This window comes from Sminthopsis crassicaudata, chromosome 2 (genome assembly GCF_048593235.1).
Source record: "Sminthopsis crassicaudata isolate SCR6 chromosome 2, ASM4859323v1, whole genome shotgun sequence".
In the NCBI taxonomy this organism is placed as follows: Eukaryota; Metazoa; Chordata; class Mammalia; order Dasyuromorphia; family Dasyuridae; genus Sminthopsis; species Sminthopsis crassicaudata.
Window position 1 is genome coordinate 91,802,963 of NC_133618.1, and position 144,179 is coordinate 91,947,141.

The 144,179-nt window shown below is 36.3% G+C and overlaps 1 protein-coding gene across 4 annotated transcripts; it reads right to left on the reverse strand.

Moving 5' to 3' along the window:
• Positions 1 to 3,938: 3,938 nt before the first annotated feature.
• LHCGR (luteinizing hormone/choriogonadotropin receptor) lies at positions 3,939 to 81,301 on the reverse strand. Of its 4 annotated transcripts, XM_074286796.1 has the most exons (11): positions 80,882 to 81,274; positions 53,280 to 53,351; positions 50,844 to 50,918; positions 46,359 to 46,433; positions 42,856 to 42,930; positions 42,690 to 42,767; positions 24,772 to 24,840; positions 18,449 to 18,523; positions 14,874 to 15,059; positions 8,814 to 8,894; positions 3,939 to 6,570 (listed from the first exon to the last, which is right to left on the reverse strand). In XM_074286796.1, the coding sequence occupies exons 1-11, from the start codon at positions 81,043 to 81,045 to the stop codon at positions 5,460 to 5,462; spliced, it is 2,061 nt and encodes a 686-aa protein (XP_074142897.1). In that variant the 5' UTR covers positions 81,046 to 81,274; the 3' UTR covers positions 3,939 to 5,459. The 4 variants fall into 4 exon arrangements, with proteins under 4 accessions (XP_074142897.1, XP_074142898.1, XP_074142899.1 ...); XM_074286797.1 differs by lacking the exon at positions 24,772 to 24,840 and having other exon boundaries at positions 80,882 to 81,295; XM_074286798.1 differs by lacking the exon at positions 42,856 to 42,930 and having other exon boundaries at positions 80,882 to 81,278.
• Positions 81,302 to 144,179: the final 62,878 nt, after the last annotated feature.

Consider the following 144,179-nt stretch of genomic DNA (forward strand, 5'->3'; position numbering starts at 1 on the left):
GGCAAGAAATATTCAGCCCATAGGAGGTGGACCTGTCTGACTGAAGTGGAGGTTTTATTTAGGGGATCAGAGAAAGCTAACGTTGAGGGAGTATGTTGGGGCTTGATTGTGAAGGGCTTTGAATGCTAACATAAAGAGTTGTGAGCAGGTAAGTGGCACAGGAAATAGAGTGCCATGTCTGGAGTCAGTAACATTTGAGTTCAAATCTTGTCTTAGGCACTTAGAAGCTTTGGGACTCTGGACAAGTCCCTTAACCCTGTTTACTTTAGTTTCCTCATTGGTAATATGAACCAAAAAAGCCCCAATGGGGTCACAGAGTTGGACACGACTGAAATGACTGAGCAACCACAACATGACTTTATGAAAGCTGACCTTCCTACCTCTGATTCCAATCCTATCCTTTCTTCACCGGAGCTAGTCATACCCCTTTCTTCTCTATCTTAAGTTTCTATTTTCCTGACTTTTCTATTAACACATGCTAGGAAGGTCTTCCCTTCCTAAGAAACAAACATGAATCTTCAAATGACCTTCCTTTTGAATTCCTCTCCTATTCTGACCCTTTCACTGCCAATAATTTATAAGCATACACTGAAATCACAACCCCTCCTTCCTCTCCCACTCCTCATGTCCTTGCAACACAGCTTGTGTCCTAGACATTTTACTGCCTGCATTGTGAGGTCACCAGTGACTTTCTGATCACTTCATCGTCAAGGCTAGTAAGACAATGAGTTCTTTTCAGTGCTCATCTTCTGTAACAGACAGCCAGGATGGTGAAGACACAGACTTCTGTGCCAAGTGAGAACTGAGTGAAGGAAATGAAGATGTTCAGAGTGGAAAAGAGAAGTCTTGGGGGAAGGGTCATACTGATTCCAAACATTTGAAGGCTCTCATAGAAGGCTCTTCTACTATTTCCCTCCAGAGAATGAACTATTAAACTATAAGTAAGGGGGGTAGAAGCTGCAAAGAGACAAATTTAGGCTTGATATCTGAAAACACACATATCGACACACAGAAGTTTCCTAATAATTATAACAATCCAAAAGTGAAATGGATTGTTTCTGGAAGGAATGTGTTCTTATGGGAGGTATCCAAGCAGAACTTGGATGAACATTTATTTGTTGTGGTAGAAATTCTCTAGCTAAAGAATTGGAATAGATGGCCATGGTGCTCCTTCTAAAACTGAACTCTGCATTTCCTTGACTTTTCTTCGTCATAAGACACTGATGATCACCTCCTCCATAATAAATATTACAGCCTCCTGTAGTTTTTGAGAATGACGGCACTCACTATCTCTGCTCTTTCAATGACTCTTATTCATCTTCCCTATCCCTTGATGCAGACTTTTGTTGTGACTTTCTCCTCTTTACAATTTCTTCCCTGATGCTGTCATCCACCTAATAGTTTTAATCTTTACTCCTATACAGGTTTGACTCCCAAATTTGTATCTCTAGCCCTCAGTATCTTATCCATGCCCTGCCTTTTCCTGCTTTGTCAAAAAGTGGTCTAAGTAATTTTCAGAGAAAATTTCTCTTCCAATCCCTGGATCACAGAATCATCAATCTGGAGCTAGGGTGGGACCCAAAGGCCATCTAGTTTTTTCATTTTACAAGGAAGTAAACTGAGACCTAGAAAGATGAACCATCTTGACCCAGGTCACATGCGATATATGTCCTAGTCAGGATTTGAGATGCTATTCTCTGAGATGGCGGAGCTGGTACTCTTCCCACAAGACCACCCGAACCCATCCCCTGTACAGCCTTGCTGGGTTACATTTTGTATTGCATATGTCTAATTTTGCTAGTCCTTGCTCAGAAGCGTTCACAGATCCTCACTGCCCACCAAATGAAGTCCTGGCTCCTTAGCTTTGTATACTGAACACTCCATATACTGAGTTTAATCCCCGATCAATCTTTAGAGCATATTTTCACTCAGAATAGATAGGAGCTAAATTGGAACACTTTTCCCTAAACAGACCCAAAATTTTCCCACATCCATTCCTTTCCAGATGGCATTCCTCATTCCCTGGACTTTAGTCCCTTGCCCAGTGAGAGAGTTTTGTCTTTCCTGCCTTAGCCTTTTTCAACTTCCTTCTATTAGAATAGAAGATTCTTAAAGGCAGGGACTGCCTGCTTTTCTATCTGATTGCATTGGTATTCCTGCACTTAAGCACAGTGCATGGCCATGGGAAGCACTTGATAAAAATACTTACTGCCTTGACTTGAAGCTAAGCTTCTGTTTATCTGGTACCTTTGTGGTTCAGTGGATAGAGTCCTGGATCATGAGGTAGGAAGACACTTATAAGCTGTATACCTCTGAGCAAGTCAATGTCCTCACTCAGTTTCCTCTGCTATAAAATGGGGATAAAAAGAGTTGGGAGCATTAGATAAAATAACATATGTAAAGTACTTTGCAAACATTAAACTTCTGTATTAATGCTAGATATTATTATCATTAATTTTGTTATTATCTCATTACCTATTCCCAAAATACTTTCCAAAATATTCTTGGGGTTGAAGTCTTAGCCTTCTAGACTCACTTAACTGTAATTTTCTCCATATAGTCTTCCTTGCACTCTTAAGCCAGAAGTGGTCCTTTCCTCCCTTGAACTTGTATTTTTTCTTAATTTTTATTTTCATAAAGATATCTTTTTTATTTAGAATTTTTTCCACAGTATATATGCATGAGTAATTTTTTAACATTATCCCTTATAATAATTTTTCCAAATTTTCCCCTCCCTCCCTCTACTCCCTCCCCTTGATGACAGGCAATCCCATACATTTTACATGTGTTACAATAAAACCTAGATACAATATATGTGTGTAAATACCACTTTCTTGTTGCACATTAATTATTAGCTTCCGAAGGTATAAGTAACCTGGGTAGATAGACAGTAGTGCTAACAATTTACATTCACTTCCCAGTGTTCCTTCTCTGGGTGTAGTTATTTCTGTCCATCAATGATCAACTGGAAGTGAGTTGGATCTTCTCATAAAGATATCTTTAAGATATGAAAGTGTATTTGTGTATGTATTATCCTTCTACTGGTATCCCATGAGTCCTTTGCGTTCAGAAGACATATTTTATGCACTTCTACATTTTTTGGTTTCTAGCTTAGAACCTTACATATTAGTAGATGCTCAGTGTTTACTGAGTTTAATTGAAAGTGGAATTTTACTGAGATCCTAATAGTCATGTATGGGATAGGTTGTGGATAGACACTAAAGACAACAAAGCTATTGATAACAAAAGTCCTTGTGTGAGATGATGGAGTGAATGAGGTAGGAATTAGTAGGAAAAGAAAGGAACGAATGCATTCCAAATAGTGCAAAAGAAGAATAAAAAGACTTGATGATTTGAAGGGGGAGCTAGAGAAAGGGGAAGAGTTAGAGAAAGAGAGACAGAGAAGAGAGAAACTTGGGTAGTAATGCGTTCTAGATGACTTTACAGATCTGTGTTGGAGGATATGATATATTTCTTAGACTTAATATAATATAGCACAATATAGATAATTAAGATTAATATGTCAAATGTCACCAAAGTAATTTGAAGTATAGGTATATAGATTTTTGCCTAAATCTATCTATCTATCTATCTATCTATCTATCTATCTATCTATCTATCTATCTATCTATCTATCTATCATCTATCTATTCAATTTAGGGTGAGTTGAGACTATTTTAAGTGAAATACCTAGAGAAGAATAGGTGTTTTTATATTTTCTTCTTTATTGCTTATTTTGTTGTTTTGGGTCTTGAATTTATAAACGAATCAAAAAGTTTATAGTGAGACCTTTGAAATTAGCATTTTATTTTCATATTTCAGGGAGAAACTCATGAATGCTAGTTCATGAGGGAGGCAGATAAAATGAGGAATGTATTTGGTTAAAGGCAGTAGACTATTAAAGAAGCAGAATACATGAACAAAAGGAAAAATAATCAGAAGATTAAAAAAATCTTTATTGATGTTTCTTTTCTTCTTATTTTTAATATTGCTATCTCAAGTCGTTCCTTAGGAGCTTCATACAATAGAAGCTTTTCTTATAAGAAATGACTGTACCTTAAGTAAAGCAAATCCTTTACACGTCCCTCATGTCTTAGCTGTGGGGCAGCTGTTGTATTTCACTCTCAGGCCTCTAAAAGCAGGATTGATCATGGGATCATTTGGAGCTCTGAAGTTGCTCAGTGTTACTTTGCTTTACATTATTGTGGTTATCATGCAAATTGTTCTAGTCCTGCTAACTTCATTCTCTCTCAGTTTCTATAAGCCTTTCTGAGTTTCTCAGAATTTATCACATTTATAATTTTTAAAAAAATACTTTTTATTATAAATAAAAAAGAAAATTATTGATGTCTTTTGTGTTTGTATCATTGAATTTCTCACTGTGTCCCACTACCTAAAAGGACACTCCCTATAACAATGTTAAAAAAGAAGAAAAAGTCCCAACAAAAATAATCAATACATCAAATAGGTCTGACATTCTTTGAAGGGCGGCACACCTGTGGTTCCCAGCTCTGCAAAGATTTGAGGGGGGATGATTTTTTTATGTCAAGAAGAGATTTTAATAAGTATACAATATATATAAATTTTTTTATGGTGCTGTTAAATAAAGGAGTAAGGGGTAGAATAGATATGTTGAAACAGTTGTTTCAGTGTAGTATAGTGATAACTATACAATGTATTTCATAAAAAGTCAAGTTCACAAAAACCTCTTGCTTTAAATGAAAACCATATATTATAGGAAGTGAAGAGACTACCAAATAAAGTCCCTGCCTATCAGGTATTTAATATATTTGTATTCTTTAGCCACCAAAAATATAAAAATTACAGTAAATCAAAGTTTTCTAATATTTAAAGTAAAAAGATAGTGCTTTTAAAGAAGATGTATTTTTCCTAATATATTTCATTTACTAAACAATAAATATAACATTTCAATATCCTCAGGGTGCTTAAAAACTGCAGAGAACAAATAAGAGATGTTAGATGCCTATATTGTTATGAATGTTTTAGAAATATAATAACATATGAAACAAGAATGGATATGATATTCTAGAAATTTAGTTCAGGTTTATGAGGCTAAGAACGAGTTAGCAATAGGGATTAGCTCTGTGATTTCAATGGTAGATCTCTCAGGTGAGGAAATTCCAACTTCTTTACATCATAAGTCTTAAAGACCTGCCTATTGATTAAAAGGCTAACACTTAGAGTCAGGGCTTGAAGCCAAGTCTTTCTGGCTTTTGAACCAACTCCTTATTCACCATTCCAAACGGCTACCCTTAAGAGCAAGTGATTGTGCAAAACAAATACTTTATGTAAACATCACTGATCATTCACAAGTAAAATTGTAGAAGCATATTTTAATTTCAATTGTATTAATAATAATACTGCTGTACTCCTACGATGCCACATATGCACTATGACTAGCATCCTTTGCTACAAGTCTCTTCCAGGACTGTGGTGTACTAGCATTTGAAAGTGGACAATTTCAGTGTGTTTTGAGGGGCTTTATTTGCTCCATGGGAGCCGTTTTTGCAGTTGGAGGTATAAGCTGAAAAATTCTCCATCCTATAAAGTTCTGCTCGGTTTTTACAGTAACCAAACTTGCTCAGTAAAAGAAAAAAATCCCTTCGGAAGGCCTTTGTGAAAATCGCATACAGAAATGGATTTGCACAGGAGTTAAGTGGATAAAATAACACCAGTAAAATTTTGGAGTTGGTCACTGTGATGAGGGGTACTTTAAATGCAGCTGAGATGGCAAAAAATGAGATAGGTGCCATGCAGGTGAAATCAGTGAATATTAGTATTGCCATTTTCTTGGCAATCTTTGTATCCTTGTTGGCTGCTACAAGCTCTGGATTCTGGACTGCAAAGTAGATTTTAATATAACAAGCACAGATGATGATGAAGGCCGCCACGTTGATGACCAAGATGATGAGTATGTATGCTTGGGAGAGAGTGGTCTCAATGTCCATGGGGAGACAAATGCTGACCTTCATGTAGTTGCTGATTCCCACAAGGGGCAACACTGCAAATATAGTGGAAAACAGCCAGCCTCCAAGCATGATCAGCACGGCGTGTCTGAGCTGCAGCTTTCGATCTAGCTGCATGGCATAGGTGATGGTGTGCCACCGTTCTAGAGTGATTACTGTGAGTGTGTAGACAGAAAGTTCACTTGAGAACACAGTGAAAAAGCCAGCCGCACTGCAGCCGCTTCCCGTCTGCCAATCTATGGCGTGGTTATGATACTGACCTTTGGTTTTAGAATCGACCGAGGCAATGAGCAGGAGGTAGAGCCCCATGCAAAAGTCTGCAAAGGAGAGATTGCACATGAGAAAGCGGGGCACGGTCATTTTGTAATGACTGGTCAGCAGAACAAGGAGGACAGTGAAATTTCCCACAATTGCTAGGAGATTTATGAGCCAAATCAGGACTCTAAGGAAGTCATAGCCCATAATATCTTCACAAGGATTAAAGGCATCTGGTTCAGGAGCACATCGAAGAATTTTGGGTGAGCAGAAGCCATAGTCATAGTCCCAGATACTTAGTTCACTCTCCGCAAAGATGGCAGAATAGCTGTAAGAAGAATATCTTAATTGGTTGTAAACTTAAAAAAATTTTTTTTCTTGGGTTCTGAATATAAAAAAATGCAAGAATTATCTTTAGTACTGTTTTTAAGCCAAAGAAACAAAAAGAAGCAAACCACAACAAACCCTGGTCTCGAATTTATTTGTTAAATTATCTCAGAACTCTGAATTGATGTAGGAGTTCTTTAAGAAAGAAATAAAACACCATTTAGACTTTTTTTTTTATAGATTGTGCGCATTGATGCAAAGACTTAATGAAGCTGTTTACAGAGGATGATTTTCTTTAGAAAACAAATTTAGAGACACAATATATGCTTGCTAAACTCAAAAGAATCCTTTCTTGGCATTTTCTTAGCTATTTATCTCATTTATTTGCCAACCAAACTACTATCAAGCTGTTATTCTATAGTAGAGTGTAAGCATCATTGCAAGGCTCACATGGAAAATCTGCAACAGCCCCTGGGAAAGTTGGTTTCCTTCAAGATCTCAGTCTTAAACCAATAGTGTAGTATGTATGTAGAGGTAGAGTAAGCGATGCATTGGGAGATATAGGAGGCCTGGGATTTGAGAGGAGTGAGGTCATGGATGATGGAGAGTATGTTTCAAGCAAAAGGAGACTAGGAAAATAGTTCTGTTCTTAAGGGTCCTGTGTTTGATTAAACAGAAATTTCTCATTGGACCAAGTTGAAAAAGATGCTCTTTAATTCAGAAGGAGTTGCTATAACACTCAATATTTGGGAAAGTTGTAATACTGTCATACACACAAGCCCAATAAATATTTCTTTTGGTGGGGAGGAATAAATTATTATTAGGGACTATAGAAACTGATAATTATTCTGTCAAGATCCTTGCAAGTATTTTAAATTAGGGTTCATCACTTACACTTTTATTCTTTCCACTACCCAAACCAATAATATGCCTTATGAAATAAGAAAATAATAGGAAGAAAGAATCTTAAGACTTGGACCTGCAAAAAAAAATTGATGTGAATAATCTAAGAGTGCAGTTTGGAAAACAGATGTTAACACATGAGACCATGAGAAAAAAGAGATTCTTACCAGAGAGGTAGTACTCTCAAGTACAGTTAGGGAGATGAAAATAACTTGATATTGGAATCTTTGCCTCTTTATTAACTGTGTGATATAGCAGTGCCCATCTCATGCATTTCAATTTTAATAAATGTTCTGCCTTTAAAGATGTTAGATGGAGATAAAAAGAGATAAAAAAGGCAGAGAAAAGAGTGAAGTGAAAGAAAAGAAAATGCTATGGAAGAACAAACAATAATTATCTTGGGGGCACTTGATCTTACATGTAATGGTAATTCTGAATGAAATGTAAGGATGGAGCAATGATAATTATTTTTCTGAGTCTGTAACGTCTATATTTGAAGGTAAGTCCATTAGTTGAGATATACCAGCAGACAGACATATAACAAACAGTATAAGTGAGATTGGAGGATATGGGTCAATAAAGGATATCTATTAAATCATAGGTATCTTGCCAAGCATCTTGAAGATATGTCTTCCATGTATAAATACTCCTCAGTTTCTCTTCTCCCTAAATTTCTTTAGATGTAGTTCTCAAACACCTATTTTGATCCATATTCTCACTTCTAACAGTGATTCAGAGATGAGGCCTTTGGTGAAAAGGGAAAATTGAAACATGAAACAATCCAGGGAAAACATTTTTCTATTTTTTCTGCTGCTTATCTCTGTTTCAAAATATTAAGACCCCAGGATTAGGCCCTGCAATTGGTGATTTAGCTAGCCTGGATCCCTATTCAGAAAGATGCATCCAATGTGCTTATATTGATGACTTTGGAAACAGTCTTGAATTCATCAAAACCAATTTATAAGTTATCTACTATATATACCAAATGAAGAAAGGTCTCTCCTGAGTCATATCACTGTAAATTAAGGTGTCATCTGGCTACTAGTAATGGGTTTCAAATGGAACTGAATAAATCCATTAAGTTTTGAAATATGTTATATATAACTAAGCAGTGATAAGTTAGACAGAATGTGCCATTTTTTGAGTGCCTTGCCTAGACGCAAGAGAAATGTCACTTAATAGAACAGGTGACACTTGAAAAGAGAAATTTTTGTTTTACAACTATTAAACCATCCTTTGCAACATTTCGCCTCCAAGATCTGATATTTTAAAAAAAACAATCTTAGAATCAAAAATAATGAGTACATTCAGATTTGTATTTCTTTGCATGCAAATACTTACAATGTTTCATTATTTGGTTTCCTTGCTGTGCTTTCACATTGTTTAGAAAAGTTTTCAAAAATGAAAAGTGAAATATTCTGGCTAAAATAGAAGAAAAAAGGAGTTAAGCTTTTGGTCTTTAAATGAAATCTGATCATGTCTATTTATACTTTGTTCCTTCAAATTCTTTACCTATTACACCAACATTTATGTTCTGCACCATTGTCCTAAGTGAAGTGCTACCTGGTGGGAGACTAAAGGCTTCCGAATTGTCATTATAGTATTCTCAGCTTAGATAAAACACTCTTGAATGCTAAGTATTTTGTGTAGGCTCTAGAGAGAAAAAATTTTCTATTTCTTGCAATAAAGCGAAGCTCTCTCAATGCTCATTAAAAGCTTCCTTTTGTAGTACATTAAGACTTGCTGTTCACCACTGTCCTCTCTATTTTGGCCTTGGTAAGTAGGTAACCAATAAAAGGTCATGGCTTTGAATCATATCTTGAGATCTGTTTGCAAAAACTGAACAAAAGTTGAGGATTTTGGGCTATGTACATTCTAATTTGGATATCATGCTTTTATATTTGTGGAATTAAATGTTTTCTTTTCACCCTTCCATTTCCCAGGTTCCTAAATGGATTAGCCAATGGGCATCTGGAAAAATATCAAGGACATAAAAGAATATCAACCTTTATACAACTAAGAACAAGCTAGGGCTTAGTACAAAGGGAAAATGGATTAAGAAAAAGAGAACAGAGGATAGTAAGATATGAAAATATCAATACCTCCTGAGAGAAGTTTGAGTCACCTTTACATCTTTTCTGGCCATATTGACAAGAAAAGTTCTTTATATCAACCCCCTTGTGCAAAAGTGGGAAGGTGGGTTAAGTGCAGAGTTAGGAATCATTATTCTTTATAAAATTATATGGATGCATGCCTTTTCATGTCTACTTATAAGATTATACTTCATAGATGCAGACTCACAAAATGTTAGCACTGAAAAGGACTTAAACATCATCTAATCCAACTGTTTCATAGGTGGGGACACTGAAATCCAAAGAACAAAGGAATGAAATAAATGAAAACCTTCAAATATTTAGTATTTGTACCAAATATTGTGCTAAGCATTGGGAATATAAATACAAAAGCAGAAACAATTTCTCCAGGATCTTATATTTATACAGGAGGGAGGGAGGAATGGCATATTGGGGACTATATTATGTCAATGGTGAATAAGGCCATAGAATAAGACTGATACATTCTATCCAGGAACAATAAGAGAATTGATCTGGTCATGGTTCATAGTTCCAGAGCTGGAGTGGGGCCAGTGGTGGAGCAGTAATAGGATTGTCAAAGAGGCTGTGGTGGAGGTAGCCAGAAAGGAGTCACGTATAATGTGATTGGGGATTTTTTGAAATAGAATTCTGGAAGAGCAGTCACCAAGTAGGAGATTGGAGTTACTCCAAAGCCTAGTGGGTAATGAGAAGCTTAGTGAGGTTATGAAGGAAGTACTCTAAACCTGTCCCAAAAAGGATTCATCTTCTTCCCAAACTGCCCCAGAGGACAAGCATCCTCCCAGGTGCCTAGGCTCTCTGTGGTATCCCTGACTTCTCTCTCACCCCCTACATCCAATCTGTTGTCAAAGGAGTATCAATTCCTCCTTCAATGAACCACCACCTGTCCTCTGACACTATTATCACCACAGTGTGGGCAGACAACTCTAATAGGATTGATCTTGCTCCTCTGGTCTCTCCTTGATTCAATCCATCTTTCCCTTAGCTGTCAAAGTGATCTTCCTAGGTAATCTTCACTTAGGATTCACTTCATTTCCTGAAGTGATCTTCAAGTCTGACCATATCAACCCTTATTCCAGTGGATCCCTATGATCTCCAGAATCAAATAAAATTATTGCCTGACGTTTGAAACCCTTCATAACCAGGTCCCTTCCCATATTTTCTTAATTCTATTGTCCTCTGCTATCTTTTTCACTTTTAACCCCTGTGCTTGGGAATACTTTATTTCATTTTCCTCGAGGACCTTGGGTGAAGGGAAATCTATTACCCACCAACACATCCCATTTAACTTGTGGATAAGTATGTTTCTTAGTTCATTTTTCCTCATATTAAACATAAATCTCCTGATTTTCTTTCCTTCAGTTCTCAGCTAAATTCCCCTTGTGCAAGAAACTGTACTTTCCCTGCACTTGTTCCTTCCCTCTGACAATAGTACTGTCATACTGCCAATTTCCCCTGTATTTACCTATTCTCTAGGTAGTTGGATGTTATTATTTTCATTATAAAGTCAAGCTCCTTGAGGAGAGGAGCTGTGTTTGCTTTTGTCCGCCTGGTATAATCATTTAATAAATGCTTTTTGTCTGACTGATTGGAGAGGAGAAAGAACATGATGACCATAGTTACAAAGCCAGTGTATATCAGACTCAGGACTTGAACACAGATTTCCTGATTCTACTTCTGACCTTTGCTCTATTACAGCTACTTCCCCAAATTTTGGATTAATTTTTTTGGGCCCTCCAGTCCCGGTACCATATTATGTTGTGTGTTCTCTGGAGACAAATCTGCTGTTGGCTTTCTGATGCTCTCTCTTCATGACAACCTTAATAAAAGATACCAAGGAGCCTTTCAGGCCATCTGCTCAATACAGCTGGGTGTTATTGAGAACACTGCAGCTGGAGGTCAGGGCTGTGGCACCAAGCTGCACAAATATTCCCATGGCATCCGGCGGCAGCCCTTCAACATCCAGTGTCAAAGGTTGATCTGTCTACTTCAGCTTGGAATCCTCACCTAAAGAACCTTTCAGTTGGAAGCTATTTCCTTCTTGATCTGATACTGAGAAAAACAATAGCATTGGGGTAGTGCTTTAAATTTTGTAGAGAAGCTGAACATATATTATCTTATTTGATCTTCACAACAACCCTGGGGATTTCCATCTCCCCTTTTACTACTGAGGAAACTGGGACATAAGGAGGGTGACTTATACAGGGTCACAATGTCTGAGGCAGGAGGTGAAATCAGGGCTTCCTGACTCCCAGGCTGATGCTCTGTTGTACCACCCAGCTGCCTCTAAGGGGATGCTTGTTGACTTGTATCACATGAACCATTTCTCCCAGAGGTAGCTCTTTTTTTCTTCTATAAACTGAATCAGAAACACCAGAACTGAATTTTAGGTCTTGCTGCTCCCAGAAGGTTCCTTACATCCCTTCCCCTACAGTGTAGGCTTGGAAGTATAAGATTATGGAAATCACCAAAAAACATTTTAAAAGTATTTACTATGGTGGTTTTTTATATGTCTTCTTTTCTCCTAGTTCCTTAAAGAACTTAATTTATGTTGCCACAAATGTGGCTCATATACCTTTAGCTTTTCCTCGACGACCTTGGGTAAAGGGAAATCCATTACCCACCAACACAGCCCATTTGGCTTTTGGATAAGTATGTTTGTTAGGACAATTTTCCTCATATAAAACATAAATTGACCCTTTTGTATCTCCCCACCCACTGCTACAAGCTGGCAAGAAATCTTTTTAAAGCACTTAGTATGGTACCTGGCTCATTAAATAAATCCTTGTTCCTTTGTTCCCTACTTCCCCTGTGCTTTTGTTTCCCAGAATAAATCTAATCCTTTTTTCACATGACATCACTTCATATATTGGAATATGTAGTCTTCTCCAATTTCAATATTCTCATTTCCTTCAAATAATCCTCATGACCCCAAGACTCTTTGCTGCTCTGATTGCCTTCCTGTACTCTTATTAAAAGGAGCAGCAATGGGGGCACGGTAGATAGAGAAATACAGTAAGAAAGACTTATCTTTCTGAATTCAAATCCAACCTCAGACACTAATTAGCCATGGGATCCTGGGCAAGTTGCTTATCCCTGTTTGCTTCAGTTTCCTCATCTGTAAAATGAGCTGGAGAAGGAAATGGCAAACCACTCTAGTATCTTTGCCAAGATAACCCCAAATGAGGGTATGAAGAGTCAGACATACCTGAACTGCCTGAACACAAGTACTCTTATTAATATCCTTTCTAAAAAGTGACACTCAAAATGGAATATAATCTGACCTAATCTGACCAGGACACAGTATAGTAGCACTGTCACTAATCTAGTCATGTGAACTGTGGCTCCTAATTTTAAAAATTGTTAATTTTGGTTGTCGAGCTTGCAATCTACGTTTTAATCCTTTCCACCTTCCTTGCACCTAGATTGTTTTTTAGATGAACCACTGTTTAAATACTTTTCATCTAATAATTGTCGGCCAGTCAATAAACATTGATTAAATACCTATTACAAGCCAGGAATTGCACTAACACTGGGGAAAGATAGTTTCTGCTTTCAAGTTCATAGTCACTGGGCAGACAACATGCAAACAGTTGTACACAAATGATTGGCAGTACCGATTTAAGTTACTTTATTGAACTACATATGAGACTTTCCATTAATACCTAGTAAATAATTTGCTTTGGCCCGTTCTATCCAGTCCAAATATTTAAAAATCTTTCCCCTACCAACTAATGTGTTGATGATCTCTCCCAGGTTTGGGTCAATAGATTATTGATACAGATATAAAATAGACTAAGTCTGGAATCTAGAGATACTCCATTGGAGACTTCTTTCCAAGTTAATATGAAGCTATATCTAGCCAAACATTTTTATGTGCTTTTTAATTTTAATCAAACTACTTTACTAGTTGTTTTCCAAATAAACTATCTCCCACCTTCGTGCTTTCCAACATTTGGGAAATCCATGCCCTCATCTTGGCCTCTGAGAAGTCTTAGCTTTCTTCAAGACTCATCTCAGGTGTTGCCTCCTCAAGGAAGCCTTTCTTATACCCACAATTTTAGTACTTTTGAGGAACGTGCTGTATCCTTCCATAAATTAGGTCAAGAGCAATTTTATTTTTGGCTTTGTATTTTCAGTGCCTAATACCCTATCATACTAAATTCACTTTAAGTCTATGTCATGAGAGAGCTTTTGATTCCCTCTCAATTTGGCCTGAGCAATTTCCAAAATCAAGAATCAGGAGCTATATCTAGGTAATTAACACCCCCAAGAGAGTGGAGAATTTCTTTCTCATTGTGTCACACATCAGGTAGTAATGACAGGACAGTACAATTCATTCCAGGGTCTGAGAACATGCTTGGTATGCTATGGAAGGAGATACACAGAGACAGAGACAAAGAGATAGACGAGACAGAGAACACAGAGAAACACACAGAGAAAAAGAGGGGGCAGATATAACAGAGAGGGGGAGAGACAGGTACAGAGACAGAAGAAAAGGGAAGAGGAAGAGAAGAGAAAACAGGAGAGGAAGAGGAAGAGAAGAGAAAATGGGAGAGGAGAAGGGAGAGGATGGCAATGATAAAGTTCTGTCATCCACACACACACAGTCTTCTCCAATTTTCTTTTGCTGCTTTGTCCTAGGTTTGGCCTCTGAGAATGGGGAAAGTTTCCTTCCCCGAGGGAAATTGGAGAAGCCAGGGAGTGAAGGGGTCCAAAATTGGAACAAACTCAGTGGCTCTTATCAATTTTGCTACTTATTAAGAGAATTAATCATGGGTGAGCTTCTCTTGGCTCCTGTCCTGAGGTTTAAAGGAAAAAAAAAACTCACTCCAGTATGCCTGGAAGAGGAATAACTGAAGAAATCCCTTTGCAATATTTTGCATCTGTTTTACTTAGAAGATTAAGACACTGTGTTAATTTAAACTTCTTTCTCCCTGCTCCCCCTATCCCCTCACATCCCCCAAGGAAATGGTGAACTCTGAGGAGGAATGGGGCTGATTAGACTTTGACGAGCCAAGTTATGTCCTCAATTTTGCAATGACTAAATTAGGCTATAATTCAATTAGCCTAGAATGGTGACAGTGCAGATGTAGGGTGAATTAACTATTTGGCAATAGTGTTCCCCTAGGGAAAAAATCTTTCCCTTCCCTTAGTCTTTTCCCTTTTGACAGAGATCCCACTCACATGCAGCTGGCTAACACACATTGTAGGGGGTTGACATTGGCTCGTCTGAAAATGTGAATTTCTGGAACAACTGTGGCTGGTTTTCTTTAAAAAAATAACTTACTCCTTTGTTGGCAGGTTTATAAATGCACAGCAGTGACTGGGGTAAGTTAAGGTGGCTTCCAGAAGATTGACAAATTTTTCCCGGGGTGGTAATTTCTTTAGGGAATAGGATGATGTGGCAATTAACACCTGAATGGACTCCAGCCCATAGCTAGGCAGTGCCTCCAGCTTGGTAGATGAAATATCCCTGTAGAGAAAGAAGATAAAGTGTTTGTTTTATCTCATTAAATTTTCTTTTACCTCACACCTTTTAGGACAATGACATCATTCTGATTTTCTTTTTAAGTTTGGAGGTTTGCCTTTTTGTTAATCTCTATATCGCCTCTGTCAATCTCTCTGGATATAAACTTAAAGCAGTGATATCTTATTTTTAATTGTTGTTAAGGAGCCATTATTCTGTCCTATAAGTTTTTGTCTCAGTCCCTGTCACCTGCAGGTGCTTCTGTCTATACATAACATTCAGCATTTAGGAGAAATGAAATTACTTGTATTCTGAGATGGCAGGTTTGTGCAATGACATCATCTTTTGTGTGCTACCCCAGGAGAAAGCATTCAGGGCTTCTGAAGCCTTGTTCCTTGATTGATAAAGCACAGTGGGATAGGTTTTCATGAAGAACAGGTTTGTTATTCTATTAAGAACTATTATATAGCATTAGCCATCTTCTACCTAGGAAGCAAGATGCAGTCTCCAAAGCAACCGCTCCCCTAAGCAGAGCTATGTGAAAAGTTTTCAAATAGGAAAAAATTCAGGCTGTCTAATCAGATTCCTAATTCTCAAAATTTGCCAGACTGATGAAAAATATCAAGATAAATTTCAGGTATTCAAGTCCAAAATCCTATCCACCCTTCAAAACGCAACTGAAATCCTATCTCCTAGATAGATTGTCGTCAGTTTTCACCAACCTTACCAGAAGTATGGTTCCCTGATCTGAAATCAAAGAACTTAGTGTTTGTACCATTTCATTGCACTTAATCACATACTCCCATGTGTCTATAGTTTCTTGTTTATACATATTTAGTGGATAGAATACTGGGCCTAGACTCAATAAGACCTGAATTGAAATCAGGAGCTGAGTAGTAGTGTGACTGAGCCAATTACTTAATCTGTCTCAGTTTCCTCAACTGTAAAATGGAGATCATAATGGTACCTATCTTCAAAGGTTGTTGTGAGGACTAAGTAAAATTTGTAAATTCTTAAGACATAAATGCTTGTTTTTTGTTTCCTTTTTTCCTTGTCCAGCTGTTCAACAAATTGCTTATGGGCAGTGTACCTTCTTGAAATAATATGTGTAAACTGCAATAAGCCTTAAGATGTTATATAAATGTTGGTTAGTTATTATTTACCTTATATTTTTCCATGATAGCTTGTACAGTGTAATGAGCACAGCTAAGAGGATTTCTGAGACAATTTGGCCAATTTCTTAATTTTACAGAGGAGGAAACTGAGACCTAAAGAGGTTAAGTGTATTACCCTTGTAGGTAGTACAGGAAAAAAGGTGGAATTTGAACCCAGTTTCTCTGACTCCAAAGCCAGTGCTTTTTCTCCGAACCTTGAATGAATGGGGGTCAATGCCTCTTAAACATAAGGAGATTGTCTTTTGAACTGAAAAAAGTTCAAGTGTGAGAGAAGGTGCTAGATTGTTGGAAGTAGAAATCTTTTTTTTTTTTAATTTTATTCATTTTTCCAAATTATCCCCTCCCTCCCTCTACTCCCTCCCCTTGATGACAGGCAATCCCATACATTTTACATGTGTTACAGTATAACCTAGATACAATATATGTGTGTAAATCCCATTTTCTTGTTGCACATTAAGTATTAGATTCCGAAGGTATAAGTAACCTGGGTAGACAGACAGTAGTGCTAACAATTTACATTCACTTCCCAGTGTTCCTTCTCTGGGTGTAGTTATTTCTGTCCATCATTGATCAACTGGAAGTGAGTTGGATCTTCTTTATGTTGAAGATTTCCAGGAAGTAGAAATCTTAAAAATAATTATTTCATAAAAATAACAAATCTTAAATGACTCACTTTTCACAAGCTTCATGAGTTGCTAATGAGATTTTATATTCAGTGTTCTAGTCTTACCATGGTCAACTATTGGGTCTTAATTAGGTAGGACCTTGGCTGATGTCTTTGTTAACTCTTCAAGGACCTGTTTGTTTTAAAGAAGATAATATGTTTGCCACTTGCACTTTTTTCACAAATTCTCATCAGGCACAACGAAGAATAAACATATATGAGAGACTACCAGGAGAGGTCAGTGTGCATTTTTATTACTTTGCAGCAACCTGTTTATGTTTAGAACTGAAATTATTCTTCTTGTGTGAAAGTAGATACAGGAATCAAGAATCAATTGAATACAGGGGACCTGATGTCACTGAGAAGTCAGAGTTGAGTTGCTGACCCCCTTGGTATCCCCATCTCTTAGCAGGCACTCTAAACTTCTGGGAAGAAGGCTACAATGGAGGACAAGATAAGGAGAAAATTGGCAGAAGAGATGTAGATCCAATTGCAGCTTTCTTCACAGGAAGAGGAGAAGGCAGATCATGTGATATGATTTCAAGATATTTCCTCCACAGATATGTCACTCATCTCTAAAAATTCAACATTATAGGATCATTCCTTATGTTTTGCTAAAATATGGAAACCTCTGGGAATGGGAGCATATTAACTTTTCAGGAAAGATCAGCTTATTAGCTATTGTGAGCTGTACTTTATTGAACGTAGATCTTTTTAGAGTTTTTTTATTATAGATATTTATACATCTATTCAAAGGAGGCAGTTTGGAGAGGGAGATCTAAAGACTGGGCACTATCTTGGGAGTATGGACCTGAGTCTCTGAGTATGTAGAATTCATTATTCAGGAAGTTTATTTCATGCCAGGCTGAGAGTTGAGGTTATAAAGAGAGCTAAAAGGTTGCTCCTTGCTTTCTAGGAGCTTATATTCTAATGGGAGAGACAACATATAGACAGCTATGTACATACAAGATATATACAGACTTGGTTGAAAATTAATCTTAGACAGAAGGCACTAGTGGGATTTGGGAGAGTTAATGGAGGAGCAGGACAGAACTTAGAGGGGAGAAAAATATAAAGGCAAGGACCCAAAGACCAAAATTTCCAACCTCAAAATTTTGCTGAAAAATTTACCACTTTTTACCTTTTGCCTTTCTTACTATTCTCCTCCTAGGCCATCAACATTATGGTTGGAGATCCTCAACTTGAGGAATAATAATGAAGCTATTATTTGTGTGTGTGTGTGGGGGGCACATGATAACAGAACGTCCCAACTATTAAGAGTGACCTGATCCTAAGTTTTGGAGATAATTTCGAACAGGGAGGTCTTCTTGACTTTTTTTCAAATATTCTCTGCCTACTCTGATTATGTGTACTAGATGATAGCCTAGAGGTATTTTCAGATTTCCACACCATAGCTACATCTTCAAGTACAAATTGAGGACAGTTTCATCAACAACTTCAGAGCAAAATGGTGGGGTGGGTGGGGGTAAACATTTAGCATTTTTCTTAGCATGGGAACAAGTGAATCCTGGGAGGGGGTTCTCCATCATACTCACAAAACATTGGGTCCTGTGGCCCCTCTCAAGGCATCATTATGCATTTTCCTCAGATTCTTATTCTCCTTTAAATCCCTGTGGAAGAGAATGGTATTTTCTTAGGAATTAAACTTTTTTGGATTCCTGAGGAATGCTAAATGTATATTGTGCCACTATTGGAATGTGGATGTATGCACTCATACCCTCTGCAAATGTACCAATATACATTTTGCATAAAGAGAAGAGGGGAAAAAGAAAGAATAAAAAATTAGGTAAAGCTATCATTTACCAGATGGAAGAAAGATACTGACTGCCGTCCAATAACTCTCTTCCTCTGCTGCTCCACTTTCCCAGCAAGGGATAGTTTGATTTAAGGTCCAATATAAGCTAGCATATGCTTGGGAAATTTGTTCTCTAGGACCCCCTGGAAGGCAGATGATTCCAGGCTAACCAAGGCTGGGGGGGGGAAGAGTAGAGCCTATATTGCGATATTAAAAATTATTTTGACTGAGACAAGACCATTCCCTTTCTTTCCCATGTCTTCCTCCATACTTCTACTTGATTTGTCTTGAACTGCTAGCTCTGGAGAACAGAATGATGGCACGAGATGTCAAGAATTAGACAAAAAGAAGCATGATACAATGGAAAGTACACAAGATCTGGACCCAGAACTTTTTGCGTTTCATCTTTCTCACTGACCACCTGAATAAACTTGGTTAGGTCCTTTAACTCCTCTGAGACTTATCACTTTATCTCTAAAATGGGAAAATTTTACCTATATTATTGACTTCTCTAGCTCACCGTGAGCATCAAATAATATATAAAATTATTATATACATGTAAATTATTAGTTTAACAATACTATTTAGTACTGATCCTTGGAAAGTGTTTTTAGATATTTCTATACTCTTAATCTTCCTCCAATTTTTCCTATTTCCAGATTCCCTTGGCAAACATCTTGTACCTTTCAATGTCAGGTTCTAAGTTCTGCCTTTTTCTAGCCCGTCATTTTGTTTACACTTTATTGAAATTGTATTATTTTCCTTTCTCATGACAAGAGGAAATTTGCATTATAAATCTGCTCTCTCTTTGGGAACCTAAAAGCTTAGCCTTCTATTAAAGAGATATCCAACATCTTGAAGGAAATATTTCTGAGGCAAGGGAGTTTCTCTGAATCCTTGACATTGCTTCATGCATATAGTTACCTTTTCATCATTGGCTAAGAGAAGTCTTCAAGTTACTAACAATGAGAGAAAGATCAAGAAAGGAACAATAGAAACCAGATTAAAAAAAAAACCTGATACTCCTTTTTTTAGCGTTTTGTTCCAGTAAACTGGAGGTTGCCCACCAAGGACCTAGTCTTTCAAATATATATATAATCTGCTCTTTAGGTGCCAACTGACATGGATGCCTGGTGTATTTGTTTATGGAAATGCATGATGGCACATAATGTAGGGTATATTTCTCCAATGTAGAGAGTGTACATAGGCATTCTGTGACTGTGTTTTATATGCTTACTGAGAGGTGAAAAAGAACCTTTTTGGACTGCTAAATTGGCAGAGCTCCATGGCCTTTGGCTACTATATGGCCTTGAGCACATGGTAGTTTTATATCTTCTCTCTTTTTTGCATTTCATCTTTTTTCTTTGATTTTAAATGAAGGAATGTAAGAGACAAATAAAGCAGAATATTACCTTATGAGCTATGAAAGTCAGAAGACTCAATAGAAGTCAAAGAAGTAGGTTTACTTTCAGGTCTTCCTGGTGAGGAGCCAGCTCTGAGGCTAATCTGTTTGATTCATCCCAGCAAAGGCAACCTCACTTCCTAGGCACCCTGCAAGCAAGGGAGTAGTAACTCACCCATTGCCTATAATACACTGAGAAGGGAGCTAGATGGGGGAAATATTTGTAGCAATCACAATAAGTTTGAGCACATACTGTCCAGGGTCCAAGGTGTAGAGGGACAGCATGGTTTAGGGAGATATATATATATTTCTTCTTCCCATATCTTCTTAGTAAATATCCCTTTGTAAAAGTTAATTGGCATTAATTACTTATTTATGATATTGAGGGGATATTAATTATTTAAGTGATATTGGGGTTATAATAACTGGCATTGGCAAATAATATTGGGATAAAATTGGGATAAAAATTTTCCAGAGGGAATCATGTAGTGCAGGAATTAGAAGAACCCTACTTCTCCCTCAGAGGTACATTTAGGATCTTGAGGAGAGATGGGACAATGACTTAGCTCTGGTGATTTGACCTATGGGCTAAGGTGGAATTGGGAGATTGAGCCTAGAGCCTATAAAGGATTACCCAGCGGTTTAATCTCCTTTTCCCTCTAATTCATTGATGTTTCAGAAGGTCATACCAGAAGACATATTATAATATTGCAAGTCATCACTCTTTAGTTGCTACTCCTATGCTTTGCCATCAGCACGAGACCACACAGTATCTCTTGGAGAATCAAATATGAAATGAGAAAACATGAAGTGAGATTTTGAGGAGGAAAAAAGGAAAACCCAAAGTCTCAGACTTCATCTTGGGTCACTTATTGGATTAAAATAGCTCCTTAAAAGTACAGATTAACTGGGCAGTTTTATTAAACTTTAAAAAAAATTTTGAGCAAATTCATTTAAGCAACAGTTATGTTTTCCAGATTACAGATAAAAGTTGTTTAAAAACATAAATCAAGGGAAATCAGTGTGGACAAAGGAAGATGGCTAGATGAACAAGAATTCTATCTTTTGTATCAGGGTTAACCTTTACAGTGAAAATCAGTGTATTGAAAGCCACAGATTCCTGTGGTTACTAGGCCAGCTGACAAGTCCTGCTAGCTGAGGACTACTCAGGCTCAAGATCTGTGGCAAGTTGGTCTGGGATAGTCATGATTAAACAAGGCAGCCAGGAAGTGGGGAAGAGATATGATCTGTATTCTGAGGGTCCAAGAAAGTGTCCAGTCAATTAAGAATACAGCATCAGGAGTCGAGAGAGAAGTAATAAAAGCTAATAGAGGGCTATGGTAGTAGCTACTTGGATGGCTGCCTGATGATTTTTGTTGCTTTCTAAACTAGAGCTCCTTAATCTTAACTGTTTAGTGCTAACTTATCTAACTTGACCTTGTGATTTTAAAAGGCTTTCTTACTGTCAGTGAAATTCTAGAAAGCATTTCTTTTATTAAGCAAATGGGAATCTGACTACCCTAATGGTTCAAGCATGGGCTTTCCCATTTTTTAGACAGCACAATGGATGAAGTGCCAGGCCTGGTGAAGGGAAGATCTGAATTCAAATTTGGCTTCAGATACTTAACAGCTATGCAATTACTTAATCTTGTTTGTCTAAATGCCTTCATCTGTAAAACAGTATCTCCCTTGGAGATTTGTTGTGAGGATCAAATGAGATAATAATTGTAAAGTGTAATTATTAAAAATGTATAGCACAATGCCAGGCACTTAGTAAGTGTTATATAAATGTTATCTAGCTATACTGTTAATGTCATACTTCCTGAGTAAAAAAGGGAACAAATTAATCAGGAAGATAATTGACATCCTTCTAGTGAGTCTATATGTGGTTCAGCCTGTCATTACTACATGGTAAATAGAGTTCTATTATAGATGATGTTTCATTTAGCAAGGTAGGATCAAGGGCAGAGGGAAGAACAGATCCTGAGACCAAGCTGGAATGACCTTTAAATAATTACCCTTATGATGAACCTCGTATTTGTCCTCTAAGAACCAATGTGATGAAACCCTCACAGGTTGAGTTATTGATCATATGATAACTTTTTGGTCAAATAAAGTCATGAAACCTCTATTAGTGTGCAGTAGAGGGTTGAGGAGCTATATTGTTGGAGAGAGTACCCACATCAGAGCAACTAGGGGGCTTTAGAAGTCTTAAAGTAAGTGATGATCAGCTATTTAATTGGGCATTAGTCTCAAAGTGGGATGCTTTATATCTTCTTCCCTGTCTTTCTGATGGTCTCCAAATCATGCCTGTCATCTAAAAATCATCAATACCATGGCAGCCCATTCCCCCTGGGGACTGTTTTCGGGATGCTTCTTCTAAGAGTGTTACTGTGGAAACCTTCAGTCCTTTCATATGTTTCTCAGAATGCACACATTTTGCACATTCCTATCCCTTGAGTATATTTCAACTTTCAAAGAGATCAGGTTGTCAGAATCAATTGCTATTTGAAATCTAAATCAAATGGAGTTTCCTTTCCCAAGCTGCCACAGTTCGTCCTCGGGTTTCAGTTTGTTTTAATTATGTTCAGTTATGATCGTAAATCTTTCAAATTATGCTATGTGAGTAAATAATCCCCATGACAACCAGTTCAAATTAATTGTTCACAATTTCACAAGAGAGAGCTTTGCATGGTTTATTAAAGCCCAGTTCTCTTCCATCTACCATAATCTTTTTTATCTACACATTCTGTAATCCAGTAAAAAAAAACAAATAAATTGACCATACTTCCCTGCTTTCTACTTTGGGGAACAATTCTGAATGGTGGGGGGGGAGTCTTTTTGGTAGACAACATATAGTCATGTGACTACCTTTTAAAATTTAATGGGACAGGCTGAAAGAAAAAAATCGGATTATCCCATAAGCCAGAAGAATGCTAGGAATAGGAGCAGCTAGGTGGCACAGTAGATTGAGCACCAGCCCTGAAGTCAGGAGGACCTGAGTTCAAATTTGATTTCAGACACTTTACACCTCCTGCCTATGTGACCCTGGTCAAGTCACTTAACCCCAATTGCCTCAGGGGAAAAAAGAATACTAGGAATAGTAGATTTTGGTGATATTAATTTTCTAGATAATTGGGAACAAATAGGAAAAACAACAGTGATAATAATAATAGGTAGCACAGTGACTAGCAAATGGTAAGCACTTAATAAATTCTTCTTGATTGACTAATAATAACACATTTCTATAACACTTTGATACTTACAAAGTTTTCCCTTTTTAACCCTTTTCAATGAAGATTTAAAAATTCTTTTCTGACTTAAATGTAGTCTAGTGAACATAGGTGAGCATATACTTGCTGACCTCAGCTCTTACTAAGATTTAATATCATTAGTTTCAAATGTCACTGATTATTAGATAACTGGATACTGGATTGAATAAGTACTGAATGTGGGGCATTAACTAAAATATCTGTCTTTCCCTTCCTTCCTTCTTGCCTTCCTGCCTTCTTCCTGCCTTCCTTCCTACCTGCCTGCAAAATCCTTACTATTAATGCTCCTTTTTCTTTTCACAATATTATACAGGTGGAAATTGAATTTCAATGGAAATTATTATTGAAACAAATATTACACAGAACATGAGTATCTAAGCATATTCATGACAGAAACTGATCTAAAGAACCCAAGTGGACCATGAAATAGACATGCCAATTGGACCACTGCATGTGTATCTCTACATATTTAAACCACACTTATCTGTAGATATATCTACATATAGAATAAGGCAAAAGCTATCATTATGTATGGAGACATATATAAAAGGTTTTTGGCTCAGGTTTGAGATCAAATTAAATTGCTTCTTTTAAGGAATTTTAACTTGTCATCAGGTCAAGATCTGTGTGATTTGTTTAGTAACAGGTAGTTTCCTTAATTTGTTTCATTAAAAAAATTAGATTATTATATGGGTACACTTGCTGCAAGATAATTTTGTTTTAAATGCCTTCCTGTAGACATTCAGTATGGCACTGCTATTTTAAAACAGGTTTTGTTTAACCTATTTCTCATCACTGGGTCATCAGCTGTAGAAGAGATCTATCACTGCTTTGACATAAGATCAAGGGACCAAAGAAAAGTGAAAGAGAAAGAGAAACCAGGGTTGGGACATGATTCTCTTATTGAACTAAGGATGAGTGAACTCTGTTTAAGCAAGGGTTGATCTGGGAACAAAGTGCTATGGTGGTAACTTGAATATTGGGACTCTTGACCAGTAGGAAAATTAGGTTTTGATTCGCTACAGTGGTATCTAGAAAGAAAACCCCTAAGTATTTCCCCCCTAAAATTGTGTCTTCTCTGAGATATCATCTCTGAAACGAGGGTTATAGATGGAAGTTGTGAGATGAAGAAGGTATGAAGTGGTGTTATTGAATATTTAGCAAACTGTCAACCTCTATGTAGGGAGGCAGCCTGCTCTATCTTTGAAAGTAGGGTGCTTTGGGGTTTTCAGCCAGTCAGTTGCTTGGTAACATATTGAAGTGCTGATGACTAACCACTTGAAAGTTTATTTTTACCTAGAGTTAGTTGCTGAAGATTGAATTTGATCTGGTGGCCAGATTAATGTTTCATTTTTATTCATGAGCTGCGGGAATAAGGAGAATACTTACAGTGAAATCAGTGTCGTCCCATTGAATGCGTGGCTTTGTATTTCTTCAAATCCATTTCCATATAGTTTGCTGCAGAAAAAGGGGTGATGAGATGGGGAGCGGGGACAGAATAGAACTCACAAGAAATGAGATTAAAAGGTAGAAAATGATTCTTTCTTTGGACATTTTTGAATTACTATAATTCAGACATTTCTAGCAGTATGTCTCACTAACAAGAAGTTGACTTTTTAAAGATTGTCAGCTGCTAGAGGCCAGGGAAAAGTGTTAGTTTAGTTTCTGTGTGTAGTTTTGTGGTAATGTGGATATGGGTGAGTCACTTTGAGACAATCCAATGGAATAGAATCAAATAAGTTCTTAGAGCTTAAGAAAAAAGATTTTAGAGGTCAATATAGTTTCCCAAGTGATTGTAGATTCAGTCAGAGGACCTAGTTCAAATCTTAGTTTTGTTGTTTTGGGGAAAGTTTCATTGTCCTTACCTGAAAAACAGGATCTCTAAAGCTGAAATACATAGATTTCCTAAAAGGTCCATGAATAGATTTCAAAGGTCCATGAACTTAGATGGGGAAAAATTACATCCTTATTTTAACTACCTGAGATTTGCATTTCCTTCAAGTATTTTAAGATATTGTTCTTAAATAGTAGTATATTTTTCCAAATACATGCAAAGATAGTTTTCAACATTCATCTATGCAAAATCTTATACTTCAAATTTTTCCCCCTCTTTAATTCTTCTAAACATATTTCCACATTTGGAAAGACATTCTTAGAAAAAGTCCACAGGCTTCACCAGCTTGCCAAAGAGGTCCATGATACAAAAACGTTTTAAGAACTTTAGTTATAAAATTTGAGGGTTGGACTAAATGATTTCAAAGGTTTCTTCTAACCCTAAATTCAAGAACTACTTCAATTCCTTTATTTTTCAGATGAGGAAACTGAGACCAGAGAAAGGAAGTGACATAGCTAGATTTTTGGGGAAAATATTTCCAAAACAGATAAATTATTGAGGGGTTATTTGCATTACAAAATAATTCATGATTATAAGATGAAATTATGAAACAGGTTGCTAAGTATTATAGCTGAACTAAAACCACACCATATATATATATATGGTGTAGTTTATATATATATATATATATATATTATATATATATAATATATATATATATATATATATATATCTTTATATATACTTTGTAGATATTCTTTGAAATATCCAACTGGTTTTTCTCTTCATTTCCTCTTCATCTCAAGTTCAAATAAACACCCATAATCCCTAGGGAACCTCCCCTGCTTAGATCAATTCTCTATGAATTGTGTCTTCTATGAATTTCTGTAGAATTTCTGTTCTGTGCTAACTTACTTACATAGCACAGCACTTACATAATATTCTGATTTGGGTTCCCTGTTGACTTTTTTGAGCTAGTTTTCTCTCTCTCCAATTAGATCGTAAGATTCATGAGAGGAGGGGTCCATGGCTTGTGCTCTATTTGAAACTCATCAGGGCCAAGTTCATGGTTGGTGGTCAACAGATAGCAAACACTGATTGAGATTGTCATTGTCAGATAATTCATTACTGAGTGTTTAATCTACCATAGTGATGAATTTTGGTGAATATTGGTTGATCCTATAGGAAGTTATAAATAAATTGTTTCTGGGAACTTTCTTCTTCTTTCTTTCTTTCTTCTTTCTTTCTTTCTTTCTTTCTTTCTTTCTTTCTTTCTTTCTTTCTTTCTTTCTTTCTTCTTTTTCTCTTTCTTCTCTTCCCTTCCTTCCTTCCTTCTCCTTCCTTCCTTCCTTCCTTCCTTCCTTCCTTCCTTCCTTCCTTCCTTCCTTCCTTCCTTTCTTCTTTCTTTCCTTTTTCTTTCTTTCTTTCTTCTTTCTTTCTTTCTTTCTTTCTTTCTTTCTTCTTTCTTTCTTTCTTTCTTTCTTCTTTCTTTCTTTCTTTCTTTCTTTCTTTCTTTCTTTCTTTCTTTCTTTCTTTCTTTCTCTCTTTCTTTCTTTCTTTCTCTCTCTCTCTCTCTCTTTCTTTCTCTCTCTCTCTTTCTTTCTCTCTCTTTCTCTCCCTCCCTCCCTCCCTCCCTCCTTCCTTCCTTCCTTCCTTCCTTCCTTCCTTCCTTCCTTCCTTCCTTCCTTCCTTCCTTCCTTCCTTCCTTCCTTCCTTCCCTCCTTCCTTCCTTCCCTCCTTCCTTCCTTCCTCCTTCCTTCCTTCCCTCCTTCCTTCCCTCCTTCCTTCCCTCCTTCCTTCCTTCCTTCCTTCCTTCTTTCCTTCCTTCCTTCCTTCCTTCCTTCCTTCCTTCCTTCCTTCCTTCCTTCCTTCCTTCCTTCCTTCCTTCCTTCCTTCCTTCCTTCCTTCCTTCCTTCCTTCCTTCCTTCCTTCCTTCCTTCCTTCCTTCCTTCCTTCCTCACTTCACTCAGCATCAGTTCTCTCCATCACAAGACTATTGAACTGGTCTGAACTACCTCTTTGTTGAAAAGAGCCATGACCATCAGAGTTCACCATCACTTAATCTTGTTGCTATGTTCAATGTTCTCCTGGTTCTACTCACTTCACTCAGCATCAGTTCATGTAAATCACCCTAGGTGCCCTAGCACCTAGCACAGTGGTTGGTATATAATTGGTGCTTATTACTGTAAATGCTTATTGATTAGGCAGCTTGATTAGGTGGACCTCTTGTGGAGGATTTATGGGAGGACATGAATGAGGGGCACAGAATATGATCACAGAGCTCCATCCAAGTATGGACAGATGATAACATTTGTTTAAGACCCTAATTACTTGGTAAAGAGGTTGAAGGAAAACATGAATCTAAAGCATTAGGAATTAGTTGGAAATGAAGGTGTGGTTTCTCCAGAATTACATATTTGTTTGTATATGTCTTCCTGATTGAATTATGAATTCCTTGAGGGCAGGGACTTTTTTTTTTTTTGCTATTTTTTGTGTCTTTAGCATTTAGAACAGAGCCTGGCACATATGGGCACTTAATATATGCTAATTGCATGGTGACTTATTGGTATGAGCTTTTTTATATGCCACCATGCTCACAGCATCATAAGATCATAGATATGGGAGGACCATAAAGGTCATTTATTTCACTCTCCACCTCTACTCATTTACAGATGAAGAAAGTGAGGACCTGAGTGGTTCATACAGAGTTTGAATCTGTTCCCATGTGAATTTCTAACTAAGCCTTTCCCTTTCTCTAAAGGCAGAATGGATTTTTTGAAACCTAAATGCAAGGCTCAACATTTGTTTTTGTTTAAATTGAATCTTTTTAATTTTAGATAGTCATTTTTAGCTTATAATGATCTGTCATCTACCATAACTATTTCTTCCAACTTTGTATCATCCTAAAGACTACATGCATACCTAAAAGAAATGAAGCAAGAAATTAAATAATGAAACAAACTCTGAAGGAAACAATTGGAAGAACAAATAGTTTAGGAAAGAAAATAGTAAAACTTTAGCCAAGTAAGTAATGGACTTCCTAAAAGCTAGAAGAGATCAAACAGAATTCAGGAACTCCAAGAGACACCAATCAATAGTAGAACAAAAGAGGGAAAAAAAGGAAGTTGTCTGATAACAAAATTGAAGATACCTAGATTGCAAGCCTGGAAGACTCAGAGGATGGCAGAACTTTCAACAGTAATATGGAAGTTAGAAAAGGAGTTACATTTTGAGTTTAGGATGTCTTCAGGACATCTTAGATATGTCCGATAGGTATTTGGAGATATATATGAGTGGAGGTCCACAGAGAAATAGGACTGGCTAATTACATTTGAGAATAATGTGAATAGAGATGATAATTGAATCCATAGAAGCTGATGAGATCAATAAGTGAAGCAGTATGGAAAGCAAAGAGAAGATGGCACGGAACAGAGCCTTGGTTCACCCACTGTTAATGAGTGTGACCTAGATGAAGGCTGAGCAAAGGAGACTGAGATGAAACAGTCAGATGAATAGGTGGAGAACCATGACAAAGTTATAAAAATCTAGAGACATGAAAGGATCAAGGCAAATCTGATTGTTGATAGGATCATAGGCTCAAGAGAGATCAAGATAGATGGGAATTGAGAAAAGGCTGTTAGATTTGGGAATTAAGAGATTGCTAGTAACTTTGGAAAGGGTTATTTCAGTCGAATGATGAAGTCAAAAGACAGATTGCAGAGAGTTAAAAGAGAGCAAGGAAAGAGAGAGCATTTATCATAGACAACCTTCTCAAGCTGCATAGCCACAAAAGAGAGGAGTGGGAGAATAGCTGGAAGGGAAGGATGGATCAAGTGACATTTTTTTTTAAAGAAAGGGGAGACATTACATCACAGTGCCATTCAATTTCATCAATGTACCACAATTTGTTTAGCCCTTTCTCAATCAATAGCCAACCTACTTTTTACTATAAATATTTTGATATATATGGAGTCTTTTTGTCAGTGATCTCCTTAGAATCAATCCTTAATAGTTCAATATTTGTGTCAAAGGGTAGTTACTTTATTTGCATATTTCCAAACTGCTTTCTAGAATAGCTATATACAACTGCACCAAGAATGCATTAGAGCAATCTTTCCAAAACCTCTTCAATATTGATTATTCACATTATTGTTCTATAAGAAACGATCATGAGGATGATTTTGGATAGGTCTGGAGAGACTCACATGAAATGATGCAAAGTGAAATGAGCAGAACCAGATCATTGTACATGGCAACATCAATATTATAGGATAATCAATTCTGATGAAGGTGACTCTTTCCAATACTGAGATGGTTCAGGCCACTTCCAATGATCTTGTGATGAAGAGAGTTCTCTACAGCCAGAGAGAGGACTGTGGGAACTGAATGTGGATCACAACATAACATTCTCAATCTGTTTGATGTTCACTTGCATTTCTTAAACTTGTTTTCTTTCCTTTTTGATCTGATTTTTCTTGTGCAACAAGAAAATTGTATAAGAATGTTTACAGATATTGGATTTAACATATATTTTAACATGTATAACATATATTAGATTGCTTGCTATCTAGGGAAAGGGGTGCAGGAAAGGAGGGGAAAATCTGAAACACAAGGCTATGCAAAGGTCAATGTTGAAAAAAATTATCCATGCATATGTTTTGAAAATAAAAAGCTTTAAAAATTTGACTATTCACATTATTATTGCTATTGTTTTTTTCCAGTTTTGGGAAGTATGGAGTAAAATCTTAAGCTCTTTTGATTTGAATTTTTTTAATTAATGATTTGGGGAAATCCTTTCATATGGTTTTCAGGAGTTTGCAATTCTTCTTTCAAAAATTGTTCATATATTCTGACTATTTATCTATCGGATGATGTCTTTTTTGTCTAACATGTTTTTCTTTGCTGTCTATGTATTTTGGGTATATATCTGAAGAATCTGAAAAAAAATTGTTCTTATGACTGCTTCCTTTCCTAGCTTAGATGCATTAATTTTATTTATAGAAAAGGTTTCCATTTCACAGAATTAAATTATTTAGTTTATATTTTGTAATTGTATTTATCCTTTTTTTGTTAATAATTAATTTTTCCATAGCTATGAAAGAAATATGATCTGCTTCTCTTTCAATTTTTTTCATAGTATGACTTTTAATATTCAGGTTGCATATCCATATTGAATTTATTGTGGCATATGGTATAAGGTACTGGCATGAGCCAAATTTCTGCCAAACTTATTTTCCATTTGTTCCTAACAGTTTTCAACAAATAGGGGTTTCTTTTCTAAGAAACTGATGTTTTCAAGTTTATCAAGCATTGGGTTATTGAGTTCAATGATTTCTTATTCTCCCTTGTCTAGTCTGTTCTATTCAGCTACTGTTCTAACTTTTAAACAATAGCAAAAGGCTTTGATAATTGCTACTTTATAATTTACTTTGAGGTCTGAATGTGTTCTTCATCCTGAATTTCTATCTTTTTTATTTTTCCATTGATGGTCTACATCTTTTGCTCCTCTAAATGAATTTTTCTTATTATTTTATTGAGTTCTATAAAATATCCCTTTGGTAGTTTGATTGGAATAGTATTAAAACTGTAAATTAACCTTGCTTGTATTGCCATCTGAATTATATTTCCCCAGTTATGAGCATTGAATATTTCCCTAAAATATTGAAATTGTTTTTTTTTTATTTTTTAAGAACATTTTATAATCTAATCTGTAAAAATGCTAAGTACGCTTTGGTAGACTGATGCTAAAATATTTTATACATTGTATATTTTATATTTTATTTATATTTATATTTTATACATTACATTATTTTGAGTTGATTCCCCTTTCCATGATTTCTTCTTGGATATTTTTATTATTTTGTAAATAATTGTTATTATTACATAAAAATTATGTTATTCTGGATTTTGTCATTATTATGTAAAGTACTTTTGATTTTGTGGGTTTATTTTGTAACTTGTCTAAAGGATTCAAAAACTTTAGCACCAGGGATAAATCTAGTAAGATGCAATTCAACAGAAATAAAATATAAAACTCCTTATAGAGATTCAAAAATCATATCCTAAATATAAGATGAGAAAGGCACAGCTGGACAGCAGTTTGTTTTGAAAAAAAAATCTAGGGTTTAAGTGGACTTCACTCTCAGAATGAATCCAATGTGATGGAGTGCCCCAAAAAGGTAACTCATACTTTGGCCACACTAAAAAACATCTCTTTTAGGAATTAAGAGGTGACAGCCCTCCTAGACTTTGCTCCAGTAACATCAGGTCCCTAGTTTGCTTGATTATGTATTTAGTTCTGAGTGTCTCACCTGAGAAAGGATATTGAGAAGAGGAAAAGGTCTCAACTTCTTGTACTATGTGGATTAGTTTAAGGAACAAGGGATATTTAGTTTGGAGAAGATTCACTGGGAGATATGATAATTGTACTCGTGTATTTAAAGGAATGTTATGTGGAAGAGGGTTTAAACTTAGCTGTTTAAGAACCAGAAACAATGGGTAGGAATTAAAATAATTCAAGTTTCACCTTGAGGTCAGGAAATTCTTCCTAACAGTAAGAGCTGTCCAGTCCCAAAGTGTAATAGACTGCTTCAGGGGGTAAGTAGTGAGCTCTCTCAACTGCAAGATTTTATTAATAAGTTGGATGATTAGCAACTACATTCTAGTGGAGATTCATTCCTTTTTGGGTACCCATTAGACTAGATGGCCTCTGACCTTCATTATAAATCTAAACTTCTCTGATTCATGTTTACAAATCCCTAGGGCCTCCAGAGAGGACCTTATAACTGGAGCAACATGACATACTTTAGATATTAAGGTCCAAGATTATGTTTTTGTAGATATATTTTCATAGTTGCACACAGATAGCATATTCAAAAACAACGAAGATCTGGAATTAACTCTTTTCTTATCTATGCAAGACACTGTTTAAGTTTTCCAACAACATTAGTACTTGGTTAAGAGACAACTTTTTAAATGAATAAACTAATTATTTCCTGCTGGCTTGTTTTAAGTTCTTTCACCTTGGCATCCCCCTTTCTTCTAGAAGATATTCCTTCCCCCTCTCTCTTTACATAACAAAATCACTTCCAGGACCCCTGTTTCATTTAATCCTTCCCTTCTTCCACCAATGTTTTTTGGAAATCCCCTGCAAAGACAATTTATTAGTATATTTTTCTATCTAAGTGGTCTTTGCTTTTCCCATTAACTGTGGGCATGAAAAGTTGTGGGTAGGTCATAATTTCATAAACCTGGAAAAACAGATAGAGTGCAAATATTCAAGTTAGGAATGCCTGAATTTGAATTCTGCCACTGAAATTTCCTAATTATGTGATCCTTGGCGAATTACATAAACTTTCTCATTTCTGTTTTTTAATCTGTAAAACAGGGAAAAGTAATACTTGTACTACTTATTTTAGTATTATTGGGTAGATCAAATGAAATAATGCATATAAAGTACTGTTCAAATATCAAAGTGCTACAGAAATATCTATTATTATTTATTATTATTATATTATTTTAAGTTCCCTAGAAGTACTTAATTCAAGAAAATCCTACAGTGAATCTTGTGAAATGAATTATTATTATTCAACAATCCAATGGCTAGTATAGTGATTTGCACATAGTAGATGCTTGATACTTGTTTGTTGAATTGATTTGAACTTTGTAAATCCAGATTTTCATACATCAGAGTTCTTCTAGTGAAGCTTCCCAGTATATTTTGAAGGTAAAGGAAATTAGGACCTCTGTCCAATGCAAAACCAATTCTGTGACTCATAATTATTCACTTTCAGGGAGACATTGAGATGAAAAATTGGATTTTGTTAAACTTACTCAAGTGAAACTAATATATTTTAATGCTTTTTGGCATTGCTTGAAACCCCTAATGTCAAAGGATTCTTCCCACCCCTTTGCTCTTGACCCTTGGTAAATATTTTCTTCCTGCAAACTGGATCACAGTGACTTCAGCATTGGAATGTTCTTGGCTAGCAAGAAGGAGATTCAGAAGATGAGCCATTCTGAATAGTTGGACAATGATAATAATGCCATATGTTTGAGTGATAAAGACAGCACACTAAAAGTCCTTTTAAGCAACACCATTACATATAGTCCTCCTGACTCTGAGAGGATCAAGGGCAAATTCTGGTTGTGGTTTGCCCAGAGTTACATAGTTACTTTAGCACACAGAAGAGTCAAAGAGCTTTGAGCTTTGGTATGAAGCAAGGGAAAATTGCCTTAAAATGTGAGCTATTCAAAGTTTAGCTTAGGATTTCAAGAGGGTTTCAAGAAAAGGAAGGATGATCATTTATCTGTAGCAGTGAAGAGTCTTGTTCAGGGATAATTTGGACCAGATAGACTCCTACTCCAAGATTTTGTGATTCAGGATTAAAACCAAACAATGGGTTTCACTTAGAATTCTGGAGTTCTTAGTTAAGATGCTCTAAGTTAAATCTCTTAGAACCAGAGCCCTGTTAAGACATTCTGCCATGTGGGGCAAATACAATTGAGAGGAAGGTGTAAATGGGCTTCTTTTTGGTTGATGTAATTTGGGGATAGAGGTGTTGGAATTTGAGGAAGGTCAGGAAGTGGGAAGCCAAAGTATTTGAAAGCCAAGAGATTTAGGGGTAGGATACTGAGCCTATTTGGGAAAAGGAAGAATGACTTGGAAGTGCATGGATGACAGCAACAAGATTCTGGAGAGGATGAAATGAACCTAAAAGGAGAAGAGAAAGGAGAAGAGATAGCCACTAAGTACCACTGACATTGGAAAATCTAAAAGGGGTAACAGGGGATAATGATCATGAAGTGTCATACTTCGAGTCAGGAATATTTGAGTTCAAATCTGGCTGCAGTCACTTACTAGCTATATGGCCTTGGGAAAGTCATTTTAATTCTATTTACCTTAGTTTTCTCAATTGCAAAATGGGGATAATAGCAATATAATTCTCAAGACTGCTATGAGGATCAATTAGATGATATATGTGTAATGTATTTAGCATAGTGTTGGATATTTAGTAGGCATTATGTAAATGATAGGCATTGTTGTTGTTCTAATTTGTAGTTCTTTATATGGAAAAAGGCATCTAGCCTCTAAGAACACGAGAAGAAGTAACATCAGGAAAGGGAGATTTGAATGGATAACAGGAGAGGGAGGGGATGGAAGGAAGAGGAAAAAGTCTGGGGCAAAGAAGGAAACTATTGGTGTGGACGCCAGATGGGACAGCTGAAAGATATGGTCTGGGAAAATAGAAATTGGAGAGAGTTAGGTAAGACTGAGTTTGCTACTAGGGTAGAGAATTCCCCTGGTTACTTGTTTCTGTTGCCTTTACTTTCTCATGCAGATTCTGGCAGAGTTAAGTGGAGGTGGGTAAGGTCAAGAAAGGGAATGGTAGGGCTAGATAGAGCTTCTTGATTTCAAAGCTAATGCTCTCCCTGTCTGTAACTATGAGGGGCTCTAGGTCAGACTAGAGGACATGTATATGGCAGTAAGGGAAATGGGGAGAGAAAACAGGTCAGACAGTGTCCAGTACTATGGAAAGGGAGGGTGAAGGAGAAAAGGGAGAGTTACCCTCTAAGAAGCTTTAAATAATCATTTTAATCTCTTCTTACAAGAGAGAAGATTGGGGATACAGTAGAAAGCATTATGCTATCTGACCCAGCCTTCTATAGAATGTTAGGTCTTTATAAGACTCTGAAGATTATCTAGTTCATCCTTCTTATTTTAAAGAAGAAAAAAACTGAGCCCCAGAGTCCCAACATTGCATAGCTAATCAGTAGCCTAGCCAAGACCCACATCTCTCCAGTGCAGTTCAGGAACAGGACAGGTGGCTTCAGCTGTGATGCAGCTCAGTGACTCCTGATTAGTCTAGGAGATCATTTAAAGGCATACTCTTGAGATGCCTGCATGAAAAGCAAACATAGCTCTATAGGAACATTAGCACTGATTTATACAGCCCTGGCATTCATCCTACCGTGCTACTCAGGCATTCAGTGAAATGTTTTGTTTTTAGCAAATAAGCTTGGAGTTGGTATGGATTTGGGTGAGGGAGGGGAAGAGGGGCCACACAGAGTGCAAGATTTCAAATACCTCTAATAATGAAAAGAGAAGGTTTGCTCTTATTATTTTCTAATTATGGAGTTGAACTTTAGAGCTGAGAAACCGATGCTTTTCTCCTTAAGTATAATACCATTACTTCGCTGGGGTACACTGCATGATCCTTCACTCACAGAAGGATCCATTCAGCTTAGAACAAGAGGACTGGCTAGGTAAATGACTAATTGCTCCCATTCCAATTGATTTGCTAACCTCTGAGGAAAATGGAAGCCACTGTGGGCCATGATGGATAAGGCAGAATCCTCATTAATTTCTGAGGCAGGGCAATTACATCCCATGGGGGCACACTGATAGTCTTAAAATAATAACAATAATAAGTTAATAGTACCACAATAAGAATATTGCACAGTATTTGTGTGGAGGTGTGGAATTTTATAGTAAAAAGAATTTCCCATTGCCCCTTTAGGATTGTTTATTCCGATGAACTGATTAGGTTCCCTGGGGGTTCTTTAATTTGTGCTAGTGCCTTTCTACCTAATTATCTTTGATCATATACCTATATCTGGACATTTTGTCTCCCTGTTCTATACTGTAAGCTTCTTGAGGGCAGGGATCATTTCACTTTTGTTCTGTAGCCCCAGCACAGTACTTGGTACATAGTAGGTACTTAACAGATCCTTACTGATTGATTTAACTTCTAACAACTGCTACAATCCTCCCTTTCTTGCTTTTTCTCCTTGCCTTTCCTCTCTTCTTCCATTCCTTCATCAATCACTAATTTCTTTAAATCATATTAAGTTGCAGTACATTCTCCTGTATACAATTATCCCTTCCACATTGTAGAGTAAAAGACTCAGTGCCCTGCTGATCTGGAAAATTGGTGTAAATTTTTTTGACTCTCTAGTGAAGTCTGAATGTTTTCTTTTTCTTATATTTTGGTGTTTACAGTCTTATTGTAAAATTTGAATTCAGTATTTGGTCCTAGACTTTGTGTTTCTGTAGCTTCTACAAAATTCCCGCAAAATTCTCATTTAATTTCTTATGCTGACCTGTTATATTTCAAAACTGCAATGGGAAAAAGTCAATGTGGAAGGGACTTTTCTGTCCCTTTCATTTTTCAGAAAATCAGATGGGCTGACATGATCAATGGGGATGGGCAGTTTTCTTGGGTAACAGGAAAGTAGCAGTCATTTCCAAAAGAACCAAAGAGAGCATTTCAAGTCTTTCTTTCTTGGAAGCTGCCCGTAAACAGTTAGTTAAAAACAAGCATTAGAATTTTTGGCCTAATTGTCTTCAAACTGACCCATAACCTCTTGAGTTTCCAGCTAGTTGTCTCCATAGGTAAATGAGAGAAAGCAAGGGAGACCGTTGAAAGCTCTTACGTCTCCAATCTGTGTGTCTCTAGGGACAACTTGTGGACTGGGCTATGCTATAAATTGCCTGAGGTCTTGTGGATGATGACAATGTATTACAACTGAGCTCTTGAAAATGCTTCCTGAGACTATTCTCTATGGCAGTGGTTTTAAATTAAAATAGAAACAAACAGGGACCACCAATCTGTACAGAAGGCTCCCCGTAGATTGTATATTGACTTATAAAAGAAAATATTAACATTTTTGTTGTTGTTGTTTAGTCATTTCAGTCATGTTTGATTCTTTGTGATCCCACTTGGGGTTTTCTGGAAGAGATGTTGGAGTGGTTTACCATTTCCTTCTTCAGCTCATTTTACAGATGATGAAACTGAGGCAAACAGAGTTAAATGATTTGCCCAGCATCACATAGCTACTCAGTTCCTGAACCTGAATTTAGACTCAGGAAGATGTCTTCCTGATTTCCAGCCTGGAACTCTGCATACATTATTTATGCTTTATGTATTTTTATTTGTTTTGTTAAATATTTCCTGATTACATTTTGATAGGGTTTGGATCACACTTAGGACTGTAGTGTGCCACTTGTGACCTGCATGTGTTTGACATTTCTGCTGTAGGGTATCCCCAGTCAAAAGTTATAGGGCCTGATAAAAGGTAGTTGGGAACCATTTTTGAAGTTTGAGCAGGAAAAACTTTGAATGTTGTCCGAGTGAAAACGAAGATCATAGATTTAGAATTAGAAGGCCCTTTAAAGGCAATATAGTTGAAGCTTCTTACTTTAAAGATGAGAAAATTGTGGCACATGGAAGTTAAATGATTTTCTCAACATCATAGATTTGAATTTAGGCCTCCTGACTCCAAATCCAGTGAGCTTTCCACTGAACCATTTCCACTGAACTATGGGAATTATATCTACTTTCTGAGAACCAGCTTACCTAACTAAGTATGAAAGATTTATTACTAATAAGCTAGCCATCTAGTGACAGATTCTTTGGCTTTATCCATCCAGGAAGTAAAGAAAAAGCAAACTAATCCTGAGCTCTGTGCAATTACTTTCTGCTTCTGCAGTGATGAAATGGTGGAAAAGGAGACAGATGTAGTTAAGAATTATGCAGTTTTAAAATTGTCTATAAGCAGTAACTTGTTGGTCCCCTAAATATGAAATCCTTGTCCAGAGACCAATAAGTAGACATACTGCTTAAGGAGTTTATTCAAATTAATCTTGATATTCTTGCTATAAATGAAACCAGAAGTCATAATGAAAGACGCGGCTTAATGGAAAAATGACTCATGGATCTTTTTCAGAGAGGCAAATAAAGGAGCTGGAGGAGTTATATCATATGTCCAAAGACAACAAGAGGCATCTTTTCACAAGACACTTCACCATATTAGTTAGAGTGCTTAAGATGAGCATTTATAAAAAGACCACCAAGAAGATCATTGTAGTTTATATGCCAGCATTTAATGTAGATCATGAGGAGGTAGAAAAATCCTGTGAGGGAGTGATTAAGACCTTCTAAATTAAATCCACATATTTTAAAATTTAGTGATTTCAATGCAAAAGTGGTAATAGAGGAGAATAGTAAAAAACACATCGGAAAATATGACTCAAAATAAGTAAAAAAACATCAAAGGTTTATATAGAAGCCTTGCATACCTATTTATTGCATTTGCTTTCTCCAAGAAGAGGGTTCGAAGTCTCTAGACTTGACAGGCATAACATCACAGAAATGAAATTGATTATATCTTAATGGACAGGAAATTACTAGTTACTAACGAAGGAATCATTTCTGAATGAGCAATGAATATATAATCAGATATTGACTTATTAGCACAAAGATAAAATCAATATGAAATTAAAAGATTGATTAAAAATTAAAAGAAAGTATGGGGTACAAATGAAAGAACTCTATTTGGCCTATTTTAATAAGCTCTCGATACCACAAAATGGGAAGTGATGGGAAAAAAAAACATAAAATCAAATTATCATCATTTCCTAAGAAATTTTAACTGATGACCCATCACCATTCTGAAGAGATCAAAAAGGACCCCAAACCATCCCAACCAGCAAAGACTTGGTTTCTGTGCCAAGCAGAAATATATGGTATTTAAAGACTAGTTTAGAATATAAACTCATTTAAAAAGTTTTATGGAAGAAGACACTGGAAAATTATATGTAGTTGTTGAAGCCTTATAATCCTTGTTGCCTTCACCATGCAGTCTCATACTAGATTATATTGTGTATTTCTTTCCATTTATTTCGTATATTTATTCACTTACTCAAAAAGCATTTGCTAAATTCCTCCTAACTCTTTGCTAGGCCTTGGGATATATATGAAGATGAATATAACAGTCTTGATTCCCACAGAATCATAGAACCAGAAGGAACCTTATGAAAGATTTAGATTTCTTCCTCCCATTTTACAGCTGAAGAAACTGAGTGCTAGAAAGGTTGCATTGACCTGATGGTGGTAATATAAGGAGTAGGTTTCCAGAGGCAGGATTTAAACCCAGCTTCTCCAATTCTAGAGCTTGTGCCCTCCCTACCATTCTGATTTCAACGTAGTATGTAAGTATTGAATTCCTCATTTAGGTTGTAAGCTTTTTGAAAGGGATCTATACCCTAGACTTCTCTTCTTCTCCTTTCAGCACTTATTTAATGTAGTATATACATTTAATAGACATTCAAGCATTTCATTTCATGGATCTTCACTGAGGAGCTGGTAAAAAGGCATTCTACCCCAAGTTCCCTCTCTCAAGCAGATGCTTTGACCTTTCATTGTAGTGGATCCAATTTGATTTATTACAAAAACAAAACAAAACAAAAAATGCTCCATTGTGAATATATAATTAGTTTTAGAATTAAAACTATGTTTGCTCCTGAAAAGTAATATTTAAAAGTGACCCTTGTTGTATTCTTCCAACATATTGCCCCTAGGAAGTCATCCAATCTGTCTTTTCCTACTACCAGCTCTTCCTAAGTGTGTTAGGATCATATGAATCATTAGTTTGATTATGATTGTTCTAAATCAGTCCAGGTACATGCATCTAAGTCTATCCTTTTCTAAGGAAAATACAGTGTCGTCTTAGGAATTTTCCCATTGTGTTGCCCAGAATCAGGCCGCCATGTACTTCTTGGCCATGTCCTCACCATGTAATTCATGTATCCTCCACTCCACACCACTACAACCTTGGATCTTGCTTCTGGGTTCCATAGATGTGCTAGCTGAATTTTGTCTCATCCTGATCTGAACCAGACTTTTATGTTATTTCCAAAGCTATTTCTATACCATGCCAAAGCACACATCCTTTTCTTCTTCATACCCTAGCTCTTTTCAGCTCTGCTTTCTGTGTCCCTCCAAAAAAAGTAAGATCTTTGAAGATAAAAACTGTCTTGGATGTTTGCAATTGCATTCCTAGGTTTTAACAGAAGACCTAGAATATAGTAAATACTTAATTAAATGCTCTATAATCTATTTTTTTCTATCATCAATTCTATACCTTCCATGTGGAAGGCACTGTGCTAGATGATAGGGATGTAAAAAAAAACTGCATCATAGTGAATAGCTACACAATGAAAAGTTTTGGATCTGTGAATTCACCTGAATAAATAATTCCCAATGAGGAAACTCTTCCACCAATAAATTGCTGCAAGTGTTCTGCAACTTGTGGGCTTAGCCAGTTTCTTAAAGCTCTCTGAAAGGTTAAGAATCTTGACCAGGATTAAAATATAGGTCGCCCTTATTCCTGGGATGCCTCACCAACCATTATGCCATGCTGCCTAGTGCAAAGAAATGTCAAAGGGGGAGAATATTAGCAGCCCGGGGAGTCAGGAAAGGCCTTTTGTGGGAAGTGGCATCTGGGCTGTGTCTTGAAGGAGGTTCAGAATTCTGAGAGGAGGAAGTGCATTTCTGAAATGCAAGATCCACTCCTTCAAAGGGATGGAGGCAGCAAGGTAGAATGTTGTGAATTGGGAATAGCTAGAAGTCCATTTGGACTCTGAGTGGAGGTTGTCTGATATGAAGTAATATAAAACAAGATTGTAAAGGGAGTTGGAAGCCTGATTGTGGAGGGCCTTAAATGCCAGGCTGAGGATCTTCAAGACAATAAGGAGCCATTGCAGATATTTGACTGGGGAATGGGAATAGGAATCTGATTGTGTATTTTAGGAACATCATTTTGGCAAATCTGTGGGAAATGGTTTGGAGAGACTGAAAGCAGCTATCATTGGCACATTATTGGAAAAGTCCAGATGAGAGGTGATAAGGGCTTAACTATAATAGTGTCTGAGTGAGAGGAGACAAGGGAATAAAAGTCAAATATGTGAAAGATGTTGAATCAGTAAGATTTGTGAATTGATTGGATCTGGGGGATTTGAGAAAAGAAAAATTTAAAGATGATTACAAAGTTAGAAAACTGTAACTCTAAGGATGTGAATTCAAGAGAAATAATGAAGTTTGGAAGAATCATAGGTTTGGGGAAAAATAGTTTTGTTTTGGACATATTTAGTTCGAGATTCCTATAGAACATCCAGGTAGAGATGACCAATAGGCAGTTTGTGATACCAGATTGGAGTTCAGGGTATAGATAAGAAATGAATATATAGATCTGTGACTTTTACCAAACTATTAGGAGTGCATGAGGTCACCAAGGGATAGAGAGAGAAAAAGGCCTAGTACAGAGGTTTTGATATAGGTTAAGATTCCTTTCTAATTTCCAACCCCCATGGGAGATATCCAGGCTCTCTCAGCCCCCATCGGATCTGAGCTAACTTGGGCTGTCCCAGTCCCCATTCTAATTATCTGCTCAGGTTTCCCAACCCCCATCCCCAGCACAAACAATTCCTTATCTAAAAATCCATTGAATTCTATTCAAATTTAACCCTGGCTGAAACCCAGCCAGGAAACAACCTGGGACTCCACCCATAAGCCCCTTCAAGATTACCAAAAGCCCCCCTATTATAAAAAGGGCTAAACTCTTTGCAGGAGCCCCAAACATGGCATCCTTATGCCAGCCATGTCAAGGATTCCTGTCCACCCAGTGCCAGCTCTGGCCCTGTTGTCTTCTACTTTCCAACCTTATTTCCAAACCCCCAAATAAACTTCTTTTATTAATCTAGGTTTTTGGGTCTGTAAATTCCTTTACAGAGAACTTTTGCACCACCACTAGAACTCATTTAACTTTGTATCCTTGAGCTGAATCCAAGGGATTGCAGGGGAGCTCTATTTGACTCCCTGTACCCAGAACCTGCCACTAGACCTCAATTAACCCTAATTTCATTAGGTACCCCTTACCTAATTCTCATCAGTTTGAAGATGCTTTTTGTACTAGGTGTGTGAATGATGATGATCCAGTGAAGGAGACTGAGAAAGAGTGGTTAGATAAGGAGAAGCATTTGGGAGAATCATAAAAGAAAATGGGACTTTGACAGAATTCAGATAAAAAGAATAAGAGAACAATCTGTGATTTCTTCAGTGTGGGGAAATCCTAGGTGCTATAATTCATTGCACTGATATAGATAGCAACCCATCTGTGATTTAATAGATAATTTTTAATAATAATACATTTTTAAGGTAGCATAGTTCATAAAATGATGGACTTGGAGCAGGAGGATTTGAGTTTTATTCCTGTCCTAGAACTAGCTAAATGACCCTAGGTAAATCAACCTGCACTTGCCTTAGTTTTCTCATCTTCATCCTAATTAAATATGAATACAAAAGGTTGAAGCTGTGTCTGTTCAGTGCACCAGAGCAACAACAACAACAACAACAACAAAACTTAATTAGCTAGATCTGTTATCCAAATCACTCCTTAAATAAGGTTCACTCTGAAACAACCCATTATCATGGGATCATTTGCCACTGGCACAATTTGAACAAATCATTCTCCCTATTCTTTACTCTTAATTCCATGTACAGGACAATATTAATAATGAGAGTGAATTTTAGTTAAGAAAGAGAAACCGTCCAACTAGTGAAAGAACTTGAGCTGGAGGTGAGAAAAATACTTATGGTTGCCCAAGAGGCACTGAATCTTGGAGTTTACTTACAGTGTTGCAGATTCGTTAGTCATCCCTTGAAAAGCATTTCCTGGGATGGTGGTTATGTGTAAGTTATCACAAATTTCCCTGGAGAAAAGAAATGAGAAATATTTACTTTCCAAATTTTGACGACAAATGTGAAAGTGTTATGCATAGCAATTAGCCTAGTACTTACAAAATAAAATTAAATTCAGCTGAGAAAATCTTTGTAACATCTGGGAGCTTTTGTATGCCTGTGTTACAGATGCTCCTGCAAGAGAAAGGTGAAGGGGATGGGAAATGAAGGCACTAACATGAGAAAATCAAAAGAAAATCTACCAAAGACTCAACTTCACATGAAGTAAAAGGGGAAACCAGACTATAGAATTTTACTTTGATAGTCCTTTTGATTATGCAGATTTTTCTGGGCCTAAAAGTACCAGATAATTGAGGGAAGGTAAAGTTCAGACAGACATGGCAGAAATGAAATCTAATTCCAGATTTTCTGCTTACTAACCATGGAACCTGGGCAATCTGAGCCTTTGTATTTTCAGCTATAAAATAGATGTTTAATAATATTTTTTTCTGCCTACCTCAGAAGAAGCAGATTATAAATTGTCATATGCTATGTGAATAACAATAATCATCGTGATGACCACAGACTCTAAGCAGTATTCAAATGAGAGATTACTGAGTATAACTGAGTGATTACTTTTTTTCTCTCCTTAACTTACCCTGCAGGAAGAGTTCCTTCAACTTTCATAAAGCTAGTAAAAGGAGAAAAAAGGGTGGAAGAAGCCCAAAGCTTATATTATTTACTATGGCTGGTTTTAGTTCACACTGAGCTTATGGTCAGCTATAATTTTATAGGTCTTCTAGATAATTTGCATTTGTGTCTAGCCAGACTTTCCCCATGTATTGTTATGACAGTGACCTCCTTTATTTCCAGTTTACTTACATAACTAGTTTGTCCATTCTGCTCATGAAGCCAAAGGTCATTAGATGTCATTGATATCATGGTTCTGTGTTGGTCAATAATCCCAAACGAGCTCATGAGCATTTATGAGAAAAATGAGGGTTCCCAGAAATCACTAGCAATCTCTCTAAATCATACCCGAGAGAAGCATTTCCATCTCCAGCAGCAATCAGTTTTTGTGTTTATTTCTGCAAATTACCAGTTTTTGTTCCTTTATTTATTTACTCTTTTCATTGCTAAAGACTTTTCTTAGTCTTTATCCTTCTTGACCCCTATCTCCTCCTCGATAACTCTCTTATCTCTGAAATTTCATGACATTTCTTTCTTCTATTTCTCTTCCTAACTTTTTAATAGTTCTTGTCAGGCTCTTTTGCTCTTTTGTGTCATCCACCTCCTCTTCCTTTATCAGAATCTGAACAGGTTTTCTCAGGCCCCATTTACTCTTTACGTTTTCTCTTGGGGATCCTGTCTTCCTCTCCTTTGGATTTAATTGAAATGACTTCCAAATCAGATGTCTAACTTTCCTTATTCTTATAAGCTTTGATCCCATATTACCTACTGCTTAACAGATATTGCAAAGATATCATAAATTCCTCATCTTCCTCTCAAAGCCACCCCTCCTCCAAGCTTCCTTATTTCTGTTGAGTGAACCACTATCTTTCTAATTATTTAGATTTGCAACTTTGGAATAGTTTGGACTCATTCTCCATTGCCCTCATCTAATTAGCGGCCAGATCCTATTAATTCTAACTTTTCAACATCTTTGGTTTCCATCCCTTTCTTTCTACTTACATGATCACTATCCCAGTTCAGGTCATTAATTATCTTTCAGTTGGATAATTGCAATAACTTTCTAATTGGTCTCCTTGACTCAGGTCCTTGGATAAATCTACCACACACAGAGCTACAAGATATTTCTGAAATATAGTCTGAACATATCAATCCTCAACTCAAGAAGCTTCAGTGACTTCTTACTGTTCCTTGGTTAAAATGATAACTCTCCTGTTTGAAATTTAATCAAATTTCAACCTAGTCTTTATGCTAGCCAGAATGACCTAGCTGCTGTTCCTAGCCCATGTTGTTGCAAAGACTGGAATTTGTCTGGAATTCCTTCCCTCCTCATATCCAATTATTAAAATCCCAGCTCCCTTCAAATCTAAGCTTCATGTGATCTCATACATGAAACTTTCCCTGATCTCCCTAAATTTTACTACTCTCTTCCTCATGTACATTACTTGTGTATTTACTTTTCTGTATAAGTAATTGTTTCTTGCAGTAGAATATAAGCTTCTTTTGGACAGTGATGATTTTATTTTTAAATTTGTATCCCTTGGACCTAGCACAGTGCAATGTATAGAAGAGATGCTCAATAAATGTTTGATGAATGAGTGAAGTCTTGCACATGAATGAGAGCACTCTTGGGTAGTTTAAATTAAACTAGATGGCTCAATGGCTAGAGTGCTAAGCCTGGAGTAAGGAAAAATAATCTTCATGAGTTAAAATTTGGCTCCAGACACTGAGGAGGTTTGTGACTCTGGGCACGCCACTTAACCCTATTTGCTTCCATTTTCTCATCTGTAAAATGAATTGGAGAAGAAAATGGCAAACCCTTTCAGCATTTCTGCCAAGAAAACCCCAAATGGGGTCACGAAGAGCTGAAATGACTGAATAACAACACAATATTCTAAAGCATTCTAAGGGGAGAGGTGGTCTCTACTTTTTATATCCTCTTCTTGCCACATGCCTTTGCTCAAGTGGTCTTCTACATTAAGCATGAACTCCCTAATCAATCCACAAGCATTTGTTGAGTGCCTACTGTGTGCCAGGAACTATAGACACTCATATTCCTTTATAAAATCTCTTCTCTTTCAAATCACAATTCCACTGCTATCCTCCATGTCAGGACCCTTCTGATTCCCCCATCTTACCATTCTCTAATCTCCCCATTACATTTTTGTACATGTAATTTGTATTAACCTATTTGTATTCCTACTCAGTAGAGAGTAAGTCCTTGAGGGCAAGGATAATTTCATTTTTGCCTTTGTATTTCAAGCATTTTGTATTCACTCAGTAAATGCTTATTAAATTGAAATTAAGAAAATCTTAATATTAAAAAACCTGAAGTTAACAAAAATGTTAGGGAACAATTATATTTATAGCAAAAGGGATTCAGCATAGGACTTAAAATTTTTTTTTACTTCTTTTCCTCAGCTGTAAAATGGGGACTATAAAAGCATAGTTGTTAGGATCAAATGAAATCATATTTGTAAAAGAGCTTAGCACAATTCTGGCACATAGGAAGTCTTTTCTAAATATGTTCTTTTTGTTGAATTGAAGATGGGCTTGAATTAACATCCAACTTTTTAGGACCATGCCTATGAATAACTAAGATACACCTGTCTATTATAGGGTAGTAGAAGGAGGACTAAATCAGGAGTCAGATGGCTGAGCTTCTGGTCACTAAGTAGATGTATGACTTTTTAGTAAATCATTAAAATTTTTTGGCCTTATTTTCTTTATAGGAATGGGACTTGGTAATCTCTCAGATTTTCTCCATTGCCAACATCCTATGAATAGGAGCCTATGAATAAGGCCAAACTTATAAGCAATGCTAAGTGCATTATTATCATTATGAAATAGCTTCTGTTCAACTTTTTTAATTGACTTAGTCTATAATGAAAAGCAAAACAAATCCTATTTCTGAGAAAATGAGAATTCCTTACAGATATTTCAACCGTGGAAGCTTTGTAAATGCTCCAGGTCCAATGTACACCAGATTTTTGGTATTCTGGATCAATCTGTAAAAGAGAAATAAAATGTGCAGTTACCTAATTGATACATGTACTTTTGAGTATCTGAGACTCTAGAGCACCCAAGGCAGCTGGCTGGAAAAAACAGGGACCAATCTAGCATTTTCTCATATGTTTGGAAGAAAGTACTCAGGTTCTGAGGATGGCGAAAGGCATTAATTAGCAAATTTTCCAGTAAACTCTCATCCCATTTTCTTTACAAGGCAGGTGGACTCTCCAATGCTTTGCTCTGCTGTGGAGGGAGCTGTTGCCCAAAATTTCAGCAGGAAATTTGTTTTGTGGGAAACAATTCCAGCCCAAATGACAACATAGATTAGTTAAGATTGGGGCATTTCCAGAGCTCTCTAATAGAGCAAGTGTTGTTTATGTTGTATAGAGTCTGCACACTGAGGGTTATGGGAAATTCAATGAGCACCAGAGAGACCCACATGTTAGCCATTTTCTTTTTCAAGGCAGGATGCTTCCAATGTGGTGGTACGACAGTTTTAAGAGGTTTATGTGCATGATAAATCTGCTACAGCAGCAGTTCTCAAAGATTAGTGGTCAGGGAAATCTGGGAAGCTGCAAGATCCTTTCAGGGGGTCCATTAAGTCAAAACTATTTTCATAATAATAGTAAGACACTTTAATATCTAGTCCACTAAAACACATAGTAATATCCCACATAAAGAAGAGCTCTTGGCAGATTCCTTAGTAATCTTTAAGAATGTCAAGGAGTCTTGAAACAAAAAAAATTTAAGAATGGCTGGATTTGAGGAGAGGAGACTGGACTGAAATCTATAAGTCTGGGCTGTCATTGTCATTCCTAACTTGGAAAATTGTTATGAAAGACAACTTTGATATTATGAACTTGGAGTCAAGAAAACCTGATTTTTAAAAATTCTACTTCAGATTCTGAAATGTATGTCACGGGGGTAGCTGTGTGGTACAGTAGGCAGAGCTCTGAACCTACAGTCAGAAGTTCAAATTTAGCTCAAGAAACTCAATAGTTCTAAGACAAATCGCTTAACTTTTGTTTCCCTCAGTTTCCTTATCTGTAAAATGAAGATAATAATAGCAGCTGCTTTATAGGGGGAGCTAGGTAGCACAGTGGATAGAATGCCATTCCTGGAGCCAGGAAGACTTATTTTCCTGACTTAAAATCTGACTTCAGACAATTACTAGCAGTGTGACTCTGGGCAAGTCACTTAACTCTATTTGCCTCAGTTTCCTCATCTGTAAAAGGAATTGAGGAAGAAAAAGGCAAGTCACTTCATGGGCTCATAAAGAGTCAGATGATCAAAATAACTGAACAACAAAACACAGGGTTATTGTGAGGATCAAACAAGTTCACATTTGTAGAGCACTAATATATACAATGCACCTTGCAAACCTGAAAGCATTATAAAAATATTAACTATTTTTCTTATAATGTCTGTAAAAAAAGTGCCTTGGACAGGACAAAAGATTATACGTGTGGGATGCTGGGATTATTATCGCTACCTTGGGCAGGTGCTTCCAAAGTGGCGCTCCCCTATATAAAAGTAGTCAAATGCACGAGAAGAGGCCCTTCTGTTTCTCTCTGCCTTCTTTCAGATGCAATCATTACATTTCTAAGGCTTCTCATCAATGTGAATCCTCTGATTTTGAATAAAGTAGGAGCTATCGCTGAAGGTCCTCCCACAATCTTTACATCTATAAGGTTTCTATAAGTCTATTGTGTAATAAATTGTGACCATTGACCAGAAGGCTTTCCCATATTAATTAAATTTCCAGACCAAACTAATCAAATCTTGACCTTTTATAGAACTCAAGTGATCTCACTGTTGATGACCCTTCTATTATTATTTCTAAACCTGAGTTTAGATTGTCTTCTAGAGAAATAATCTTCAAGCTCTTCTGATCACATACTCCAACTAAAAAAATGGCTCAAGCATCCCTATTATGTGTATCATTTTTAATTGTGTGTGCATATATATGTATACTGCTGTACTAACAAATATGTAAATTATGAGACACATTTCTCCTCTGATTGTACAACTTCTTGAAATTACTCTTCCCCCATATCTTGTTTTCCTCCTTTCTCACTCCTTTTTAGCTTTCTTTTGCGTTTTCCTTCCCCCATTAGGTTATAAGTTCCTTGAGAGCAGAAACTTTCTTTCTTTTTTTTCATATCTGTATCCTCAGCATTTAATACAGTGCCTGGCACATAGTAGGTGCTTAATAAATATTTATTAATTGGTTGATACAAAAATTGGTATATTAAAAGGATGCAATAAAGATTAAATAATATTTGGTCCTAGAGTCAGTAAGGAACTCTTGGAGTCTACTTATTGAGTTGGTGATTGATATGGTTAGAGATGTGTTTTAGGAAACTTTGACCCTTGTGTATGGGAATGATTTGGCTGGTAGAGAGAAAAGGCAGGAAGACCAATTAGGAGAAAAAGTCCACTTAACTCCACTAGAAGTTGTAAAAAGGGCTGAATTAGATTGGTGTCTGTGTAAGTAGACTATTTGTTCAGTCAAATGACCCTAGTTTACTTTTATTGGTATACACTGTACAGTTCAGCATCTGTGCAATCTTATCTTATCTGCTAAGGTTTAAACTCCCCAAATACATAATGAGTGAGCTCTTGGGAAGCTGCAGTGGCTGCATGTTGGAAGCCCTAGGGGATATTTAGCCCAGAAAAGAGATGACTTGAGATAGAGAGGTGAGGGGAGGAAAATGATAGTTAACTTCAAGTGTTTGGAGAGCTGTTATATGGAAAAGGGGATAGCTAGACTTGTTCTGACAGAAGTAGCAACAATGGTGGAAATTGCTGAAAGACCAATTTAGAAAAGATACTAGGGGGAAAAAAAACAACTTCCTAACAAATTGAACTATCCCAAAGCAGATAGGTGAGGTCAGTTCCTATTCACTAAAAGTCTTCAAGGAAAGGATGGATAATTAATAATATTTAACTTTATATAATGCTTTAGAGTTTGCAAAGCACTTTACATGTATTGTCTCCTTTCCTCTTCATATCAACTCTGGGACATGGATGCTATCATTATCTCCATTTTACAGATGAGGCTGAGAAGTTAAGTATATAGCATTGTAACTGAGATTAATTGAAGGCATGATTCAAACACTGGTCTAACTCCAAGTCTGGCACTTTGTTTATTATGAAAACCAGGAGCTAGATGATGTCTTGTTGAATAGGTTTTGTGTAGTAGAATTCATTTTCTGGTATGGGGTGGACTAGTTGGCCACTGAATTGCCAGAAGCCAATATGAAATTCTACGATTTTGTGATTGTAACTTGTCCTTCTGCCCTGACTCTCACAGTAGCCATTCAACCATTCAACCAAGCATTTATTAAGCACCTGCTACATGCCAGGTACTGTCCACTGGCTGCCTGACTCTCCTAGTGCTTATAATAACACTTAGAAACATACAGTTCGTGGATGACTAATATGATTATTTTTTGAAAATGAACGCCTATTTTTATTTTGCATGTGTTAGCAATTAGGGATCATAGATTTAGAGCAGGAAAGGACTAGCAATATTCCCAAAAGATAGAACCAAGATGCTATTTAAGCTTTGGACTTAGAAACTTTTGGCAAAGCATAATAGAACGATTATAATCCTTGGAGTCAGAGGATTTGAATTCTTATCCTGGCTTTAAATTTTTTCTTTATTTACTAACTAGCTATGTGGCCAAGAGTCTCTGGTTCTTAGTTTTTAAAATGGTAAAACATGAGAGATCAATGAGATTATCTCTATGGTTCTTCTTGCTCCAAGTTTCAATATGAATCTATAATCTTGAAATACAAAAGTTTTATTCAACATTTGCAATAAGATGGGAGGAAACCTGACTCTCAACCCAAATTTCTATACTGTCTGTTGCATTCCAGATCTAGAAGTAAAGGCAGCACAATATGCTAGACAGGATAGGATACTATATTTGGAGTTTAAAACACCTTGAGTCCAAATTATGCTGAACAAATCGCATATATATATATGTATATATATATATATCTATACACCTCTATTTCTTCATATATAAAGTGAGAATTGTTCTTAAAAGTTTCTCAGATTCTTTCCAGCTTGAAATCTGTAATCTATGATCCTATGACCTGCCCCTAACCGAGAGATGGAAGCTGCAGGCTGGACCCTGACATGCCAATTTTAATTTCCAACTTTGTGTCGTGATGTTCAGAGTTTATACAGCACCTAGGGAGAAGCAGTTGTCACCATAGCAACCTCTAGGCCACTGTGGTGAGAGAAATTAGTGCCTGCCCAAATCCAGTAATTGTGGTAGTCTTTCCCCCCACCCCTTGCATCCTTTCAGTGGGTGCCTGAATATAAATAGGGAGTGGACTCTAGCAAGTGAGGGTACCAGTGTACAGCAATAAACTCTATGTTAGCCGATGCTTACATTTCAGACAAATTGAGGAGGCTGTCAAAGGCATTAGCTTCTATCCTTTCCAGCGAGTCACTCTGAGAGATTTCACTGGGGGAAGAAACAAAGAATATCACATGAAACAGATGCTCAAGTCTACATGAGAATGAACTATGTGTAACATGTAACAATTGGGGGGAAAAGAAACAAAAATGTGGTATGTTTTCTTTGCAAAAGAACAGAAAATTTGTGGTATCATAAAGTGCTAATGTCTCCCTTTAGGAGGTTGGCTGAGTGAGTGCCTGCAGTACAGGTATAGTTGAAATGAACATTTTTCAGCTCCCATTGCAGCTGTCAACAGTCTGGCTTTGCAGCTGATTGTGTTTCTTGCTCTGCTATAAATGAATGAGCATTAAAATTTTGTACAAATTAATCATGATACAACTTAGGCCTGAGTCTCCTAAAGATGGAGTTCTGATACGCATCTAAAATGGTTGTTCCTCAGATACTAAGATTGATGCAATTGGCAAAGTGCCTCAAAGCATGTGTCTAGGTATATCTTATGACTAAAGAGCAAATGCAGGATCATATCTGCAGCCAGAGAGAAAAATAACAGATTGATACAACTGTACTTTTGTATACCTTTGTATTCCTGAGGCTGATGGCTCAGTTAAAGGCTTGTATTTGGAAAAAAAAACTACATAAGGTCTATTATAAACAACAAAATCTGCACTGAACCTGTTCTCAACTGGATGGTTTATTGATGGATGCTCTTCTAATTAAGCTCTTTATCTTTGTATCCACAGCCCCCTAGCTCAGTGTCTAGGACATAGCAAACACCTAATAAATGTTGGTTGATTAATTGACTGAAAGGGTGATAAAGAAAGCAGCTTGGGGGGGAATATCATGCTGTCTGCCTCAATACAAACCTTCAATAACTAAACTAACTCCTTCCAATTTGCACTAAATCTCCAATAGTTGACATTTATTCTGAAGAAATTTTTTAAAAAAATTAAATGACATTGGAATAGTAGAATGACAACACTTAGAACAGGGAGACCTGGGCCTGAATCCACCTTAGATACTTTATAAGTATGGTCTTAGGCAAGTCAATTAATTTGTGTCTTCATTTGTCAAATGGCAGTAATTATGCTTGTATTATCTACTGAACAGAGTGATTGCTATGAGGAAACTGTACTATAAAATTTCAAGAGTTATATACATTTGAATTGTCATCATTAATGATATCTATATTTTAAAATTCCTCTTCAAAAGAAATTAGAAATGCTGCCCATGTGGGCTTATTATCTTATAAGGATAAGCTTCCTCTACTTCCACTATCCCCCCACTTTCTTAAACTGTGGGTTGTGATCCCATATGGGGTTTTGTAGCTGAATATGGGGGTCAAAAATTATGATTGATTAGCAGTCAATATCTGATTCTTATGCCTATTTTATATATCTATATATATAGAGTCATATAAAAATTTCTCTAAAGGGGTTGTGACTAGAAAAAGTTCAAGAAGCTTTGCACTATGCTAATCCATATCCTGCCCTTTTGGAGATGAATTTTGGGCTGCTGCTAACATTATGAGGGATGGTAGGAAAGTTTACCTATCAGGAAGGCTCCTTCTATGGTGGCTGCTTACCATAAAGTAGTTTATCATTATTATTGTGAATATTAAAGTACCACAAGGTGGTACTGCCTAGAACAAGAAATTATTGAATCTTTTTTCTTTTGATTAGCCTAGTCAGTTTGTACCTTTCTGTTTCTTGCAATGTTCCCCCCTGACCCCTAAAAAGAACAAAATATGAAGTTTGACTTTTCAAAATTCTAAACCATCTGCTGCTATACCGTTGCTATGGGAAAAGACTTTGGCCCTAGAAGGCCTATGTTACCGCCACAGGCGAAAAAGAGAGAAAGGTCAGATCTGAGAGGACATAAGATAACGGGGCTTTATCAGGTTGTATTACATTTTTGATAAATTCCTTTCATCAATATGGCTATAAATATTGTGTTTTTGTCATAAACTTATTATATTTTAGATACAAAGATTATCCTCAGATGCACAATAAAATACCAGACACATTTTCTCTGATGTGGGTGTTATCTAAAAATGTGTCATGGGGGAATAGCAGTTCTATTGCAGAAGAAGAGTTTTTATGATTGGAATCTATCTCCTTTTCCGCTTGGGAAGTTTATCATCACTTATCAAAATGCATTCAGTTCTCTGAAGCGAGGTTAATTATCTGGATTTTAATGACTCCTGAAAATCATACCTTTCCTTCAAAGATCCCTGGATGCTAGCTGTATGGATATAGATAGAAATAATAGGGTTTACTTTCCTAAACATATTTCCTGCCTCTCCACAAAATTCATCCCTTTTCAGCCATGCTTTCTCTTATTGCTTTAAAAGAAAAGAAACCATTATTGCAGTTGTGAATGTCATTTTGCATAAGGGAACCGACTTACATTATTAAGACATTACTAAGTCCTCTGAAAGCTTGCGAAGGGATAACTTTGACAGGGAGATAGGTAAGTGATCTGGAAAAGAAAAAAAAAAGCAGAAATTTCAAGATTGGGTGTGTGTAGATTTTTACATAAATGTGTTTATGAGCCCTTTTTCCTTTCCCTGTTGACCCCATCAGGCAGTCTTATTCTAAAGTTCCCCTTGACAAAGCTGATTTTCCTGATTCAACTGGCCATTGTAGATAGAACCTTCTTGAGAGGGAAATTTTTCTGCCTCCCCACTTAATGATAGTTTTAGTAGCAGTCTAGAATTCATCTCCAAAAGGCAATATCTAGGATTAGTATAGTGGAAAAAAATTGGACTCTTGGCTATTGTTTGGATATTACTCCCTATTAAAGACAAGGATCATGGTCTTCTTTTGAAGAGCCTAATCTAGGATGACATCAAGTTACTTCAGGTAGGGAAGGAGATTGGGAGGGTTAGAGTCGTGCTTGATTTCTTAGAGGAAAAATTGGAGAGAGGCAGACAGGAGTAAGATGACAACAGAATCAGGGGTTTGGGGCAAAATTTCTCCTATTTTGGGGTTTCCTATATAACCCAAGGAACCCTCATCATCAACTACGGATACTTCCTTTAGGTCGTTTTGACCCTGGAATACTTTGTTGGAGAGACAACCTACAGCTGCATTTATTTAATTTATCTATCTTATTGTTCACTGGATAAGCATTTATGATTGACATAAAGAACAGACCTTCCTCATGCAGCAATTAAAGATTAGCACAAGGAAGAGGAAGGGCTATATTTTATTCCCCTGATACTTGCTTAAGAGTAACATTCAGAGCTTACTATTGCTACCATATCAGAAGAATCACAAAATTTAGAGTGGAATGAATCCTAGATAGCATTTAGTTCAAGTTCTTTTTTTTATAGGAAAATAGACCAGCAACATCTGCTGCCACTGAAGGGGACCACAGACTTATCCTTCATCCAATCAACCCTCATTGTTCCAATGATCAATTCCTACCAAAGGCAAAATGTCCATCATTGACTAGATAGTGTTCCGTAGATCCCTGGGAGAGATCACAAAACTACACTCCATTCTTTTTTTTAATAGCTTTTTATTGACAAGACAAATGCATGGGTAATTTTTCAACATTGACCCTTGCAAAAACTTCTGTTCCAACTTTTCCCCTCCTTCCCTCCACCTCCTCCCCTAGATGTCAGGCAGTCCCATGCATGTTAAATATGTTAAAGTATATGTTAAATACAATATATGTGTACATATTTATACAGTTGTCTTGTTGCACAAGAAAACTTGGATTTAGAAAGCAATAACCTGGGAAAAAAAACAAAAATGCAAGCAAACAACAACAGAAAGAGTGCAAATGTTTTGTTGTGGTTCACACTCATTTCCCAGTGTTCTTTCACTGGGTGTAGCTGGTTCTGTTCATTGCTGATCAATTGGACTGAATTGGATCTTCTCATTGCCGAAGATAGACACATCCATCAGAATTGGTTCTCCTATGGTATTGTTGTTGAAGTGTACAGGGATCTTCTGGTTCTGTTCATTTCACTCAGCATCAGTCCATGTAAGTCTCTCCAGGCCTTTCTGAAATCCTCCTGCTGGCTATTTCTTACAGAACAATAATATTCCATAATGTTCATATACCACAATTTATTCAGCCATTCTCCAGTTGATGGGCATCCATGTAGTTTCCAGTTTCTGACCACTACAAAAAGAGCTGCCACAAACATTTTGGCACATACAGGTCCCTTTCCCTTCTTTAGTGTTTCTTTGGGATATAAGCCCGGTAGTAACACTGCTGGATCAAAGGATATTGATAACTTTTTGAGTATAGTTCCATATTGCTCTCCAGAATGGCTGGATGCATTCACAGTTCCACCAACAATGCACCAGTGTCCCAGTTTTCCCACATCTCCTCCAACATTCTGCATTATCTTTTCCTGTCATTTTAGCCAATCTGACAGGTGCTATACTCCATTCTTACTGTTGTACCCATTGTCCCCTTGGTAGACCATGTACTCTGCCATTGCTTCCAAGATCCCCTTAACCCTTGTTATTTTCTCTTTAACTTTCCTTGTTTTGGTACAACTTGATCTTTTCATTTGCCATGAAGTGAACATAAGCTAGAACTCTCCAATGTGTCCTATTAGACTTGAGCTTCTGGAGAGCAAAGAATATCAAGATGTTCTGTCACTTAAACTTGAGCCTACCTACAAATTAGAATGTGAGCTTCTCGGGAGGAGGGAGTATTTGATTTTCTTTTTTGGATTCCCAGTGCTTAGGACAATGTCGGGCACATAATAATCACTTAATAAATTCTCAATTCCATGAATGCGAATCTTAAAGAGGTTAATTTTTTCAAGGTTATACCTCTAGACTATCTGACTCATGGAAGAACCATGACTAAAAATCTGCATCTCCTGACTCTCCAGTTCAGTGTGCCTCTTATTATATCACATTACCTGCAGTTAAAGTCCAGTTCATCAGAGGCTTCTGTCTAAACACCAATCATGTGAGCACGTAACAGATGGGTAGTTCCAGTGAATAGGCTTGTAGGTAATGGGACCCCCCAACAAGAGGCAAGCAAGGCTTTATACTCTAATTCCATTCCTGAAAATGGCCCCATTAAATATGTCTTTCAGCACTTGGAAATATTTAACATGATTATAGTAAGAACAGTGATGATGGGAAAGAAAAAATCCCCTTGTTATGGCATGTTTGCTTCCTATATTTCTTTTGAATCATGTCCGCTTGGCTTCCTGATTAAAAACATGGTTTTATTGCTCTCTGCACTGCCAAGCCAATAAATTTCCAGAAGAGAAAGCTGTATTCTACTGTACCCCCTGCAACATCAATAAAATTGACAGCCAAGTTCTGATCCTAGAATCTTTATTACTAAGGGATAATGCAGAACAGAACATATTTTGGAGAGAGTTTACATAAAAGCTTCAGCCAAACTCTTCAGAGCTGTTTATTCATGCAAATGGGAGCAAAACAGTCCCAGCCTCTCCGCAGGCAGCCTGGGAGAAGGATGGCAGTGGGTGTAGGGTGTGATTCCCAGGAGGGCTGCAAAGCCCAGGTTTGAACAGGGAGGTTTCTGGGAGGTGTTTAGAGACAGAAGCATGGGGGATGGAAGATGGGACAAAGGTGAGAAAAAGTGGGAGAAGCTTTTCTGGTGCGAACCTGAAAGGGACCTCAGGTAATGCTGATGCCAGTGGGCAGAAAAAGCAGCAGGAATGGAGGTAAAGATGAAGAAACTTCAGGGAAGGGATGCTGAGCTAACAGCGGATGACATTAGTCAGATGACTGATTGAAAAGGTGTCAGAGGGGTGGGAAAGCTGATTATCAGAATCCTTGAACAGGGCTACAGATCTACACCTGCACCCACTTGACTCAGCGCATGTGTTTCTTAGGAGGCTGTGTGCACACTGAATTTTTCTAAAATGAATTCTGTGGTTACATTATATTCTTGAAATTCTGTGAATTAAATGACTTGCTGGGGCAAAGCTCTTTTCTTTAAACACTGATTTTTCTTTGGGAGGGAAGGATTTGAAGGGAATCAGGAGCTAAGTGACATTCTCACATGAGTTAGTAAATGTCTGAAGTCAGGTTTGAACTTCAGGGCTGGTGCTCTATCCATTATGCTGCTCCATAAAGCACCTATTTTTCTTTTCTTTCTCTTTTCCTTTGCTGAGGCAATGGGGTTAAGTACTTGCCCAACAAGAAGTGTTAAGTGTCTGAGAGCAGATTTGAACTCAGGTCCTCCTGACTTCTGGGCTGGTGCTTTATGCACTGTGCCACCTAGCTGCCCTATTTTTCAAAGGAAGTCCAAGAGAAGATAAATCTGATCTCTTAGACATATCTTGGGGGGCCAAAAAGTCCCTCAAAAAACCTCAAGTATTTATGAATAAAATCCTATGATTGGAAATTATAGATTAAAAAGTACAATCCTTAGAAAAATCTGATTAGTTCAGATTAATTTTTTTATCTGTTAGAGTATTTAAAAATCATTTACCTTATCACTTAGTACAGTTTCCTCCAAATGTTCCAAAATTTCTATTGTTTAACCCGCTACTATTGCTTAATTGTATGTGATTTAGGAAAGGAGGAAGAGAATTTGAAACTCAAAATTTTAAAAAATGAATGTTCAAAATTCTACATATAATTGGAAAAAAATAAAAATAGATTTTTTTTTTACAAAAAAGAAAACAAGGTAAAGGGATAACTCATAGTTCTTGATTATTGGAACATTATCTGCTATTATGCATTCTTCGTGTTTTCATGTAAGTCATATTATGAAAGAAATCACAGACCAAAAAATCCAACCAAACAAGAAAATAAAGTTTGAAAAAAAGTATGTGTCACTGCATGAGATGCAGAAAATTTCTCATGATGGCTTTTTAAATTGTTTTGGGACAATTAGCTGGGAGTAGCTGTCATTCACAGTTGATCATCATACAACATTACTGTTATTTTGTATACCATTCTAGTGCTGCTCACTTCACTTTGTATCAGCTCATGAAATTTTTTTCTGTTTTTTTCTGAGCATATCCTGCTCATCATTTTTTATAGCACAATAATATTCCAATCACATTTGTTCAGACATTCCCTTTTGATGGGCATCTCCCCCTCAATGTTCAATTCTCTGCCACCACAAAAATGCTATTAAATTTTTTGTCCATATAGATCCTTTTCCTTTTAAGAAAAAATCTATGTGGAATACAAAGGGCTGGATCAAAGGATATACACAGTTTTTATAGCCCTTTGGATATAGTTCCAAATTTCTTTCCAGAATAGTTGGATCAGTTCACAACTCCACTGACAATACTTTTATACCACATGTGTGCCTTATCACCTTTGTACTTTAACTTTGAGCATATATTTTGGAAAATGTGCTCCCAGTTTTTGGGGATAGCTATTTATGACATTTTCTTAGAATATCATCTCAGCAAACATTCTTTTTGAAAAATCTTTTCCAAGATAGTGCCTTAATAATTAATGAGAAATACAGTAAAAAGGAGTTTGTGGGTGACAAGATAGTACTAGAAACCCAGTTCCTCAATGTAACTAACTCCCAGAAAGAGCCCTGAGGAAAAAAGTAGATTTCTATCTTGAGGACCCAGCTTGCCAATGCAAATGAGAATTGGGAAATTAGAATTTTCCCAAAGGTGGAGCATATTTACATTTTCCTGTTTTTTTTGTCTCTCTGTCTCTGTTTCTCTCTTTTTCCTTCCATTTACTTTCTGCCCTCTCCCCCAATATACAGGCACAAAGATTCTATGAGATAGAATCTATTCACTGATTTTTTAAAAAAAAATACTGTTTCATACCAGATTCATAGCTATACATCTTCAGAGCGGATAAGGCTTCTATGCCTCTCTCCAAGAAAACTTAAGCTATGAAAAATACTTACAGATCAACTCAATAAATTAAAGAGTGTTCATCTGTATTTCGAAGGTAATCTTTTGTAAAACAAAGATTTATTACAGACTTTCTTTAAATAGCAAGCTCTTCACTTGAAAATATGGTCCAGCTTCCAAAATCTGTCTCACACTAACCTTTTTTTTTTTTTTTTTAGGAAGGTAGCCATTAAATAATGCAAGTTATAACTGAGTTTGGAGCTAGAAGGGATCTTAGTATTCTCCTCAATGAATCTAATACCTTCTTTTTTACAGGTGAGGAAACAGAGGCCCTTAGAGGTGAATGCATATCATACATGTCATATTAAAGCCTGAAATTTAAACCCCAGTCTCCAGTTCTTTTGGCAATATATCTTCCTTTCTAGTGCATGCTCTCTTCTGCTCAAAGACATACCACACAAATAGACTGTCAGGAAAATAGGTTTCCTAGAATTTATAGTTGGAAGGAACTTTAGAGATAGGATCATAGACTCAGAACCTAGAAAGGACCTTGTAAGTCTTCTAAGTCCACTCTCTTTATGAAAGAAACTGGGACTGAGAGAAGGAAAAAAGGAAATAAGCGTTTATTAAGTTCCTATTCTATTCCACACATTATGCTAAGTATTTTACACCATAATATTTCATTTGATGTTCACAATAATACTTGTAGGTAGGCAGGTGCTGTTTTAGAGTTAAGAAAACTGAGGCAGGTAAAGATTAAGTGAGAGTTCTAGGTTTACACAAATACTAATGTCTGAGGTCAAATTTGAGCTCAGATCTTATCTCTTGTACTACCTCATGGCGAAAGGTATTCTACTTCAGATCACTAGGTAGTAGGAGGTAGTAGGTAACTACCTACACATGGCTTCTGCCTCTAAATTCAAGTGCTCATCTCCCTGTAACACACTTCTTCCTCAGACTCTTGTGCAGGAAGTGCTTTGCCAATCATAAAATAGTGCATAAAAGACACTTATTTCAGTGAGATTTTAAATTTATAACTTAATTGGTGGTGGTGGTAGGTAGAGCTGGCCAATACTAGTAAGTTTCTTGGGGGTCCTAAAAATCAAGAGACTGACTATTCATAAATAGTTAATATGTGTCAGGTAGAACTTGTCTCTTAGAGCAGCTCTGTTTGCTCATTATCATGATATTATAATAGTAGTAGAATTATGGTGAGAGGGACCCATCAACAACAAAGTCTGCCCTTTCTATCTGTAGACAGCTTTAGTTCCTGAGAGTATTTTTTATCTACATCAAGCCTAAATATAGCCACACATTCATTTCTTTAGCAATGCTACTGGGGATAAGGAGGACAAGTATGATTCCTGCTACATGTCATAATTGTTCAATGCTTGGAAAGAATTAGACCTTTTTCCTCCAGAGTAAACTTCCTTAGTTGTCTTCACTGAAGTTCGCCAACAATTCTCTCTCTAGAAGTCCAGAAAGCTCTTTGAACTTGGATAGGCTATCCCCACTCTGGAACTTCCCCTCTATGGACTCTTCCTTGCTGGAGAAATCTACGTCTACCTTTCAGGTAAACTCCCTGCATATGACATCAGAAATGAGAAGACAATCAGAAGTGTCTAATTTAATTCATTCCCTTGATTTTTATAGACAAGGAAAAGGAAGATCAAAGAGGGAAGTTTTATTAGCCCCTAAATATATCCATATTTCCTGACTCCCATATACAAAGTTCTTTGTAGTCTACCATACTGATGAAACAATCCTTGGTCAACAAATCTGGAAGGAGAGGAAAAGAGAAGGGACAGACAGATAGAAATGATGGAGAAGGATGGAACTAGATCCTCAGTGGGAGCTGTCAGCACTTATTGGTTACTTGGACATCCTTCCTTTTTTCTGTTCTACTTCTTTACCCCCTAGTGCTAAATTCTCTGATGAGGATGATGACCGACTTCAGATTATACAAAAATGGAAGAAGAAATGGGTCCTCTTTTCATGAAAGGCTTTTGTGCAAAGCTGATTTTTAACAAGGATGATGCTTCTTGGGCAGAATTCCTCTCTCCATCATTGGAAGTCCAAGGCACCAGGGATGGGGCAAAAAAGACAGTTTTTTGAGAGGCATTCTGATTGGTGTCCCATTGAATACAAGATTGTTACTAATTGGGATGGCATGGGGAAAATCTGAAATAATACCCTCTACAATGAGCCACTGCTAGCCCCTGAGGAAGACCTTCTCCTAAACTCCCAGGCCACCAGAAAGATGACACAGATCAGGTCTGAGACTGTCAACAGCTCATCCATGTATGTCTCTGCTCATCCCACTGGTACTGTAATGGAAACTGTGCCCATGCAGGAGGGAGAGCGAGGGCCTAGACTTGGCAGTTGTGAGTGAGCAAGTAGCAACAGGATGGATCTGGCCCATCCACTGTCCATTGCAAATGCTTCTAAATGGACTTAGAGCAGATGTGTAGACTTGCTGAATATTTACAAAATAAAATTTTGTCTGGACAAATATACCCTTCATGTGCATTTCATTGGGATACATACTCACTACTGGGAATTCTTAGTATCTGGCAAAACTAAATCAGCTTTAGTACTCCTATCTCCTTAATACTCTCAGTCCCTCTGATTGCACTCTGTGACTGGAAGGCAAAACCATGAGTCCCAGAGGCTACCATTGAAGCCCAGTCTTCTCCCATTTCCCACCCGCTATGCTGCTTTTGGACTTCTTGGATTCTCCATCATGTCTCTTGCTGGTTGCATTCCTTAGTGTTGAATCCTTCCCCCTTTTCCCCCATTTCCATTTTTAGCTTCCTTTTTTATGTCGTCTTCCCCCCTTTGATTGTAAGCTCCTTGAGGGCAGAAACTTGGCATTAATGCTTAGCACAAGGTCTGAGATGCAATAGGTACTTAATAAATCTTTATTATCTGATTTACTCATGTTAGCTAATAATGGAGTTAGTCTTCTTTGAAGGAAAATTATCCATGGGGCAGTCTGCATTGGAAAGTGAACAAATGATAGCACTTTAAAAATTGTTGGACTGTGACTGATTTGACCTCATTTTCAAGTTAAATATTCCCTTGGTGCACATTTTAGCATATTATACATATACATATATATATATATATATATTTTTTGATCTAAACCCTGATATAGGTCACTTCGTATATCAGACAAGGCTAAGAGTTTACTTATAATATGACAATACAGTATCAGGCTGGTTGACCCTCATCGTTTAGTTTATTAAAGCATCAGATCTGTACAGGGTATCTAAAGGTGAGATTTTTAGCATTTAAAAGAGCTGACTTTCAGAATTTCTCTCCTAAGGCTGTTGAATGTTACTACATGCTACCATTCTAGTAGGAATCCTAATGAATCCAAGCCTTAGAAACCAGGTTTTTGTTTTTTTTCTGAACCCACTTTTCTCCCATTGTCATGGGATTCAGTGACTCAATGTTGAGTTGCAAAGAAGTTTGCTTTTGCATATCTGCAAACTTGTGCATCTAACTAATTTATTATTGTTTAGCATTGTCTTAATGTTCTCCCATGACAGCAGAATACCAAAATTGTAATCTTCCTAAGAGTTGGGAATTGTCATGTCCAACTCACCACTGTGTAAGGAAAAATAAAAGGGCTGTAAGTAAATGGGGGAAAAAAAAGAATAAAAATGTAGATCTTGTGCTACTGGAAGCTACCAGAAGATCATCTAGTAATAGGAGGCACAGTTGATGGGTCTGTAGTCAAGATGACCTAAATTCAAATTTGGGCTTAGATGCTTACTACCTGGGTGGTGATGGTTAAATCATTGTTATTTACCTCAGTTTTCTCATCTGTAAAATGGGAACAATAAAACCACCTACCTCTCAAGGTAAGTTTTGAGGATGAGATGATAGAATAATTGTAAAGCATTTAGCACAGTGCCTTAAACGTAGTATGCTATATAAATGTTAGCTATTATTATTATTATTATTATTATTACAGATGAGGAAACAGAGACCTACAGATTCAAATCTCAAGGGGACTTGCTGAAGGTTAATCAATCAATCAATATGCAATTTTAAGAACCACCAGTGTCTGTGCAAGGTGTTAGGCACATGAAAACAAAAATAAAACAGCTGCTGACATCAAGAACTTAACATTTAATTGAAGTACACAATATGTTTATGTAGAAGTATTCATAAAATTAATGTGATGTAATTTGGGGGAAGAAAGGTACTAGGAGTTGGAGGAATTGGTAAAAAGTGGAAAGTGTCTCTAGTTAAACAAAATGAAGGATTCTTTAGTTCTGAAAAATACAAGAGATTCTAAGGAGCAGTGGTGAGGAGGGAGGGCATTGAAAACATAAAAGAATAGTCAGTGTGAAAAGCCTGGAGGTGGGATTTGGAGGGTCATATGTGAATAAGAGCAAGAGGGCTGTTGGGCGGGTCCTTAGACTGAAGGAGGGGGTGTGATGCCTAAGGCTGGAAAGGTAAGTTGGGACTAAGTTCTGAAGGGCTTTAAATACTAAACAAAAGACTTTCAATTGGATCCTAGACATAACGAAGAACAGCTGGAGTTACTGAATAGAAGAGGGACATGGTCAGATTTATACTTTGGGAAAATCGTTTGACAGTGTGTGGACAATGGATTTGAGATGAGAAATATTTAAGCCAGGGAGACCAATTAAGGGGCTACTGTGATAGTTCAGACAAGAAAAGGAAAAGAGGCCAATATAAAGTGGTAGCCATGTGAACAAAGGAAGGGGACTTCAAGAAACCTTGAAGATGTGGAAATAAGATTATTTGGCAACTACATGGATCTGTGGATTGTGGGAAAGGGAAGGATCCAGGGTAATGCTGAGGTTGGAAGGATGCTGATACCCTTGATAGAAATAGGAAAATTCAGAAGAAGGGTGAGTTTTGGGGGGAAAAGTGAGTTCTGTTTTGTATATTCTGAATTTGTGTTGTCTCTGGGAAAGCCAGTTTGAAATATTCATTTGGTAATTGTGACAGGAAACTTTTGTTGTTCAGTTATTTTTAGACTCCCTGTGACCCCATTTGAAGTTTTCTTGGCAAAGATACTTGAGTGGTTTGAGAATTCCTTCACTAGCCTCATTTTACAGATGAGGAAACTGAGGCAAATAGGGTTAAATGACTTTTCCAGGGTCACACAGTCGGTATTTGAGGCTAGATTTGAATTCAGAGTCTTCCTGACTCCAGGACCATCACTGTATCCACCATACCATCTACCTGGCAGGAAGAGAGGATAGAGCATGATATATAAATCTGAGAGGTCATTTGGATACAGATAATTCTGTACCCAGGAGGGCAGAGAAGAGTAGCAATAGAGAAAATGTACAGTGGCTTCTCCCATTTTTAGGGGTTGTGGTATGAATGCTAATCCAGGAAAGGAGACAGGAGGAAACAGGCAAGAAAAGAACCAAAATCCAGACAGGACAGTGTCCAGGAGGATAAGGGAGTCAACAGCAGTGGATACTGCAGGGAAGTCAAGAAGGGTGGGGAACTGAGAAAATGCTATTGGATTTAGCAGTTATGAAATCATTATTAGTCAGTGGTAAAGAGAGATGGTTAAGTTCCAAGGGCAACCTTCCAAACTCCAGTTGTGGGCTTGGATTTTATTCCAGAAGCAGAGAATCACCAAGAAGGGAACTCAGAATCCACCCAGTATGACTTAAACCTGGATGAAATCTCAACAAGTGTTCACCTATTCCCTACCCCACATGTAAGACCTGTCCAATATATAGTGGCAGTGAAGGATTTTTATTCACCATACTGTAATTGTTTTAAAAAGCCGTCTATATTATCGATTTAAGGAAGCTAAAAAGATTCATCCATCTTTCACAGGCAATTAGTTTATTGCTATCGTTACAAACCCTGAATTTTAAAAAGCACTACTAAAATGAGAGAAAAAAAGAGGAGAAAGAAGGGATCAGATATGCGCAAAACATTTTTGTTAAATGAACATGGTTATATGGCAGGGAGGGAACCTTCTCTTATTTTAATTCACAAGAATAAGATTTTCATATTTATTATATAAGACTTTGCTCTATATTTAATACTATTCAAAAATTTCTGTGCTCTGTTTTTCAAAACTGCTTATATCTTAGAACTTAGCCAGAAAGTGACTTCCCATTTTTTGAATGATGTGAGATCTCCATGCTTTCAGATAGATGAGACCCATTAAGCAGATGGCAACTGCTAATCAAAGTGAATGCTTTTATTTGCTGGTCTTTAGCAACCTATAATTTAGGAGTTGCGACATTAGTGCTAATCAATTAATCAGTGTTTATGAAGCATTCACCATGTACCAGACACTATTAAGCACTGGAGATATAGAGGGAAAAAAAGAAAAACAAGTGTTAGTCCTCAAAGAGATGATCTTATAATACGTATGTACAAGGTATGTATAGAGTAGATAAGAGGTAACCTGAGATGAGAAGCCTCTAATTAGCTAAGTGGATTAAGATAGACCTTTTGTCAAAGTTGGAATTTGGGCTGAATCTTGAAGGAAGCTGGGGACTCTAAGAAGTACAGGTGAGAAAGGAGAGCATTCTAAACTTGGGGGCCATATAGGGTAAAGGGTAAAGGCGAATGTGATTAAGTGATTAAGTCATCTTCCCAATCAATGAATGCTAATAGTTCCCTATCATCTATACTCTAAGTATAAGTAAAATAACTTTTAATTTTAGTTAAAAATGTAAAAAACTCTTAACTCATGGACTATACAAAAACAGTGGGCCATATTTGTCTCTCAAGTTGTAGTTTGCCTTGTTCAGTCATGTCTGACATTTTGTGAGCTCCTTTGGGATTTTCTTGGCAAAGAAAATCCTTTGCCAACTCGTTCAATCCTCTCACTCCGAGTTAAGTGACTTGATCAGGATCACACAGCTAGCGTCTGAGGCAGGATTTGAACTTCCCTCTTCCTGACTCCAGTGCTAGTACTTTATCCACTGTACCACCTGGCTGCTCAGGTACCAATTTGCTTAGGGGACCAATTTATGCGATTGAATATAAAGTCCCCTTCTAAAAGTACTTTGTAAATATTATCTCCTTTGATGTTCACAACAGCCCTGGGAGGGAGGTGCTATTGTTTTCTCCAGCTTACAAATGTAGAAACTGAGGCAGATAGAGAGAAAGTGACTTGCTTGGGATCACACAGGTTTTTCTTACTATAACTCTTCATCCTTTGTTTCACACATCTGGCCTAAGAAACAAATACACAAAATATAGAAAATAAAGAATGTGAATGGCAGCTACTAATACAAGAGACAAATTTGGTCTCTTAGGAATCTTTAAACTTTGTTAAGAAGACACAACTAATATGTCTTCTTAAGGTAATGATTTATGCAAAAAAAAGCTCAGAAAGAGAAGTGATGTTATTATCAGATTACTAGTACCATGTACTACAGGGACAGAAAGAAGAAACAATTTTGTAGTTTAAGAAACAGAGCATAGGGTTGTGACAGAGGCATAAGACAGAAGAATGATGGGAGAATTGAATTATTTAAATATTTGTTAGAAAACTTTGTCCAAAGCAGAGAGGCTAATAATTTTCTGGTTTTTCTTTATGATAACTTCTTTCTTTGAGAGGTGAAAGAAGCAATGACCCTCTTCACCAAAAAGAGAAATCGAAGTTGCAAATCTTTAATTTTACTCTTCCTTCTCTCTAAAATTTATTTTTTTCAATGTACAAAAATCTATTTGTTCCCCCTCACATTTCCCTATTCTGAAAAAAGAAAACAGAGTCCTTATAACAAATATGCATAGTCAAACAAAACTAATTTTCACATTATCCATGCCCAAGAAATATGTCTTATTCTGTATCCTAGATCTGTCACCTCTCTTGCAAGATGGGTGATATGGTTCATTAGCTATCACCTGGAATCATGATTGGTCATTGTTTTGATTTGAGTTCTTAAGTCTTTCAGAGGTGTGTTTGTGTGTGTGTGTGTGTGTGTGTGTGTGTGTGTGTGTGTGTATTTGTAGTATTGCTATTGTATAAACATTTCTCCTGGTTCCAGTTATTTCTGTATCAGTTCCTACAAGTATTCCCAGATTTCTCTGAAACCATCTTCTTAGAAATGACGGGATTCTTGGGCAGAAATAGCTACTCTCTTTTAGAAACTGTTATTGAGGAGCAGAGGCTTGGTCTGATAGGTACTGGAGATTTTAGGGAGAATGTATTTCAAAGGTTTCATAGCAAGGATGTTTAGGATTCCCACTGAATAAAATTCTATAGGGAATTTCAGTTCAGGAAGATAAGCTTGGAAGAATAAGATCTGCAAAGAAAACTGAGCCAAATTTATAAAATTGAGTTTTTCCTCAATTGATAGTCAAATGATATGAACAGGCAGCTTTTAGAAAGAAGAAATCAGTTATCAATAGTCACATGGAAAAATGTTCAAAATCACTATTCATTAGAAAAATGCAAATTAAAACAACTCTGAGGTATTATATGTCACAAACATCAGATTGGTGAATATGAAGGAAAAGAAAAAATGACAAATACTGAAGGGGATATGGAAAAAAAAGGTACACTAACTAGTACACTGTTGGTGGAGTTGTGAACTGGTTCAGACATTCTGGAGAACAATAAAATTACATACTCTGTTGTCCACCAATACCACTACTAGATCTGTATCCAAAAGAGAGCAAATAAAAGGGAAAATGGCAAAAATATTTATAGGAGGGTTTTTTTTTTTGTAGTGGCAAAAAATTGGAAATTGAGGGAATTGGGACATAGCTGGATCAGTTGTGGTCTATCATTGTGATGGAATACTATTGTGTATAAGAAATGATGAGCAGGGAAGATTTATATGAATTGATGCAAAGTGAAGCGAACAGGACCAGGAGAACACTGGACAGAATAACAGCAATGTTGTAAGGATGATCAATTGTAAAGACTTAGCTACTCTGATCAAGGCAATGATCCAAGTCAATTCCAAAGGACCCATGATGAAAAATGTTGTCCACCTCCAGAGAAAGATCTGATGAACTCTGAGTACAGATTGGAAACATGATTTTTCATTTTTAAATGGAAAAAATTATTTTTTGAAACATGACTAATATGAAAATATTCTTTGTATGAATTCACATATGTAATTGTTATATTGCTTGCCTTTTCAGTAAGAAGGGGAGGGATAGGAGAGCATGAGAATTTGGAACTGAAAATTTTTAAAAAGAATGTTAAAAATACATGAATTAAAATAAACTTAAAGAATAATATCTTCAAGATACAGAAAAAAACAATTCCATTGAAGAGCAAAAACAGGATTGTCTAGAGAACCTGAGGCATACGTACAGAGAATTTAGATTTTTAAAGACATGTAGAAGATATATTGAAGATCAGGAAATGGGATGAATACATAACAGTCACATGGTTCTCTAAGAATAGTGTCAGGATCACTTAAGCTCAGAATGAACTGACACTGGGAAAAAAAGCTAAAGAAAACAAAAAATATTTTTTTTCCCTTTCCATATTAGATAGAGAAAAGAAGATAATCAAAATGTCAATAAGACTGCTTTTTATTCAGGGTTAATGGGACAATGATTGCTTTTGATCATGAGAAGCCTGAACATTCAATTCTAATTTTGGTTCTGGATTTTTTTTTTTCAACATATCCACTTTGCACTTGAGAGGACAGAACAAAAATGGCTAATAGAGATGAAACCCACGATAATAAGACAGTAAGTGAGAATTTAACTTCTATTGTTAAGTTCAAATCTTCAAGATGAAGGAATTTGCTGCTTGTTGAATAGAACACTTTATCTCCAGACTCTCCACCTTTTTTTCTGCTGGCTTTTCATTGGCTCCTCTCCCCCATGTCTCCCCCCTCCATCCCTGAAATGTTCTCCTCATATCTGCCTCCTCAATGCTCATCTCAAAGTCCACATTCTGCAAGAGGACTTTTCTGATCCCCCTCAAGGCTTCTACTGGGATGACCTCCAAATTTTCCTGTATATATCTCCTGTGTACATAATCTCCTTGTCATTCTATTTTGAACTTTTTGAAGGAAAGAAGTCTTTTTGTTTTTCTTTGCTTCCCTAGCTGTTAGCACCATGCTTGGCATGTAATAAGTGCTTAATGAAAACTTGTTGATGGCTTGAGTGGGACTAATGGGAAATGAATAAAAATCTGCAAACTCTGTTTCTTTGCTTAATTTGGTTCCTGGTAAAATTTGAGAACCTATTACTTAAAGGGATAGTTAGGGAAAATCTAAAAGAGGATGTGATGAGCACAAGGGTGTCAAGATGACTTCATCAAGAATAAGTCAGTCTGGACCATCCAATTTATCAACCAATGGCATATTATTATTATTGATTATTCTTCAGTTGTTTCATGTATGTATGTACATCTTGACCCTCCATAAATTCCCAGAACATGGAGACTACAGGTTTTCACAATTCAGTTTGTATTATTCCTCCTCTAAAGAGCTTCTTCAACTAACTCTAGCTCATAGATCCTTAACATTTAATATTGTAAATGTCCATGGTCTTGACTGATTCTTTATGCCAAGATCTTTGACTTTAATTTTAGAGAACTTAATCTTTCTGAGCCTGTTTCTTCTTATGTGAAATAAGGACAATACAATATGTGCTATGTTGTATTGTGAAGGAATTGTGAAGAAAAGTACTTTGTGAATCTCATAATGCTTTATAAATACTGAGAGTGAGAAGTTATAATAATGAAAAGTTAGGGAATTGGGTGTCAAATTCATTCTTAAAGCACATTCATTGGGTGATTAATCAAGTACTACCTGGGGACATTTCTTTCATTTTTGTGTTGACCTATTATTTATCACTTGTGTAATTATGTAATATTTCACATATTTATATTCCATCTAAATTGTTAAAATTCATAAGGCATGGATCAATCAATCAATTAATCAATCAGCATTTATTAAATACTTACAAATATTTACTTTATGTCCCCCTACTATACTCAGAAAATATTTGTTGATTGATAGCTCTATAAGTTATAATAGTAGAAATGATCATTTATATTACACTTTAGGTTTGCAAAGGCTTTACAAATATTATCTTTTAAAAAATCTTAACAACTCTGGGAAGTAGGAGTTAATATCACTCCCATTTTATAGATGAGAAAACTGAAGCAGCCAGCAGTTAAATGGCTTGAGCAGTGACATGGCTAGTGTCTGAAGTCAAATTTGAATTCAGATATTGATTTGAGTCCAGCACTCTCTCCCCTGGGCCACTCTGTTCCCATCTACCTGTCTGTAATAGACTCTTCTTTCTGTTACTGGTTGTTTCCAACCCTTCTATCATGCTTTCCCGAACTCTTTCTTAGAATAAGGGTAAATGTGCCCTGAATTATCTGGGACAGGGATTTCTGTTCTTATATATTTGCAATGAATATCCCTTTGTAAGAGATAATTGAAATTAGTTGGTTAAAATAATACTGGTTGTACTAGTCACTGGTATTTAGCATTGATAAGTATACTGTAGAACAGGGGCTTGAGCCAATGACATCAGAGATGAGACAACCCCAATTTCTTAGAACCTTGAAGGACAGAGAGCAGTGCTCAGTGACATGTCACATCAATGTGTGAGTTGATATTAGTATTCTCAGATTTTTAGAAAGACTATATTAAAACCCACCAAACCAAAAAAAAAAACCTGCCCTTCTCATTAAACCTATATTCTACCTCTAGGAAATTACTTTGTATGTAATCAGAATTTCTTATATGAATATTTCTTATATTCAATAAAATATTATTTCCTTGCGGCAAGGACTGTGATTTGCCTTTGTATCTTTAGCACTTAATATAGTTCTCAGCATCTAGTAGGTACTTAATAAATACTTATTAAATTGAATTGAACTAATGACTAATTTTATTTCTTTTGTGCTTTCCCTTCCCTTCTCAGCACCCAATCAGTGGGACTGCCATATAAAGTATTCTAATAAAATCTTGTTAAATGGCAGTGAATTGAATTAGGAATGGGGCAGTTTCCCCAGAAACTGTCCAACCTTCCTATAGCCACAGATTTCCTTCCTCTCTCATCATTCCTCCTCCTCCTCTCAGTAAAGGCCCATCTTAGCAGGGCCACTTCCGGAAGACCAACCCCAATGCTAGGGGATGAATTTCCCCACTGGGCATGTTCCCTATTTCCATACATAAGGCATAGCACTACTAGAAGCTGTTGTGGCCACATAATTAACCATTCTCAGTGACAAGCTCATCCTCTTAGTCATTAGTAAAGCTGTCAAGAGCTGGAAGAAGACCTTTTTTCTCCTTCTCCTTCCTGAGCCTTTCCTGAGTAGCTAAGTAACAATCTTTCACTAATCCCTGTGAAACAAGAAGACATATAAAGTCAAGAAAAGAAAACTTAGTTTTTCCTGAAAGTAGTTGGGAAGTCACCCTATGCAATGGGAGAGAAACACTCTTTTGAGTTTCAGCTCTGCCTATGTGTAATCTAATCTTGATCAACAAAATGGACCTCTTCTGAGACCAATTCTCACAAATATAAAACAGGAGTAATCACACCCAATTCACCTCAGGGGAGCCAATCACGCAGCAGGACTTTATACAAGCTTCCTATTTAAAAAGAACCAAGCCAATCAGAATCCTTTCATTGGCCTTAGTATTTGGTTGATTGGGTTGACTGTCAACCATGACAGTTTATTTATTATTTTTTAAAGAGTACCTAAGAAAGCATAGATAATTCCCCCACTATAATGTGAACAAAGACATTTTATCAAGATCTCTTGCATAATAGCCCTTTCAAGTCATTTATGCAGCGTCTAAATTAAAAAAAAAAAAAAAAAGCCAGAGAGGAAAACGGTAAATACATCCAAGTATATTCAAAAAGAACCATTTAAAGTCTAATTTTTAAAGAAACAAAACAACTATTCTAACCCTTCTCTCCTGCAAACCAGAGCTCTTCCAGCAATAATATGACATGACAAGAATAACTCTGGTAAATAGAACTATATGTTGAATTCTCCCTGGGGAACATCTGCATCAACTGTAATGATTTCTCAAAAGTATTTTTTAGGAGCAGAGAATATCATTATGTTGTCACATCAGTGACACTGCAGATATGCTTCAGGACGCTCTTTCATTACTTGCCTCTGTTTCCAGACACTTAAAACTTTTGGAGAGTTGTATATTATGGAAGTTAGCTCCAACTTAGTGCATCACAAGTTATTAATGAGTTTGAAGATGAATTTGGAGAGAAATTTCCATCATGCATTTGGTACTTAAAGATGATTACCTTTTTAAAAAAAATTAAATTGTGAGCAAAATATCTTGGTCTATGTTTTCTGGGTCAATGTTACCTAATATATCACTGGCAGGCGAAAAATAATTGATAATGGTTCAGAAACTGGTTTGCATCTGAACTTTTCAGAGAATATCATTTAGACTCCTACTTTGTATTTTAATTCATCCAGAAATATTTGCTGAGCTCTTGTAGCATAGCTCATGTAATGAGGTGGACAGTGATGAAGCTATAAGGACACTAAGACATGATTTTCACCCTCAGGGAGCTTACAGCTTTGTTTATTTTTATAAACAAACAGATCTTTTTGAAATTGAATTTTCACAACTGTAAAACAGGGTTAATCTCATATGATTCACCTTTGGGAAGCCAATCAGGCTGCAAGGTGTCATGTAAGTTTCCTGTTTAAAAAGAACCTTTGTCAGATAATTGTGTTATCAGGATGCCATTGTGTGACTTTATCCTTGCAAACCCAGTTCTTCTGATTCTGTCCAGCTGGCAAACTGTTTTTCTCTGAACATCTATAGCACTTTGTCAGTAAAGCATTTTGTAAACTTCTAAGCACTACACAAACGTCAACAGTTATTATTATTTGTCCCATTCGTATGGCACTTGGCACAAATTACTTTGAGAGGCAGCATGGCATAATTGGACATGGAATGAAGAAACCTAGGTGGTTCTAGGATGGTGCTGGGTAAGGCTATGAAACTTTCCTTCTCTATTGAATATACATAATAACAGCTCGACGGAACTTATAGGCCTGTTGTGAGAAAAGGACTTAGTAAAATTTTAACTGCTATAAAAATGATGTTATTTTAAAATAATTTATTAAATATGACTCATGTATAGTCAAGACTCACTCAAAATAACGCTATATCCCACTACAGATAAGCCTTGTAGGTTCAAAAGTCAACCACTTTCCAGCTGTCAAGGTGGCCGTGCTGGTTAGTTGTTGGATCCTTATGGAAGAAATCCTAATTTTGAGATATGTATGAAACACAATTGAACAAAAATACTTGTGTGGTTATCCTGGTAGATTAGATTTTGAAGGTTATCAGTTGTCTTTTTTTTTTTTTTTTTTTTTTTTTTAAAGGAAGGACTGGAATCTAAAGAGATAAAGCGAGGATAAGAACAGAAACTTAAAACAATCTCTCTGGCTTTTATGCTTTGGGATTTAGGAAAATAATCAAGAAAGAAAAGAGTGGCCACAGAATTATTAGAATGTTAGGTCCAAGAAGGACCTTAGAGATGCTATATAATACAGTAGTTTCCTTATTTTATAGAAGAACCCTCATTTTATGTGGGGATCTGAGGCGCAGAATAGTTTAATAATTGTCTTCAAGGTCACATAGTTACTAAAGGGTCAGAGATGACCCAGCAGCCTTGGTCTTCTGACTCTTTGTACAGAATTATTGCCATACCCCTACATTTACAAAGTGCCTAAAGCTGAAAAGCAATTGTGTAGCTTTATGGTTACAGCATTTTCTGTGAAATTTTTAGGAAGTCTACTGGGGCTTTAAAGTGTCCTATTAATGGACCACAGTATAGAATCCTAGAGAAGGAAGAACCCATCAAGTATAGCCTATACTTGGACATCCCCTGTATAGCATCCTGTGTGTGTGTGTGTGTGTGTGTGTGTGTGTGTGTGTGTGTGTGTGAGAGGGAGAGAGAGAGAGAGAGAGAGAGAGAGAGAGAGAGACAGACAGAGACAGAGAGACAGAGACAGAGAGAGAGAGAGAGAGAGAGAGAGAGACTCAGAGACAGAGACAGAGAGACAGAGAGAGACAGAGATAGACACACAGAGACAGAGATAGACAGAGAGAGAAAGAGAGAGAGAGAGAGAGAAGAGAGACAAGAGAGAAAGAGAGAGACAGAGAGAGAAAGAGAATGAGAGAGAGAAGCAAAGAGAGAAAGAGACAGATAGAGAGAGAGAGACACAGAGAGAGAAGCAGAGAGAAAGAGAAAGAGAGAGAGAGAGAGAGAGAGAGAGAGAGAGAGAGAGAGAGAGAGAGAGAGAGAGAGAGAGAGAGAGAGAGAGAGAGAGAGAGAGAGAGAGAGAGAGAGAGAGAGAGAGAGGGAGAGAGGGAGAGAGAGAGAGAGAGAGAGAGAGGGAGAGAGAGAGAGAGAGAGAGAGAGAGAGAGAGAGAGAGAGAGAGAGAGAGAGAGAGAGAGAGAGAGAGAGAGATGGGGGGGGGAGAAAAGATTCCCACTACCTCCTGAGACAGACTTCTTTTGGACAGCTGTCATTTTTAAGAAATGTTTTTTTTTTTTTTAAATTTTATTTTTCCCCTTCCATCAAAGCTTAAATCTACTTCTGTGAAATTACTACTTCTTGCTCTTGGTCTTCCTTCTGGGATCAGTAGAGATTATGATTTTATTATTCTTGTTACCCTGCTTTGGACACTAGTTTAATCCCTATCTTTCAAAAAATGTGGTGACCTGCACTGAACATAACACTTCACTTCACATGTTGGTCTAATCAGAATAGAGTATATATAATAGATCTATTATGTCATTTTGTCAGGGCACTATTCCTCTTTCTCTTTTTTTGGGGGGGGGGCAGTGTTTGGAAGGGTTAGACAGGAAGAAGAATTGGTAATTTTATTCATCTGGATCAGTGATTGTATTCAGACCGGGAATTCTCATAGAAGAAACTCATTTCACTGTTAGAGATAGTGCAACTCCTCTGTAGATAGGAACTCTTCCTTGGAACAGTTGGGGGCTACTAAGATTAAATGAATTGCCCTATGGCCACAAGGTCTTCCTGACTCCCAGAGCAGCTTTTTATCTATTTGTTATGCTTTTTCTCATGCTTTTCTTAATGTGGTCTAAATTTGCTACTCACACTGTGACTCCTATTCAGCTTGCAAGCCACTACAACCTTCTGATCTGTTTCACAACAAGTTTTCTTCAAATTCTTCTCCCATCTTGTACTTGTGAAGCTGTTTTTGAACCTGTATAAGACTATATTTATCTCTATTAAGTTTTATCTTATTGGACTCGGCCCCATTCTGTGCTTTTCCTCTCCCTAAAGGATATCAAGTACCTTATGAAATAGGCCCATGAGAAGTCTCACAAAGAGGTCTAACTATCTATTTGTGTGGATGGCTTGACCTCTTGTGTTTTGATTTTCTTGGATTTCTTTTCTCCAAAATGCTGGCCTTGACTCTTTCAAGTCCGGGATCCAGGAAAAGAAAGGCTATTTGTCCTAGACAGAAAGTGACAGACACACTTTAATTTCTTTCCTCCTCCTCTCTTTCTCACCCCAGGACCCTTTGATAGAAAGCTCCACTGTCAGTTTTCCTAGAGTGTATGTAACTCAGAAAAGTAAAGAAGAGTGGTAGGAAATAGATGGGAAAATTGATTAGTGCAAAGTCTTGCCAGCTTTGAATGCCATGCTAAGAGGTTTGAACTTTACTTAAAAAGTAATGGGGAGCCACTGAAAGTTTTTGATCACGGGGGTAAAATGATCAGAACTGTATTATGGAAAGATTGATGTGGCAGTAGAAAACAGGATCTGATTGGAGGAGTGACACAGAAAATAGGAAGAATGCTTTGTGATATGTTAATATATTGAGGTCCTACACTAGAGCGATGGTATTGTGAGAGTGATGAAAGGCAAGAACAGATTCAAAAGACTGAAAAGGATTGATGTGATGAAAGAAAAAAAGAAAAGAGCACATTACATGTTAATTTTTTTCATCCTCTTTGTATCTCTGTGTGTGAACTCTCAGTATAGAAATTTATTTCACAGATACAAATGCCAATTCCTTAACTTATCTTCTTAGGAAGTAATCTTGAGAACTGAAAATGTATATGACTTGGCCATGGTCATCCAGCTAATATATGCTAGATTAAACACAGGACTTGAACTCAGGCATTCTGGCACATCCTAGGCACTTAATAAACACTCACTGATGGACTGATTTGATCTATTTCTCTTTGTTTTTTTATATCATTGTTCCTTTTGGTGCATTTTTAGAGCTTTGTTGTTCAGTCATGTTCATTTCTTTGTGACTCCACAGGTTGGGTTTTTTTTTTTATAAAGATACGGCAGTGGTTTGTCATTTCTTTCTCTAGCTCATTTTACAAATGGGGAAACTGATGCCAACAGGCTTAAATCACTTGCCCAGCCAGGGTTGCACAGCTAGCAAAGTATTTAAGGTGAATTTGAACACAGGAAGATGACTCCTGACTCCAGATCTAGTGCTCTAATCACTGTGTTATCTAATTGCCCACTTTTAGAGCTTCACCAAGGTGTTTTAGGGGATTTGGGCTTTCCAACATGCTGCCCTCTTCACACAAGTTTTGGTACTTGTACTTCTATCTTTTATCAAAAATCTCTATTAGGTAGAGACATTCTTTTGCATATTCCCCTGTGTTATTAAAGTACTTAAGACTTTTTGATCCTTTTGGGGGGCTAGAATAACCCTATAATCTACTTGCCTCCCTTCTATCTTTCCCCCCAATAATTATTACAAATCTACTCTATGCAGGAAAGGTGCTTAAATGATAGGGACCCTTTGCAGCAATGGTCTGTCTGAACGTGACATTCTTTTTCTCCCTTCCATCCTCTCAGCTTATCAGAAAGCCTTTTAGGCAAACTTTCTATACAAAAACCTTCCCTGCTTCCTCCAGCTCAAGGTAAGCTCTCCTTTCTCCAAATTCATTGGTTACTTAGGGTTAGCACCATCCATTTTGGTTTTGTAATACTTTTTTTGGGTCCAGATTTGTGCTTTCAGTGGTGCAGGGGACTCCCGGAGAGGATGTTCCCTCCACTGATTCATAACAATAGCTGGCACTGACATAGTTATCTTCTGTACGATAGACACTGCACTAAGCACTTGACAGATATATCTCATTTGAGCTTCACAACAACTTTGGGAAGAAGGTGTTATTACTATACCTATTCTTAATTGAAGAAATTAAGTCAAACAGAGGGTGCCTAGTGGAAGGTCACACAGGTAGCAAATACCTCAGGTTGAATTTGAACTCAGAATTTCCTTACTCCACTCCTAAGTGATCTGTGCCAATAAACTGCCAGATTAGCAACTGTTCTGCAATTTTTAGTCCCAGCAAGTCTCTTGTAAGCACTATTGAAGTGATTTGCTCAATGTCACATAACCAATATATATCAGAAGCCAAAAATGGCAACAAGAGCTTCCTGACTCAGGCTGGCTCTAATACAACACATTTTCTCTATAACTGTTCTTTGTTTCATGAGTCTCCCAAACCAAAATGTAAGTTTCCTCTTTTATTTATAGTGTCCAAATAAGCTCCACTTGGTTGTATCCGTAGTATCCAGCACAGGACTAGGTACAGAGAAGGAGTTCAATTAATGAATTGAATTAAAGAGAAAAGAATTCAGTAACAATCTCAGGAGGCTGACATCATTCCATTACTACAGAACAGCGCAAACAGCAAGCCTTTCACCCTTCTAAAAATTCATCATATTGTCTTCCAATAAAGTCAAAAGTTTAATCTTTCAATAGGCACAACATGCAAAGAATAAAGAGCCATAATTATTATTAGCATTTTCTTACTAACAGATTTTAGAAGCTGTTTCCATATCAAGTAGATCAACCTTTTTGTTGTCATAGAGACAAAGATCTTTATATAACTATGGGCAAGGTGAGAGTTTTTTTTTCCTTTTCCCTCTGGTTGCCTAGAACTAATGAGAAAAGAAGGAAAAAATTTAAAATCAAACCTCTTATGAGCTACGAGTTCACTGTTTTTCCCTTAATTAAGATGAACTAGAATGTGGGAGGCCATTTCTTGATATCACACTGGAAGAATCTCTAAACTCTATTTTTATATTTCAAATACCTAGAACTTAAATAAAATATGAAGATGGAAGCAAAGACTTGAAAACAACCATTTAAAGCATTTGTAAGCAATAAGTGATCAATCAGTGATGATGGGTAATTCTCTGAATACATTTTCAACACCCCCTTGTTATTCACTTTTGGGGGTCCTTTGATTTTATTAAGGCCTGAAGTGATTGGCACTTAAAAATTTATGGAGACTTTTTCTCTGTCTTTCATCGACTACATCTACCTTCTAAGGGAACTCTCTCCTCCTTCTCAACATCCTTTAACCCAATAATTGTCCTGTCCAAATAATGTAATCCATACAATGCAAAAAACTGTGGTTTGGTCATCTCTTGGATATGTTTGCTGCTTGTTATATGAACTTGGATGACAATAAAAGTAGTTCATATATTCATGTTGTAGACTTTGCAGTACATTTTGTCACTGTGAGAAATTCAGCAGCCCCAGCGATGCTACAGAGAAAATTGAGTCCACAGGAGATTAAAAAGCAGAGCTACTAAACTGGTAACCACTGGGAAGGCATGACCTGTTGGGAACATGGAAAAAGTGGGATGGAATAGAGGCAGCACAGTCTGAATGGGAACAATCATCAGCCAGAAGTCCTTCCCAAGGGCAAAGCCGGGTACAGGCCAAAAGGGGAAAGGGCTGGCTGCTTTCACTCTACTCCCCACCCCAAATTTCTTCAGATTCTGTGTGTACTTCTATCCCTGACCCGAAAGGGGCAGTTCTGCTTCTGATGTCCACTGGATTTAACTTCCTCACTGGCAGCCCGAGGACCTCTCAGAATCCTATATGGATGAAACCTGCTTATAGTAGATCAGTCAATGGATATATTGATAGTTTCATCCAGATTTCTATGCCTATATCACTTTAAAGTTTACAAAGGTCTTTATTCATAAGACCAACTATCTTTAGCTTTATTTTACAGGTAGGTGTATTTTACAGTGGATTTAAAGAATTTGAAGGAGCTGTTCATTCCCATAATTAGTGAGCAGGAATTCAAAGGAAATTAATAAAACTTAGCTCAAATGCCACCTCCTACATGAAGTATTTCCTTGCCACCCTTTGTCCCCTAACAATTACTTTGTATATATTTATATGTGTACAAATGTCAGATAGTAGAGTGGGTAGAAAACTGGCCTGACAGCCAGGAAGACTTTGTTCCAAGTCTCACCTCTGATAGGGAGTGGCTGTGTGACTCTGGGCAAGTCACTTAACTCCTAAGTGCTCTAGGCAATGGTCTCCAAGATGACCCATCAGGGAAGGTCAGTAAAGGAAGTTTTAATTTTTTTTTTTCCTGTTCAGGATTTCCCTATATTGATGAAATCACAGGTCTAGGCCCTGTTCCTATATATATCTAGGTCCTATCTCTATATATGTGATTTTTGTGTCTCTCTTCCTCCACCTCCCATTGAATGTAACTTCTTCTAGGCTAATTTCTAGATTAATGATTCTTTCTTTCCTTTTTTTTTTTTTTCTTTTCTTTTTTTTTTCTTTTTTCTTATCTTTATGTCACCAGTTCCTAATAGTTCCTGGTACACACACACACACACACACACACACACACACACACACACACACACACACAGTAGTCACTTTATAAATGCTTGTATCAATCAAATTGATTGAGAGGTGGGAAATTGTCCAGAGCATAAATAGGAGGCTGAAGGGCCTTGAGTTAATTCCACAGGAGAATCAGTTGAAAGAACGAGAGGTTTTTAGCCTGGAGAAGTCTTAGAGGGAAGAAATGTTAGCAGTCCTCAAGGATTTGAAGCGTTGTCACCTAGAAAAAGGATTAGACTTGTTCTGTTTGGCCCTAGAGGGCACAATTACTTGCAAAGATTCAAAATTGCAAACAGACAGATAAAGGTTTAAGATTATGGGGGGGGGGGGAAAGTCTTTGAGAAAACTCACACAGTGGGATGAGCTGTCTTTGGAAGCAAAGGTGGATGACCATTTATTAGCTATGCTGAAGAAGGCATTTCTTTTTTCAGTTTTGTCTTGACCAAGGTGACTTCTGAAGCCCCTTCAAGCTTTAGTTTATATTTATGACATATGAATTTATGACATAAAGAGATGAGAAGAGTTTCCCAAAGGACATTCACTGGGTAGTGTTTTTCTCCCTAACTCTCTCTGAGGAGGAGGTAATTTATTTAAAAATTAAACTTAAAACACAAACACACACACACACACACCCTCTTCCCCCACTTTTTTTGAGGAAAAATCTAGAAGAGATCTGATATTGCATTTAATACAATTGTGTCTCACTCTAAAAATACTTTTATACATATGCTCCAAATTTACTCAGTAGGGACAAAGCCTTTCTGTGCTGGTAGTTTAGACTAAGCTACAATCCATCTCTGGAAAAGATAACTTCTAGTGACTTAAATCCACTCTAAAAGGGTGAATGGATGCTATAAAAATAACATTCAGAGAATAGGCTTGAAAAGGGAGATGGAGAAGCAATCACAAAGACATTGAGGAAAGGGGCCCTATGGGAAAGGGTGCATTAAGGGGAACTGGAATTGAAGCGGGAGAGAGTTTAGGACAAACAAATTTTGCCAACATCTAGCCTTGGAGAAAGTGGATGGAAAATGTGGCTAGCCTTCTTTGCTTTTTCGGATCAATGATACCTCCCCTGTCTACCCAACTCCCTCCTCCCTGTCTCATATTCCCTTTCCAACAAAGGAGGAGCATTGGATTTGGTGTCCTGTGCAGCAAAGCTGATGCTTGCAATAACCTCTCATCGCTAACTGATATACTGGCACACAGAGCTGGAAGAGGAAAGCTAGACTGTCTCCTTGTAAAGGAGAGTAAGCAAAGTGGGTGGGATGAATTGTCCGTAATTTGGGAAAGGAACTATCCTTTTTGGTCTCCCTCAAAGAGGAGAAAGTTGTGTTACAGAAAAATTAGAGCTAGAAGGGCATCTGATCTTTCACAGGAGGAAATTGAGGCCCAAGGAAGCCAAGGGACTTTCTTGCCCATTTTCAACCAGGGAACAAGGGGCAGAGCGGGGTCCTCTGAAGTCAAATCTGCTTGTTCTTTATTTCTGGGAGCTGGTGGGCCGGGAGGCAGCCCCGCCGTCCGCCCGGTCCCCTCCCTTTCTCTTTCCTTCCCCTCCCCAAGGCTACTCTCTGGTTACTCACAGCCTGGTGAATCCCGGGCCAGCGTCTGGGCAGCGCAGGGCGCCGTTGGGGCTGCAGCTGCAAAAGTCGGGACAGCGCGTTCTCGTGGGCAGAGGCCGCAGCAGCAGCAGCAGCAGCACGGGTGGCAGCCCTGGCAGCCCTGCCAGGGTCAGTGGCCGCCCCATTGTCTGCCTCAGAGCCTCTCACCCATGGCGTGGGCTGCGTGAACAGCGGCTCCAAGCCGGGACCTCCCTCCCCTCCTTCCCCGGGTCCTGCTTGGGGAGGCGACTCCTTTCTTCCTCCTGTGCCGGCTTCCCTGGTCCCGGGGTGTCTGTTCCCAGAGGCCTCTCTCCAGCCTCCAATCCGAGGGATTACCGTTTGGACTGGGACCTTGCCCGACGGCCCAGCTTCATCTCTCTCAGCCCCGCCCCACACCGCCCCACCTCTCCTTGGAGCAGGTTCCTGGGCAGCCCAGAGTGGTCCCAATTATGGGTCATAGGATGAGAAGTGGAGTAAATCTGGAAACCTGCCTCGACAATGGCTACTTTTTGTTTGTTTGTTCTTGGGAACTAGCACAAAGTTCCATTCCTCTCCAATGAATTTCAGCTTCCTCATCTGTAGAACAGGGATAGCAGATTATTGTGAAGGTTAAAGAGGGTTATGGATTTGAAAGAAGTTTAAAAATGCAACTGGGACCTTGAAGAGGAGCAAGATTTCCTAGTGACTAAAAGATAGCACTCTCACTTATCTGGAATATAACTGCTCTTCCTTTCTAAGTGGAGAAATCCACAACCCCTGGGAATCCTAGAAGAATGGGAAAATGAGGCAGACTGGGAGCCCCCTGGACTGGAGAAGTGCTTTAGTTTTACGGAATGCACACTGTATGTGCAAAGCACAATTTATTAGGAGCAAAGGAGAGTTGCTATGAGAAACTTGAGGAGAGAGAAAATAATGTCTTCTTTTTCATTGAAATCTAAAAATTGTTTTCAATCCTAGATTCTCATGACAAATGGTAATCAGGATAGGTATCCCCATTTTACAAATATAGAAATTGAAGCTCAGAATTTGAAGCTCAAACTTATTGATCTCTTACTCCAATGCAAAGAGATTTTTGCTTTAATTCATTTGTATGATGCCTGTTGGGCTATGAAGTTTTTTTTTTTTAACATACATGTATATAAATACTGATACATTTATCTGTCCGTATTTTTATCAATGTATGTTCCCTTCCCTTGCCATTCTGTGCCTAGTGATTTGAAATTGTCTTTTTCTTTTTCTTCATTGATTGTTGATCATGTTAGTTAATTGGTAGATTAGAGGATTGTTATAGATGTTTATCAATATTTTAGCAAAGGATTTGATAAAAATACAATAAGATGGATTTGGATTGCCATAATGGCCAGACTCAAGATAGTAAAAGATGATTTAATGTCAGCTTTAACAAAGTCTACAGTAAGTGCATCAGGGATCTCTGCTTGGTTTTGTGCTTTTTATACTGTTATAAATCTCTTAGGCAAAGTTCTACGATTCTCTTAATGCTGCATAAAATTGTCTTAGCTTTTTTGCCTGTGATATCACCTCAAACTCATTTTAAGCTTTAATCTGCTAGTCCCAAAATCCTTTTCAGAGGAATTGATATCTAGCCAATGACCCTCTTCTTTTCATTTTGTCTTTGTGAAATTGACTTTTTTTTTAAACCAAGGGTGAGACCTGACATTAATCTGTTCTACTCTGTCAAGATCTTTTTGAATTCTTACTATCATCCAAAGAATTGGTTTTGTGTCATCTGCAAATTTGAAGCAAGATTTATACCTTAATCTGGGTCATTGATAAAAATTATAATGGTACAAAGTCAAACACAGGTTCCTAGAAAACTAGTAGAGACCCCTTTTCTTAGTTGACATGGAACCTTTAAATGACTACTTTTTTTTTTTTTTAGTTTAAATTTTATTTTATTTTTTTTATAATTTTTTTCACAGCATATATGAATGAGTAATTTTTTTATAACATTATCCCTTATATTCATATTTCCAAATTATCCCCTCCTCCCTCCACTCCCTCCCCCTGATGACAGGCAATCCCATACATTTTACATGTTACAGTATAACCTAGATACAATATATGTGTGTAAATACCATTTTCTTGTTGCACATTAAGTATTAGATTCCGAAGGTATAAGTAACCTGGGTAGATAGACAGTAGTTCTAACAGTTTACATTCACTTCCCAGTGTTCCTTCTCTGGGTGTAGTTGTTTCTGTCCATCATTGATCAAATGGAAGTGAGTTGGATCTTCTTTATGTTGAAGATATCCACTTCCATCAGAATACATCCTCATACAGTATTGTTGTTGAAGTGTACAGCGATCTTCTGGTTCTATTCTAAATGACTACTTTTTGAATTAGAATACTTAAAAATTCTAAATATCCTTTATGGAATATTAACCAACCCACATTTCTTCAACTTACTCTTTTTTTTCTCTTTTTTTTCTGTTTTTTTAAAAAATTTTTATTTATAATTTTTTTGACAGTATATATGGATGAGTAATTTTTTATAACATTATCCCTTGTATTCATTTTTCCAAATTATCGCCTCCCTCCCTCTACTCCCCCCCCCTTGATGACATCTTCAACTTATTCTTAAGACTCAACTCAAACACTTTCTTCAGTAGGCATTTCTTGGTTCCCTTGGCTTCTAGTAATAATTTTTTGAGATTATTTTTCTCCTTCTCTCTGTGTATCTTGAAAATACCTCTTTATTTACATTTTGTCTTTCTCTTTAAGTAAGTTTTTTGGAGACAGAGACCATATTATTATTATTATTATTTATTGCTAAGTACAAGGTAAGTACTAAAAATGTTAGTTGATTAACTGGTTAAATAATAGTATAATCATAACTTGGGACTTCCTAGTTCCGGTTTTATATGGAATAGTTTAAATCTTAGGGGCTACCCCAAAATTTTATTCTCTTTCATTTGGAATGCCCCTTTTTGCTCTGGATAATCTCAGAATATAGCCTATTTTTTAGGTTTTCCTCTACATTTCAAATATAGGTATTCAAAGTAACAAATTAATTTTAGGTACATCTTTTATTTCACCCCATTCAAAATGCAGTAAACTGTAAGAATCCATAATAGTCATAAATAATATAATTTTACTTTTCTTCTATTGAGGCCTATTTTCCTACAAAGTCTTAAATTCCTCCATCTTTAGTGCCACTCTGTGTTTCGTAGTCCCTTAGTGAGAAATTGAACTTAGGTATTCCAGACAGGTAACGTTTCAGTATTCTAGGGAATCTTCTCTTCATTATAATAAGACTCTTCAAGGACTTAACTGTCTTCATGGTCTCATTAGAGTTGTTATATAGAGGTAATACCATTTTCATATCAGATTCACAGTCTGAATGCTCCATTTTCATCATGGAATCTATTAAGACCTGATTTTTTGCTCCTCCCTATTAGACAGAAGTCCCTCATTTCTGCTTCTGCCAACGCCACAACTATATCCTTGATCTTCTTTCAAAACTCACTTTTACTTGGGAAATTCCCCTTTTCTCCCTAGAAGATCTGAATCAAGGACTTTCAAATTTGGGATTATCCAAAAATCAATCTTCAACCATATGCCCCTTCTTTGGTTCAATTCTGGGATCCTGCTGTCCAGTGAAACTTCCCTTCTTTAACCCGAAGCCCAGTGTTATGGAACTATAATGTTTAGGAGATTCTTTTTCAGATCACACAGATGAGTGAGTATATGTACTTATGCTTCGAAGCTATGATAAACAGCGAGTTAGTAGAGAGAGGGAAAGTGGCATTTTCCCCTCCTCCCCTACGTTGGTTGTTCTCTCAGCATCTCTTAGGAGAAAGCACAATTGGAAAAACCAAAATAAAAAAGATCCCAAAGTTCTCTGTTGGCTTTTTGATAAGTCATCACAAAAAATGGCTTCTTTCATGAGAGGCTATCCTTCTGAGAGTCTGAATCCACCAATTCTTCCTAAGGACAGCTTAAGTTACTGAAATTTAATTAGATGTCTTTAGCCCTCCCATCAAAGTACCAGTGGGCATATCTACACCATTTCATTAAGGTGCTTCCAAAAGTCCCAAGCAAAGTCTCAGTGTTGTGCAAGTTCATCAAATTGATCAGGAAATTCCCTTGTTCAATCTTCCAGAGAAGCATGTAAGACATTATAAAACATTTTATTAAAATCTAGGTAAACTCTATCTAAATAATTCCATCACTGACCCTCTTCTCTCCCAACAAGTTACAAGACTAGCAACTGTTAAAAAAGGAGATGAGATTAGTCTGCCATCACTTGTTCTTCATGAAGCTATTCACTTTGTCTTCGTGAATAAATGAATGCATAGAGAGGAAGAGTAGAAGTAGTATGGTTTGATTAGTTTCCAGAGAAAAAGTTTTTATGGAGGTAGTCCCAGGGTAAATGGCAAGATGTCCCAAGAAGTCTGAGGTAGATGGATATGAAGCATGATCTTGAAGTTAGCTAGATGTAATTGGTTTGGTAAGTCTATACTCACCCAGTTGTCAGTCAAGAATAGCTTTATCCAAGCCTTTGGTCCTAAGAAGTATGCTATTCCTGGTGGATCAGTGAGTAGGGAAATAGAGGGTAGATGACAAGATATCCTGAAATGTCAGATTGGTGAGTTATGATCATTATTTTCTTTTAAAATATTTACTAATCACCTCTTTAGTAATATTTTCTAGACTTATTGGGAATTGAAACCAATTTCACTAGATGTTAATTTTCAAACTCCATTTTCTTGAAAATTGGGACAAAATTTGCCCCTTTTCAACCTTGAGGTAACTTTCCCATTTTACATGATCTTTCAATAATCTCCAATTTAGCAATAATATTCCATAGTTCTTTAAACATTCTGAAAAGTAATTCATCTGACATGGTGATTGGAACTCACTAAAATATAGATCTCTTATGGTATTATGATCTTTTAAAATGATATTATTGCTTATTTTTGGTTTTAATTCCTTAGTTACATGTATAGGTCATTCCCTTTACTAAAAAACAGACATGAATGAGAGGTAAGCAGCTTTGTTTTTTTCTCCATCAGTTGTTAATAGTTGTTTCATCTGTCCTGAACAATGGACCTATCCTTTCTTTGACTATTTTTTTGACTTTCTCTCTAAAACAACCTGCTCTCCTTTTTGTTTTAATGATTATTCTTGGGCAGCCTTGGGTAATTCTAAAACTTTCTTAATCTTGAAACTATTTTCATAAAATGGAGTCTGTAAGAAGGCACTTTTGTATTCATTCTTCATATTCTATATATATATATATATACATATATATATATTTAATATGTATATAGTGTGTGTGTGTGTGTGTGTGTGTGTGTGTAATTTCACAAATAAATTCCCTGCACATCTACCTTGATCTATTTAGCCAGCCCCTAACCGAATTGCTCCTCATTGAAATAGTTTCTTTTTTATACTCTTAGAATTTAATTCTTAAGAGCTTCTTTCTGGGCTGATATCTCTTAAAGAACTTTGAGGCATTGAATCCTACCTATGTAAATCTTGTGAAATTGACCTTTTTCAAATTTATGGCATTTTCAGGCTATTCTCAAACTTTCTCTTTTCTAGAACAAATTCTATGATATAATGGTCACTCCAAACTAAAACTCATGTTTCTATCATAGTAAGCCACTACTCCTAGTTGATGAGAATCAGTTACAGCATAGGAATTCTCCTTCCTCTGCCTTTTGAAGGATTACATTATCATTAAAGCAAACCAGGGAATTTTCAGTTGTCCTTCCTTGGACAGTGAGAGAGTGTTTTAGCAGATGTCCAGAACAGTGAGGTCCTCTGTTTCTACTATATCATCTGCCTTCTCCTTACTATACTTCTTACTGCCTCCTTTTCCCCCTGCCCAACCTGGTGTTCCCTTCCATAGTTTCCCAGTTCTTATAGATAAGCTTTTGCTATATCATTATTCAGACCAGATCCCCCACCATCACCACACCATCCTCCTCACTATGGCACTGAGTATATACTGACTGCACCTGGCAAGCTCCCCTCTATGCATGTCTTCTCCCATTAGAATGTGTACTCCCTGAAAGTAGCCCCTGGCTTGTTTCCTTGCATTTGTATTCTCAGAGCTTAACGCAGTGTCTTACTGTAAGTAATAAATTAGTAATAAATACTGTAATAAATTCTCTCTGCCTCCTTATCTCTCTATCCATCTATATTTCTAGCCATTTATCTTGTTTCCACTCTTAGGTTTATGATTTATTTCCCAAGTTCATCATCTTTCTGTCTAAGTTATCTGTGATTTACTCTGTTGACAATATTTCTTCTATTTCTGCCTTTGTTGATTTTTTTAACCCAAATATTTTTTTCTGTTTTTTTCCTCCTGAATTTCCTCATCTAAGCATATTTTCTTTATATAAAATACAACTTCTCTCCCATCCCTAAATGGGTCCTACCTTTACTTATTCTGTTCCTTTTGTATAAATTCTCACTTTCCAAAGGCAGATGATCATTATGGATCTCATCCCACTAAATCCCACTGGTTAACTGTTCCTAAAGGGTAGATCTGATGTCAACAGTGCTCAGTAACATTCAGTGGATCCCTATTAGATTCAGAGTCCAATATAAAGTCTTTGGTTCACATTTAAAGGTTCCCCTTTACCTGGCCTCTTCCTACTTTTCCTATAATTTTATATTCTAATCTCTGATTCAGCTACACAGGACATTGCATCTTTGTCTATATACCTTTGCATTATATATTCCCCATTCCTTGGATATTTTCTCTTCCAGTCTCTAACTCCTACTTCCCCTCACTTTCTTTAAGACTCAGTTAAAGCATCATTTCCTTCAGAAGACCTTTCTGGTATCCCCAATTTAGTACCAGCTCCTCTAAGATTACCTTCCACATGCATTATATTTATATTGCAAATTTCAATTTATATATATTGTCTTCTCCTTTAGAGGGAAGGATTGTTTTTTTAATTTTTCCTTATATTCCAAATACTTAGCATAATGTGTGATAGACAGATGGTAAGTGCTAAATAATTTGTTGATTGAATGATAATCTGTATTTTTATGTATAGATGCTGATCAGTCAACAAATATTTTTAACCACCTTCTATATGCCAGGCACTGTTGGATACAAATACACACACACACAATTAAATTATTTAACAATTAAACTATTAATTTAATAATAATTTAATTTAATAATAATAGCTTTGCATGCAAAGATAGTTTCAAACATTAATTCTTGCAAAGCTTTATGTTCCAAATTTTTCTCCTCTCTTCTCACTCCCACCTCCTCTGAATAGCAAGTAATCCAATTTAGCTTAAATATGTGCATTTCTTCTAAACATATTTTCACCTTTATCAAGCTGTGCAAGAAAAATCAGATCAAAAGGGAAAACAATGACAAAGAAAAAAAACCAAGCAAATCAACAACAACAACAAAAAAGGTGAAAATACTGTGCTTTGATCCACATTCAATCTCCATAATTTCTCGGGATATGGATGGCACTTTTCATCACAAGTCTATTGGAATTTCCTTGAATTACCTCATTGTTGAAAAAAGCCAAGTCTATCAGAGTTGATTATGACACAATCTTATCGTTGCTGTCCAATGTTCTCTTGTTTCTACTCACCTCAATTAGCATCAGTTCATGTAAGTTTTTCCAGCTTTTTCTGAAATCAGCCTGCTCATCATTTCTTATAGAATAGCAATATTCCATTACATTCATATACCACAACTTATTCAGCCATTCCCCAAGTGATGGGCATCCTCTCAGTTTCCAGTCCCTTGCCATTATAAAAAGGGCTGCTACAAATATTTTTTCACACGTGGTTTCTTTTCCCTTTTTTATGATCTCTTTGAGAAACAGGCCCAGTAGAGACCCTGCTGGATGAAAGGGTATGCACAATTTTATAGCTCTTTAGACATAGTTCCAAATTACTCTACAGAATGGTTGGATAAGTTCATAGCTCCAGCAACAATGTATCAGTGTCCCAGTTTTCCCTCATCCCCTCCAACATTTGTCATTATCTTTTCCTGTCATCTTAGCCAAACTAAAAGGTGTGAAGTGGTAGCTCAGAGTTGTCTTAATTCTCTAAACAATAGTAATTTAGAGCATTTTTTCCCCCTATGACTAGAAATGGCTTTAATTTCTTCAATTGAAAATTGTTCATATCCTTTAACTATTTATCAAATGGGAAATGGGTTCTTTATATATTTTAGAAATGAGGCTTTTGTCATCAACATTTGATGTGAATTTTTTTCTCCAGTTTTCTGCTTCCCTTCTAATCTTGGCTGCATTGATTTTGTTTGAACAAAACCTTTTTGATTTAATATGATCAAAATTATCCACTTTGTATTTTATTATGTTTTCTAGTTCTTCTTTGTAAGCACTAAATATTTAAATACAATGAATACAACAATTTCATCTTGCAAGGAGCTTACAATCTTCATAGGAGAGATGAAAAATACAAGTATATACAGAATGAAGGCAAATAAATAAAAATAGTTAGCTACATGATGTTTTGAGAGTGATGACAATATATTTTTTTGAGGCTGCGGTTAAGTGACTTGCCCAGGGTCACACAGCTAGGAAGTGTTAAGTGTCTGAGACCAAATTTGAACTCGGCTCCTCCTGAATTCAGGGCTGGCGCTCTATCCACTGCGCCACCTAGCTGCCCCCTTGATGACAATATTTTGAAAGAGATCAGGAAAAGTGAACTTTATTGTGAAGGAAGAGAGGGAAATTATAAATACATTCCAGGCATGGGAGATGGCTATTATAGGGGAACAGAGAGAAAGCTAGTTTGATTGGATTGAGGAATGTATGGAGGGGCAATGTATGGAGAGGGAATGCTTTATGAGGCTGGAAAGATAGTTTGATGCCCCGTTGTAGAAGACTTTAAAGACTAAACAGAGGATATCATATTTTATCTCAGAAGCTATAGGAAGACATTGCAGAATATTGAGTAGAAGAGGGATAGAAGATCTCCAGTGAAGGAAAAGCACTTTATCAGCAGTATGGAGGATGGATCGGAGTGAGAAGACACTTGAAGCAGGAAGATCAATTAGGAAGCAACAATCTAGTCGAGAGGTAATAAATTCCTGAACTATTGTGGTAGCTGTATCAGTGGAGAGAAGGATCCAGCTTGGGAAAGGTGTGGAAACTAATGTGGGTGGTAAGTGAGGAGTCTGGGATGATCCTGAGGTTTTGGGGAAAAGCTGATTTTGACATGTTCAGTTTGAGATGACTGATTTCATGACATCTATTCAAAAACAGGGCTGGATAAAGGGGTTTGAGAAACATTTGAGAATCAAATTAAACTTATAAGGATTGCTGATAACCACAAATGAGAGAGTATAGAGAAAGTAGCGGGCCTGAGATAGAGTCCATGGATACCCCCAATTAAGACCAGAAGGAGATAGAAAATTGATGAAGATTGAGAACCTGAGTGAAAAAAGTGTCAAGAAAATGAGGAAAGAAGGCACAAAAGACTGTTTAACAGAAGGTGGAATTCAGGAACTGTAAGTATTGTATATAATTGACAGGCAGGCTTTGCAGATGATGTGAAGAATTATTTGGTTGGAGAATGCTGTTGGTTCTGGAAGCTATTGGGAGGAAAGAATCTTAGTCCTCTCCATGTGAAGAGCTGATTAGACTTGTTGCCTTTTAGTACCAACTACACTTCAGTGGGGAAACCCTTCAGTTGTTTGCCTATATAGCTCTTTATTGCTTTCTATGGCTTGAGAGGAAGAAGTAGAAGGGGAAAAAACAGGCTTTGGTATCTCTGCCAGTCAACTTTTGCTAAAAGAATCTGATAATTTTGCAGTGCCCTGCCAAGGATGACTGTGTTAAAACAAAATTCGATATTGCTTCAGTGGCCCAAGAGTATCAGGGAAGCAGCTTTGCCTGGGTTGGCCATCCCATGTCTTCATCTTATAGAATTCCTCTCTTCCTTTGAGAGGCAATTCAAACATCATATTCTACATGAAGTTTTTCCTGATCTCTCCCAAAATGCCAGCAGGAAAGCTGAAATGAAGAGGAGCCTTCATGTGCCCTTGGCACATGGATTTCTTTACTCATTGGCTTCACTACTAGTTTTATGTCAATGTATAGTCATTCTCCCAACCCTCAGCTGCTACCAAGGAAGTTGTATGGGTGGGAGAATCTACAGAGATTTTTGTTTAGATGGTAATGTTTTGATTCTACTTTTGCCTTCTATATAAATGTCATGACTTTTTTTGCATTTGCTTTATGGGTTAGTAAGAATTTTGTATTTGGTGGTTGCCCCTTTGTTGTGTCCTGCTTTCTAGAGCCCCCAAGTTGGAGTGACAGAACATACCCTGCTTTCTAGAGCCCCCAGGCCAGGGTACTGTGTGCTTTCTAGAGCTCCCAAGTTGGAGTGACAAAATGTACCCTGCTAGAAAGAGCTCCCATGCCGAGGTAGTTAAAACATATCATCTTAGTGGAGGAGTGATGAGGTGAGACTCCCAAGGATATGGAGTCCATTTATTCCCAGTTCTTTCACCCTTATATACCCTAATACTCTTATATAACCAAAGCAACATTGTGCATGCTCTAAGTATATACTGTGCACATGGGACCACATAAACAACTTGCTATTATACGTAGTTTGCCACCTGGTATCACTCTGCTTCAATCACAACACAGGTTATCACTGCCTCCTGACTTCTCAGGAAGGCTGAGAGCCCTTAGGGGAGCTGGGGAGCTGAACCAGGCATTGTCATCAGGTTCCCTCTGGGCTGAAGAATCTTATATCTTACCCAGAGTTCCCCCACTATCTGTGATCCTCTACACCCCTTCACTTTCATTTTGGAGAAAGCCCTCAAGACTGGCCAGTGTAGAAATGGGGTTAGATTGGAGATGACTGAGTCAGATCAGACAGGAGTAAGAGGGGGGCACATCGTCCATGCTGTCCAAGCTACAATTACTTTTGTAAGATTAAATGCAAACATCTTCTTACTAGTCCTCATTGGGGTACTCCATCCCAGAGCTATTTTTTCAGCCCTCTTTCAGAAATTCAAATCTTGCTCTCAGATAACACCTCTGGTCAATTTCCTAAATGTGCTTTTGCCTTCTGAAATCCTTTCCTGGGACTGAAAGCAGGAAAGAAAAAATGAAACATTTTTGCCCCTAAAATCTCTGGGTTTTTGACTAAGTTGCTGTAGTGTTGAATAATATTTACTAGATATCTTGGACAAGAGTCATTCATGCCCATAGAAAATCACAAGAAGTAGTTAGGAGTCATTTTACTTGACAGATCTTTGGAGGTTGTCTGTTATGAACTGCAGATATATCAATATCTATATAATGTATATATAGATATGTATACATATACACACATACACATATATGTATGTATATCAATTCTGTTTATCTATATCAGGAATTTAACAGATCCCTTCACTGTGATTTCTCAAATCAGCAAATAAAAAAGTTACTCAACACCTCTCAAGAAGTAGTAATCAAACCACAATATGGATCTCTTCATTCCTCTGATCCTTATAAGATGATATCTACAACCTCTCAACATTCATGAATATACATCATCATTCCTTGGAGGACAAACATCTCCCTCCTCTTCAGGAAAAGTCTCATTTCTTTTGCTTAATTCTCAACACTCAGTAGAACTTCTCTCCCCCCCCCCCCACTCCCTACCCCTTTATTCTTTGTGTGACCTTCTATTCCTTGGCTTCCTGACATGGGTCAATATTTTCCTCTGTATTTCCAGATCCTTTTTCTTCTGTATTTTCACATCAAAGCCCTTCTGTTTTTATAATTTTTAAAAGGAACACTTTGTTCTACTGATAGAGTGGTATATTTCTAGACCTCCTTTGTCTTCTAAGAGGGAGATTAGTCTGTACTTTGAACGGGGATAGCAATTAAACACTTAGATATGAAAGAAATACAAACATCATATAATCTATACAGAGCACTGCAAAATTTTGCCTTTCACACCTTGCTCAGGGTATTGGAATCATTTTGTCATTGTTAATTGTAGCTTCTCTTTGTCATTTTTGCTAGTAGCTTCTCTTGAGAAGTTTAATAAATTTATTCCAGGTCACAGATAAAGTAAATAACTGAACCTAGATTCAAACCCAGATTCATCACTCTTTTTTTTTTTTTTTTTTTTTTTTTTTTTTTACTGTCCCAGGATGTTTCTGAACAGGAGCACATGCTTCCCCTTAAACGGTTTGGAATCAAGTTCTCTCTTTTCCATTGCTCAACTTTTAGTAGAACTCATTGGATAAAATTTAAGAAGACCTAACTCTGTTCTCATATTTCTTTGTGCATTACTTTTTCCTTTGTAAAATGAAGGGATGGGATTAGATTATCTGTTAAATTCTTTAATGTCATATTGTTGGCCACTGGAATTAGAATTATGTTTACTCATTCCTTATTTATAGTCCCCATCAGACCAGACTCAAAATATTTTTTGTCTTAAGAAGTTTCTTGTTCTTTTAAAATAAAAATTCCAATTAGATGGGATTTTCATAATGCTTTTCTTTCCATTGTTACTAACTTGGGCCCTAATTGTCACCATTATTATGATCATTGTTATAACATTGCTTTAGATTGTTATAAAATCATTGTTATAATGAGTGGACTGCTTATTATAACAAAATTACCCAACATCAAATATGCTTTACATCAAAAGTTATAATAGGATCTAATCTTACCTGTTTGTAAGCTATCCTACAGTCTTAGATGAATCAGTCTATTTTAAATGAACCTATTATATAATCCTTACTTATTTTCTCTCCCCACTCTTTCCTTCCCATCTTCATTGGTCCCTACTACAGGAGCAGTAGCAGCAATACCTATTTTAAATTCTACCAACCTGCTGTTTATATTTAACATGAGTATACATTGGCAGCCACTTCAGAGGATTATGACTACCTAAGTACTTACTCCTTTCATTTTCCTGACAATGAGATGCAGAGAGGTTGCTAGATTCAAGTTCATTTCCAGCTCTTCCAGTATACTCACCTCTCTTTGGATGTTTTAAAATGTTGAATTTAGATTCCTGAATGAAATCAGTTATAATTGCAGAGGAGGACTTGTTAGGACTCTGGTTAAAATCAAATGGGCTTGTGGGTTTATTGGAAAGATGGCAAAATCAATTGAGAATCTTACTTATTAGCGTTTGTAAAATAGAAAATAATTGTTCTAGGAGCAATTTCAGAGGATCAGGGATTTAAAAAAATTTTTTTTTATCATTATGCTCTATAAATCCCAAAATCAAATTTCAAGAAAATATGGTATCACACTAAAACCTTGAATTCAAAGGATTGAACAAATGAAATGAAAACAAACGAATGAACAAACCCAGAGGAAATAGGCCAAGAGATTTTGGTCCTTGTAGGAAGTATCCAGGTAGACATGGCACTGAGATCACTCTACCTTTCCCAGTATATATTTTTGGAAGCGAAAGTGAGAGTTTAGAAATGGGAGGGGATAAAAAATACCCCTCTGCTTTCACTTAATCACCTACCCAGCTTGTTTCCTAGAACCAAAAGAAGGGATGAAAGGAAAAATGGCTCTTTGAAAGTTAAGCTCTGTGAAATTTCATAAAACCTTTTTTTAGTTTTGTCAGGAATCTCATACTCAAACCCAGCTATCCACATGTCTGTAAAACTGTAGGTACTTTTAGTTTTGCTGCCTCCCGGATTTTGCACCTGGGGTCAGTTTAGGCCCTAAGAAAAAAATGGGAAGCAGTTCCTTTGTAAATGACACCTCTTTCAGTGGTTCCATATTGCCCCAAGGATAAAACACTCCTTTATTTAGCTTTTAAATCCTTTCAAAATTTAGACTCAACCTATTTTTCTAATCTCATTGAATTTTAGTTCTTTTTTCCCCTCCTCTTCCCCTCACTCTGCTTACACTGAAATCTATTACACTGGCCTTCTCTCTGATCCTCACACTGGACACTCCATCTTTCATCTTCACATAGACATACACCTATGTGCCTCTGCCTTGGCTATTGATAATGTCTGGAATTCCCCCCCCCTCTCACATCTGCCTATTGAATCTTTTCTTACTCCCCCAACTGCTAGTGTTCTTCCCAAATTACCTTACAGGCAACTGTTTTTATTTCTATTATTTCTACTAGTTCTGTATGCATATTTACACATACACATTTATGTAATACAGATTATGTATGCACATATGCATGCATGCTAAACATATATGTACAACATGTATATTTACATGCATATGTGTGCATGTATATTCATGTCTCCTCCATAACTCCTTGAAGGCAGGAAATATTTCAATGACTATTTTTTTTTCTCTTGACTGTCTAGAATTCTTGACATGGAGTAGATGTTTAATAAATGATTGATTGATAAGTACATAGGGTTATTTGTGTTCCTTCTGATTGAGTGACTGTAATTTCCTTACTTTCCAATAAGTCAATATACCTTTATTTAGCTCTTCTGCCATGTCAGGCCTGGTGCTAAGTAATGGGAATACAAAGAAAGGCAAAAAGACCCCAGTCTTGGCTCTTAAATCTTATAGTTTAATGGAGGAGACAAAGTGTAAACAACTATATAGAAACAAAACATATATATATAGATATTTATTTATATCTATATACATTTAAGGGTATATATGTAGATTTAAATGTGTACATATACACCTGCCTATATATAGTATATAGGTGTGTGTATGTGCGCATATATGTATGTGTATATATTCACATAAACATACATATATATATCAGAGGGAAGTCATGGAGACTGTAAAACTATGTAAATATAAGTTATTATTATTATTATTCCTTATTAGACACCCCAGAATTCAATGGACTTGTAAAAAACTAAACATAAAGATAAATCAGAAAGTAGACTAATAAAATTATAATTATTGCTACTGCTAAGGACTTTTTACTTTATTAAAGGATTTGCTGAAACTTTTTTTCAGTCAACTAGGGAGCTTTTAAATAAATAGGGTTTGAGTTCTGGCTTTGTGTATGGTTAACTGTGTAAGCTTGGACAATTCATGTCACGGATCTGGGCCTTGGTTTACTAAAATGTTTAATGAAGAAGTTGGACTAAATGATTCTAAAGTTTCTTCTTCTATGCCTAACTTTTTTTTTTTTTTTGATGTTAGTTGCCTGAGGACAGTGGAACTCAATACTAAAAAACTAGGGGATACAGTCTATCGAAAAATTATCAGAATTGAAGAAACTAAATCTTTGAAATGATGATACAAGTCGATATGAAACATAATTTGATTTGTAGGAGAAAGATTTATAGGCAGCTTTTCAGGAACATCTGTTGTTTGGGTCAATGTACCTCTTTAGTTGTCTGACTGATTTATATTTATATATAAGTTTTTGTATCTCTAGTGCTTAGAAGAGTGCTTGGAACATAGTAGGCACTTAATAAATCTTTGTTGAATGACTGATTGATCACAATACAAAGTTAATGACATGGTGTTATTTCAGGAGAATTGGGAAGGATTCCCCTTTCCCCCAAACATCTGTGCTGCTCTGTTGTTTGATATTCTACTCATAGAGATCCATTCTTCCTGGGTAAACTTTGAACCTTTCTCTAAAACCCAGATATCTCTGGGATAGAAAACAAATGTCATAGAGTGAATGATTTTCTCCTTTTTGGGAATTTTACTCCAGATAAGTCTCTGTTCCAATGATGCTCAGGAACAATTCTGCAACTTAAAGTGTTTGAGACAGTAGCCCTGGGACACAGAGAGACCTAGGATCGACTCAGGGTCACACAGTTAGCATTTGTTGCAGGTGTGTTTATAAGATGAATTTTCTAAAAGGCTTCAGTAATATGTGCAGGGCAGAAAAAGGAAACTAGTTAAAGGAGATGGGGGAGGTAGGGAAGCACATTTTACTTATGACATATTCTTAACCAATTCTGTTAATAGTAATTAATTGCATTCAGAAGGAATGGTTTCACTGGATCAAAGAATCTTAAAGTTAGATGTAACTTTTGAGACCTTCTGATCTAATGCTGCCATTATCAGATTGAATGCTAAAAACGTGGAGAGAGAACTTGTAGTTTTCCATTTGCTACAATGGGATTCTCAGTGCATTCCAGTGGCCAGTACTCAAGAACACCAAGATGTTCCATTTACTTTCACTTTAGGCTCCATTAGAGATGCATAATCCATTCTCCCACTGTGGACAACATCTGTCACATTGAATTATGCCTCCTGGACTTTAGGCTTCACCAAGTAGACACACAGACTTATGACAGCAGAGAGACAATTTATAACCCCAGGGCTCACAAGTGACTAGATCCCTTATCTTTAGGGCAAGTCTCTTTCAAGGTAGGACTTTAGAAGTGACAGCTATTACAGAGTGGCAGATATTGAAGGATGGGTTGTCTGGACTGAAAACAGCTAAAGACCAAATGGGTTGGTCTTCGATAGAGCAAGTAGCCACTCATCTTCTATGAGAGGGCCCCTCTGTTTCCCAGATTATTTTCTTTACATATTCCACTGAAGCTTGAAATTAAAAAAAAACAGGTCTAGAGAGGGCTTCTCTATCCTTCCCCATGCCCTCCCCCTCACAAACGTGTAGCATCAGAATGTTACTCTATGGCTGGAAAGAAAGCAGAATGGAGATGTCTAGTTTCTCTCCCCAACCCCTTTCTTCAAGAGAGAATGTAATTCTTATCAGGAGGGGAAACAGGAAGATGGGGCCAGAGGTTATTCTGCTCTCTTCAGAGAGAATTTAATCTATCTGCTCCCTTAAATATCATTAGGCTAGGGGATGAGATTTGTAATTTCAATCTAATTTCTAATTGTTGTTTCATTATGGGAAGAGGATGACCCCAAGCTTTATATTTAAGGTTTGATCTCTTTCCCTTCAAATACCACTTTCACAATGACTATACATAGCAATTATCAGAAAAAAATCATTTATCCAAATTATTAGCAAAATAAAAAATCAGAGAAGGAATACATGTGAGATACAGAATGATAAAGTTCTCCCATTGGGAGAAGGAAATAATTTACTTCGAGCCAGAGAAAGAATCCTAGATGGAATCCAAGGGGAAGTTCCCTGGAGTATCACGTATAACAAGCTGGGAATGAGGACATGATGGAGACTTCTGGCTCCTCTCAGTTTCCTAGTTGCTTTCCTTCAGCAACCTGAACAGGGGTTGACCTTGTACATCATCCCTCTTGAAGCTGAAAGTCAGATGCATCTGAAGAGATTGCAGGACCTGAAGTGACTTGAAAGCTGCAGAGACTTAAAGAGCTCTCCTCTCTTTTACTCTCACCAACTCTGATCTGCCCTTCATGTAGGGAATTAATCTGTACCAACTGGGAGAGTCCTAAAGTCACATACCAGTGGACTTTAGGACTAGAGTTACATTCCTCCCCTGAATCAAAACTCTTTTTGGTCTCTTGCAAAAACTAGCTGAGACAAGTCCAAAATCTGTAAACATACAGTATAAACACAAATACCAGTGCTTTAAAACAACAAACATGATTTTCCTGGAATCTCTAGTTATCAAACAAGGACTTTCATTACATCATGAAAGATGAGGCTTAGAATTTGTCTGTTCCATCTTCTCTAGTTTTACTTTCCCCCACCTCTAGTCTAATTGTTACTCTAACAATGAGGTCTGGAACTTCAAAATTGGATTATTGCGATAAGTCTGTCTCATTTATTCATTCACTTACTCTGTGCTCAATTATATGCAGCAATCCATAGCACGAAGTGTTGACCTTGGAAAGAAGAAAACATAGCCTTAAGTCCTGCCTCCAACATACTAATTGTGGACTATTATGGACAAATAATCTAATCTTGCAATGTTCTAGTTCAGAGATGTCAAACATGAGGCAGCTAGAAGCATGTGACCCATAACACTCTTAAGTATGGCCTGAACTAGATTAAAATGCAGTTGGGAAATATAATGTTACATTTTAAAACTGAGTTGTTATGTGGCCCATAGGAATCTTCACATAGACCCTGTTTCTATTTGAATTTGACACTTACTTTATGCAACTTTCTTAAGACCATAGTATATGTTTGCAGAGAAAGTGCTTACTTGCATTAGTAGAGTTTCCCAGGAGTCCATTATATCAATAAAATCACAGGTCCAGTTCCTATCTTTGTGTGTGAGACTCTATCCTGGGGCTATCTCTCCTATATTTCTATTGTCTTTCAAAGATCTTTCAGTGCTTTAGGCAACTCTTTGATGCCCAGAGGGATTTTCTACAATGGAAATTCTACATGGATGAAACCACAAGTCTGGGCTCCTACTTCTCTCTTTCCAGCTCCTCAAGGAGAGAAAAATGGGTTTAGCACTTTGCCTGGTGCTGAAGGAGATATAAAGATATAGATGATGTATTCCCTTGGGGAACATAGTTAAGTCTTGTCTTCTCCCTATCACCACACCTGATCTTTAGAGACTTCAGGAATCCCTTTTATAAAATATTACCTCATCCCAAATCTTTAATGGCTCCTCACGGCCACAGAGTTGATTTAAATCTTATGAACATGATTTTTAAGGCTTTTTATGAGTGGGTTCCATTGTATTTTTCTAATATCATTTCTTTTTTTTATTTAGAATTTTTTTTCACAGTATATATGCATGAGTAATTTTTTAATAATATTATCCCTTGTATTCATTTTTCCAAATTATCCCCCCCTCCCTCCCCCCGATGACAGGCAATCCCATACATTTTACATGTGTTACAATATAACCTAGATACAATATATGTGTGTAAATACCTTTTTCTTGTTGCACATTAATTATTAGCTTCCGAAGGTATAAGTAACCTGGGTAGACAGACAGTAGTGCTAACAATTTACATTCACTTCCCAGTGTTCCTTCTCTGGGTGTATCTACCTCTGTCCATCATTGATCAACTGGAAGTGAGTTGGATCTTCTTTATGTTGAAGATTTCCACTTCCATCAGAATACATCCTCATACAGTATTGTTGTTGAAGTGTACAGTGATCTTCTGGTTCTGCTCATTTCACTCAGCATCAGTTAATTTAAGTCTCTCCAAGCCTCTCTGTATTCCTCCTGCTGGTCATTTCTTACAGAGCAATAATATTCCATAACCTTCATATACCATAATTTACCCAACCATTCTCCAATTGATGGACATCCATTCATCTTCCAGTTTCTAGCCACTATGAAAAGGGCTGCCACAAACATTTTGGCACATACAGGTCCCTTTCCCCTCTTTAGTATTTCTTCGAGGTATAAGCCCAGTAGTAACACTGCTGGGTCAAAGGGTATGCACAGTTTGACAACTTTTTGGGCATAGTTCCAAATTGCTCTCCAGAATGGCTGGATTCTTTCACAACTCCACCAACAATGTATCAGTGTCTCAGTTTTCCCACATCCCCTCCAACATTCATCATTATTTGTTCCTGTCATCTTAGCCAATCTGACAGGTGTGTAGTGGTATCTCAGAGTTGTCTTAATTTGCATTTCTCTGATCAGTAGTGATTTGGAACACTCTTTCATGTGAGTGGATATAGTTTCAATTTCATCATCTGAGAATTGTCTGTTCATATCCCTTGACCATTTATCAATTGGAGAATGGTTTGATTTCTTATAAATTAAAAATATTTTAAAATAATATATTTTAAATAAAAATATTTTTAAAGTTAAAGGTTCTGACAAAGGTCTCATTTCCAAAATATATAGAGAACTGACCCTGATTTATAGGAAACCAAACCATTCTCCATTTGATAAATGGTCAAGGGATATGAACAGACAATTCTCAGATGATGAAATTGAAACTATTTCCACTCATATGAAAAAGTGTTCCAAATCACTACTGATCAGAGAAATGCAAATTAAGACAACTCTGAGATACCACTACACACCTGTCAGATTGGCTAAGATGACAGGAACAAATAATGATGAATGTTGGAGGGGATGTGGGGAAACTGGGACACTAATACATTGCTGGTGGAGTTGGGAATGGATCCAACCATTCTGGAGAGCAATCTGGAATTATGCCCAAAAAGTTATCAAACTGTGCATACCCTTTGACCCAGCAGCGCTACTACTGGGATTATATCCCAAAGAAATACTGAAGAGCGGAAAGAGACATATATGTGCCAAAATGTTTGTGGCAGCTCTTTTTGTTGTAGCTAGAAACTGGAAGTTGAATGGATGTCCATCAATTGGAGAATGGTTGGGTAAATTGTGGTATATGAAGGTTATGGAATATTATTGCTCTGTAAGAAATGACCAGCAGGAGGAATACAGAGAGGCTTGGAGAGACTTAAATCAACTGATGGTGAGTGAAATGAGCAGAACCAGAAGATCACTATACACTTCAACAATGATACTGTATGAGGATGTATTCTGATGGAAGTGGAAATCTTCAACATAAAGAAGATCCAACTCACTTCCAGCTGATCAATGATGGACAGAGGTAGCTACACCCAGAGAAGGAACACTGGGAAGCGAATGTAAATTGTTAGCACTACTGTCTATCTACCCAGGTTACTTATACCTTCGGAAGCTAATAATTAATGTGCAACAAGAAAAACACACATATATTGTATCTAGGTTATATTGTAACACATGTAAAATGTATGGGATTACCTGTCATCGGGGGGAGGGAGTAGAGGAAGGGAGGGGATAATTTGGAAAAATGAATAAAAAAATATTTTCCCAATTTGTTACTTCCCTTCTAATCTTGTTTGCATTAGTATTGTTTGTACAGAAACTTTTAGTTAGATGTAATCAAAATCTTCTATTTTGTGATCAATAATGATCTCTAGTTCTCCTCTGGTCATAAATTCCTTCCTCCTCCACAAGTCTGAGAGGTAGATTATCCTCTGTTCCTCTAATCTATTTATGATCTCATTCTTTATGCCTAAATCATGGACCCATTTTGATCTTATCTTGGTATATGGTGTCAAGTGTGGATCCATATCTAATTTCTGCCATACTAATTTCTCTAATATCATTTCTTACTTTTCAGTCATACCTCTTGTACTTTTGTCTTCCTCCTGGGCTTTGTCTCTATTCTTCTCTTTTGGTTTACCCCCTCCTTTTTTTTTCTATTAACATTGTTTCTAACTTTCTTGGTGCAACTCAAGTGTTACGTCCTCCAAGAAGTCTTGGACTTACCAACTCAGAACTATCACTGTTTCCTCTGAATACCCAATAGATTTTTGTTTATAGGTCTACAAAAGCATTTATTTCATTTCCTTTTGTGTTATAGTAATGTGTATATGAAGAGAGTGAATCTTATGTGGATCTAGATAATGAATCTCCAGCACCCACCATTATTGGGACATTTCCAGATTTGTTGGCTGGATGGAGCAGAGAGTTGAATGTTAAGTTGGAAATATGAGAAAAAAGATGTAAGGAACATTAATGGCCACTTGGAGATGGAAGTGCCTCCTGGTCATTAGCTGAGAATTAATTAGCTTTGTGCAGCCCGTCTTATTGACTGAGAAAATCTTATTCTTTCTCTTCTTAATATGCCCTACTCTCTCCACTCCCCACCTAGCCCCCTTTCATGCAGCAAACTCCTATTATATTGTGAAATCTTCTGGAATAAATGATCTTTAATTTTCTGGATTCTCTATGTATATTGTATATGTGTATGTTATATGATTCTGTATGTACATGTCCCTGTTTGAGGTTGGGGTCTTGGCATTATTAACCTGGTGTAATAGGAATAAAATCTACCAGCATTTTCCCACAACATGGGTTTGACCCATGACTTCTCCTTCCCTCAGGTGACAGGGATTCTTGCTAAAATTTTCAAATTGGTCCTTGGAATTTTATTGGTTCCTGCTTCCCTAATGCAAGTTCCTGGTCACCTAAAAATATAAAATGTCCTACCCAGATTGGGTCAGAATGTGGTGTTTTAAACTTGGTGGGTGCCTTTGATCAGGGCAGTCATCTTGCCTTACTCTGCTGACCTTCTATAAGGAAGTGAGGGAAACCACATCTATCAAAGGTGCTACTAAAGCTAAGTGCCACTGTATCCTTATAGCATAGCCTTGCAGTATTAAGGCAAAGAAAACCTTTTTGTTAACAGTTCAATGACTTAGGAATGCCTTGGTTCAACCCAAAATTGAACTTAAGCTAAGAAAATTCTGTCATCAGAATTATCGCTAGCATCTGAGGCCCATAATTTTTCAAAATATTTTAACTACTCCATTTAAATATGGTTGGTTCCTTTTATAATTGTATGTATTTCATTTTCTGCATTTAAAAACATTAGATTGAGAAGGGATCTATCTATAGGCTTCATTAGACTGTCACAAAAGAATTCCACAGTATAAAAAAAAATTAAGCCCTCAAGATCTAGGGATCTACTAAATATTTTTCTTTACTTTGTTTCTAACACTTTTCTATGAATTGTAATGGGTAGTTTAAAAGTCTTTTGTTATTGCTGCTACATTCTTTCATCCTTTGCTGTGTCAAATGTTAATTTGGTTCACATAGTACCTTATTTTTAATATTGTCATTATTTATTATTGTCAATTTGGTGGGGTATATGTAATTAAGACATACTTTTGTTGAATTATTATGGTGTTCTGCTATTGAGATGAATCCAAACTAGAACTGTGGTTATCTAGTCACTCAAATTGGTACACAAAAAATTGAAGACCCTTTGGAAATTGTGTCCAAGAATATTGATGAGCAAGAGACTGAAAGCATCTTGTGAGATTCTGTGGGTAATTTGGAGAGATGTCAGGTGCTAAAATGGACAAGGAGGAAGACAAAATACCATTTGTGCTTTGTAAAGGATTAGAAATAAGGATATGTTCTAGCTGCCATAGAGGAATATTTTCTCTGATTTATCAAGCAGGTATTAAGCACCTACTATATGTCAAGCATTGTTCTCAGTATGGGAAAACATAGATCATAATCCATCTGGGAAACACATAAAAATAAGAAAATGTATACAAAGAAAATACAACATAACTTGGGAAAGTGGGGGAGAAGGCAATACTAAGAGTTAAGGGGGAAGAATCAGGAAAAGTCTCAGGCAGGAGATATCACTTGAGCTGAGGTTCAAAGAAATAGGGATGGTAGCACATCCAACTAATTAATTATCTCTTTAAAAATATGTTCTAGAATTTTTTCAAGAATTCAAATTAAGGTCATTAGCCAAATAATCTGCAGATTCTCTTATCATCTATCCTCTTTTTCAAAAATTTGGGACAACACATGTCCTTCTATGATCATATGGTACCTTTCCTTTTCTCTGCAATCTTTGAAATGTCACTGATAGTGGATCAGCAATCATATCCACTAATATTTTCAGTGTCCAAAAGGATATAGTTCATCTGAGACAGTGAAAAATTTATCAAGGATGCTAGGTACTTCCTTACCATCTTTTTAACTCATGGTATATATCAACTTTCTGTTAGTCATTTTTGTTCTGTTCTTTCTAGTACAAAGGTTATTCTTTTTGGCAGAAAAAAATAGAAGCTAAATAAAATCTTACCAGTTCTGCCTTCTCTCTGTTGCCAATTATCCAATCTATGCTGAGCTGCTATGCTATCCCTTTTTTTATACTTCACTTTCCTTCAGCAGATTTTTAAAAAATCCCTTTACTTGCTCTTAGCTTTTCTCACTAGCCTCAGTTTATCCTTAGTTTCTGCCATGTTTATCATAGGATTAGACTATTTTTATATTAATTCTCTGATATCTTTCCTTGCTTTTAACTTCTGTATATATCCCATAAAAAATCCAAGTTGTTTGAAGAGTTATCTATGAACACTATTTGAAAAGTGTAACATCCTAAATATTTAGAAGATAAATGGATATTTCAATCAATATTGGATTACATTGGTATGGGTATTTCCACTAACTGCGAAGATCACAATTTATCCAGACCCACCTATCCTGCAACTCTGACTATGCTGTTCCATAACTATACCAATGTGGACCACTAAGGATTCTGCATGACTTCCTTTCCTTCTGCTGATATGTGGATTCTCTTGGAGAATGTGGGCTGTAGGTTGGTTATCCCTTATTTTCATATGATTGACTTAAGTTTTTCCTCTGGTTAACCATCTTTGAAATATCATGTAAGCTTCTTCTCTGATATTATTCTTTGGTGTTAAAGTGTTTATTCCTGCTATATGCATTTCTGTGGTCCCTTATAAGACACTTAACTTGAATTCTTGAGACTGTAGTATTACATGACTTGTAAGCATATATTACTTTTGGTTGAATATTAATAATAATAATAGGTAGCTTTATAGACTGGGCCAAGGTAATTTACATATTTTTTTTTATTTAATTCTCACAATAACACCATTGCTATCTTCATTTTTATGCTTGTTTTTGACTCGACAGACATTATGCATATCCCTACATGGGGTATCCTCCTTGCTTTTTAACTTCCTTTTCTGTATTGTTTTCCTCTGTTAGATTCTAAGTTTCTTGAGGTCAGGGATTATTTTTATTTTTCTTATTTGTATCCTCAGAGCTTAATGCAGTGCCTGGTACATAGCGGGTGCTTATTAAATGTTTATTGATGGACTGACAGAGGAGTGTTAAGTGACTTGACTTGAATCATAAAGCCACTAAATACCTGAGTAAGAATTTGAACATGTTTCCCAACTAAAATTAGTCTTCTGTCCATTACATCACAAAATCACTGTCAGATTATTATTAAAACCTAGGCTTTTGTTTTAGAGAAAAGTTAGGCTTATTCCAAATACTGTGTGTATTGTATTATATGTAAGTATTGTACAACATCCCAAAGATAATCCAGCCTGTTTTCCTCTTTTAGTTTAGCCCTAGAGCCATCTCATTGGACATTTGCAGAATCTATAAAAATAAACCACCAGCTTTATGAGCTATCCTACAGTATATATTGGTCTTCTTTGAAAATGAAGGATGAACAACAACACGGTCTGGACAATAGTACATGAAACTTTATTAAGAGATGCTAGAACTCATTTTGGAGGACTGACAGTATTTTAGGGCTGGATATAACCAGGATAATACCATCTGCAAACAAAAACATCTATAGGACCTTACTAACTGCTGGGAATCTTTATTCTCCTTGAATTCTGTCCTCTGATATGTCCTCAGTGACAATGACAAATGAATTTGGCATGCATATGTCTCTCAATTTTAAGGACTAGGTCAATATGGATGTCAAGAAGTTTGTAGGACAATACTATCATTATATCTTTTGACCTCTTGCTCTCTGCATCTAACTACCATGCCAGAGAAGAATTAAATCACTTAATTTTTCGTTCCCTTTTCTTTCTTTCATCTTCATTTTCATGTTGGTTATTTTCCACTTTTTTCTTCTAAACTAAAGATTGAATTTGGGAACATTAATTATTGAACTTCTTGAACCATTTATCTGCTACTCATCCCCTCCTTCTTTCCCATTTTTACTACTTACTTACTTACTTACTTACTTACTTACTTACAGAAAACTGTAATTAAATCAACACCATCTTTGCCTCTGGAAAGGATGTGATAATGGATGGCCTTTTTATTCCACTTGCCATCTCTATAATCTACCTGACCCAATCATCCTTTTCTAGATACCCACTCCACTTTGTTATTTTTACTCCTTACCTCAAGGTCAGGAACTGTCTTGCTTTTTTATTTTTGTCCCTAGCACTCAGCACATGGTATGGAAAGTGCTTAATAGATTTTTTTATTCATTCATTCATTCAAAGATTCTTTTATGATCTGTAAATATGCATGGGATACATGATATTGAAGGATAGCCTTTCAGATTATATTTTGCTTATTCAGGTACAAGGTATTGATATTAAATCACCCCTTAGGCTGAACAATTTATAGGGTTTTTTTGACCTGTTTTCAAAGAGCTTGATTTCCAATCTCCTAATTTCCTCTTATTTTCTTCTCTATCATTTACCACACTGTCCTTATTCCATATCAGTTATAGAATATAGAACTAGGGACAGGAATCTTTTTAAACAGTACTGCATTAAATTAGAGGACAAACTCATACTTCTTCAATAATATCCTCTTTTTTTTTTGGTACTTCAGTTAATTGATATCATTCAGGGTCATCATGTCTCCATCTCCCTAGCCAGATGTAGCTCTAGAACCTTTTGCTTTCTTTCATACTTAAGAAAGTCCCTGTCTATTACTCCCCAAGAGGCCTCTTATTTTCAAATAAGAAAATTAATTCTATGATTAAAAGTGTTTGTTCCCAAATACTCAGATATTTAGTTATTAGAAGATGCTATTTTGATGATTGCTGTTTTGCCAAAATTTTCTGGACTTCCATTTTCTTCATGTTCAAAATGATGGAATTGGATTAGATGAAGATCTTTTCTAGCTCCATGATGATTTTTATTTTAAAAAATTCAAATCGCAAATTTTTTAAAAAAATTAATTATTTTCTCCTACATCCAAAGAGTAATCAAAACCTCTTAATACTTATTTACACAGTCTGGCAAAGCCAATTCCCACATTCACCATGCCTGAAAATACATGACTCTTTCTGCATTTTAAATGTGTGCCATTTTCATTCTTTTGAATGTATGACTTATCATGGCATTGATCAGAATTCTAAAGTTTTCCAAAGTTGTTTTTCTTTATAGTGTTATTATTGAATGATTATTCTCCTACTTCTGCTCACTTAACTCTCCATTAATTTTTAAAGGTCTTCCCAGTTTCCTCTGAAAATTTCCCTTTCATCATTTCTTCTGGAATTACATTACTTCTGTAGAGTACAATTTGTCTAATCATTCCCCCAAATAGCAGGACAACTTCTCAGGTTCCAGTTTTGGGATACTATCAAAAGAGCTGCTGTAAATACACACACAAATGTGTATAATAATATTGATCCTTTTTCTCTTTCTTTGATTACTGGGGGTAATTTGTAGCTGAGTTAAATGGTTTGCATAGTTTGGGTGCATATTGCTTTTCAGAATGGCTAAAAGAACACTAGTGTACCTATTTTCCAACAGACCCTCCACTATTTATAATTTTCTTCTTTTATTATCTTTGTCCCTCTGATAGATATGAACTAGAATCCCAAAATTGCTTTAATTTACATTTCTTTTATTATAAGTTATTTAGAACTTTTTAAATATGATTGCTGATATTTTGGATTTCTTCTTTTGAAAACTGTCTGTTCATATCCTTTGACCAATTATCTTCTAGGAGGTGTCCCTTAGTCTTATAAATTTGAATCGATTTTTAAAAAATCTTGGAAGTGAGACCTTTATCATAGAAACTTGTTGCAAAGATTTCCCTCCCCTTTCCTTGTTTCCATTATAATTTTTATTATTTAGATTTGTTTGTGTAATACCTTTTAAATTTTATATAATCACAATTTACCATTTTATCCTGTGTGATCATCTTCATTACTTGTTTGGCCATGATCTCTTGTACTCTTCATAGACATGAAAGGTAATTTCTTCTTTGATCCTCTAATTTGTTTACAATGTGAACTTTTATATTCAGAATATGTATCCATTTGGACTCAGTTTATAGTTTGAGATGTTGGTTTAATCCTAATTTTTGTCAGATTTCTCTCCAATTTTTAATCAGTTTTTGTCTAATAGTATTTCTTCCAGTTACTGGCATGTTTGGATTTAACAAATACTATGCTACTTTTTTAAATTTTATTTTATTTTTGTTTGCTTCTGAATGTTGTATAACAAATTTATTCAAGTGTAAACTGGTATTTTAAAGATGTACCAAATCATTTTAGTGATTACTTCTTTCTAGTTAGATATGGTCTTAATATTAATGAGTATTGCTTCATAATAATAGTTGTAGTTTGAGATCTGATACCCAAACACCTTCCTTTCCATTTTTTTCTCCTCCATTTTCTTAATCTTTTTTCATATTATTTTTTTTTCCCTAGACCTATAAAATATTTTTTGGAGATAAAAAGTTATCACTTTCTGCACATGATATTAAAAGTATATTGAAATAATTCTAAAGAGATAATTTCAAAATTAATTGAAACAATAACTTCACCAAACTTGCAAAATATACTATAAATTCACATAAATCACCAGCATTCCTATATAACCAACAAAATCCAGTAAAAAATAAATAAAAGATAGAAAACATTAATTGCTCACAGGTAGGTCAAACTAATATAATAAAAATTAGAATATCATGTAAACTAATTGATTTTTATTAATAACTTTGTTTTCTCTTTGCCTATACTTTCTCAAATTTTCCCCATGTATTATTGCTATAGCTCAAATTTCTAGCACTGTAATTACATAATAGTGATAGTAAAAGCATCTTTATTTTACCTCTGATCTGATTTGAAAGGACTCTAACTTTTCTCAATTAAATATATTTTTCTTGGAATTGTATAAATGCTATTTATAATATTAAATAAAAGTTCATTATTTCTGTGATTTTAGAATTTCAATGGAAAATGTTTTGGATTTTATCAAAAGAATTTTAGGCATCTATTCATATAATCATATGATTTTTATTATGCATACTATTGCTATGGCTTAGTATAGTTATAGTTTTATTTATGTTGAATTACATATTCAACTGTGCAATTGCACAATTGTCCTTCTGATATAAACTTACCCTGGTCATAGTGTATAACCTTTCTAATATGTCATTTTTAACTTACATGTTAATAGTTTATTTAATTTTTTTCATCAATGTTTATTATAGTTGGTCATTTAAAGTTGTTTTTTTTTAAATTGCATCTTTTTTGGTTTAGGAGTAAATACTATATTTTTTATAGAATGAGATGGGATAAATTTCTCATTTTTTAAAATTGAAAATAGTGTATTAAGCATTAGAATTAATTATTCTTTGATTGTTTAATAGAATTTGCATGTGACTCCAATTATTTCTGGAGTTTTCTTCTTTGGAAATTTATTCATGGTACCCATTAACATGATTCATAAGCATTTGTTAACACCTACTATGGGTCAGGCATTGTGCTAAGCATTTTACAAATATTATCTTATTTGATTTCTCCTGGGAGATAAGTACCATTATTTCCCCCATTTTACAACTGAAGAAACTGAGATAGGAGGAGGTTAAGTGTTTTGTTAATAAGGGTCATAAACTATTGTAAAACGTTGAGGCTGGATTTGAATTCAGTTCTACCTGACAAGCAGTTTCAATTCTGTATTTACTGAGTCACCTTGTTGTTCATTTAAGGTGGTTTTGGTGGGCCAACTTTCATTAGTAGGCAAGGTTGCACTCCCAGCATCTCCTTGATGCATTCCTCCTTTATTGTTCCCCCATTCTTGCTGCTGTAGATGTTCTTTCTTCCATTTCTATCTACAACGCGGTTTTCTAATTGCATCCTTGTCTCATTTGTTGACCTCTCATCTCCTCTGCACTCCACAGGGTAGTTTTTCCTTCCTTATAATTGTGGAGGGAAGAACTCTAAATCCTGGCCAGTTGTGAGACATTTCTTTCATGCTTCTGAGGACAAGATGCCCTATGGCTTTTAAACTTCTGTTATGTTATATTCAGATCCATGGTACTCTCCTTTCACACAAAGGCTATAAAAGAAAGATATGAACCACTCTTCCCTGTACTGCTTTACTGAATTGCTTATTGTTCTGCTCTGTATTTCTTCTGTGATAGTCAGCTGTATCTGAGGGGAAAGGGTCTCTACTAAAGGGAAAAGAATTCCTTATAGACAATGATAAAAGATACAGATAAATAATAATAATAATAGTTAGCATTTATGTGCAAAATATTTTATAAGTAATATGCTGTTTGTTTCTTACAACAACCCTGAGAGGGAGGTGCTGTGAGCATTTCTATTTTGCAGATGAGGAAACTGAAGGAAACATTGGTTAAATGACTTGATCAATGTGTGAGAGTGTATTTGAACTCGTGCCTTCCTGACTCCACGCCTCATCCTTTATCCATTATGTTATCTAGTTGCCTCTTGAATGCTTAGGAGTCTATAACATCCTTTTAACTCCATGAGTGAAAGATAATTTATTGGAAGTTATGATGATGATGATGATGATTATAAGCCGGGAATGAGGAATGTTTGGTTCACGGGCCATATAGGGCCAAGAAATCATTTAGTTTGGTGATCGCTGGTGACAACAATCTCCCCCAGCTTGAATTCTTTAAGTTGCTAATTTTGTATAGCCCGCGAATGATATTATAAATATCCACATGGTCTTTGACAGAAAAAAAGGTTCCCCACCCATGTTATAAGCAATAGCATAAATAATACATTTCAAAAGATTGCAACATAGCTGTTATGAGCTCCTATATCTCCTAATCCTATATTATTGTGATAGAAATACTCTCAGAATATAGTGGGAGTTTTATAGGATCCTCTCCTGAATTGTCATTATTCCATATCAATATTCACAATATTTCAATGATACTCTTCAGATCTCATTATACCTACTCAGACTAAACCTCTGAATTTCAAGATGTTCTCGGGACTCTCAATGAAATTCCACTCTGACTATATGCTCACATATAGATTTTTTTTTATTGTGGACTCATGATAGGAGTTTATAGCCTGCTTTCTTCCTCTAGACAGGCTTTATTGTAAATGGATCCACTGTATCAACTTTAGAAGCTTTGTTTTTAACTAGCTTTGCTTCCCCCAGCCCCTATAAAATGCACTCTTCTTATTTTTCTGCATGTTGGGTCATAAATTTACATATGTCTCTAATGGTACAAGCCTATTATTTTCATTTTTTACCCTCTTGATTTGACTTTAATGAAACACATGGTATAAACTAAGCAGCCTCAGATTGCCAATTTAGTGTACATCAATGGGCTGGAATGTTTTCATGCATCTCTGGTGTTCTCAGCATATGCACCTGGTTTAAAATGGGTTCATCTATTGAATGAGTTAAGTGCCAAGTGATATAATTTGCCAATTTATAATGTACCTTTTCAGTGTAATTTGGAAAACACACTGGTTTAAAAAATGAAGAATTAATCCACTGGGTTTTTTGTCTACACAAATCCAGACCATTGCCTCACAAGGCTGCTGTGAAAAAAGCACTATGTAAACCTAAGTTAATATTATAATTATTACTTTTAAAATTTAATATTCCTGAGGATTTAAAAATTCATCCTAGGGAAGAAACTATCAAGCCCACCAGTTTTTAAAGCTCTGCCTCAATAAAAAAGAGATCATTTTAGAAGCAGAGTTTTAAATTATACAAAATTAAAAACTTTTTCTTGAACTCTTATTTAAGTTCAGTGCATGTGTGTAAGCTTATATGTGAATGAAGGTATGATGCATCTGTGTATGTGTAAAATAATGACTAAGATTTTTATAATGATTGTGAATTTGTCCCAAGGACAGAACTAAGATTCTGGGAGCCAACAGATCTTCCCCTTCCAATAGAAAGCTTATTTTTCTTAGTCCCAATAACTGGGCATATGAAGGTCTTGCCTTTTAAAACTAATATAGGCTTAAATTTTGGGCTTTAAGCTAAAAGAGAGATGCAGAGACTATTTCTTTTATGGGAAAGAGGTAGTACTTCAGTTGAGGATTCTGGTTGAAGCCCACTGAGAGACAAGCAGAAACAGGTTATAGCAGAGGCTACTTTCCTAGAGTGACCATTAGTTCAGCAGAACCAATCCAAGCTGGGTCCTATGCTTGTCCTGAGTAGCCTTCTTACACCGGTCTTAGTGATTGCTGTGATCTTCCTCATGTCTGGTGCTACTGCTGAATAAATTTCTATCAACAGAACTGAGGCTAGCAAGCCAGTATTATTGTTCTTGGTACTTATTGCCTTCTAAAAATACAAGTATAGTTTCCATTTTGGGAGACTCTTTGTCTAAGGAGAAGAAACATTGCATTAATATAGTTTAATGTAATCCTTTTTGCTTACGTGTTAATTGTTTGCTTTTGTATGCCAAAAATGGAAAGTTTTGTAATCCTCTTTGTAGATTTGCATTACAAAGTTACAAAGTGGACTTCTTCCACTTGTCTGGCAGTAATTTTAGTAGCCCATTATTGGACCTCACATCAACAAGCAATCAAGAAGCATTTATTAAACACTCACTATTCTAGCTGTGTGACCCTGGGCAAGTAACTTAATCCCAATTGCCTCAGCAAAAACAAACAAACAAAAAACCTACTTATTATGTCATAGGTACACTGGGCTCAGAGATGAGGATGCAAAATAAAAATAAAGATGGAACCTAGCCTCAGGTTGTTTATACATCCTGATGAGAAAGGCTGTGTGGACATAAATAGTACATACAACCTAGAACAACAAAGTGGAAGGAATATCATCCGAAATTAGAGGGAAGGTGTAAGGGGATGAGGAAATGTGAGGGGCCTCTAGAGGATCTAATCACCATCATCCTCCTTTATGGAAATTGTGAACAAAATGTGAACAAAAATGTTTAATAAATGTATGTATAGAACATTGCAGCTATTTACATGCCTCTTGTCTTTATCTTTCATGACCTTCTATTCTGTTGAAGACTAAATGGGACATGCCCTTATACATATTACATAGGTAATAATCTGGTCTCCTCATCTGGCTTCCAACACTTCCTAGCAATGTGACTCTGGCAAGCAATTAACTTCTGTTTATCTCAGTTTTCTCATTTGTAAAATGGAGATAATAATGGCATCAATCTTTCAGTGTTGTGAGGAATAAATGAGATAATAATTGTAAGCTCTTAACATAGTGTTTGCCACATAGTAAGTGGTACGTAAATGCTAGTGATGATGATGGGGATTATATGAAAGAAAAATCCAATAGAGACAATGAATGTCTTTGGGACTTTTTCTCTCAGTCACTTATTTTGCATAAAACCCAATAGAATCTGGGAAACATGAATGATACTCCTAAATTAGGATGAAGTATTTCATTGAGGAAATCCAGTTCTGAATTCTAACTCTAGTCTGGAGAGTAGAACTAGAGAGGCTTCTGCTAATCCACAATAGCACTCCAACCTAGAAATAGTTCATTTTTCAGCTGAAACAGTTCACTAATACCCAGCTGAGACCCCATCAAGGAGCCAAGCTTGGAAGTCCAGAGAATCAATCCATTCAGCAGAGAAGAGCTAGATCAGTGGCTGAGTAACTTGCCTGACCCTGCCTGGTTCAGGATGGATCTGTCTAGCAGAGACATTGGGCCTTGGAAGAAGTAAGTCTGACTGAGGCAGGTCTTTAGTTGTGAGCATCATCTGTGAGGAGCTGACACAGCTTAGCACCGGAGCAATTTGTCTATCACCATCACTGATCCCAGGCTCCTTAGTGAACTTCAAGAAAATTTTCCAGATGTAGAAAGGACGTTGTTCTGGTTATGGCCTTGGCCACATGTGCTCTGTCCTGGTGCCTGCTGTGTCCCCCCTCCTCCTTTTCCTCCACTGTACCCTGGACTCTCTGTCTTGTGAAGTCTATCTCAGGTTTTTTGTTTTTATTTTAGGGAAATAAATGCTGTGTAGCTACTCTTCTTGGTAAGCATTTAGAGAAATGCCTTTTGTAAGTGTTAACTGAGTCTATGGGAAGCATAGCATGTGGGATGTCAGGAAGGTACCTTGAGCTTGGGGTAGCATTTAAATCTCTGGGGACTCCACCTGTCAGTCTGAACACAGGTTTTAGGCCCATGGTCAGTTAGTTACTCAGTTATCATTTGTTGTGTCCTGCTTTCTAGAGCCCCCAGGCCGGGATGGTTAAAATATATCATCCTAGTGGAGAAGTGATGAGGTGGGACTCCTGAGGATGATAGAAATATGGAGTCCGTTTATTTCCAGTTCTTTCCCTTTTTTATACCTTCATACCCTTATGTAAGCAAAACAACATTGGACACGTGCTAAGTATATACTGCCCAGGTGAGACCACATAAACCACATAAACTTGCTATTGTATGTAGACTGCCATAGGGTATCACTCTGCTTCACTCTCAACACAGGTTGTCACTGCCCCTGACTTCTCAGGAAGGCTGAGAGCCCTTAGGGGAGATGGGGAGCCGAACCAGACATTGTCAGCAGGTTCCCTCTGGGCTGAAGGGTCTTATACCTCACCCAGAATTCCCCCACTGTCTCTGACCCTCTACAATCCTTGACTGATTGTGTGTGCAGGGAGCCATAATTCTAATGGAGGAAATGTAGATAAAAGGAGAGTAGTTAATAATAATGTTATTTAGTCATTTCAGTCATGTCTCATTCTTCATGACCTCATTTGGCATTTTCTTGGGAAAGATCCTAGAGTAAATGGCCATTTTCTTCTCCAGGTCATTTTTCAGATGAGGAAATTGAGGCAAACAGGGTTTAAGTGATCCCAGGACTCAGGATTCCACAGCTGGTAAAGGTGTGAAGCCAGATTTGAACTCTGGAAGATGAGTTTTCCTGACTCCAGACTATTCACTCTTTCCACTGTGTCACCTAGCTGCCCCCAAGAAAATAATAATACCTAGTATTTATATAGCACTTTAAAACTTATGAAATGCTTTGCAAATATTATTTTATTTGATCTTCACCAGCAACCTAAGGAAGAAACTGCTATTATTATCCTTAATTTACAGATAAGGAAACTAAGGCAGATAGAGGTTAAGTGACTTGCTCAGGTTTGCACAGCAGGAGTGTCTGAGGTCAGATTTGACCTCATTTTTTCCTGACTGTAGTTCCAGGAGGCACACTATGTATCACTTATCTACCTAGATGAAGAGAATCTGATAAAACCTGAAAGGGCTTCTTGCAGAAGGTATTGCTTAAGCAGACTCCTGAAGGAACGTAAGAGGATGCTACACACAATTTAAGGGTAACAGAGAAGGCTCCCTTTCTCCCATATATATCCCTTTAATTTGATGCCTATTGAAATACCTTTGAAGAGGTATAAAGCCTTTCAAATAATAATTAGAAAAAAGGTCAAAATGCAAATACTTTTCAGTAGGAAGCAGAGTGACCTAAAATCACATAGAAGAATAAATGATTGAAACCAAATAGTTTCCTCAGAACAGTTTTCCCTAGTAGGGAGGAAGAAAGAGAGGAGAGTAGTGGGTAAGTGAAGGGGGAGGAAATGATACTTGTTGAGAATGGAATGGGAAAGGGCACAATAATATGTTTGCTAAATTGAATTGTGATCACCAAAGAAAAGTTTTGGCAATACAGTTTTGTAATGAATTGGCCTTGACTTATTTCATTAATGTTAGGAAAAGAATTTTCTTCCACAATCTCCTCCTGTTCCAGTTGCTTCTAGGAATACTAGGAGAATTACCCAGTATTTCAGTATTCAGAAAAACCATATGGACTTCTGCAAAACCTCTAGTGAATTCCCTCTTTACTCATCACATATTTAAAAGATTTATCTGAGCTACACATAGTCTTACCTCATTCTTTTTTTTTTTTTAATAAGGAGGTATAGTAAATAATCTTGTTGATTTTTTGGTTATTTAAACTCAGTATTTGTGCATTTCCCAGTTCTGTTTCAGAACTTTATTTTCAAGTTCACACTCCATTTATCCAAATTTCAAGGGCAGATTTCAGGGAGGTTTGGCTGAAAATTATTTGTGAAGCAGGAGGTCTTTATCTGAGGAGAAGTAGGTTGGGGTCATTGCAACTGGAGCTCTCTTGATAAACTAGGATTGGGAGCAGGTGGGGAATTTCTTTGCCTAGGATGACCCATAATTCTCTTCCTATTCTTTAGACCTCCCTAGCCTTAGCTGTTTATTATTTTCTTTCTAGGAGGTGGGGAATGAAGATAGGTTTGGAGTTTAATTATCTGTTGCATTCTCAGACTTACGTTTCCACCAAGGTTATAAAAAACAAATAACAACAACAACAAAACCTCCCCAAATCTCACTTGGAAAATAACCAATATAATCTAGAATTGAATGAAGACTTTAGAGATCCAAGATAGATGATTGACTATAACCAAGCAGGTAATCAATCTCTAATATTGTCAGTTCTGCTTTAGTGAGACATGCTTGTTCCTGACAATCACCTTGATTCACCTTGCAAAATTGCACAATAAAAACTTTAAACACAGCAAAAACAATAAAACCTTAGGGCTTATTGGGGAAAATGAGGTTAGGGACATAAGATTAGAAAACTTTACCAATGACACACTGAACATGATAGGAACCTAATTAAAAAAGCATATTTTATACAAGTTAAATGGTTAAAAATCTATGAATATATAAAATAAATAGTTGGTGGTACCACTGGTTTTGGGCTAATACTCCACTTCCTACAGGACCCAGGATGGTGAAGATAAGTTGTTACACATGAGAAGGCAGAATCTGGGATGGGGTTGGAAGCCTCACCTTGGGAGGGATAGGAGCCTCATCCATGGTGGGAGGTCAATGTAGAAAGGCGGAACAACCCTCCTCAGTCCACAGCATGTAATGCACCAAAAGATACATAATACCAAATATGGTACTTTATCTTGAAAAAAATCTCTGAAGTTTGCTTGTGAAGGGGGGGCATGGGAAGGGTTGCATCTTGTGAATGATTGTGAAATGGTGTTATCAAACCTTGCAGGACAGTACTTGGGATAAACTGAGGTAGCTGGAAGATCTTTGAGATGTGTGCCTGTATGTAGTTTGTGCTTGGTTGAGCTGGGTACTATTTCTGGCTGATGAATCTTGCATAAGTAAATGTGAAATTTACTAAAATTATATCTTAATATATTAATTGTGTTGGAACAAATTTGCATTTTCAAAACAAGTATTATACCCGAGTTGACTGTACTTCAATATTTTGATGAACTCATGTTCTCACTAAGAATAGTTTTATACATTTAATTTTTTAAGGTTTGCAAAATACTTTAAAGATATCTCATTTGATGTAAGATTGATGCCATGATCCACAGTTGAGGTAGGGAGGCTCAGAGGAGGAACTTGACCTCTGATCTTCTTGATTCTCTGGCTAGCTCTACTCATTATGCTATTGTATGGATGTGCTTTTCTGTGCAATTCTTTTCCATATCTTTCTGTGATCTTGTCTCTCTTCCCTTCCTCTCACAGTGTTAGAGATCTTTTGTCTTTTTAAAAATGTTTTGAGAGCTTCAGTGCAAGACTCCAGCTGCCTCTCTCTTGATCCCGATTCCCACTCCATGACCAACTTTCTTCCTCTTCTGTTCTAATGTGATTGTGAGTTTATCTTTTACAGTACATGGGGGACATTTTATTTATGCCCATCATACTTCTCTCTTTATTCCATTTTGTGTCTTGTACAAACTTTGATTGTTTTGAGATCATTATTTATTTTGATTCATAGCCATGGAGGATATTGGTCCTAAAAAAATTGGTTTGGGAATATTGAGTGGCTTGGAAATATTGAAAGAAATTCAGTCTAGATTATTTCCTCTTCCTATTCAATTCTGGCCCTGGCTGATTATCTACTTGTAGTGCCTATTTAATTTAAGATTTAAATGTGCACATACTCACACACACAGAGAAACATACTCTTCCTCTACTTTTCCTACAGAAACCTATTCCTACCTCCTTGATTTCTAATACTTGATGAACCCCCATTTTGGTTTCCTCCTCTGATTGCCTAGTTCCTCCTAGAGCCTCTATTTAGGGTCTCCTCCTCTTGTTGTCTGTTCCTCCCAGAGCCTCCATTTTAGTGTCTCCTCCTTTGATTGTCTAGTTCTTCTTAGTCTCCACTTTAAGGTTTCCTCCTCTGATTGCCTAGTTCTTCCCAGAGCCTCCCTTGCAAGTAGGACACCCAGGCCAGTTCATATCACCATTTCTCTTCACGCTACACCACACCATTTCTCCATGACCTTTTTTCTGTCTTTTAGCTTCCTTTTAAGTGCTGTCTTCCTCCATTTGAGTGTAAGCACCTTAAATAGCTCAGTAATATAAAACTCCATATGAATGCCAGTCATTTTATTCCTTCATACTATTAGTAAAAGCAGCATTTGAGCTTGGAGTCAGGATCATTTGATGCTTACTAGCCGCCTCAAATGCTTACTAGCTGTATGATGCTGGGAAAAATCACTTAACTCTGCTTGCTTCAATTTCATCATCAGTAAAATGAGCTCTAAAAGAAAATGGCAAACTACTCTAGTATCTTTGCAACAAAACCTCAAATGGGATCATGAAGCGCTGAACACCACCGAAAGGACAGAAAAGCATCAAACATATACACATACAAGATACACATACACACATAAGCAACATAAAATGTTATATTTGCTTACATATAAATTATTTATATATTATATATAAACTGTCAGCATATATTTGTGTATATATATATATATATATATATATATATATATATATATATATTATTTATATATTTTAGGTACCAAACCTTTATTAGAGAAATTTGATAAAAATATTTTTCCCATTTGACTACTGTCATCCTAGATGCATTAATTTTTTTTACTAGAAATTTTTCAGTTTTAAGTAATCAAAGCTATATATTTTATCTTTTGTACTTGCTTTTGTCTTATTCAGTTATGACTATATTTCTTGAAGAAGCTAGTTGGTGCTAAAAAATAGAGCACTGGCCATAGAATCAGGAGAATCTCTGTTCAAATATGGTCTCAGACACTTGATACTAGCTTTGTGACTCTGGACAAGTCATATAACCCTATTGCTTTGCAACAGCAACAATAACAAAAAGGAATATATATCTTACCCATGTAACCTATTCATCTTCTATTTTCTTTATATAATGATCTTTATTAATTTTTTTCCCTGAGGCAATTGGGGTTAAGTGACTTGCCCAGGGTCACACAGCTAGAAAGTGTTAAGTGTCTGAGGTCAGAATTGAACTTAGGATCACCTTACTTCAGGGCTGGTGCTCTGTCCACTGCTCTACCTAGCTGCTCCATGATCTTTACTATTAAGGTTACATTTTCATTTAGATCGTACTATCAAATGTGGTATGAGGTGTTGGTCTCAGTAGTTTCTGACAGACTACTTTCCAATTTTTCTCAGTGTTTTTATGAAATAGTTTTTTTCCTAGGTAATGTGTGTTTTTCATTTTTTCAAATACTGAGTTCCATTGTTCTGGTTTTTTCCTTTTCTAGTTTATTCTAGTGATTTATCTATTTTTTAACCAGTACTAGATGTTTTATCATGTAATCTGAGTTCTAGAAAAACTGTTCTACGTCTTTTCATGATTTCCCTTGATATTTGAAACCTTTCATTATTCCAAATGAATTTTGTTATTATTTTATCAGAATCTACAGAATATTCTTTTTGCAGTTTGATTGGTATAGTGGTAAAGGTGAGAATTAACTTTTGTAGCATTGTCATTTTTATTATATTGGCATGGCTTAGCTTTGAGCACTGAATATTTCTCCAAGTATTTATTCTTTTTCTTTATTTTTTAATAACACTTTATAGCTGAGTCTACTTTTATATGCTTTGATAGATCAATCTCCCATTTTTTTTGCATTTTATGTTTATTTTGGAATGGGATTTCCCTTTTTATTATTGGCTTCTTTCAAATTATTATATAAAAATATTGTTAATTTTTGAAGGTTTATTTTGTAATGTGAAACTTTGCTGAAGTTAAGTCCCAACTACTAACTTTGCAGATTCTCTGAGATTGTTCAAGTATACCGTTATAGCATCAGCAAATAGGAATAGTTTTATCTCCTCTTTGCCATGTTTAGAACTCTTTGGTTTCTTTCTCTTGTCTTATTGTAACTGCTAGCACTTCCAGAGCTCTATAAAATAATAGTGGGGGAGAGTGGAAATCCTTGATTTACTTTCATATTTATTTGAAAAGCTTATCGTGTTTCTTGACTTTCACATGATGCTTTTCATGCTATTAAAAAAAAAATCCCTCTATGCCTATACTTTGTAAGGTTCTAGCATATGTGGTACTTATTATGTGCCAGGTCCCATGCACTATTTACAAATGTTATCTCATAAGATCCTCACAACAACCCTGTGAGGTAGATGTTACTGTTTTTATTTGACATTTGAGGAAACTGAGGCAAAAAAGAGGGTAAATGAATTGCTCAAAGTGACAAAGCTGTGCAGAGATGAATTTGAACCCACATATTCTTAAGTCTGCATCCAGCACTAACTGCCCCTCCAAGAATTATAGGAAGGAATAATAATGATGAATGACATTCAGATAAATTTTCTGGTTTACAGATTTTTCAAGTAAAGACAAAAATCTTGTGAAGTGGGGAAGAAAGTTTTTATTTAATTTTACAGTGAAGGAAATTGAACTTCAGTGGTAAAATGGCCTAATCTAAGTCACACTGCTGGAAATTGAAACCAAGAATAGAAAAGAATAGAAATATTAGTTGAAGGGATCCCTAGTTCAAATTATACCTGACTGAGAATGCCCTCTAGGATATTGCCAACAAGCCAACATCCAGATCCCTAATGTAGGAGAATCCATTATTTTCCAAGGCAGTTCATTCCATTTTGGACAGCTCTAATCACTTACAATTTTCTAAGTCTCTGGCCTAAATCTGTCTTCCTAATTCCATTTGATGTTTTTGGTCCCATCCTTTTGGGGCCAAGAATAACACTTTCCCACTTTCCAGCCTTTCAAATAATTAAAAACAATTATCATGGTCCCCTCTAAGTCTTTTCTTCCTCAGATTTTACTCTGGGAGAGCTGTTTGCTCCAAGAGAACATGTGGATCCTTTAGTTAATTCTCATATGGTGTATAGTGCTGATAATGCTACTGAGTTGTTGCAGGCTCAGCTCCTACTTCATACCTTCCATTCCTGTAATTCTTGTTTTATTCAAATATTCCAATAACTAATGGGAGAATCTCACCTCGGCCTTCCCTCCTTCCATCATATTTAACTTAAGAAAGAAAATAAATTGTAAATTATAAGGAAGTTGTTGATTATACTTGAAACTCAAGATAATCAGGCTTAGTTGCAGCTGCTGATTAAAAGATGTGTCCATATGAAAACCTGGAGCTGAAATTATGGAAAGTTGCAGTCCCACATACTTAAGAAAATCACCTGGGTTACTAAAATAAGATGAAAACAATTACCTTGTTGACAAATTTCAACAAGAATAGATGGATATTTTGTTCTACATCTTCAACTCTCTTTATAGGAACAGAGGGATTAAGGATTTCAAAGTCAGGAGATTCATTTAGAAATTTTGCATCTTCACAAAAAAAAGATATTTTCCTTTTCTTCACTTCTCTAATTTATGCTTTTTCTCTGGTGGTAATGGGAATTTGTAGTTTGCCTAAAAGACTAGAAGGGAGTAGCTTAAAATGTGATAACCATTTCATCATTTTATCACTTTGCTCTTTTGAAATGAGAATAAATTCTTGCTAGGCTCTATCCCCCTAAAATTTAGGATCTTAGAGCTTGGTTGCTCACTGAACTACTAAGTTTTTGAAGATGCTGTTTCTCTTTTCTTCTGGACCACAAATTATGTTCTGTAGTTTGTTCAACCAAAACATTTTAAGTGTAGGGTGGAGCTAAATAAACAATGTTAAGAAGACCTGCCCATTTGCCTATAATGATAGAATTGTAAGACTGAATTGGAAGAGATCTTGGAGATAATTCATTTCACCATCACTTCCTTCTTTTACAGAAGAATCTGATACCAACAGAAGTACAATAATGCCAGAATTATGATTTAAATTCAGGTTCTACAACTTTGAATCCTGTGTTCTTTCATGGAATCATATTGCTTTTTTTCAAGCTGCCCTAAACACTTTGAGACTTGATTGTATTTAGTCTAGCTTTTGATTATACACTTACTTATGCTTTTTTGATTTGTATGTTAGACTAGACTTCATACTTAGTAAATTTCTTGAGAAGGATTTAAAGCAATAGGTGATTTCCTAAAAACTGCCATTTGTAAATGAAAATTTTGGAACTCAAATAGGATTTAAAATACTTCAGCCTAGTGTATTCAGTGAATCCTTTGAGGAATATTTCTGTAAAGTGAAGAACCACTTTATCATTTCAATGAATGCACCTTTTTATAACTGGGTTGTTTTGAAGGTACAATATTCTTTTAAAACCATTATTATTATAAGACCTAATTTGAAATTCTTTGAAACAATGGCAAAAAGTGATTGAGAGGAATGTCTGCAGGTCAGGAGCTCATATGACATCTAGGAAGAGTCTGTGTACCATGGGAGGAGGAAGTCCCAGACCCATACTGGCACATCCTTAGATCCATACCAGGGCACTGAAGAGAAGGAAGAGAAGCAAACTAGCAGTGTAATTTAGTCAGTTTCCCAGTTCTAGTCAAGGTGGACTAAGAACCTTCATAGGGGACTACCATTTTATTCCTGGTTAGAGGAGCATTGAGTGATGGATCTAGAGAGGAGAAAATTCAGGAGCTAGTAGCATTAGCATCAGAAGTATGACTCCGGATATTAGATTTAGAACAGGGCCTTACAACTAGCAACTAGACCAGTGTATAGGGGAATAGTCAAAAAAAGAATCTCAGACCTTAGAGTTCTGTCACTCTGAATCAACAGAGCTTTCCAGTTGTCTGATAGTCATAAGGTACAGCAGCAATATATTCTAGCACAGGCTCAAAACCAGGAAAAACTCGCAAAGCTCAGAGCAGGAGTGTGGGAAGGTAGCAATCAGATCCTGTTCTGTATTAGATTCCTTTGGAAGCATTGAAAGCAAGTAGGTCCTCAGGCTATCCACAACACTCAATAAGGACCAGCAACAGGACCAGCCTAGACTTTTCCTCTAAAATGTGATAGAATCTAGCCCTAATATCAAAACTAAAGAAGTAGATCAGAATCAGGGCAAACAAAAAAAGAACGCCATGATAATGATCTATTATATAGTATCAAGGATGCCCAAAGCACAAATGCAGAACAAGAGAATGACTCTTATAAAAAAAAAAAGCCAGGGTAGACACAATTCAACTAGTATTCCTAGAGAAAATGAAGCAGAAGTTACAAAAGAGTTAAAATGTTTTAAAAAATATATTGAATAATAAAACTTGAAGGAAAAATTGGGAAAGAAAGAATTGGAAGGCTAATTAACAGCTTGGCACATGACATAAGTAAAAAACTCCCTAAAAATTAGAAGGTACCAAATAGAACCTAATGATTCCATAAGACAGTAAGATATATAAAAAACAATGTCAAAAGGCTAAAAAAGACAAAAGAACATTTAAGTTGCATATTTGTAAAAACTAATCTAAAAACAGATTGAGGAGAAAAAATTTAAGAATCACTGGGCTATTTGATACTATAACCAAAAAATAAAATTGAATCTAAATATTCTATTTCAATAAATTTTAAAAGAAAACTATCCAGATTTCTTAATAGAAGAAGGTAAAGTGAAAGAATTTACTGGTCACCTACTGAAAGAAACTCCTATATGGAAACTTCTAGGGAAATTATATCCAAAATAAAGAGCTCCAGGTCAAAAAAATATATACTGCAAGAAGCCAGAAACAGAAAATTCAAAAAGTGACAAGTCGCAGTCAAAATCATACATGATTTAGCAATCACCACTATAAACATTAGAGAACTTGAAATATACTTCAAAAGCCAAAGGATATATGAGTTTCCAGCCAAGAATAACTCACCAAACAAGACTAAATATAATGCTACAGGGGAAAAATAGATCTTTGATGAAATAGAAGACTTTCTAGCATTCCTGATGAAAAGGCTAGAGATGCGAGAAATTTTGAAGTTCAAACTCAGGAGCAAAGAGAAATTTTAAAAAAGGTAAACTTCACTGAACAACAATAAAAGTTTAAACAAGGATAAACTGCTACATTTAATTATGGGGAGATGATTCATGTGTTCCCTTATGAATTGTAACATCATCAGGGTTCATGGCATAAGTCCAATTAGACAAGGCTTGGGAATGATTCTGTTCTGTCTCGATGATTTTAAGAAAATAATGGAAAGAGTATGAAGGAAGAATACACTTTGGGGAAAAGAAAAGAAAAGTTAAAGAAAATTATATATAATCGTATAATCACATATAATCAGAGTATATTAGTAGACATCTATACAAACAAGAAAGAAGGAGTGGGAAGGAGTGGTTGATATTTGAACCTTATTCTCATCTGAATTAATCAAAAGGAGGAAGAATATATAAACATAGTTGGTTATAAAAATAAATTTTACTCAATGGGAAAGTAGGAGGGAAGGAGGAGAAGGTATGAAGGAGAATTAGAAAGACGGATTGAGGAAAGGATTGATTTTTAGTAAAAAAAAACTCTAAGTTTGTAGAAAAAAGCATTTATAACTCTTTGAACTGGCCAAGAATGGCAATCTGAAAGGGTGTCCATAAATTGGGGAATGGTTTATCAAATTATAGCATATAAATGTGATGGATTACTATTGTGCTGAATTTTTAGCAGTGGAATAGTGGCCAATCAAAATTCTAGAAGATTAATAGGTAAACCATGTTACCATCTCCTGATAGAGAGATGAAGGACTCAGAATGAAGAATCAGACAAATATTCTTTTTGGACTTTGTAAATGTAGAAAATTGTTTTAATTGACTATACATTTATGTAATGATTTTTGTTTTTCTTATGTTTTAAGTTTAGGACAGAGAATATGAGGTATTTGTGTGAAAAAGTGAATTTTGATTAAGACAAATTTTAAAAAGGGAAAAATATTGATCTTCCAAGAGAAAATGATGAGAAAAATGTTAATAATGCAAATAAAACTTAAAAGGATATCATAGATACGGGATTTTAAAAATCTTCCTGAGAACTAGTTAAACATTTCCCAGCATACCTCTTGATGGAACAGATGGAGAATGAATCCTGTGGTAGGAAACAGTATGGGTGGGCTCTCCTCAAGAAATGGCGAGCTTTCTATGGGCTCACCAATCCTAAGAGTAAGCTTCAAGGGAGAATTATCCTGAGATAGTCAAGGTAGAAAAGTAGAACAGTTTGGAGAATAAGTCTAAGAAGAGAAAAACGAAGAATCTTATCAAGTGAAAGGAAAATTGTTAAGTATCCATGCATACATTAAATAAAAATTTGTAAAGTACTTATTACATGCAAGGTTCTATATTAGGTATGAAGTTTACTCCAATTTTTCAAAAGGCTTGTGTTCTCATTGGTATAGGTATTCACTCCCCTCCAATGATATGAATGCATTGATGCTTGTCCATCCTATGTGACTCTTGTCTATGTCTTTCTATATTTGCCAAAGGGAGCCCACTCATTGCCTTGAGGATCTTCCTTGAATTCTCTATATATTGTGAGGGAACTAGAAGGATCTATCTCTTAGTTATAGATACTTGGTAGTAGAGATCAACTATACATTATAGACACTAGATGCTAGAGGCCATCTATTTATTTTAGATGCTAGACAGAGGCCATAGATACTGGATACTGGAGACTATTATAGACATTAGACACTAGCAGCCATCTGTTCATTATAAATAGTTGAGTCCATCTGTTTCTGATAGATACTATAGGCCATCTGTCCATTATAGACACTAGATATTAGAGGATGTCAGTTATTGACACTGGATACTAGAAGACACTGGTCACTTATCATCATTGGATAATAGAGACCATCAATCAGTTATTGACACTAGACACTAGAGACTTCATCTCAGGTATCTCCTGCCAAAGTAACTTTGCAGTTTCCCAAAAGGAATCTAGCTTATTTCTTCTACTTCAAACTTGAATTTAACTTATTGTCTATTTGCAATATTTATTTAAGATATTTTTATGTGTATCTATATGATTAAATATTACATTTAGATCATTATATAATTTTATATTCAAATATACAATGTAATTTATTAAGTGCATAAACTAAGCATATAACATAAATATATGAGGAAATGAAATATATATATGTAAATGTGTGCACATACATATATACATATATACACACACCTTGAGAAACAAGTTCTATAATCTATTCATCTAATTATATATCATAATGTGTCTTATCTAAATAAATCTCATAGTCTGAATCATTCTTCATCCACTTGGTTTTTTCTGTGTGTATTTTCAAGTAAACACTTTTGAGTAATCATATACCTATTTTAGAAAGCTCTGCAGAGTTTCAGGTCTTAATGCTATCAGCCAAATGGCATTTGCACAAAGAACTATTTGGAAGACCTCATTATCATAGGGGATCCATTTGACTTTGAGTCTTCATCTCTTCCAAAGTAGATAAGTTACAAAAATAAAACACAAAAATAACAATAGTTCCTTTTCTCAAGGAACTGATACTTTAAGTGTGTGTGGCAAAGAAAAAAAGCACAAACATAAGTGAATAGCATGCAAGTAGTATGAGTAAGGACCACAAAAGAATCATAACAAAGGTGCTGTGAGAAAACAGGAAGACAGATCATATTCATCTTGGTAAAGGGAAGACTTTATAGAGAAAATGGCATTTGAACTGACTCTAAGTTGTGTTAGGGATTATCACATTGTTTAATACCCCTTGGGAGGATTTTTAATCAAGTCAATTTTTGCTATTGTCTTATCTGATTTTTACTGAAGGAAACTACATTATACTGAAAAGTATTGTACATAATGAATTAATTTAATAATACTTAACATGTCTGCATTAAATAGCATTGATAAATCTAGCAAAAAATAGGCAAGAATGTTTTTGGGAGAATCAAATTATAGTATGTATAAAATTCATTCACTTTATGTCTCTGCTCTGTAGTTTTGCACTTGGGATGGCCTAATAGGTCTGGAAGAATAGAATTAATACTCAAGAGTCTGTGAATCTGTTCTCTGGATTTAGAGATTCTGAATAACCTCAGGATATATGAACAAATTGAATACACACCATATATAGTGTGGTATGATGGCTATTACCATTAATTTTGACTAGCTAACCTACAAGAAGGAATTCCTTCTGGTATATATCATTTTTGAATAGCTACATAGCATTCCAATATTGAATTTTGTGTCAATGACTTAATATATGGGAATGATAATAATCTTTCCAGGAGTGGAGCTCACTTGATATTGGCTGCATTGCACAGACATATACATATATATATACATACATATATATATATACACACATATGCCTGAAGGCATAGTGACAATGTAGAGAAAATAACAGTTGAAATACCTAGAGCTCACAAGACATAACATATAAGAAAGGAGTCAGTAATAAAAACCCTAGCCTCAGATGTCTCTACATGAAAGCCCAAAGAATGGCTAACGAGCAAGATTGATTTGATATCCCAAAACAAGCAGGCAGATTTGATCTTATATAGGTATCATAGTAGGTGGGAAAGGAGCTATGACTTAATGATGTCTCTGGAAGAATTTTTTAAAATTTCTAGCTAAAAGAAACCTAATAGGTAAAAAGGGAGTGAGACCACTATATATTAAGGTGATAGACTTATGCGGGGAAATGAGGAATCAGGATGGTGTAGTAGATAATATGGTAAAGATGACTGGTAATAAAAACAGAAAAAAATTTTTATTGTTGTATATTTCAGACTATTTGTATAGAAAAAAAGAAAAAAATGAAAATGAGAAATATCACAAGCTAAATAGAGTTATAGCTAATGAGACTAATGGGGATGTTGAGGGAAAACAGATTTTTAAAAGATATAGCAAATAGGAAAGCAAGGGCAGGTAGCCGAGGATGAATCTGAAAGCATGGACTTGTCTAGAAAGTAGACTGAGAAACAAGGACCACAAAAAGTGATTCTAAACAAAAGTTATTCTAGCCAGGAGAAGAGCTGACTAAAAGAAGGAATTGATATTTGGGTGGGAAAGCATTGATAACAGGACAAAGAAGGAAGGGCTGTTCAAGTCTTCACTTTTGCTTTCTCTGGTTGGGAGAATGATCTTTAGACTGGAAAAGAGCATTGAAGGGATCAATAGAGAATTAATACCCAAGATAATCAAGAAGCCTTTAAGAGAGAGCAGTTTTTGATGAGTTTAAGTTAACCATATCCTGAGGTGCTGAAAGAACTGGCAGATGTTAAGTCCCACACTATTTCAGTGATAATGCGAAGTTCATGGCTAGCGTTAAGAGTCCTGCTGGAAGGGCTGGTTTAATATTAGGAAAACTATTAGTATAATTGACCATATTAATAATCAAATTAATAAAAACCATATGATCATCTCAATAGATGCAGAAAAGGCATTTGATAAAATCCAACATCCATTCCTACTAAAAACGCTTGAGAGTATAGGAATAAATGGACTATTCCTTAAAATAATAAGGAGCATATATTTAAAACCTTCAGTAAACATCATATGTAATGGTGATAAACTAGAACCTTTCCCTGTAAGATCAGGAGTGAAACAAGGTTGCCCACTATCACCATTACTATTCAATATAGTACTAGAAACTCTAGCCTTGGCAATAAGAGCCGAGAAAGAGATCCAAGGAATTAGAGTAGGAAATGAAGAAATCAAATTGTCACTTTTCGCAGATGACATGATGGTATACTTAGAGAACCCCAAAGACTCTGCTAAAAAGCTATTAGAAATAATTCAGAATTTTAGCAAAGTCGCAGGATACAAAATAAATCCACATAAATCCTCAGGATTTTTATACATTACCAACACAATCCAACAGCAAGAGATACAAAGAGAAATTCCATTCAAAATAACAGTCGATAGTATCAAATATTTGGGAATATATCTAACAAAGGAGAGTCAGGAATTATATGAGCAAAATTACAAAACACTTGCCACAAAAATAAAGTCAGATTTAAATAATTGGAAAGACATTCAATGTTCTTGGATAGGCCGAGCGAATATAATAAAGATGACAATACTCCCCAAACTAATCTATTTATTTAGTGCTATACCAATCAGACTCCCAAGAAACTATTTTAATGACCTAGAAAAAATAACAACAAAATTCATATGGAAGAATAAAAGGTCGAGAATTGCAAGGGAACTAATGAAAAAAAAAGTCAGAGGAAGGTGGTCTAAGTGTACCTGATTTAAAGCTATATTATAAAGCAACAGTCACCAAAACCATTTGGTATTGGCTAAGAAATAGACTAGTTGATCAGTGGCATAGGTTAGGTTCACAGGACAAGATAGTGAATAAAAATAGCAATCTAATCTTTGACAAACCCAAAGATCCCAAATTTTGGGATAAGAATTCATTATTTGACAAAAACTGCTGGGAAAACTGGAAATTAGTATGGCAGAAACTAGGCATGGACCCACATTTAACACCACATACTAAGATTAGATCAAAATGGGTCCAAGATTTAGGCATAAAGAACGAAATCATAAATAAATTGGAGGAACATGGGATGGTTTACCTCTCAGACTTGTGGAGGAGGAAGGAGTTTGTGTCCAAGGGAGAACTAGAGACCATTATTGATCACAAAATAGAACATTTTGATTACACCAAATTAAAAAGTTTCTGCACAAACAAAACTAATGCAAACAAGATTAGAAGGGAAGTAACAAATTGGGAAAAAATTTTTACAGTTAAAGGTTCTGATAAAGGCCTCATCTCCAAAATATACAGAGAATTGACTTTAATTTATAAGAAATCAAGCCATTCTCCAATTGATAAATGGTCAAAGGATATGAACAGACAATTTTCAGATGATGAAATTAAAACTATTTCCACTCATATGAAAGAGTGTTCCAAATCACTATTGATCAGAGAAATGCAAATTAAGACAACTCTGAGGTATCATTACACACCTGTCAGATTGGCTAAGATGACAGGAACAAATAACGATGAATGTTGGAGGGGCTGTGGGAAAACTGGGACACTGATGCATTGTTGGTGGAGTTGTGAAAAAATCCAACCATTCTGGAGAGCAATCTGGAATTATGCCCAAAAAGTTATCAAAATGTGCATACCCTTTGACCCAGCCATACTACTACTGGGCTTATACCCCAAGGAACTACTAAAGAAGGGAAAGGGTCCTGTATGTGCCAAAATGTTTGTGGCAGCCCTTTTCATAGTGGCTAGAAGCTGGAAGATGAATGGATGTCCATCAATTGGAGAATGGTTGGGTAAATTATGGTATATGAAGGCTATGGAATATTATTGTTCTGTAAGAAATGACCAACAGGAGAATTACAGAGAGGCTTGGAGAGACTTACATCAACTGATGCTGAGTGAAACGAGCAGAACCAGAAGATCATTATACACTTCAACAATGATACTGTACGAGGATGTATGCTGATGGAAGTGGATTTCTTCAACATAGAGAAGAACTAATCCAATTTCAATTGATTAATGATGGACAGAACCAGCTACATCCAGAAAAGGAACACTGGGAAATGAATGTAAACTGTTATTTTTACCTTCTGAATCCAATTCTTCCTGTGCAACAAAAAATTCGGTTCTACACACATATATTGTATCTAAATTATACTGTAATATATTTAACATATATAAGACTGCTTGCCATCTGGGGGAGGGGGTTGGGGGAGGAAGGGAAAAAATCTGAATAGAAGTAAGTGCAAGGGATAATGTTGTAAAAAATTACCCATGCATATGTACTGTCAAAAAATGTTATAATTATAAAATAAAATAAAAAATTTAAAAAAAAAAAAAAAGACCCCACAGAAGCAAATAAAGAGGCAAATGAGTTTCCCTCAAGTGAAAGAAGGCTTGCTGAATAGCCTTTCTCTGTTAAGTAAACCTCCTTTTGGTAGATGTAAGATGGTCAAATAAATAAAATGAATGAAAGATGGTCAAAAAAAAAAAAAAAAAGAGTCCTGCTGGATTGAAAAGACTAAAGTCCTGATTTTCAAAAGAGCAAAAGAATGAAACCTAGAAAGGTAGGTCAATGAGTCTGTCTTTGATTCCAAGGGAAATTTTAGTACGTATTATTAAAAGATGTTTAGTAAACATTAGAAAAGGAAGTGATTATAACAAAGACTTAGCTTGACTTTATCAAGAACAGTTTATGCCAGACTATTCTCTATTTGACTGCATTATTAATTTGAGATACCATGAATTGGTGGATGAGGAGTAAGTTTCTGAGTCAAGAATGCCTGGATTTAAGCATTGCTTTTGTCACATCCAAGTTGTAGACTGAGAAAATCTCCAGGTAAATCAGTCACTCTTTAAGGACCCTCGAGAACTCTATATTACAGAAGAATTATTGATCTGCCTTAACATAATCCCAACAGTGGAGACAGTTTCCACACTGGGAGTCTCCCACAGTGATAAAATCATAGATCATGACCATCCAAGGTCAAGGTGATCAGTGAATTTTTTCAATGACTATTTTACCCTCTGATTCTAGCACATCAGGGCAGTTTTCTTTCTTGATTTCATAAAAGATATCACTTAGGCTCTTTTTTATTATGGTTTTCATGTAGTCTGATGATTCTTAGGTTGTCCTGAATCTATTTTCCAGGTCAGTTTTTTTTCCCCAATGAGGTATTTTACATTTTCTTCTATTTTTTTTTTTCATTTTGGTGGTTTGTTTGACTGATTCTTGATGTCTCATTGAGTCATTCACTTTCATTGGTTCAATTCTAATTTTTTGTGAGTTATTTTCTTCAGTTAGCTTTTTAATCTGCTTTTACATTTGGTAAATTGAACTTTTAAATAAGTTATTTTGTTCATTGGATTTTTTTCTATGATGTCACAAATTCTGTTTTTCAATGAGTTGGTTTCTATTTCTATTTTGTCAAAACTTTTTTTTTTTTTTTGAGGAGTTACATGCTTTTTTCATTTCTTTATCTCTCACTCCCAACAATTAAAGCCCCAAACCAAGTTGGCAGATTGGGGCATGCTATCTTTTTAAACCCAAATTTCATAAAACGATTTGATTAAATCTCTCTTATTATTTTTGTAGAAAATATGGGTAGGTAATAGTACAATTAAATAAATCTAGAACTAAAGTCTGAACTAAAAGAGTAATCATTAATGGTTTGAAGTCAACACAGAAAGATATTTCTAGGGTAGGACTTCTTACTCTGGGGTATGTGAACTTTTTTTTTTTTTTTGTATTTTGTTTGTACTTCCTTTGTAATCTTATGTATTTTATTTTAGGTATTTCCAAACCGTATTCTGAGAAGGTGTTTTTAGAGTCCATCAGACTATCGCCAAAGGGGTCCCATGAAACAAAAAGAATCAAGAACCTCTCTATTCCAGTAGAATGCCTCAGAGAACTGTGTTTGGCCTGCTACTACTTCATACTTTTATTAATGATTGGCCTAAAGGCAAGTAGATAGCATTCTTATAAAATGTGCCAATGATTTAAAACTGAAGCTGATAGTGAGGATCCAGAAAGACCTTAGTGGGCTCAAACATTGGTGAACTCAGGTAAGATGTCATTTAGAGGGGACAAATGTGAAATGTCTTACTTAGATTTAAAACATCAATTTTATAAATAGAAGATGGAAGAGGGATAGCTAGGAAACAATTCATATATTTAAGAAAACAACACTTAAGGGTTTTACTGCAGTGCAAGATGAATACGTTTTTCAACTTACATTAAACAGTGTGCTTTGGCATCCAAGGAAACTCATATATGATCTTGGCTGCAGTAAGAGAGAAATTGTTTTCAAAACTAAGAAGTCTATAGACCTGTTATATTCTGTGCTAGCTAGAATGTATCTCGGAGTATTATGTCCAGTTCTGGTATGCACATCTTAGGAAGGATGTTAATAAATCAGAGAGGAAGCCAACTAGAATAGTGAAGAACTTTGAGTTTATCTCATTTGTACATTTGTTCAACAAACTTCATATGTTCAACCTAGAGAAGAAGAGAGTTGGGGAGATATGATAACTTTTTTTTGGTAGGGATTTGTTGTTGTTCATTTGCTTCATTAGTGTCTCTTTGTGATCTTATTTGGGGTTTTCTTGGCAAAATACTGGAGTGATTTGTCATTTCCTTCTCCAGCTCATTTTATAGATGAGGAAACTGAGACGAGAGGATGGTGACTGGCTTAGGGTCACACAGCTAGTAAGTGTCTGAGACCAGATTCAAACTCACAAAAAGAGTCTTTCTGACTCTAAGAGCAGCAACCTATCCAGTAAGTCACCTAGCTTTCCTGGAAAAGATTAGATTTGTTCTAATTAACACCAGATGGCTGATGGTGCAATACCTGAAAGTTGTAAAGAGGTAAATTTAAGGCTAATGCTAGGAAAAACCTATTCAAAAGTGGAATTAGATGTTTTAGAAGTTAGTTTCCCCTCATTGAAGGTTTTCAAGCAAAGACTAGATGAACACTTATTAGATTTATAGTAGAAAATTGGGCTAAATAATCGTGACTAAAACAAACATAATTTCATTTACAAATGGGAATATCCTGGAGAACCTCAACATCCATAGAAAATCTTTCTTCACCTTGGGCTTTGATATGGATCTCCTCTATGCCACTGAAAAACCTCCTTGAAAAGGAGATATTTCTATGTTTTGTGCCCTGTTTTGTGACAAGTTAACAATTTAGCAGGGTTATTTCTTGTTAAATAGGTAGTGCAGTGAATAGCACTTGGGCTTGGAATCATGAAGACTCCTCTTCATGAGTTCATATCCAGCCTCAGCTATATATGCTGAGTAGTTGTGTGAATCTGAGTAAGTCATTTAATTTTGCTTGCAGAGAAGGGCCTGGCAAGGTATGATCCATCAGGAAGTGTTAGACATGACAGAACAATAGCATCTTTGTTGTTATATCTTTCAAGATCTTTTGAATAATTTTGATTGATAGATAGGAGCCACCTTGTTAGAAAAGAGACTTTATGGTGGCTTTTTGTTCAACCAAATTATATATATATATTTCACAATCAACAAACAACACCCTCATGAGACTATGATTTTAACTAATCTATTCAAAACATTGTTTATAGATAATAAAGCAGACAAATAAATTTGTGGTGGTTTATGTTTTCTAAGCTTTCTTTTGCCTTTTTTCCTCATTTAGGACACTCCAGATTTCCTCTCCAATGAATCTCTATTGTCATTTGTTTGGTATTTCTTTCCCCTGCCATATCTTCTCCTTCTTTAGAGAGTTGGTAAATGATTCTTTAATATTCTCACAATTATTTTCAGCATGGATCTTCTCTGTGTACAGACCTGCTATTTTTTCTGTTTTTGATCACAATATTTTAGTCCAGATGATACTCCTGCTTCCACTAAGCTCCTTAAGGGCAAGAACTCTGAGATGCTAATATCCACAGGATCATGTGATGAAAGTGAGAAAAGCAGCAAAAATGAAATAAGTAAACACAGAAGAGATGCATGTTGAAGGCAACACAGCTGTAGGGGTGTAGATAAATCTATTTCACAAGATATTGGAAGCATGGAAAAACAGGTTTATTAATTTAATAAATTATTGAATATGATTACAAAAAAGGGTACTGAGAGAAAATGAACAACTTCAATTATTTCTACCTCTCCTAAAAGGAAACTCATACAGCACAGGATATGAAATAAATTGCTATAATTAATTCAAAATATTCTTATTAACATTAATAGAATTCTTTAAGGTTCCTGAGATTCTTTTCTTCACCGCACGTGGAAGGTAGGCTGCACAAATGTTCCCATTTTAGCGAGGAGCCAACTGAGGCACAAGAGAGATTAAGTGATTTGCCCAAAGTCAGAGAAACTAGTACATGTTGGAGCTCAGACTTTATTCTAAGATCACTGTTCCCTGTACTATACTACATTGTTTTTCTGCAATGTATCTGGTCCTGTTCTAGATGCTATGATACAAGAAGAAAATAACATTGAATTATGGAATATCAGAGCTTGAAGACACAACTGAAATCATTCAGAACAGTTTCCTCATTTTAAATTGGAGAATTATCTGAGCTCACAGACCTTTTTGGTGGCAGAGATCAGACTGGGAAAAAAAAATCTCCGGATGCTTAGATTTTATGCCCACTTCCACTATGGTACTTTTGCCTTCAGAGAGCTTACTATCAGACTAATGGATGAAACAACTAGCAGAAAATCATAAGCCAGTGTGTAACAAAGTAAAACTAAATTTAATCAAGAGCTGGAACATTGGGATTGCCAGAAAGTGATAGATAGGGGGTGATCTGAAAGATGAAGAAATCTAGTTAGCTAAAATTGCAACAGTGATGTGGGGCTTGAATTGGACAGATATAATTAACATGTTAAATGAATTTGGACGGGGGAGAATGAAGGGCAATCTAGGCAGAGGAAATCAGTTTATCCAAAGCAGGCAAGAAGGAATGAGAATAATATGCGGAAGTTCTGAGGAGCTTCCTCCAGCCTGATTTCAGCCAAGAGATAGAGCTGGACAACTAGGGTAGATTCAGGTTATGTAGGATTTTGTTTCAGAAACCTCAGTGAGGATCTCCATTCTGTGTTTGTTAATAAGATAGAAATTACACTGGTTACTACCTTTCTTAGAGTTATTAAGAGGAATTGTTTTTGTGGAACTGCTTTGAGTTTTGGGGAGATAAAGAGCTACTTAGATTCAAGTACTTTAGTGCCTCTGCTCTAATCATCAGTGTATTTCCTGGAACCTCCCTGATGTAATCCAGTCCTTCAACTCCTCCAGTGTCTTCCTAAATTTTCTCAGCCTTGCATAGGGCCTATCTCTGTTATGGCTAAAACAACTCCAAGGAAATCACAGCTCCTTAAGTTTGCCATGGCCAGAGATTCTCACCGCAGGATGTTCCTAATCACTTTATCAGGTGGCTGGAAAGCTTTCAGGGAATAATAACAGATCATCCCTTTCAGTTGGGCTGTAGCAAAAATAGTTCTCTGTTAAGACACAACAGTAATATTTGCAAATACCACATTGTAGAAATAACATCTTCTTTTAGCGTCTTCCATGCTGGTTGACATTTTGAGAAGGTGCCTCCTCTCTTGGCAAGTGGAATTTATGGTTTTCTAAAGGCACATAATTGCCAGAAAACTTAAGCTACAGCTTTTCCTTGAATAAAGTAAAGTTAATCTAATATATCTGAAACATTGCTAGCACTTATCTAGAGCTATAAGGTTTGTTAAGCTCTTTACTTCTTATTCATTTGGTCTTCGCAATAAATTTTTAAGGCAGATACTATTGCTACTCCCATTTCATAGATGAAGAAACAGGCTAACAAAAATTAATTGACTTGTCTACGATCACATAATAAATATCTGAGGCAGGATTCAAACTCAGATCTTCTTCATTCCAAGTCTATCACTGTATGTGTTGTACCACCTTGAGTAACGCTTATGTGAGATTTCAGGGAGCCTATAGCTGAACTACTGGCCCCTAACCAATTTGCTTTTAACTTAATGATTTATCTTCTGTTTAAAAAGTCAGATTTCTCCAAAAAGAATAATGCATTGTCATTAACTTCTCAACAGAAATGAATTTGCCATCTCCTCATCTCACTTTGATGGAGAAATGGGGAAGAAGGAAAAGAGAGGATGAAAATATTAAATAGGGATAAGGCAACAGGGAGTACAGAAAGAAGAGGTTGGAGACTAAAGAAAGACTCTATTCTATAGTTATTTTGTAATATTTATTGCTAGCTGGGCCTGGACTAGTATCAGGCCTCCTAATTTTTGGTCTAACATACATTCCACCAAAACAGAGCTCCTCTTAGCAAAGACTGCATTTTCCACCATGACAGTAATCTGAAATAGTGAGGGAAATATTCCTTGCTAGCTTCTAAATGTTTCCCACCAGAATCCTACTGTTGTAAACTTCCCACTTTGCAGAGTCAGCATTTAAAGATGGTTGTAAAGACACAAACAATTTACCGCACAACCCCCTGGACAATGAACTTCAGTAAATCGGTTCTTGAGGAAAGATTTAAATGGAAAGGACAACAGCTATAAAGACTTAACAGGAATTCATTAGACTCCGAAGATAGAACAGATAAAAGATCTATAACTACAGACAAGAAGTGGAAGAAAAATCCTAAATCATTAAGATGCAATGAAGCTCTGTCACAACACATTATATGGCTTATCCTGGAGGGCTTGGGTGCAGTCATTCAAAGTAACAGAGGAGAAAGAAAGGGGACGGTACTTGCTACTCTAATATTAGCACAGGGTCTCACTGCTATGTTGCTTAATGCCATTCTCTACCTAATTTGCTCATTTTGCCTTCAAAGTTATTATTTTCATTATCTGCCATTATTCTCTAGTAATTTAATTTTTCCCCCCTTTTGGTTTAGACCTAAGATTTCATTGCTGTAGGGCAGAACTATTAAACTCACAGACTCTAGTGTGCAGCAGGAATCAGATTAAAATGTAATTGGGAAACATTTAACAAAGTACATAAAATATAATAGAATATAAATAATGTTGATATATGGTTTTCTAAATCAAATCTTGATCTCCTAAGGGATCCTTTTGTATGCTTTAGTGGCCCCCATTTCAGTTTAATTTTGTAACTACTAGTATAGGAAACTCACTGGCAAAGAAACTCTCTCAATGCAGATAGGCAACTGCTCAATATAGAGTCTTAAGAAATTTCCTATGCCAACTGAGAAGTTAAATAATTTGTCTAGGGTCACACTCAATTACTTTTTAAAAATCCCATGATAACCTTCTATTTTTCCCCCTTTTTCCTCTTTTCTCTTGTTTCCTTTATACTATTTCTGGGTTTGGTAAGAGAAATTTTTGTCAAAGAAAGGGAGAAATGAGGATTTGTGCAGAAGGAAGAGAAGGAAATCATGTAAGTCACTTGGAAAGGTTGGGATTAGGAAGTAGGTTAGAATTTGAATGTGGGGAGAAATTTGGCAAAATTTGAAATAATTGAAGAAAATTTGGAAAACCATCTAAAAACTCAGATCCTGTTTCATGATTTCCTTTTGGGCTGTTGTTTGTTCTTTGTTCTTGAAGAGGACATGGCATCAGGGAGGTGATGCCATGAATTTAAATGAGGGAGGACTGTGCAAAGTAATCAGCCTCACTTTCCCCTCCAGAGCCATCTGGATCCAGTGGTAAGATATAGATCAGGATGACTGGAGATGATTTTGGGTTCAGTGGGAGATCTTGGATTTTTTAAGCTAATAGATCTCAATTTGATCGGCAACAGCCACTCAATTAAGGCTAGATAAGAAATGAGGCAGAGAATGGCCTCTTTTACCTAATTAAAAAAATCAATCTGGGAAGGGAAGAAACTCAGGGTCTGTCCCTCCCTCCCTTCCCCACCTTTTCTTCTTCTTCTTCCTCTCTATCTCTCCCTCTCTCCTCCCCTCACATCTCTGTCTCTGTATGGGTTTTTCTATTGTGGGATCTGCTTATTGGTAACTAGTGCATGATGGATTGCATTGGAGAAAGAGACTCGAGACAGAGACCAACTAGTGGGCTGCTGCAATATCGTTCAGGTGTGAGATGATGAGAGATTGTACCAGAGTAGCAGCTGTGTGAGAAAAGAGTTGGGGACATGAGGTTTGGGAAGGTAGAATGTCACCTAATCTGTTGTTGGGGACAGATTGGATATATGTGATGAGTATGAGGGAGGACAGTGAGGATGACACAAGATTGAGAACATGGGTACTTAGGAGGATGGCAGTGCTCTCAACAATAATAAGGGAGTTTGGAAACGGAGAGACTTTTGTGGTGGAGAAGATAGTTTTCTGGAGAAGTTGAATTGGAGATCTCTTCTGAATATTCAGTTTGAGATGTTCAACAGGTAGTTGAAGACTAATAAATAGGACTGGATTTTAGAATAATCAGCGTAGAGATAATAATTAAAGCCATGAGTAAAGATGAAATAACCACAAGTGGGATAGTGCAGGAAAAAAGAGAAAAGAATCAGGGACAGACCCTTGGGGGATAGCCACAGTGAATGATCTGAAGGATGACTGGAGTGTTACACAGTAGAGAAAAAAGAAGGAAGATATATACAATCAGAGCTCAGTCAATAGCTTGGAAGCTCTTTCTAAAGAGAGAGCTGGGTGCTCTGAGAAGGAAGAAAGTGTTTGTCCTCCCAACACTGATAGGATAGAGCAACAAAAGCTATCAAATGGGAGATCATACAGTAAGGGGAAAAGGACAAAGGCAATAGTAGTAGTAAGGAGTATAGTAATAAGTAATAAGTAATAATAATAAGGAGTAGTAGTTGGTGAGTAGTCTATCTGTCTGTGCCTTTCTGTCTCCGTCTTTGCCTTTGTCTATCTCTGTCTCTCTCTCTGCCCCTCTCTTCCAAAAGCAAAATAGCAAACAGATTCTTGACTTATCCAAATGATAATTTCATTTTTGAAAGTAGAGGAACAAACAAGGAGAGATTCTGTTCTGGATAAGATTCTGACTGACAGAGTGATGAATTACTGGAATGGAAACAATGGGAACTTTTTTTGGGAAAAGGAATCATCTTATCCTACATTTTGTGATAGAGGAGAGGAAACCTGAGCATCATTTGATATGTGCCCTAGATTTTGTGAAAACAGATTTCAAAGAGTTCTGAAGAAGGCTAGATAAGATTTCATTCAATAAAAAGCTTTGGGACGTAGTCAGCCCAGGAAGAATAGTGATGTTAAAAAATGAAATTCTGAAGACACCTAGAGAAACAATTCTAATAAAGAAGGAAAAAACTAGAATTGTCTGGAGACACATTTGGGATATACAAGGAACTTACCCAAAACTTAGGTTTTAAAAAGAAATGTATAGAAGATGTAAACAATGCTAAATAACAAAAGATGATTATGAGAATATGATACAGTCCTTTATTTATGATGTCCAGAATGCTAAAACACATAATGCGTTAGAGCTGATTATGGAAAATAAGGACAACAAAAAGAGGTTTTAAAATATTATGAGTTATTAAACAATAAATCCAGTTGTTAATGAGTTTGCATATCTAGAATTTCCCATCTGAACTTTGAAGAAGGAATAGACATTTTGTAATTGTTTTCATTCCTCTGGCCTTTTGGTAAAGAAGAATCTTTGTGAATGATGGAGGCTATTTAGTTGGAACTGTGGTGTATTGAAAAAGCATGACTTGAATAGAACCTGACCTTCTTTTTGGTCTATTATTCCTGTGAAAGAGAACAATGATATAAGGGGAGAGGTCTTAAGCTCTTCCCATCTAAGGCTGATATGGGGCATAGAATATAGTCTCAACTTTTTGTTTTGGAATTTGTTCTATAGATGATGATGATTATAATAGATGACATAATAGCTAGTATTTATGTAGTACTTTAAGATCTGCAAAACATTTTATAAATAGTATCTTATTTTATCCTCACAATAACTTATTAATCCAGGAAATATTAGACCCTTTTAATAGATAAGAAAACTGAGGTGGGGAGAAAATAACTGGAAAAGTGGACACTGTATTAGATTAGAGCCCACTCTCCCCTAGAGATTAAAGTTATATGTAGGAGAATGTATCCCTTGGGTGTTGGGACAAAATGTTCATGTTTTTGTTTTTGCTGTATCTATAAATATTTATTTGTAAAAGTTCATTGATGTTATGTGGATAAGTAGGATTGGGGTGCTAGTTGTTAGCTAGCAATGAGATAAATATACCAGAATGGGGTGGAGCAAACCTCAATTCCTTGGAGCAAAAATATACTGGTTAATGTTTAAAAATCAGCTCTTCTTATCCCTGGACACACTTTTAACTTTAATCTGCATTACTAAAAAATTCTCCATCACAATCAACAAAACAAAAAACTAAGCACTAATTTGTATTTGTCAAATTCTGAGGTTTAAAGTATTACACTGAAATTTTGACCATTGGATCCAACCATTTTGATCCGACTCCATCACATCCCTGCCTCAAAGGCACCTTACAACCCTGAGGGGAGATGTGATCACCCTTCCGTAGAGCAGTTATTATCTTTTGCCATACTGGAAGAAAAAGGAAGCTCAAAGAAGTGAGGAGTCCTTTGCTTGGGGTGGATGGGATGATGATAGCCAAAAGGGAAGGCAGAATTTTTCTATCTTGTTTCTGTTTGTTCTACAGTGCAGAAGATGAACAAAACAAAAAATCGTTCTCAGTGAGTTGACAAGCCAAGAGAAGGAAGTATTCTTAGTTCCGAAAATACTAAAAGATGTGCTTGCTAAGTACAGCATCCATGATATATAAAAGATGATAAAAAACAGGGAAAAGGTGTAATGTCCAGACTAGCTCTCTGGAGGACCTCTAGGAGGCTGGTCAAAAATAGAATGTCTCATTTCCAGTCATTCAAACCCTTATATACCTTACTACAATGACATCATTACAGCAAACTGAATATGTGTGAACTAGAGAACCATTATATCACCATACTAAGTACTAAATATATATGTGAACTATGAACAGTTGGAATATTTTCCCTTCCCCAGCTTTAAGGGACCTTTTGGTAGAGGTCCAGAACTCTGGAGAAGTATACTTGAAACAAGGTGTTAACTCAGTGGAATTGATGAGGTGATGGTTTTGTAGTTCACACACACACACACACACACACACACACACACACACACACACACACACACACATATATATTTAGTATACTAATGTAAAATAGTATACTAAGTAAAATAATTCTGTAAAGTTTTGACTCAGTGAATGACTCTACTCACTACTGATGCATAGAATGTGCACTTCCTTACAGACAACATGCAGTCCAGTAGACCTGCATGATGAATAGCTCTTGTTGCAAGAGAACTCTGTAGTATTGCACTCAAAAAGCAGTTGAGAGAAACAAGTCTGGCAAATGAAGGCCAGCTTAATGGAATTGGAGATGGAGACACGTTTTTCTCAAGTGGTCATAGCAAAGGAGAGCTGGCAAAGGTTAAGCAGTCAAAATCAACCTAATCAACAAGGTTAAATGGCTCCCAAGAGGAGTGAATTGCAAGCTTATGAAAATATGATTGCCACTTGCAGGAAAGCAGCATATCACCATCATCAGGATGTTTGCTTCCACCATGATAAATCCTGATGATATAAAAGAAAAAATTTATGAAGACTTGGGGAAACCTCATCATTAATGTGCTGGAAGAGGAGAAACTTACAATTCTGGGTGATTTTAATGCAAGAGTAGGCACAGACTACCAGGCATGGCAGGGAATCTTTGGGAAGAATGGAGTTGGAAACAGCAGAAGCAGTAGTCACTTATTGTTGAAGATTTGTGCACCTCATGACCTTCTCATCACTAGTACTGTTTTCTGTTTACCTAAGAGCAATAAAACTTAATGGATGCACCTCCATGGCAAACACTGGTATTTAGTAGGAGAAGAGAAAGACAGGACATGAGAATATTAAGGTAATATGTGATGCAGAGTGCTGGACTGTTCATAGACTTATCTTCTCCAAATATTCACATTTAACAAAAGAGATGATTACCAGGAAACTTAATGTCAACAAATTACAGGATTTCTCTGAGTAGGAATTGTGCATTATTAATTTGGAGAGAAAGCTGAGCTAACACATAGTTTTCAACAGTGGAACAGAAAAGGAGTAGACAGCTTTAGAGATTTAGTGTACAATATTGCATTTACTTATCTGGTCAGCAAACTTGCAAACATCAAAACTGATTTGATGAAAATTATGGGGAAATTAATGATATTTGATTTTCCCAAATACATGTAAATACAATGGCTGAGAAATGATTGACATGGTATTTGCTGTCCGGCAATTCCTACCAGTCATGAAGGCTTATGGGAAATTAAGCAAATATGAATAAATAAAATAAATATATAAAATTTTATATAAATAAGTATATATAAAAATTATCAATATTATATAATGATATATTATAATTACATATTAATGTATAATATATAAATAAGTATGAATATAAATAAATATGAATAAATAAAATAAGTAAAAATGAATAAATGAATACATCAATTTCTTGATGGTATGCTTGTCAATTCTGGATAATGGATGATGCTCTTGCACTTTCCCAGTCACCAATGGAGTGAAACAAAGTTGTGTGTTTGCTCCCATGAATTTTAACATGAACTTTTCAGCAATGTTGCCAGACATCAAAAGGGATGAACACAACATCAATTAGCTATGACACTGATGGTAAATTACTAAACTTGAAAAGGCTACAAGCCAAGACTAAAGTGGAGGGAGAGTTGGTATATGTTTTTTTTTTTTTGTTGTTCTTAGATAATTGGACACTCATTGAAACTTCTGAAGTTGAGATACAACAAAGTATGGGTCAATTCTCTGGTGCTTGTGAAAATTTTAGTCTAATAATCATTGCACCAAGAAAACCTAGATTGTCTACCACCCAACACAGCATCCACATATGTGAATCCATTGGTTAAAACAAATGAAGAAATTTTGAATACTGAGGATAAGTTCATTTATCTTGGCAATACACTTTCCAAGGATGTACATATAAATAACAAGGTTAACACCTGCATTACCAGAGCTAGTTCAGTGTTTGGGAGGCTCTGAAAGAAAGTTTGAGAGAGAAGAGGTATTAGGCTGCCTAACAAACTGAAGATCTACAGAACTATTGTTCTGTCGGTCATTTTTACTAAATTTGACCATTTTTATGATGATACATTAGAAATATTAACCTATTTACATAACATCAGGGCACTGATTTCTAATTTTGTTTTCAGGAATACAAATTGAATATTAATTTTAAAATATTCTATTAAAGATTGTTTTAGGAAGATTCTGAAGATCACTTGGAAAAATAAGGTACTGGACACTGAAGTCCTTTCT

Bases quoted from the DNA above. Each gene is read 5' to 3' on its own strand.
- LHCGR (XM_074286796.1), bottom strand. From the start codon at position 81,045: ATGGGGCGGCCACTGACCCTGGCAGGGCTGCCAGGGCTGCCACCCGTG. The intron at 24,841-42,689 runs GTAAGTAAACTC...CTTTTTCTGCAG, and splicing joins ACTAACGAATCTGCAACACT to CAAACTATATGGAAATGGAT. The intron at 8,895-14,873 runs GTAAGTTATTTT...CTTCTATTTTAG, and splicing joins ATAAACCTGCCAACAAAGGA to CCAGAATATTTCACTTTTCA.